Here is a 144,179-nt window from a genome sequence, read left to right as displayed (position 1 = left end):
TCTAAATATACTACCAAGTACATAAAGACTAACAATATTTTCCACATCTCAAGGACGATTTTAACCAGTTGATTCTGGGAAACTTTCACGGGAGAGTGCATCAGCCACTTTGTTAGAAGCTCCTGAGATGTGTTGGATGTCGAAATCAAAATCTTGGAGAGCTAAACTCCACCGAAGAAGTTTTTTGTTAGTTTCTTTGACGGTGTGAAGCCACTTCAGTGCAGCATGGTCGGTTTGCAGGTGGAAACGCCGTCCCCAAACATATGGGCGTAGCTTTTCCAGAGCGTAGACAATGGCATAACATTCTTTTTCAGTGACTGACCAGTTGCTTTCCCTCTCAGACAGTTTTTTGCTGAGAAACACTACAGGGTGGAATTCTTGATCAGATCCTTTCTGCATTAAAACTGCTCCCACACCACGCTCGGATGCATCTGTGGTTACTAGGAACGGTTTGTCAAAGTCTGGGGCCCTTAGTACAGGGTCAGACATGAGTGTCGCTTTAAGCTTGTTAAAGGCCTTCTGACACTTTCCGGTCCACTGAACAGCATTTGGCTGTTTCTTTTTGGTTAGGTCTGTCAGTGGGGCAGCGATTTGGCTGTAGTGCGGTACAAATCGCCTGTAATAACCGGCCAAGCCTAAGAAGGATTGAACCTGTTTCTTTGACTTTGGGACAGGCCACTTTTGGATAGCATCCACTTTGGCCTGTAGGGGGCTGATAGTTCCTTGACCCACCTGGTGTCCAAGGTAAGTCACTCTGTTTAGGCCTATTTGACACTTCTTAGCCTTAACAGTTAGTCCTGCCTCCCTTATGCGCTCAAGGACTTTTTGTAGATGTTCCAGGTGGTCTGCCCAGGAATCCGAAAATATGGCCACATCGTCAAGGTAGGCGACTGCATATTCTCCTAATCCCGCTAGGAGACCATCTACAAGTCTTTGGAAAGTGGCGGGTGCATTTCGCAGCCCGAAAGGGAGTACATTAAATTCATACAGCCCGAGATGTGTGATGAAGGCTGACCTTTCCTTGGCAGATTCATCTAGCGGTACCTGCCAGTACCCCTTTGTTAAGTCCAAGGTAGAGATGAACTGGGCCCGTCCCAGTTTCTCTAACAGTTCATCTGTGCGTGGCATTGGATAGTTGTCTGGGCGAGTTACAGCATTTAGCTTACGGTAGTCCACGCAAAAACGTATTTCCCCATCTGGTTTGGGAACTAGAACCACTGGAGATGCCCATGCACTTTCAGAGGGGCGGATTACACCCATCTGTAACATATCCTGGATCTCCCGTTCTATAGCAGTTTTAGCTTGAGGAGACACCCGGTAAGGTTGGACCCTAATTGGGTGAGCATTACCTGTGTCAATGGAGTGGTATGCCCGTTCAGTCAGTCCTGGGGTGGCTGAGAACGTTGGCGCGTAGCTAGTGCACAGCTCCTGGATCTGCTGTCGCTGCATACGCCCAAGGGTCATGGAGAGGTTCACCTCTTCCACACCACCAGCACATTTCCCTTCGTAGTAGACACCTTCAGGCCACTCAGCATCATCTTCTCCCTGGGCTGTAAACTGACAAACCTTTAATTCTCTGGAATAAAAGGGCTTTAGAGAATTAATATGGTACACCTTAGGCTTTCGGTTGGAGGTGGGGAATGCTATGAGATAATTAACAGCTCCCAGGCGCTCCTGGACCGTGAATGGCCCTTCCCACGATGCTTCCATTTTATGGGCCTGGAGCGCCCTTAAGACCATGACCTGGTCTCCTACTTTGAAGGAACGCTCTCTGGCATGTTTATCATACCAGGCTTTTTGCTCTTTTTGAGCATCCTGTAAGTTTTCTTTAGCAAGGGCTAAAGAGGTTCGGAGGGTGTTTTGTAGGTTGGTTACAAAGTCCAGAATGTTAGTTCCTGGAGAAGGTGTAAATCCCTCCCATTGCTGCTTCACCAACTGCAATGGCCCCTTAACCTCACGGCCATATACAAGTTCAAATGGGGAAAACCCTAAACTGGGATGTGGTACAGCTCTGTAGGCAAAGAGCAACTGCTGCAACACTAGGTCCCAATCATTGGAGTGCTCATTTACGAATTTACGTATCATGGCCCCCAAAGTTCCATTAAACTTCTCCACCATGCCATTTGTTTGATGGTGGTAAGGAGTGGCAACCAAGTGATTTACCCCATGAGCTTCCCAAAGGTTTTTCATAGTTCCTGCCAGGAAATTAGTCCCTGCATCTGTGAGGATGTCGGAGGGCCAACCTACCCTGGCAAAAATGTCTGCTAGTGCCTGGCATACACTTTTAGCCCTGGTGTTGCTTAGAGCTACTGCTTCCGGCCATCGGGTGGCAAAATCCATGAAAGTCAGTATGTACTGCTTTCCTCTGGCTGTCTTTTTCGGAAAAGGACCCAGAATATCCACAGCTACTCGCTGAAATGGAACTTCAATGATGGGGAGTGGTTGTAGAGGGGCTTTGACCTGGTCTTGGGGTTTTCCCACTCTTTGGCACACCTCACAAGACTGGACATAGGTAGAAACATCCTTGCCCATTCCCTCCCAGTGGAATGACCCCCCCAAACGGTCTTTGGTCCTGTTCACCCCAGCATGGCCACTAGGGTGATCGTGGGCTAAGCTCAAGAGCTTGGCCCGGTATTTAGTTGGAACTACCAACTGTCTCTGAGGATGCCAGTCTTCCTGGTGTCCACCAGAAAGAGTTTCCTTGTATAAAAGTCCTCTTTCTACAACAAACCTGGATCGATTAGAAGAGCTGAGAGGCGGTGGGTTGCTCCGTGCCGCTGTCCAAGCTCTCTGGAGGCTTTCATCTGCTTCCTGTTCGGTCTGGAACTGTTCCCTTGATGCTGGAGACATCAGTCCCTCATTGGATTGTGGACCTAGGCTTGGTCCCTCTGGAAGCAATATAGGGGATGGAGCTGTTTCTGTTGACTGTGAACCGCTCTCCGCTGGTGCACTATGTTGGGATTCAGGCTCCGGCTGAGCCTCTTGTGTAGGGTTATCGGCTGCTGCCAGTTCAGGTTCAGTGGGGCCCTCTGGTGTTGAGGTTGCAAGTACTGGATTCAGTGCTGGCACGGGGTCTGGTGTTGGTTGTTCGGCTGGTTCCGGTTCTGGGACTGGTTCCGTCTGGGTCTCTGGAACTGGATCCACTACTGCTGTTGCAGACATTGGCCTGGGGTCCGGGTCCATCACCTCTGACTGGGTCCTGATAGAAGTTTCCGGAACAGAGCTAGGCCTCACGGCTTGTTTAGCCTGGCTGCGGGTGACCATTCCCACCCTCTTGGCCTGCTTCACATGATTGGCCAAGTCTTCCCCCAACAGCATGGGGATGGGATAATCATCATAGACTGCAAAAGTCCACATTCCTGACCAGCCCTTGTACTGGACAGGCAACTTGGCTGTAGGCAAATTGAAAGAGTTGGACTTGAAGGGTTGAATCGTCACTTGGATCTCTGGGTTGATTAAATTGGGGTCCACTAAGGAAGCATGGATAGCTGACACTTGTGCTCCGGTGTCCCTCCACGCGGTGACCTTCTTCCCGCCCACACTCACAGTTTCCCTCCGCTCTAAGGGTATCTGGGAAGTATCTGGGCCTGTGGACCTCTGGTGTGATTCCGGTGCAATGAACTGTAATCTGTTGGGGTTCTTGGGGCAGTTGGCCTTTACATGCCCCAGCTCGTTACATTTAAAACATCGTCCAGCTGACGGGTCACTGGGGCGAGGAGGGTTGCTGGAGAACGGGGTGGCAGGACGATAAGGGGTCTGGAGGGTTCTTTGGGAGGTAGGTGGGGCCTTGGGCGGCCCCCGGTAATAGGGTGTGGTCTGGGGTGGTCCCTTCTGGTCTCCGCTCCAACTGCGACCAGTTTTCTTCTTCTCTGCCACCTCCACCCATCTGGCTGACCGGAGTCTGTGGCCTTGGGACCCAGCAAGGGAGCTAGACACCGGGGCTTTTCTGCAGGTCCCCTGGTTCAAATCTCCAGCCTGCTCAAAGGCAGTGAGGTGGGCATCCACATCCCCCCCTCCTTAACCAGGGGCAGCAATTTAGTCTCAAGGTTCCCTGCGGAACTGGCCCCCCGAACCCTTGGATCTGAGAACAATGAAAAAGCATTCAGTTTTTTACAAGAAAACTTTTAATAGAAAATAGAAGTAAATAGAAATAAAGAAATCCCCCCTGTAAAATCAGGATGGTAGATATCTTACAGGGTAATTAGATTAAAAAACATAGAGAACCCCTCTAGGCAAAACCTTAAGTTACAAAAAAGATACACAGACAGAAATAGTTATTCTATTCAGCACAATTCTTTTCTCAGCCATTTAAAGAAATCATAATCTAACACATACCTAGCTAGATTACTTACTAAAAGTTCTAAGACTCCATTCCTGTTCTGTCCCTGGCAAAAGCAGCATACAGACAGACACAGACCCTTTGTTTCTCTCCCTCCTCCCAGCTTTTGAAAGTATCTTGTCCCCTCATTGGTCATTTTGGTCAGGTGCCAGCGAGGTTACCTTTAGCTTCTTAACCCTTTACAGGTGAGAGGAGCTTTCCCCTGGCCAGGAGGGATTTCAAAGGGGTTTACCCTTCCCTTTATATTTATGACAGTTACCTATTCTGTTCATTCCCTCTGGGGCATCTGGCATTGACCACTGTCAGAACCTTTAGTCTGACCCAGTACGTCTGTTCTTATGTTCTTAAGATGACAGATGAAACAAATAAGGCAGCACCAGTGGTCAAAGCCAGTAGTTCTCTACCTTTCCAGATTACTGTACCCCTTTCAGGAGTCTGATTTGTCTTGCGTACCCCAGTTTCACCTCTCTTAAAATCTACTTGCTTACAAAATCGGACATAAAAATACGAGTGTCACAGAACACTATTACTGAAAAATTGCTTACTTTCTCATTTTTACCATATAATTATAAAACAAATAATTGGAATATAAATATTGTACTTACATTTCAGTGTATAGTATATAGAGCAGTGTCAACAAGTCATTGTATGAAATTTTAGTTTTTACTGACATTGCTAGTTGCTTTTTATGTAGCCTGTTGTAAAACTAGGCAAATATCTAGATAAGTTGAGGTACCACCTGAAGACCTCTGCGTACCCGCAGGGGTACATACACCCTCGGTTGAGAACTACTGGTCAAAGCTATATGCAAACTTTCCCCCATATTCAAAAGGTCTGTGAGAGGGCATTATCAGAAAAATGGCTGAATTCACTAAACGAAAAATGGACTGGTCAGAAAAATATGGCTGTGTGAAGATAAAATAATTATTTTAATTCTCTATTGTTATTAAGAGCTGGATGGCTCACATAATTTATGCAGTGAAATAATGCAACTAAACCCCCTAAAGATGCACAGCATTGAATGTCAGTCATTAAGGAGACCTGGGAATGAATGTAGCTAGAACACTAAATCTATTTTTATAATATTTAGCAACATTAATAGTATAGACTATGCCATTTTGGTTTATATGTATGTATATAGCATGGTTTATGTTCTTACTACTGTTAACACAGAAGAGAGAGATGGATAGAGAGCATTCATGATATTGTGCTGTGATGATAAATTTGGGATATCTGTTTATATCTACCTATCTTAAGGGTTTATACTGCTGCCCATCAACATAGTATGAGTGCCTTCCATGTAAACTCAATAGCAATACCGAAGTCCTAGGTGGACTTCATGCGTGGTGTCACTGGCACTTCTCCATTTTCAAGTTTAATTGAAACTCTGCTGTCAATAGAGTTTTATGTTTTTTATAAATGACTTTTATTGCAGTTTTTAAGGTTGTTTTGTTTTAGGGTTGGAATTCTGTTTTTTATTTTGCTTTTAATTGGTTCGTTTTAGGGTTTGGGGTTGAGGGGTGCATCCATGTTGCATAGATGCATAACTCATAAATGATGAGCCCATGAATGAGTTATGCAGGTCATCCCAATTAAATACCAATAAAAACTTCAGACTAGATGCTATCCTCATGTGTATCCCATATACACTACAGATAAGCTACATCACAAATGTATTAGAGAGTTTTTAAAATATATTTTTTAAAGTAAAATCTTGTTGCTTGCAAAAACTATGTGCCTGAGCACTACAAGTCAACTCTGCAGGACTCAGAGATAGCCTTAAAACCTGCTAAAAGTGACCTTTTCTCTCTTAAAAATGTCACACAGCCCTGCAAGGTTAGCAGTAGATGCTGAATCCTACTGTGGAGGTGGGAATCTCCTCTTTCCAATGCTACTGTATAAAGCTACTCTTTCTAGCCCTGCAGAGGCATTGCATATTGTGATACATAAAGGGGGTGGCTCGCTCCCTTTGTTGGACACTCAGCCAGCCAGTTAGCTGTAAAATCCCTCTTGGTCTATTCTCTGCTTGCTTTACCTGTAAAGAGTCAACAAGCCCACAGGTAAAAGAAAAGGAGTGGGCATCTGACAAAAAGAGCCAATGGGAAGGTAGAACTTTTTAAAATTGAGAGAGAAACTCTCCCTTTGCCTGGTGTTCTCTGGGCTACTGGGACGGAGCAGCAATGCTGTGTAAGGCTTGAATCAGGTATGAAAATACATCTTCCTTACCTAGAAGAAATTATTTGCATAGGGAATGTTTAGTTGGACACAATCAGGTTTATTTTTTATTTTGGCTTGTGGATCTCCTCTGTGCTAACACTGATGCTTTTGTTTACTTGTAGCCTTTAAGCTGAACCCCCAAGAAAGCTATTTTGGGTGCTTAACTTTTGTAATGTTTTCTTTTAAGATCTAGCAAAAAGCCTAAGTTCCAGATATAAATTTTCCCTTTTTGTTTTTAATAAAATTTACCTTTTTTAAGAACAGGATTGGATTTTTGGTATCCTAAGATGTTTGTGCATGTTGTTTGATTAGCTGATAACCACAGCTAATTTCCTTTGTTTTCTTTCTCAGCTCTTCCCCGGAGGGGGCATGAAAGGGCTTGAGGGTAGCCCACAGGAAGGAATTCCCAATTGCTCCTTCCTGGGTTCCAAGGGTTTTTTGGGTATTTTTTGTATTTGGGTGGTGGCAGTGTTTACCAAGCCAAGGTCAGAGAAAAGCTGTAACCTTGGGAGTGTAATACAAGCCTGGAGTGGCAAGTATTAATTTTTAAAATCCTTGTGGGCCCCCACTTCTGCACTCGGAGTGACAGAGTGGGGATTCAGCCTTGACACATACTGAACTTTAAAACTGTAACACTTGTATGTATAGAAAAGCTGTTATTGGTGCAGGACTGAATAGTTTCTCTCATAGTCCTGGGGCAGGGTTAATTTTTGGGGAAAGAAGGAAACATTTCTTGTGTTTTTTTTTTTCTCCCTTCCCAGAAAAAGATGTTTGAAGCTGCTCAGTGGTTTGAAATGTTATAAGTCCTGGAGATGTATGAGTGGGCAGGGGACAGGTGAGACAATCACAGAAGCATGAGATACCCATTTATAAGATGGTCTCACAGTTTTTATGAGAGTAATAATATACATGGGCAGACATCTCCACCACATATGTGGTGATGATATGGTGTTAAATTTCTCTGTGATGGACCTTTTTCATGTCTCAAACTTCAGATCAGTTTCAAATAATCTTATAAAATAACCTGCCACAAAAAATGTTACTTCCTTTCCCTCGGTTGTGAAGATTTCCTTTCAAAATTATGTTTGCCCAGAGCCTAGATATGCAATATTTAGTCCTGGATCAGTGAAAATATTGAAGTTTGATATCTCATCCAAACGGCTATGTGTGGGAAGGTCATCTCATCTATATAGGTGGTTTTTGTTGTTGTTTGGGGTTTTTTTGTATGGGTTTAAATGCATTTCTGGCTGAAACCTGTAAATTAGGAAGCAGCCACAAGTGAACAGGGTCTGTTTTTATTATATTTCTCATAGAAATAGACATATTGGGGCAGATTCTGCATTTTCCTGTGCCTTGCATAGCCATTTACACCAGGGCAAAATGGATGTAGCATATTGCTCTGATGCAATGATAATGATTTACACCTCTTTGCAGTGGTATAAATAACTACACAAGGTACTGAGGAGCAGAGAATCGGGTCCATGACTATGCTATTAGTCATTCTGTTTTGACTAAAAGACTTTGTTCTATGTTTGGAAGACTCCTGTGTCACAGAGGAGGGATCTCTCCTTTCAACTCAAACAACAGGACAGAAAATTTGGAAAACCTGACTGATACTGCAGAGCTGGAACAGGACAATGTAGAACATTATTTTTACTAGTAGATAAGTTACATAACAGAACAGTTGGTTTCACGCTTACTTACAGTCTAAATTGCACTGTATTTCTGAGCACTCTGTACAAACACTGAAAATTCCCAAGCTGCTCATAAAATGCTAGACACTGAAAGGGATAATTTCCTCCTAGATAGCACAGCTTTTTCAGGTTAACTCCATGATGGCACACTCTCAAAGTACTTGATTTATAAAAGAATATTAAAACTACATACAGGTCAGAAACATACAACAAAACTGATATAAAACGAGAAAGATGGAGAGATGACGATTTTAGCAAAGATCATATGGGGAAAAGATTTTAAAACTGCTAAAGCCATTTAAAAAAAAATCCTAAATCTTGTATGCCATGCAATGGTTACAAATAAAAGGAAAGCTATTTATTTCTCTCGTAATAGTTGAGAATTGGAAATAGGAGTGAAGATTATCTTTTTCTGTCAGATGGATTGGTGACTTAATGCCAGAGGAAAACGACTCTCTCTGGGATTCCTTGCCATCGTCATATGGCTTGTAGAGTGCCTTGACTATTGCCGGATTGGAGTTTATTTGGATTTGGGAAACTCATGTCCAGTAGGAGTATCTGGAGGACTTTCTCTCTGAGGCCTAAGTGTTTCCACCAACCCCACTCACATTAGTGTGAACTGATTAGTGGAATTTTTCTGGCTGCTGGCTCAGAATGCTGGCACAACTTTGCATCCAGGGCCGGCTCCAGGCACCAGCATTCCAAGCAGGTGCTTGGGACGGCAATCTGCAAGAGGCGGCAGTCTGTGTGCCATTAGAGCATTTCTGCGGTGGCGGCAATTCCACGTCAGCCGGCCTCTTCAGCCGCCGGCGGTGGCAAATCAGTGGCAGCTTCTATCTTCAGCCGCTCGCGGCAGCGGCTATTCAGCATGCTGCTTGGGGTAGCAAAAACAGTAGAGCCTGCCCTGTTTGCATCCAAAGTGTTCTGTTGGCTTCAAGGAACCTTTTGTGCACAGTAATGAAAGTATATCCTTTAGAATATGTGTGTGCATTCTCTCTCTCTCTCTTTTCTTCCTTCCTCTCTCTCCCTTACAGAGAGAGAGAGTGGCACAAGCAACTTGCTTTTTTATTTTTTATTTAATTACAGAGGCACTTAGGGGCCCCAGCAGGACTGGGGTCCCATTGTGCTACCTGGAGTACAAATAGCGAGAGACAGAGTTGACAATCTAAACAGATAAGACAGACAAAGGGTGGGTGGGGAAACAGGCTCCACCTGGGGAAGTGATTTGTACAAAGTCACACAACAGGTCGTGACAAAGCCAGGAATAAAATCCAGGTTTCCTAACCCCCCCGGTCAGTACCCTATCAATTACACCATTACTGACAGCTGCTTTGGAATACCCTAGCCATTCGATAGTTTGAAATTTTATTACCTCACTTTCTAGCCAAACGATACACATTTTGCTTCAGTATTGAAAGTAGGTTAATAGCTATGAAGGTATCAAATTCTCATCTTTAATCCCCACACAACTTGACACTGGTTGTGTACAATTCATGTGAATCTTCTCTTTTCAGTTCCTGCTGCAATTTAAGATTGAGCCAAACGGGGTCCAGAGTGTTTCACACTCTTATTTTAGAGACTGACATTTTTTATCACTTAAAGAACAAAGCTCCCACCTTTCTAGATTGCCAGGGAGCAGTTTATGTCAGGGAGGTTGGCCCTTCCCGGTGGGAGCTTCATTTTGTACACAGGAAATCTATGAAATATTTATCCTGAATCAAACTGTTTGCTACTTCTGCATCTGCCGTGAGAGAAAGGGGATCCTGGTCTATGAATTCTGAACAAAAATTTCTAAATATTCAGACGCTTATCAAAAGTCTCTCTGATAATGTTTCCCATTTAAGAGGATCCCTGGATCTCTAATTAGGGGACATGGGTTACTAAGCTTGATTTATTACTTCAGAAATTACACTCTTGGCAGAGTGCACTAATATATTTTAAAAATTGTGTTACTCAGGGTGTATTTCATATCATAATGTTCTCTTCCCCTAGCTTTTGCCAGTGTTTGTGTGAGACCGAGAGACAACTTTTATTGAAAAATAGATGTGTTTTTATCACCTGCAACGCCTTGTTAAGTAAAGCCCATTAGCAAGGACAAAATGCCTCTGAAGACCATCCCTTGACATGAAATGTTTACCGACTGAAATGTGAAACCCATTGCTTTGCTTAAAAAAAAAAATTGTAACAAAAAGACTTCATTGCTGATCTGTCAATCCCTATAGGTTTTTTTCATGACTTCAAGCACTGAAATACCCTGTTTGTTTCTGTTTATTTCCCAAGAAAGCTTATTTTTCCACCTGTCTACACTGGCTTTGCAGATAAATTTCAAACATTTGAAAATTCCTTCCCCCTTCCCTCCTTCCCCAGGGACCCAGAGCTCAAGTTCCAACCCGAAGCCAAATGTCTACACTGCAGTTTTATAGCCCCACAGCATAAGCCCAAGTCAGGTGACACAGCCCAGTGGTGGATGTTTCACTGCAGTTTGAGATGTCCGTATTAGGCCCTGTTTTAGCTGCGGCTCTGTAGGTGTTTCTTACAACTGTATTAAGTGAAGGGTGCATTCACACCCAATCTCAAAGAGGTTTGTGATTCATGCACTCAGCAGTGGCTCTCAGCATAGCACTGCGCTGTAGCTGTCTCTGGTTAAGATCAGGGAGAAAGGTATGTGTGGCCAGTGTATCTTGAGAGTATTCTGATATGCTAGATAAATCACCTCCAAAGGGTGGTAGTTTTTGACCAATACTACCAGTACTATGGTTTGTAGACTGCAGAGTGGCTGTATGGCCATTCTCTATTCTGGTTTGATGTTTGCGTATGTGGATTAGCAGAGGGCAGTTGAGGCACTCAAAGAACCAATGGTATGTTCAATGTATCACTTGGCTTCACAATTGTACACAACAGTAATATATATATATATTACTGTTATATCTATCTATCTATCTTTTCTTTTTACACAAAACCACAGGTGGAGTTGCAATCCATGGGATAAATATCTTCATAATGGACCTATCCTCCATTCTAGACCTAAGATCTGCTTCAAGCACCTTTTTTATCCCTTTTTTATCCCCTTTTTTATTCCAAAAAATGTTTCCTTCTTCCCTTCCTAGTCCAATTGCATTTCCCCTTTCCCCTCTGGAAGTATGTCATGCAAAGATTGTCACTGGGAATGGGAATTTAACTCTGAAAAATAGACACAAATATTACTCAGAGCTGGCTGAACTTTTCATTACAGGGTAGCTAATTTACTTGGCTAGTAACATGGAAAATAAAGCGAGTATTGTGACAGACCCAGACCAGTAGGGTACAGGAGTCTGGTCGAAGGCAAATATACTGGCCACTGGATGAATAGTTTTCTGTTCCCTGAGTGACCAGAGCAGAGGCTGCACTAGGGCAATCAGGAACCTGCTAGAACCAATTAAGACAGGCAAGCTAATTAAGACACCTGGAGCCAATTAAGAACATACTAGAATCAATTATGGCAGGCAGACTAATCAGGACACCTGGTTTAAAAAGGACCTCCCATCAGTTAGCGGGGTGTGTGTGCAAGGAGCGGGGAGTGAGAAGGTGTGCTGCTGGGTGACTGAGGAGTACAAGCAGGAGGAAGATCCTGCTGTGAGGATAAAGAAGGTGCTGGGGCCATGGGGAAGTAGCCCAGGGAGTTGTAGCTGTAGCTGTCACGCAGCTGATACAGGAGACATGGACAGCTGCTGTCCACGGAGCCCTGGGCTGGAACCCGGTGTAGAGGGTGGGCCCGGGTCCCCTGCCCCCACCCTTAACTCCTGATTGGACACAGGAGAGTTGACGTGGTCTTTGAGAAACTCTAGAAGGGAAGGTCTAATTTGGAAAAGGGACCTGGCCTATTCCCTGACCCACTAGGTGGATCAGCAGAGACTGCGGGGATTGTTCTCCATTTCCCCCATCCTGGCCAGTGATGAGGCTAGGTAGGTGAACGGCAGGTTTGAGCCTCCAGCAGAAGCGCCCAAGCACTGCTGAGAACCTCTGAGGAGAGCAAATCTGCCAAAAAGTGCAGGACCCACCAAGGCAGAGGAGGAACTTTGTCACACTATGTATTAATAATATGCAACACTACCTATTTCTTTGTGGTTACTTATCCTGATTCCAGTGAGGTGAATGAGAATTTGCCCCTGGCTTCAAAGGAGCGGATCCTTACTAAGTACAAGGTAACATTCATTCAGTTTCCACTCAGGTTTAGAAAATAGAAACAGCCTTGTACTTATTTAAGCATTTGGCAGACATTGTACCTACAGTAATTAAGCTTGAGTTCCCGTTTCAGTTATAATCCCCTTGTGTTGTATAACAGGGTGCAGAATCTGATATTAATTAATCAGGAAGGTAAATATAAAAGCCTGTGTTTAGTATATTGTTAATCAGCAGCTGGACAAAGGAGACAGCTATATTCAGCTCCCTGATTCATTATTGAGTAGAGGGATGCATCCTGCGTTTCAAAGGACTTTCGTAGGCATAGTTGTATCCCTCTCACAATCAAACAGGGAGGAATAGTCACCTGGCTCCAAGATGGAGTGGGAAGGTACTCCTTACTAAAGATGTCAAAAGTGGGAGTTGTTCTAGGATTTGTTGAGGGGTGACAGGAGGGAAAGGAGAGTGGCTGGCTGCGGGGAGAGTTGTAGAAAACTTGATGCCAACTTCAGCCTAAGTTTGCAAATCTTTCATGACCATGAGCTGAGATTCTCGGACGATAAACTTCAAGCCCAGCTTGACTTTGAGCATGGTCCAGGTTCTCTGCAAATACTTCACCCAGCCTTAGTTTTTAGGCTTTTTTTAAAAGCCACCCCACAGTGTGATGTGACACTGGAGATAAATGGTTATTCTGCCCCCAACGCCAGGTAAATATGCTTTGCAATTCTAATGAAGTCATTATGTGATACTGGTGTCCTTTAAAACAAGACAATTAGTGTAAGCAAGTAACAAAGAGAAAATATCCTAGTGTGATAGATATGGCAAGTTCCTGCAATATCCTTGGAAGAACTTATTGCATTAAGTTTATGTAGCATTGTGGGCTGGGATAGTGTGTAACCTTGCTGGGGGGGAGATATGACAGATGTGAGGCCTGGGAGATCAAAAGACTGTATTGAAAATTTGCAGACAAGTATGGACTTTTGGAACGGTGTGTTAATGGATTTCCTGGGGAATCCCTGGGAAGCAGTCAGTGCAAATTCCCCAATTCCAGTTATGCAAAAATCCAGCCATTTAATACTATACCCTAAGGAGAGCATGACTGTCTGCTGATTACCTGTTACAGAATACCAAAATAAAATGCCCAAGCTGTATAAATCACTACGTCTCCGACAAGCTTTGATTGTGGTTCTTGGTCTAAGGCAGATAAATTTGCCACCACAGGGAAAACCCAGTTGAGGGTTTTGAAGCTTTAAAACCCACCAGAGCCTTAGTTTAGCGTTGTAGGTGATCTCTTATAAGTTTTTTAGAAGTCATGTAGGTTCCTTTATTGTTTTAATGTTTTTTTCAGTAATGTTTTTACCTTAAGAATAAATGTGCTTGCTTAGAAGGAGAAGTGCAGAAAATTGCTGGCAATACATTGGTCATAACCCTTGGAGTATTGGTTGATCATAGGATGACTATGAGCCGCCAATGTGATATGGCTGGGGAAAAAAGCTAATGAAGTCTTGGGATGCATCAGGAGAAGTATTTCCAGTAGGGATAAGGAGGTTTTAGTACTGTTATACAAGACACTGGTGAGACCTCACCTGGAATACTGTGTGCAGTTCTGGTCTCCCATGTTTAAGAAGGATGAATTCAAACTGGAACAGGTACAGAGAAGGGCTACTAGGATGATCCGAGGAATGGAAAACTTGTCTTATGAAAGGAGACTCAAGGAGATTGGCTTGTTTAGCCTAACTAAAAGAAGGTTGAGGGGAGATATGATTGCTCTCTATAAATATATCAGAGGGATAAATACCAGAGAGGGAGAGGAATTATTTAAGCTCAGTACCAATGTGGACACAAGAACAAATGGATATAAACTGGCCACTAGGAAATTTAGACTAGAAATTAGACGAAGGTTTTTAACCATCAGAGGAGTGAAGTTTTGGAATAGCCTTCCCAGGGAAGCAGTGGGGGCAAAAGATCTATCCGGCTTTAAGATTAAACCCGATAAGTTTATGGAGGAGATGGTATGATGGGATAACCTGGTTTTGGTAATTAAATATTCATGGTAAATAGGCCCAATGGCCTGTGATGGGCTATTAGATGGGGTGAGTTCCGAGTTACCCAGGAAAGAATTTTCTGTAGTATCTGGCTGATGAATCTTGCCCATATGCTCAGGGTTTAGCTGATCGCCATATTTGGGGTCGGGAAGGAATTTTCCTCCAGGGCAGATTGGAAGAGGCCCTGGAGGTTTTTCGCCTTCCTCTGTAGCATGGGGCACGGGTCACTTGCTGGAGGATTCTCTGCTCCTTGAAGTCTTTAAACTACGATTTGAGGACTTCAATAGCACAGATATAGGTGTGAGGTTTTTTGCAGGAGTGGTGGGTGAAATTCTGTGGCCTGCGTTGTGCAGGAGGTCAGACTAGATGATCATAATGGTCCCTTCTAACCTAAATATCTATGAAAATAGACTGCATAAAAGTCACTGCTTTCTAAGTGGCTGGGGATATTAGTGTGAAGCAGCGAGCTGTGTAGCCATAAAATCTCCAGTCATGAATGAGTGATGTGGGTCTCCACCCAACAGAGGTGATGGCTGAGAAGCAGAAGCCTAAAGTGGGTTCCCTTGGTGGACCATGGAAGGAGAATACAGATGCAGTCTCCTGAAACTGTAACACCTAGTACAGAACAATAAACTGTAGCAGCAGGTGTTCGTGTTCCGCCCTGGCTAATGTACACTTTAATGTAAAGCCTAATGTACACTTTCAAGGCTAACTGTCATTTGCATTAGCTCCAAAGTCATCAGAAACAATCCAGCCCTGGAGTAAGCAGCCAAATTTATTGTCTTTCTCTAATCTCATTGTTTTGTTTTAAAAATACCTTCTTGTCCTAGTTTTTGTGTAGTCAGACTATTTGGCCAGGTTTTAGAGGGGATATAGATTATCTGACAGGGTACCTTTAGAGTCTCTTAAAATAAAGAAAGAGCTTGGCATAACCAAAGATCAGTCGTACTCCAGCCTGTTCCCCTGTGGAAGGGAGTGAAGGTATGTTTGGCACAGGAATGTAATCAGTGGAGTTGTTCTGTGATTTCTGCTGTGACCAAAGAATGTAGACTTCCAGCCTCTGGAGGAGTGAGAGTCCTTCTGATGGACAGTCCATAAGAGACCTGGTAAGAATGGAGGTTTACAATCTTCCTGTTACAAATATATGCATTCAGCCAGGCATGGGATAATTTAATGCAATAGTTTAAACTGTTTTTATGTAAAATAATTGTTTTATCTAAGCGTTTGTCTTATATGCAATGCAACACACGTCTTATATGCTCTGCAATGTTTTATTTTGGGAGTATCTTTAAATATTGATTCTTTGTAAAGAGATTGTCTGTTTGATGCATGCTATCCAAATTAAGGCCTGGCTTTAATCCATCTCTTCTGAGAGATATTGGGGGTAAAATCCTGGTCCACTATGGTCTAGTCCTGCTTCTGCATTGATCAAGTATGTGAGCTAAGAATGCAACAGTGTTGCTGGTTATATACAGATTGTGGATCTGGGAAAGACTGTGATGCTGGCTATGTAATACCCTCATGCTTAAAAAGCGAGGCGGTGGGGTGGAGTTCCATCCGCAGCAAAAGGAAAGCTAGCAAATATCATCCCACCTGTCACAGGAAGTTTCACCGTGTATTTCGAATGACCTTGGAACAACAGAAAGGAATGTTAACAAGTTGGGAGGTACAAAACAGGGAGATAAATATTGCACATACGTATATGTTCACAAATGTACTGAAATCTTAGTCACTTTGTTTAAAGTCCACCATCAGACTGAGATCATAAGGCCACCAATATTTGTAGTGACCAAAGTATGCAAGCTCAATTTGAAGTCCCATACCATGCTTCTGAACCTCTTGTTTAAACCAAATCGACCTAAACTAAGATTAAAACCTAGATCTTCTAAATGAAAAATTGTTAGGAGATGGGCAGGAACCAGAGCATCAAATCCAATCCTCCTGCTTACTCTAATTTTAGAGAATCACAGGAGTGTTTGAATTCAGATTCCTCTCCATTTTTTTGCTTGTGGGCCAGATCCAGTACCAGAAAGGGCTGTACATTCCAGCTCCAGGCTGGATATGTCCAAATGTGGCAGAAATCTCTCAAGAAAAGCTAACTGATCTAGCAAAATCTCTATCATTTTGGTTCATAAAAATTAGAAATGGAAAAGCCCTATTAGGTCATTCAGTCTATCTCCCTACAACAGTCAGGGAACAGCTTATGCGATTTCAGCACTCTCTGACAAGTACCATAGCTCTGGTTCAGTTTGAGCCCAACCTCCAAATGTTTGGTCCAAATCAGATTTAGCCTAACATTGTCTCCTTGACCCATCACACTTTATTACATTCATGTGTTCACCAATCACACTTGAAAAAACAACTACACTGTATCGCAGGAGGTAAAACAAGTTACCCTGAATTTGTGGTACAATGTGAATGACTGCTGGGAAAAGCTCTCCACTAAAAGGGATCACAGTAGGACTAAAAACCAGTGACATAAAATAAAGGAAATTAAAAGATCAGGCACAGGAAAAAGAAGTGATTGGTTGGAATAGGTTGTTCTTGTCAAATCAAATACATTGATTTCACTTGCAGCACCACTCTCAGGACATAACCCGTGGTCTGGCTGGCATGGCACTGCAGGAGGGGAAGGAAGCAGGTGCCACAGAAGTCCTCATCCTCCCCCCCGCCCCCACCCCCCCAAAAAGTAAATGCAAACAACTGGAGAAAAAACTCAGATTGGGGATGGAGTTTGCATTGTAGCCCCTTTTGCCACATCTCCTCTATTCCTATGTAGGTAGAAATCTGGACATGATTCAATTCATTCAAATGACCCTGTTTATTGTAATGCTGCTTTTTTTTTGTATGGCAAAACCGATTAGCTACGTGCACAAGACTGTATGGCAAGACTGATTAGCTACATTCAGATAACCAAAATCAAGATCAGTGAGCCAAAGTGGGTATGTTCTGGAATGGCTTGATGTATGTCTGAGATGCCACCAGCAAATGATCTAGGCTGGCCCTGATTTACAATGCGGTCCATAGTTTGCAACTGGTGTCAGCATCTGGGGGAAAGACAAGCTTTATGAGTTGCTCCTTTGACATGTTGTTGACTAGCTGACTGAATGTTGTCAGTACGCTACCAGACATCAATTTGTCAGTCCCCTGGTCTGATTAGCAACATAAAATTCTGGTGCTAAAACCCTTGGATACCTTTAGATGTTCACATTGCAAATCTCTTGTAAGCTTTTCTGGTCTCTGTTAAAAGTAACTCTGCTAAAGTGCAGAATTGGGGGAGGGATAGCTCAGTGGTTTGAGCATTGGCCTGCTAAACCCAGGGTTGTGAGTTCAATCCTTGAGGGGGCCATTTAGGGATCTGGGGCAAAAATTGGGGATTGGCCCTGCTTTGAGCAGAGGGGGTTGGACTAGATGACCTCCTGAGGTCCCTTCCAACCCTGATATTCTATGATTCTATGAATTAACTTTGTCACATATAAATGGCAATCTCTAGACTGGTAGAGGTAACTGCTTTTAGTTTAGCCTATTTTTTTGTGTGCAACACTTATTTCCCCTCAGAAGAAAAACTGGTAAAATAGGGCTATTAAAATAGGCTGTGCTTTCGCAAATACGTTTTGGACTTTTCTTGTGTTCTCTTTCCCATTGAAATTGTGAAGCTCTAATGTTCACGAAAGTGAGTCTTGTTGATCTGGCTTGAAGTAGACACAGTGCAGGTGGGCACCTCTAACAAACCTGCACTGCACGCTCTGTCGTGACTCCTCTGCCTTCACCTGCAAAACTCCCTCATATTCCAATCCTACATTTCTTACAAGGAGTGTTGCCAACCAACTCTGCAATGGTACATGAGGTGAACAATCATTCATTCAAGTGAGCGACTTGCCCACCATAGTTTCTGATTCATACTAGATTGGACCCTCAGTTTGCAGATGAAACGTTGGCCAATTTAAACCATGATATCACCTCATCTCCATATTGTTTGCAAGGTCAACCTATTATTTTCATGCAGCATGGCTCCAAAATATGCATTTTTTCATCATTTGCTTATTACTTGATGATGACATCAGATTGTCACCTTACACAAAGTCATAGAGTGCTGCATTTTAAAAAGAATTAGGGCTAGATAGTGTCATGGCCCTACAGGGCTATAGAGGGGAGAGAGGGAATGTAAGATGCTGCTCCACGCAGACTCAGCGTGGGCTACCTAGATCACTATTCGGGGCACAGAGACAGGCCAGCTCCACTGGATTGCTATTTCCACTTGCTCATGGAGGAAACTAGATGTGGAGATGAAGGAAGAAGGAGGCACGCCTCGGGGCTCCAGTTCACCTTGGGGTGTTCGCTACTTCCCACCACCCAACACAGATGTAATGAGGTTAAGTGGTGTCCGTATAAAATAAGTAAGAACTACTAATTATTCGTCAAGGAAGGCGTTTAAGGATTTTCGACTATAATAACAGCATAAACAAAACAAGAAAAGGAAAACCAAAGACCAGCACTGAATAAGGATTAATACAAAAGGCAGATTATACTGAAGACCAGCGCAAGTACAAGTAATATTGTGGACCATTTGCGAGTTCCTGAACAGTGACTCTACATAGGCTGGTCCTGGCAGGTTATAATAAAAACCCCGAAGACAAGCACAGGTAAAGCTATTGTTCACCAGCCCTATATTCCTGGTGTTTTTAAAGGCAACATAAAGCTGATGAACGACAGCACGACATGCATTTGCTAGGACTATGCAAAAAACAAGCAATAACACATACAAAGCTATTATGCATCAGCCATCTACTACTGATTTTATACTATGGTATCGATACGACTATGATCAATTTGGCTCGAGCGACCAGACCTTTTTTACTCTATAGACTTACCCTGCATTCGTCCGAAAAATACCTTACCCTTCAGTCAGCCGTTTTCCGCACTGGCCAGGTATAGACAGTCGAGAAGTGCACATCCCTTCTGTTCAGGGGGTGTGGGTCAGATATGACCAACGAGACACACACGCTTTCGTGCCCTCGCCTTTTTATCTGGTCTGACAGCCGTGTTTTAGAACAAACCATGTGGCCCACCCTGATTGGTTGGTCTATGTGGTTGCCCTCATTGTATCATAATTAATTTTTTAGGCCTATCTATTTTCTGTAGCCAATCAGATTTTGAATGTGGGTAATTTTGGATTGATAAATACATAGGAGTTAGCATAAATCGCTATCTGGTTGCCTCATTTCCTGACCACAAGTCACAAGCATAAGCTTTATTTTTGCAAGGCTTGCATTTTGCAGAATACAGAAGTTGGAGGTCTAACAATTGCAATACTTCTGTTTTGTTCAAGCTTGACGTGACAGTTATTCAATTTATTCACACCAGAGAGGTTGGGGGAAAAGAGGGGTAGAGAGTGAGTAGAGTATTGGCCCCACCCACCCACGAGTGGGTCAGCCAAGGAAGCTAGTCCAGCATGAAGTAAATTGCAGCTTGCACCAGGACCATGTTGGGAGCCAGGAAGGAACCATAGCTATCTGATCTATAAGGTGCCCAGTCACAGTACTAGGTTACAGCCATCACATATATTGTTGACTGCCTAAGACGCATGGCTTGGTCGCAAATCCCCAGCCAGCTCTGTAGAAGTAGTGATTTTAAAAAATCATTTTCAATAAATGTGAATTCAAAATGAATTCTAATTAAAATATTCATCTATTCTTCCAATTCCTTTTCTAAAAATATTTTTTTACTTTATTTTCAGACCATTACTGAAAATTAATAGACCATCTGACACTGCAGCATTATAAAGTCTGTATCCACTTTTTATATACCGGCAGGTTCAACTCCAGCAGCTCTCCATCTGTTTGCAGATTGTTTTTTAAACTGATGTGATACCTGAGGTGCAGAGGAGAGAGACAATAATTAACAATGTATCCCACAGCATGTTAGGGAGCAGTTAATCTCTGTGTGCGTGCACACATGAACACCTTTATAAATCAATGCATATATTTAAATTTCTGCTACACGGATTATTTTTCAATATTTGGGTTTTCATTAACTTGCAATGGCTGCCTCGCACAGAAAGTACTTAAAATGGGCATCGCCATCTGCACTGAGGAGACTAGGAGATGTCAACGGAATATTTTTCACTTTTCACATTCCTATCTTTCTCCACCATGTCCCTGGAAAAATACCAGCTTTTAGCCAGTCGAAGCACAGGTCTAAAATTGGTCTCTGGAAACCTGCAAGATAGAATCATGACGGTTGCATATACTCTTAAGCACTAAGGCTGAATGGAAAAAAAATCATACTGCTGAAAAAAGAGAACAGAAAAATATATATGATTACACCCACATGTGAACATGGAAGACAAGTATGGAATGTGATTTTTATTTATTTACGTGTGTGTATGTATATACTGTGTTATAGTTTTTGTGTGTGTATAATATATATATATAAAGAGTGTTCACACATAAAATTGGTAGTTTTGCACAGCTCCAGAGAGACTCTAAAATAAAAGCAGCATGGTTTATTGGACCTCTTATTTTTTTTTCAAACATGAGAGTCTAAATTTAGGTACCTAAATCTGTTTATAGGCACTAAAGTAAAAAAGGCCTTATTTTCAGGTGCTGAGCATCCATGATTTTCACTGACTTCTGTTAAGATTAGGTCTTTTTGTTTTGAAAAGCAGCTGTTGGAGGAGGCGGTGACTTGGCTAGCTAGCAATAGTCAAATACAATTGAAACACCTGTGTGCCAGACAAGTACAGCTTGTGCCAGTGTGTGGAGATGCTGTTGATCTTTCTGATTTGCTATGTAAGTTCTCTGAGTATGTGGAGGAGGGGAACTCAGTGGCAACAGTGTGAGTGGTACCCCACAGCACATTTATAAAGCATTTTTTCTGTTTGTTCCTCCCTTTTCATTGTGTTCTCCTTTGTAGATTGGTTTTGTTTTTTCTCCTTCATGCAAATGCTGCTGAAATGATACATAATCTAAAACAAGGCCGTTGTTTTGAGAGTGTAGACGTTATAGCTCTGACTAGACACTTGTTCAAGGATTTTGGCTGTGCATAGGCAAGGTGGAAATTTCAATAGTGGTTCATCTTACATTTGCAGTGTTTGATTTGACAGAAGGTTGTGTGAGTGACACATACTTTACTAAACAGTGCTGGCAAGGAGGCACAAATGCCATAATCCTGAGCCCAGAGAATCTCAGTTATATTACTAAACCTTGATCTTTGCTCTGAAATTTCTTATACGCACACACGCACAAGCCAATAATGCATTCATCCATTAGGAGAAAAATAACTTGCTTGCCTTTTCCTTTTATGTCTGTTTATTCCAACAATTAAACAAAAAATGTTCTACTTTGAGCCTCACTCAAATGTTTTCAGGTAATAAAATAAAGGAGAAACAATCTAATGCAGAACTGATTTAGACACGTTTACATGTCATTAAGAAACCAAAAGGTTTATTCATGCATTAGTTCTAAGTGATTGTAAAAATGAATATTAACTCCATAAACAACTGCATGTAGGGGCTACTGTTTTCCAGCTGCTCTGTACACAATAAAAGCACCCCGGTGTTTAAAGTTTCCCCTCCAGTAGTCAAGGGCCAAGAAAGCAGGGAAGTCCAGAAACCACCTTTTAGAATATGAAAACTATCATCTGTGCAGTAGAGAGCAGCATGCCATGAACTGTGAACTTCAAGAGAGGTGGTTAGAAGTAATTCTGTACAAGTAAATAGTAAGCTGGTACAGATTGTGGAGCTCTTCATAAAGCGATAAGCAGAAAAAGTTAATGTCCACATATCCGCTCTTCCCTGTCACTGTAGCTTGTGCTATGTTGACTATGTTTGAGCTTTTTGGAATGGTCATCTGCAAATATGTTTTTTCAGTTGTGGCCAAGCTAAAATTTTCAAAGGTAAGACAGGTAATAATAATTTCAAAGGTTTGTTGTTTACCAATGTGTTAGCAGCCAAAAAGCAAGACTTTATCTATGAGAGCTACTCAGAAACCGGAATTTCCATCCTGCAGGAAATTCTGATGTCAAAATTTTGTTTTCATTCCAAACCGGAACAAAAAGGCATAAAACTGGCATTTCTCACAGAACCGAAATTAAAAATAAAAATCAGAAACAATGACCACTTTTGTTTCTATAATGTTGAAATATTAATGTAATAAAAATAAAATGAAGGTGAAGTGTTTACCTTATCAAAATGAAATATGAGGGTAAACAATTTGTTTCAACGCGATATTCTTTGAAATTAATATGGTCCCATGAAACAGTTTCATTTTGATGAAACAGCACTTTCTGTTGGAACACTGTTCTATCAAATTTTTCTACCGGCTCCATTGCTCATTAAGTTCTATTGGGTTTATTTGCTTTAAAATGTTAGTGTAGTGTTTTCATATCATGGATGAAATGTTATGAGAAGAACAGACTCAGTTCTGTCCAAGTAGCTCTCGTTTCAACAGATCATCTAAAGCTACGGCTCAGCAAAAACCCATCTTTATTGACTGTAAGAAAGCATCTAATAGTGTTCACGAGAAACCATGTGGAATATTGCTAGAAGCTATGGGATATTAGACAAGCTGATCAAAATAATAAGGAGTTTATATGATAGAAGTAGATGCACGGTAAGATCCGATACAGGCCTGGGTCAGTATTGTGATTGGAGTTAGACAAGGGTGCGTGTGTAATCATCAATCCTCTTGACACTAGCAATAGACTGGATGATGAAGTGGGCAACAAAAGGCATAGTGGATGGCATAAAAAGGGAGACCTTGACTTTGCTGATATTTCTTTACTAAGCGTGAGGAGGAACAGAATGATGACTCTTACATCACAGGTGGAACAGAAAGTAGCAAAAATGGGATTGAAAATAAATGCAGAGAAAAGAGATTATGAAAGTGTGAAATTGGAGAACAAATGTAAAGGTGTATGTGGCTAAAAAAAGAAATAAAATACTGGGGGAGTGATGATATCTGAAGGTGACTGCAATAAAGATATTCATATGCGATTAGGAAAACCAAACATCACTTTTGGAAGGATGAGCCACATGGTTAAACAGAGATCTCTACACCAAACTGAAGGTTAGACTATATCATGCAATTGTACTGAGTTTGCTACTGTACGGAGCAGCGACTTGGCCAATGAGCTGCTCACAAAAAGAGATTGGAGGCTGCCCATCGCAGATTGCTGAGGAAGGTGCTACACATTTCATGGCAAGACAGAATAACACATGTAAGAGAAATAACAGGGCATGTTAGAAAAATATCAACAACGAAAGAGGCTCAGGTGGTTTGGACAAGTGTACCATGGAAGCTGGGGGACATGCTGAGTATGTGCTGAATTGGGTACTGTTGGAAGGAAAGAGCAGAATGAGGAAGGCCAGGGAAGAACTGACAGAGACAGTGACAGAGGACATTGGCATCACTTGGGAAGAATTCCCACAACAATGGTGACCGTATCAGTGGAGAAACTGGACACTGCCCGATATGCCAGTGGCACAGGAGGGCGTAGGGTAAGGTAATCTCACCTCATAGCTTTTGTGTGTTGTCACATTGCTTGTATTGTGATCTGCTGTAATTCAGCTCGTGTTGCTTGAAGCTTTTAAAACCAGACTGGACAAAAAGGAATGTAATGTGTAGTAGGGAACAATTGGCAGAGGACTGAATGACCTATAATAACTAGCTTTTTTTCTAGCTGTAACTACTATTATTCTGTGATGTGAGTTGAGAAAAGGCAGTATCTCAATGTGCTCTGGTTAAATCTTTGCTAGTCAAGTATTGTGGTCACAATTGTTACCACACTGGATGAAGACCTAGATTGTGAGCAGGAGACCATTTGTTTACATCCCATTGTTTTCTTTCTCTGTCTCTTTCCAGTTCACGACCAAGTGGTCGTTGAAAAGAAAAGATGGGTCAGCTCTTCGCTCTCGCTTTATATTCCTTGTTAACGAGATAACTCTCACCATTTTCTTCCTACAGAGAATTGTAATCTTAAGAGCTCTTCTGGGGAGGGGAAAACCACTCCTGTTCTGATTGTTCCCCTTTGTAATTAAAAGTAGCCTAGCTATTGACACCGATCTGCCCCCCCCCCCATTGCTAAAGATAGATCAGAAGGATTAACATCAATTACAGATGGGTAACAGGTGAGGCAAAGGCCTGAATTAAATAGATCCTTCAAAGAATTACTAGAAATAATAAGGGCTTATGTTGAGAAAAGCTTACTAAACATCATTAGTCACCAATGAAGACTCTAACAGAGCGAAAACAGCATGAAGGCAACTGTGAAAAATCAAGTATTTGAGTATAGGGCTGAATAAAAATGTATAAAAGAGCCTGAAATGTTACAGAGAGCACAGTTGGAATCTCCTCCTTTCCTGATTGTTGCTAATCCAGGAAAGCAGTGAAAGGATGCCAGAGCTATGCATATCTCACTGAGAGGCAAGGCTTCTTGTTTCTGTTGTCAACCTAGTCTGCACGTCACCTGAGAGCACATTAAAGAAATCAGAAAAACAGACTCACTGTTTCAAAAATGATAACTCCAAAGGAAGCAGAGTCCCAGGCAGGCTGATCATTTGGCACGACAGTGAGGGGAGTGGAAGAAGGGGGAATCCAATGTAATAGCTGAACACTTTGTTATTTAAAGTACCCACTCATCCAAATGTGCTTGATTTCGGACCAGAGAAGGGAATTCGGTGCTTACCCCACCTAATGATAGTCCCAGTCTGTGGCTTTAAGACAGACTTCTAACTAGGAGAAGGCAATCAGTTGTATTATAAACCTGTGAATTCAAAGTGTATTGATAAGAAGAGAGCTGCCTGTCAATACTTGCACATTTAGCGCTGCTGGCATTCCATGATGACATAGAATAACAAAATATTAGTAAATAATTGTCCCTCCTTGTTTACATCCTTCTATCACTTGAAGGCAGGTTTTGTATCCCCCACCTCCTGACCTATACCTGTTGCTTAGCTTAGCTATGCATATTTGGCTAACTTAATCTTCCATTTGAAATCATTCCCTCCTGCCCATAATCATTTGTCTTGCTTTCTCTGAACGCCTTCCAGTTTGTCTACATCTTTCTCATAGTGAGGGTGCCCAGAACTGAATAATTCAAATGTGCTTGCACCAGAGCTGTATAGAGAGGGACTATCCAACTCCCTCCACCAATGGTAATCTCTAAATTATTTTTAGCGTCTAGTAGCATATATTTTTCCAAGAAACAGAATCGCTGTGGTATCTGCAGCATTTAAGTCATGCCAACACATTCTGAAATGCCATTCGGGCACTTTTTTGGGGACCTGTAATAGCGTTCCAATACTAGCGCTTACCAGAATTGCATTCCAGAATGTCTCTTTTTTATTAGCACTGGAGCAACGAGTACTTGAAATGGGCAGAAGTTTAGGAAATGTGCCACCTGCAGGGGCACAACCAGAATTTTCCTGAGGAAGGGGCCTCAGTGCTCCCTCCCTTTCCCTGTATCAAGCCCCAAGTTCTCTTTCCCCACATTCTCCCACTGCACCCAGCCCCATGCACTTCCCCCCCCCCCCAGCTGCCTCTGCACCCCGCTCCACATTCTCCCACCCGCACCCAGTTCCACACACACACTCCTTGTGCTGCTCCACACCCAGCCCTGCAGTCTCCCCATCCCACATCCAGCCCAAGCTCTTACTCAGAGAAGTGGTCATGCTGAAGAGCACCATCCTTACCATGGGCCAGCAGTTCTGGGAGCCCCAGACCCCATCCTCCTTCCATGTCTCTGCTTTTTGGTGGAAGCACCAAAAGCCTGGATTCAATCCTCCCATCCTTCTGGAGACTAGGGATTCCTGGTCTTCCTGCTCTGCTTCTCCCTGTGGTCTGGGGGTCCCAGTGCCCATGGATGCTTGAAAGGTGAGGAGGCCATGCAGGTGCATTGGAGCACCACTCAAATTTAGCCCAGACACCCCTTTACCAGGACAGGCCAACTCTGAGTGGCGTTGCCACCTGGTTCCCAGAGTTGCAATCCCACTCAAATTTGGCCTGCCTATCCCCCTGTCCTGACAGAGGGACAACTGAGCCAAGTCTGAGTGAGTGGTATTGCGACCTGGTGTACAGGATTTCAGTGCCACTCAAATTTGGCTCAGCCACCCCTCCATCCTGATGGAAAGGTGGCCAGCCCAAATGTCCAGTTCTGGTCTAGGCCCAAGTCGGGGAGGGATGGGCCTATGTCCCCTAACCTTTGTTGTGCTACTGGTCACCTGATCCTTGCTTCCCTCTGGTTCCTGATCTTTCACCTTGTTCCTGACCATCAGCTACCAACCCTGGCTTTGAACTCCGGCTCAACCCTTGGCTGTGGCATTTGGTATCTGACCACAGCTCTGATCCTCAGCTTTGATTCCTGGTCCTGACTGGCTTTACTCCCTGGCTCCAGTATTTGGCCTTTGACTCTGGCTCTGACCCTGCTTTCATTCACTGACCTAGACACCTCCTCTGATCACTAGGCCAGACAGCTTACTTCCTGGTTCCTAACACCATGTGTGAAGGATCATTTTAGCAAGGCATGGCAGAAAATTAGCTAAGTTCTAACATTCACTCATTACCTTCTGCTGGTGTTGTATGACTTTGTGAAAAGTAGAGATTATAAAAAAAAAAACCAACAACCCACATCAATGCAACTGATTAATACAGCATCTAGTCAGACACTGGCTTATTTCTGATGGATTTCCAGTTGTTTGGAAGGACTTTAGTTGGGAAGCTAAGTGTAGAGGTGATTTCAATGGCTACAGGTGCCTTCAGGCTGAATACATAGTGATCACCAAACCTCAGGGGCTGTTTATGGTTTTCTGACTCTCCCAATTGACGGTGGGGTAACAAATCCTCCCCATTTCCTCCTCATACATACCCAGCTGGTCCACAAAACCGTAACCTAATTGCCTTCCTAACACACTGTAAGACACCCCTTCTCCTCCCCCCGATCTGTATTCAATCCTTTTCAGGCCTGACCTCCTACATCTGCTTGGGGAGCATCATATCTCCAGTCTCTTAGGCAAGTTTTGCCATAAAAACCAGATTTTAAAGTACAAATTTCCTAGTGCCATCAAAGACTGGAGCACTGCTGGCCCTGTCATTTAGAAAGGAAATCAAAAGAGTTGTAAAAAGGGAGGATAAATTTAAATGGATTAATGGAGACCTGTGATATACAGAAACATCTGTTCCTCCCTAAAAAAGAAAAGGAGTACTTGTGGCACCTTAGAGACTAACCAATTTATTTGAGCATAAGCTTTCGTGAGCTACAGCTCACTTCATCGGATGCATAAAGTGGAAAATACAGTGAGGAGATTTATATACACACAGACCATGAAAAAATACACATTGTAAGGAGAGTGATCACTTAAGATGAGCTGTTACCAGCCGGAGAGTGGGGAGGGGGGAGAGAGAACCTTTTGAAGTGATAATCAAAGTGGGCCATTTCCAGCACATTTCCAGGAGCTAACAAGAACGTCTGAGGAACGGTGGGGGGGAGGAATAAACAAGGGGAAATAGTTTTACTTAGTATAATGACTCAACCACTCCCAGTCTCTATTCAAGCCTAAGTTAATTGTATCCAATTTACAAATTAATTCCAATTCAGCAGTCTCTCGTTGGAGTCTGTTTTCAAAGTTTTTTTGTTGAAGAATAGTCACTTTTAGATCCGAAATAGAGTGACCAGAGAGATTGACGTGTGCTCCGACTGGTTTATGAATGTTATAATTCTTGACATCTGATTTGTGTCCATTTATTCTTTTACGCAGAGACTGTCCAGTTTGCCCAATGTATATGGCAGAGGGGCATTGCTGGCACAGGATGGCATATATCACATTGGTAGATGTGCAGGTGAATGAGCCTCTGATACTGTGGCTGATGTGATTAGGCCCTATGATGGTGTCCCCTGCATAGATATGTGGGCACACACCACACAACAGAACCACTAACCCAGGAACCTATCCTTGCAACAAAGCCTGTTGCCAACTGTGCCCACATATCTATTTAGGGGACACTATCAGAGGCTCGTTCATCTACCACCCCCCCCCCCCACTGTTCCTCAGACGTTCTTGTTAAATCCTGGAAATGTGCTGGAAATGGCCCACTTTGATTATCACTTCAAAAGGTTTTCTCTCCCCCCCACCCCACTCTCCTGCTGTAATAGCTCATCTTAAGTGATCACTCTCCTTACAATGTGTGTTTTTTCACGGTCTGTGTGTATATAAATCTCCTCACTGTATTTTCCACTTTATGCATCCAATGAAGTGAGCTGTAGCTCATGAAAGCTTATGCTCAAATAAATTGGTTAGTCGCTAAGGTGCCACAAGTACTCCTTTTCTTTTTGCGAATACAGACGAACACGGCTGCTACTCTGAAACCTGTTCCTCTCTAGCTACTGAATGTAAAATTCACTCTTATTCAGAGAGACATCACAAGGTGTACACACCACTTAAACTCCACTTAAACCATATCTTGAGAACTTAAGTGGGGCATCACTTTGTGCTGACCCTCTGTACAGGGGGAAATTTTACTCAGGGAGAGACTGTATGTCTGTTACTAGCACTATATAAATCATGTCAGAAATAGTAATCAGTCTGCTCCTAGGCTGGTGCAGCTTCTCCAGCCCTCACTCATGGCAGATTTTATAGTTCAAATCTATTCCTCTATGGATGTTCCAGGTGTGCAGGGATGACTTAGCGTCACCCACTCTTCATTTTTTGAGGAGAGTGGGGGGCAGAGAGGGGTGGTACAAAGCTCCCTGAACAGTTACTTGTGCACATTTATATATCCAGTTGAAATAAACACTTATTTATTTAACATGTTGCAGTGGCACCTAAAATCCACAAACCAGTTGAGTCCCATTGTGCTAGACACTTTACAAACATGTAACAAATGACAGTTCCTGCCCCAAGGAGCTTACAATCTATGTGTATCTAGTGCTGTATGCAGGTATTTCTGAGTATTCCTTTGCACAAGTATGTCCCATTTAAGGGTACACATTTTTGACAACTTAGTTCTTGATCATTTTTAGAGGTCATCATGAAAGGGTGCTGAAGGAGGCTCTCGTAGAACATTTTAACTATGGAAACAAGTAAATTCCTCAGCAGAAAAGGTTAGTCAAAAGAAATTAAAGAACAGCTTGACTCTTAAGCACTCCTTGAGGCAACTTTGTAGCTGCTTTATTCCAAGATCCTTTGCTGCTTCTTTTCAATGTGGCCTCAGGCACAGATGCCACTGCTGGAAAGATAGATTTCAATTCCCAGCTTTGCAACTGACAATTTAATGGCTAGACTTCCGTATGTGTATCCTCTCTTGACTCCACTAGAAAGAAGAAAATAAATGGGAACATTAGTAATATCAGTAAGGGAGCAGACACATTGATAGAAGCAAGACAGTACTGTATTGAAATGTTATGTATGAGCCAATGATTTTATAATGGCACATCTGTCCACTTCACCAAACCACTATAATAATTGGAAAGATTTGCAGAATCTGCTCAGGAGAAGTTCGGGTCTGGAATAGCAAAGGGTGTTGTGAGTCAGGATTGACGTTCATTGGCCAAGCTGTTTGGGAAAGCTGGCACGGCACCTGACTATCTTAAAGCTAGCTATAACCAGTACTATTAGTTCATCACTCTCGAGCAGAAAGTTGACTCAAGATGTAGGCACATATGTAAAGAAACCTTCAGAACTGCATGCTTCTGCATGTGAATTTAGTTGCTATGATTTTATATTTGAAAGCTTTTAAGTAGAGAGTTACCTGCATAGTCACTTAGAATAAAAATAAAATATTCATTAATGCTCAGTCTAGCTTTGGAAAATTCAGGTCACAATTTAAAGAAGAAGGAGAGGGTCAGCGGGAATAATGGCTCAACCCTATTAGTTACAATGAGTGAGTATAAGGGATATTTTGTTGACAGAAGCCTGGGTCAAATAATTAAAAATAAAAAAAGGGATAGCTGATTATTTACCTAGATGTACCTTTTTGTGTTATAGGCTTTCCACATATCTCAATAAGTGTACCAGGATGAAATGCACCTTAAAGATGATATACTAGAAAGGCAATAAGTAGCAAACCATATATAACAAACATCTACTTCCAGTGTCCTTGGAAGTCTGAGACTGAATCTCTTTGAAATTAGAAAGACCTCTGCAATTGAACTGTTTCTAGCTAATTTGTGCTGAGTGCAAAGTGTTTGTTACCATGTCTGAAATTTCGTGTCCACTTGCTTTCTTGGAAATAGTCTAATTGCCAGGAAGGCTCCCAGCTGAGAAGTGAGGTGAAGCTCTGTCTTGCATTATTCCTCATAAGCATTTTTTTACCTTTTCGGTGGCTGAAACCTCATCTCTCTCTTTCTCTCTCCCCGTGCCCTTCTTCTCCATTTAAAAATGGTACATATCTCACCTGCAAGTTCAGAGAGCAAAGTATTGACTTTTGCTTGCTTGCTTTACTTGCATAATGTTATCAAATAAAATGTTGGAGAATAGATTTAAAAAATAGTAGTATGACAGTGTGTGTACATTATCAGATCGGTGTCCTGTGCTTGGGCACAGATAGGGGGCAGCATCTGCTTTTCCTTCTTCAATTTGTTGGGCTAGGCAGTGGGAGCCATGCTGAGTACTTGGATTATCTGAATAGGGATGCCCCTTTGGTCCTCTTCAGAGATCTGGATGAAACTTTCCTGGAGATACTGTGCAATTCTCTCCCAAACATTTCTAAGGATGCCTTATGTTTTCCCCCATGGTAGGAGACTTTACCATGCCACTCTCGGATGAGTTCTGTTGGCGTTATTAAAGTAAACTGGCTAGCAGCATATGAGCCCAGGTGGCCTCAGGATGACAGTAGCAGCTGGGTTCTCTGTGCCTTTGTCAACCTCAGGAGGGAGATATCAGCCAAAATCACTGCTGCCTGTGAAGATATTGGTAATATTCATCACACTTTCCCTCTACTCATAGAGTGCCCCGTGTCTAAACCTTCCATGCAATAATTTTCTTTGTCTGTTTCATATTGGGGTGTTTTGTCAGTGTTTATTGGTTAAAACTGAAATCAGAAGTCCTAGCTACATATTTGTGACATGATTGAAACATTGTAATAAGTTTTTAATACATGAACATCAATATTCATTGTTTATGCAGGTTTTTAGTTGGATTTTTACAATATGAGTCACATTGGTTGTGTTGCGAAAATGTGTTTACCCGCTGTATTTGCACTTTGTGATGGGGAAAAGAAACAGTAAAAGAAGTTAAAGTTCTAGTTTCAGAAACTCAGACTTTATTTATTAGTTTATACCAAGCATAATTGCTGCATTACAGAATTTGTAATGGGAGTCAATAATTTAAGCTCTGTGCGCACACAGGCACACTATTTCATAAAAGTGTCACACGCTACTGTGGCTGACTGTTAAAACGGTCTTTTAAGGCCTCTCTGATCTGTACAGCTCCATGGTTTGGTTCCTCTAATAGCCCTTGTGTCTGGCTGTTTAAATGCAGCAGACAGCCAGGCCGCCTCGCTGGTAGCCTTTCCCCCACAGATGATATGTGGTACACAGCATGGAGCTGTAACCATGGGGATGTGTGCCTTGCTTGGATACAGTCTAGTCAGTAAACAGAGCCAGCAACCCTTTCATCTACCGAAAGCACATTCCACAGTCATCCTGCACCTGCTGAACTGGTAGTTGAAACTGTCTTTGGTGCTGCCACAGTGGCCAGAATATGGCTTCGTGAGTCAGGGGAGCAATGGCTAGGCTGGGTCCCCCCAGAATTACGATTGGCATTTCAGCATCACCAGTGGGAATGTTTTGATTGGAGAAGAGTTCCAGGGTTGCAGCTTTTGGAAAAATCCGGTGTTCTTAAAGATGCAAGCATCATGCTCCTTCGCTGACTAACCCACTCTGATATCAGCAAAGCATCTGCGGTGATCCACTGGGACTTGCATAACCATGGGAAAGTATCACTTTCAGTTTATGTAAGTACCGACCAAGTAGGCTGGTCCCAGAATCAGGATATCGATGATGTCTAGCATCCCACCGCAGTTTGGGAACTCCATTGCTGCAAATCCATCCACTCTTTCTGGAACGTTGCCAAGAGTCACAGTTCTGTGCAGCAGGATATGCTTAATGGCCTTACAGAGTAGCATGACAATGGCCCCTACTGTGGATTTCCCAGCTTCTAATTGATTGATTGGTCACTGATCAGTAGCAATGCAGCACTACAAGCCTCCAGAGCATGATCACCTCTTGCTTCTCCACCGTCAACGCAGCTCTCATTTTGGTGCAGGGCACACTGGGATACCTACCGGTGGGACACTGAATTTTCCCACTTGTGGTGAGTTCATGCCATGCCTGAGTGATATATAAAAATTGGCAGCGGTACACCAATGTAACGTTGTAGTAATGACATGGCCCAAGTTTGATCAGTGAAGCAAAATTCCTCCTCCAGAACAAACAACCGAAAGAAACCTCTGCCGATCTCAGCCCAAGTAGTTTTTTATTTGTAACGACATTTTCTGCTAGCGAGTGTGTGTGTCAGGCTTCAAGGTAAATGGCTGCTGAGGTTTTACAGCATATTGTATATTTGCTGAACCATTTGATCAACAGCTTTAAAGAAAACCGGTAAGTGTCTTATTACTAAAAAAAATTAATTTACTTTGCTGATTTTTGTTGCTTAAGGAAACCTATCATAACCTGTTCTCTGACGGAGTCATTTTAACATATCTTTTGCCTTACTATAACTGAATTGGGGGTTTTCAAAACCAGTTTTAAGCTAATTTAGAGAATTTCTAAAACCTTTCTTCCAGTTTGCATAAATCAGTGTAAGGGCATGGCCATAAAAACTATCATTAGTTGGAAATTACCTCTACTGAAAGCAGAGGAATAATGCTCAGATAGATGTACTGAAAGTACAGCAGTCAAATGTAGCTCCAATTAAAAATTATAAATTAGAGCTATGAGAGTTTGAGACCACCTGCCTGGTGAGCAATCTTGCTCTCCTGTATATATAAAAAGGTCACCACATTCCTGAGCATATGGATATTAAAGCAAATAGACTCTCTGTCTCTCATACTCTCAAGAGAAAAATGAGCACTTAAAAGTACTCTCTTTGGGTCTTAATAAACACTTGTCTTTCTCCCATCTCTTCTCCTCTGAGAGCTCTTGTTGCAGGCTCTCTCTAGACTCAGGCAGACATTGCCACCCACGTAGGTTCACAACTAAAAGGTATCTTATTAAGGGGTTAACAATTGTGCAGCCATTTGCCAAGCCACTTTGGTGCCTTATACCCTGAATAAACCACTGAGGTCACCAGATTTTTGTAATACAGAAGATATGGCCGTGGACTGCATCATCTTTGTGTGCATGCTTTCTAATATATTATTTATTTCCATAATATAAACTGTAATCCCAGGTGATATCAAGAAGCTGGTTGTGAAGTACCAGAGAGTCAGGAAGAAGTTAGGCAGGGGAAATGGGATTCTCTTAGCACTATCTAGAAAATGGATGTGAGACTGTAGCCAAGATTGGCAGGGGTTATCATTATAATGAGTGTCTTGAGAGAGAAGTGGGCCATAAGGATGGGTGATGTGCCTGGCTTATATATTGAAGGTGGGGCAGGGAATCGGATACCATGGTGGTGTGTGTCACTGTATCTGAGGTAACTGCATCTCTGACCTGCTTTGTGACCACCTGGGGGACACTCCACTTAGGTCTCAGGCTCTAGCTATCACCTTACTTATGGAGGAGTCTTGTTAGTCTGTCCCTCTGGTCCATGGATTTAGGTGGCAATTCCTCCTGCAATTCACTGTGATTATCTCCGCAGATCTGACTTTAGTTCAGCACCTGCTCTCTCTGAGGCAATGACAGGGTTAATCAGTGACCAGTCCACCTTCATAGTACAAAGTGTTATGTTCTCTGTAATGATTTTGTTCTGAATAAATATCTTAACAATTAACAGCTTACATGCCAGTTTTAGCTTACCATACAGTCACCCTGTCACTCCTGTATGGAGACCCTGATGGGAACAAAGAACTTCAAACCCTTCCCACAGAGTCTGGGTCCCTTTGAATCACTGGTCATGTCAGTTCTTGGATCGAGTGACAGTGACTTCCTTCCCCTATGTCAGGCTAGTCACTTTATGCACTTCTCAGTTCTTTGTTTGTCAGCCTTCTTCCACCAGTTCAAGCGAGCCTATGCAATTTCTCCCAGGGGCTGAGGCTTCTCCAGTCTTATTTAATTGCCAAGGGATTTACATTTAACTGTCCCTCAGTGATTTTAGTTCCTGCACAATCTCCTGTAATTCCTGTAACTCCCCCAGGGAGCTAAAATAAAAACCCTAGCCCAGACATATAAATATAGTTATGAAGCTGATACAATAGACTCAAAGATATCCCATGTGTCTATAATATCAGTCACAGGGTGCACAAAGAAAATAGCTTAATAGACAGATGGGGGATAAAGTTGGTCATGGACCCTTAAATTGAGAATTTCCTGACTTATAATAAGTACATTCTCAAGTGCTGGATAACAGTCCAGTAAATAATTTTGAATGGGGAAAGCATTCTCAACCCTAACTGTGTTAACGGTTTTTCTTGTTGTTGTTTTGCTGTGGGGGGGGGGAGGGGCGGCGGGTCTGTTCAGTTCTCTTAAAGTTCTCATGCCCATGTTTCTTTTCTGAAACCAGTTATCTGATATGCTGACTAAGGTGCAATAATAATCTGAGATGTTCCCTTTCAGGGAAGCAAGTATGGTGGATCTTCAGCACACACTAATCAGATGAGATGCTTTGCTGACAGTACCATGATGTACCCCACTGAGGAGTGCAAAAATAGTGGAGGGTTCTGGACTGTGGAACTTGGATGGTTGACTAAATTTGTCAGCTTTTAAATGAGTACAAGGCCTATTGCTTCAGCCAAGAATTTGTCAAATGTGTCTTGACTTTTCCTATTTTCATACTTTCTTGATTGCTGAATGATAAACTTGGGTTTTTATCTGTGACATGGCCTGGTTCTGGTAGCTTTATTCATGTTGATTAGTACCCTACTCAGGGTGTAACTATGCTGGTTTCAGTGTAACTACTTGCAGAGGAAGACACTATTTAGGCATCAAAACTTTCCTGGATTCCACAAGATGACTGCCTGAGGTGACTTATGTTTAGGTGTAGAATCCATAGCCCAATGTCATTATTCAAATAGAATGTTCTGGTGCCACGCTTTGTTAATGCCAACCCTATGGGTGTCAGTAATCTCCAGTTGAGTGGCAACGGAGTTTAAATCGTGAAATTTTGTGGTTTGCTACTAACCTACTGTTGCCTCTGGGTCATTAAAAATATGACTGGAGGTGGAAGGCACTTTTATGAGAACATTGCTCTATGCCTTCATCATGCCTTTAAATGTTTAACTGGCTCTAGATGAGGATTTATGATTTTAACATCACACTGAACCACGTCGGGTGAAAGTGATCTCATTTTAGGGTCACAGGCTTACATAAACTTGAAGCTTAAAACACCTGAAGCAGGAATTTGGAAAGATCAAATTGCAGTTATTGAGCTATGTATTTTGCATTCCCTTATCTTTTTATTTAACTAAGGACAGGGGAGCGGGAAACAATTTTATGTTTAACCTTATAATTATTCTGAAGTGATGATCTGAGTTAACTTCCTAAATTGCAGCATGATACTGTCAAAACAGCATATGATATACTGTATGTCACACAGTAACTCAGTGACATACAAGGGAATATATGCTATTGTGACTTTACCAGTTAACTTCCATGTTATCTTTCATCATCCCCACTGCAAATGAAAAGCTAAATCCCACTTTGTCACCTCTGGGTAAATCTAGAATAACTCCTGTGACTTAAATGGATTTACTCAAAATTTACACTAGTGAAGTTGAGATCAGAATCTGTGCATTGATCAGTATAAGAAAGCTTTCCATTAATTAACTGTGGTGTTGGCCATAAAACCAAGACATAAAAATGTTGCCACAGCCTCAAAATAATTTCTAGATGCCTAACAATACAAAGAGTTCCCTTTCATCTAGATGAAATAACTTCAAGTACCTGTTAGTATTATTTATTTGTCTTACAGTAGTGTTCAGAGGCCCTAGTGAGAACTGGGACCCTATTGTGCTGGGCACTAAACAAGGACAAAATAGATACCCCGTCTCAGAGAATATGCAGTCTAACTAGGAATCAGACATGACTGAAGGGTACAGAAAATTAGAGAGAGAGGAAAGACAAAGAGAAAATAATAGGAATATAACATTGCATATAATAGCAGGGCTCAAAAGAGCTCAGCTGCCATTTAGGCACCAAAAGAAAGGGTTAGATTGTGGTGAGCTTTTTTGAAAATCTAGCTCTTACTTAGGTACCTACAGGGGAGGGGAGTGAGGTGTTTTGAAAAACTGGCCTCACTTCTGCGTGTTGAGTACTTTAAAAACTGGCTTATGTGAAAATTTGATTTGAAATGAACAATTTGGAGGCTTTACAGGTTGTTAACGAGTCACTAATGGATCACTACATCCTTTGTAAATACCAGAAACGTCAACAGATGAATACAGTGGATACTATTAAAAAGTCAGTATTGATGAATTGCGGTAGTTACTGCAGTATTCCTGGAACTTCCAGCCCTCTGTATAGAGAATACCCCAAACACACTTTAATAAACTTAACATTTATACACTACAGAGTAGTGCAAAAGTCCTTTAAAGATTCTTCTGTGACGACTCATTTGGGGGGCTTCTTGAGCTTGTAGAAAATATCCCATGGCTGTGCTGCCCACCTCCAGGTCATTTCAGTCACTGCTATAAATCTAACTATCAGGATTTTAACCATCTTAATGTATGGGGTTTTTTTAGTTTTGACAAGCCACATGTTGTTACCATCTGTATCAGACTGTGTTTTGGTCAATCAAAACTTGCACTGTCCAAAATCATAATTGTGACAGCAACACACATATTGTGCTCCGGGGCAATTCTAGGATTACACCCCTGCAGAAGACATTTAGGTATGCCTAGTATGACCACCCAGGGAGGTAAGCTTGTAACACCTATCCGATGAGCTATCTGTTACTCTCCTGGCTAGTCAGCTATCTCAGCCTGAAGTTTTCCATGCTATCACTAATTGTATTAAATCATAATGTTGTTATCCTAATAGATTCCTTGAAAGTTTATCTTTCCTAAGAATTGAAAGATCTATGGAACTCATTACAGAATTATAAAACTCATTTTAGGTTAGTCTACAGATACAGTGATTGTTATTACTTCTAAATTGTCTGATTATTTCTTATTCCTTTCAAATACATTCATGTGTAACTGAGGCTGTGACTAACGCTCTGCCAGTCTAACCCTACAGGCCAGTAATTTCCCACAGCTTTGCTTAACTTAAAAAGTATAGGTCTATTATTTTATTATATAAATAAAGGGCACTGCCTTTACAGACCGATATTAACACACCGCTTAAACAACAATAGCACTGTGATTAAAAAAATCCAGAAACTTAAAACCACAGCTGACACTCTCCTTTAATCATATGGTGGTGCCTTTTGTCACATAGTTGATAGGCATTTTAAGACTTAGAATTTCATGGCTTTCAGCGCTTTATCTGTAGCAAGGGTGGTGAAGTCTTCCATAAATATTGGTCTCAGGGATGATACTGTATTGCGATAACATTGAAGACTGCACCAAATATATGTCTAAGGCCATCAGGGTTGAAAGTAAGTTAAAGGACTTACCGGTATGCTGGAGTCCTGAGCAGGAGGCATGGCCTCAACGGAAGAGGCGGGGCCTTTAATACCCGGGTCCTTTAAATCAAGATTTAAAGGCCCTGGGGCTCCGGCTGCAGTAGCAGCGGCTGGGAGCCCTGGGCCCTTTAAATCACCCCCAGAGCTACCAGCTGCAGAGGCGGCTGGGAGCCCCGGGGCTCAGGGGCGATTTAAAGGGCCTGGGGCTCCAGCTACTGCAGCCAGAGCTCCAGGCCCTTTAAATCATCGACGGAGTCCCAGGGGCTCCCAGCTGCTGCCGCTACCCCAGGGCTCGGGTGGAGATTTAAAGGGCCTGGGGCTCCACTGCGGTAGCAGTGGCTGGGAGCTCCAGGGACCTTTAAATCACCACCAGAGCCCCGCTGCCGCTACCCCAGGGCTCTGGGAGCGGGGTTCAGGCAGCAGTTTAAAGGGCCGTGACCCCAGGGCTCCGGAAGCCGGGCTCGGACAGCGATATAAAGGGCCCAGGGCTCCAGCCGCTGCAGGAAGCCCTTGGCCCTTTAAATCGCCAGCCTGGGGAAGCTGGTCCGGTCCGACAGGGCATACTGGCTCTTGCCGGTACGCCGGACCATACCAGCTTACTTTCACCTCTGAAGGCCATAAATATAGTATATATACAATTCTAGCATAGGTAGAGTGCTCAGATATTCCCAGACTGTACATTCTTCAGGCCAGGAATTCTCTTTGCTGTATTTCTACAGTACCTTGCACAACAGTTTCATGACATGAGCTGGATTTTTGTGTTTTGGTTCTTCTGGAAACAGAATAGACATCCAAAAAGGGATGGTATTTGGCTTCTCTGACCATAACCTGAACAGAGGCAATCACGAAGAGGACAAGGAAATGCTATTCTGTCCCCATTCTTACACTATAATCTCAGTCCCTACCCTTCTCTCCAACTGCTGCCCTTTCTTACCACTTCCTTGCATCTTCAAACTCTGAGCTAGATCATCCACTCTTTTTCTCTTCTTTTTTTATAATGAGATTTTATAATAATATGCAGGTGAGGTAACATTAATAGGTGGTACCTGTTTTTTATAGTTTTCCTAGTTGTAACTGCCTTCGGCTACTTTCATAGTGGGAGTGATGACTGGGTAAACAGCACTGCTGCTGTTGTTAGGGCAACCCCAATACACACAACATCTCCTGCCCAGACAAGATTACATCCCCTCACATGGGCCGTGTCCTTATCGAGTGAATGGGTAAACCCCACATCTGCTGCCAGCTACAATCAGTAGGTGGCGAGAGGGGAAACTTCAAATATCTTTTTTTTTTTATAAAAGTTAAAATGCAAGCTGAAGAAACGTGAATTAGTGGGTTTTAAGGGCATACTCTTAATGCTCACACATTAGAGACAAGTTAACTTGTTTTATTTGTTTCAGGAGTTAAGGCAGTCAAAAAATACCAAAACTGACAAAAAACTTAAAGTATTCCCGAGAATTGGAATGACAGCCAGAAATCTTTGTGTCCCAGGATTGATTGTCACTTCTTCTCTGGCTTTAGTTTCCCCATCTCTAAAATGGGGTTTATAATATTTAATAATTAAAAAAAAAACTTTATACAGAAATGTTTTGACTTGCCCTAGTTCTGAGGAACACATAGTTTTTGTTTGAAAATGGAAAGTACTAAGTACCGTTCAGATTCTCAGCTTTTTCCAGTTAATTGCAAGAACAATTACATAGCAAACTCTTTGAGGGACTGTAATTTACCATATGTTTGTAGATCATCTAGCACAAGGTGGGGCCTGACCTGGTTAGGGGCCTCTAAGTGCTGTAGGAGTATAAATAATTTATTTAGTTTAATAATAGAAACTGGTGCCATAAAGCTAAGCTTCAATCTATGCTTTGTTATCCTGAGACATCCATATAAATACCCTTCTCTCTTTTCCCTCTGACCCCAGTCATCCAGAAAGATGTGAAAATCTGATATCAAGATGAATTAACCGAAGGGTTTTAAGCAGCAGCCATCCTGGTATTATATGACCAGGGACAGGAAGTTGGGTAGTTAAAATCTCAGCATGCTTAGCAGTGGATAAGCTTTGGAATGGAAAACATCTCTGAAGAAGAGCTCTGTGAAACACTATCCAAAATGCTGAATTTGGTGAATTTTAGTCCAAGGGTGCATGAGTCCAGTTCAGACTAATCTATTGACTTCAATGCATTTCTGATGCATCAAACCAGCTCAACAGTTTGTTGTGTTGACTTTGGTATGCCCTGATCACCTTTTCAAATATGTTCTTCCCTCAACATCTTATCGTAAATGTTGGCCTCCATCCTGCAGTGAGCTCTGCAAATGCATGACCCAACACTCAGGTGGAATCTGATTCTCCTCAGTGGGTTCCTGTATGGGCACAAGGATCTGCCCACATGGCATTCTTTGCAGAATTGGTACCTTTGTTGTAACTCAAGAGTCTGATCTTTCTTAATCCAACTATAAAATTACAAATATTTGTAAATGGGCTTAATCAGCTTCTCAGAGCTTCTGTTTGCCAGCCTCCCTAAAGGAACATTGTAGATTTTCTGTTCTCTTATGAGTCGTAGCATGCAAACCAGACAATACTCATTCTTTTTGCTGTTTCTTTAGGACAGTGTTATGTACACTGCATTTCTCTGAGGATCATGAATTAAATTCTGGCTTTACTTCACTATTGTAAATGCAGACCAAATTCAATGAAGTTGATTGTTCTGGATTTATGCTACTGTAAATCAAAGTAGAATTTGGTTCTATAATTTCCAAGTTCTTGGAAAAGTAGCAAAGTCAAACCCCAGTAGACTTCAAATCTCACATTTTTTCAAGTTAAAAAGCTTTCATGCTGATTTTCAAAGAGGAGGAACTTCTTGCAACAAAATATAAACTAGGGCTGTTGATTAAACAGAGATAACTCATGCAATTTAACTCAAAAAATTAATCAGGATTTAAAAAATTAATCAGGATTAATTACAGTTTTAATCGCACTGTTAAACAATAGAATACCATCTGAAATTTATTAAATATTTTTAGATGTTTCTCTACATTTTCAAATATATTTATTTCAATTACAACACAGAATACTAAGTATACAGTGCTCACTTTATATTATTTTTTATTATAAATATTTGCACAGTAAAAATGATAAACAAAAGAAATAGTATTTTTCAGTTCACCTCATACAGTACCGTAATGCAATCCCTTTATCGTGAAAGTGCAACTTATAAATGTACTTTTTATTTGTTACGTAACTGCACTCAAAAACAAAACAATGTAAAACTTCTTATTTACAATAAGAAAAGGAGTACTTGTGGCACCTTAGAGACTAACCAATTTATTTGAGCATGAGCTTTCGTGAGCTACAGCTCACTTCATCAGCTGATGAAGTGAGCTGTAGCTCACGAAAGCTCATGCTCAAATAAATTGGTTAGTCTCTAAGGTGCCACAAGTACTCCTTTTCTTTTTGCGAATACAGACTAACATGGCTGTTACTCTGAAACCTTATTTACAATGTCACCTGAAAGTGAGAACAGGCATTCGCATAGCACTTTTGTAGCTGGCATTGCAAGGTATTTATGTGCCAGATATGCTAAACATTCATATGCCCCTTCAGTCACCATTCCAGAGTACATGCTTCCATGCTGATGACGCTCATTTAAAAAAATAATGCATTAATTAAATTTGTGACTGAACTCCTTGGGGAGAACTGTATGTCTCCTGCTCTGTTTTACCCGCATTCTACCATATATGTCATGTTATAGCAGTCTCGGATGATGACCCAGCACATGTTCATTTTAAGAACACTTTCACTGCAGATTTGACAAAACACAAAGAAGGTACCAATGTGAGATTTCTAAAGATAGCTACTGCACTCGACCGAAGGTTTAAGAATCTGAAGGGTCTTCCAAAATCTGAGAGGGATGAGGTGTGGAGCATGCTTTCAGAAGTCTTAAAAGAGCAACACTCCTATGTGGAAACTACAGAACCCGAACCAACAAAAAGAGAATCAACCTTCTGCTGGTGGCATCTGACTGAGATGATGAAAATGAACATGCGTCGGTCTGCACTGCTTTGGATCGTTATCAAGTAAAACCCCTCATTAGCATGGACTTACGTCCTTTGAAATGGTGGCTGAAGCATGAAGGGACATGCTTTAACACATCTGGCACATAAATATCTTGCAATGCCGGCAACAACAGTGCCATGAGAACACCTGTTTTCACTGTCAGGTGACATTTGTAAACAAGAAGCAGGGAGCATTATCTCCTGCAAATGTAAACAAACTTATTTGTCTGAGCAATTGGCTGAACAAGAAATAGGACTGAGTGGACTTGTAGGCTCTTAAGTTTTACATTTTTTTTATTTTTGAATGCAGTTATTTTTTGTACATAATTCTACATTTGTAAGTTCAACTTTCATGATAAAGAGATTGTATTACAGTACTTGTATGAGGTGAATTGAAAAATCCTATTTCTTCTGTTTTTATAGCAGAAATATTTGTAATAAAAAATAAACAAAGTGAGCATTCTAAACTTCGTATTGTGTTGTAATTGAAATCAGTATATATGAAAATGTAGAAAACATCCAAAAATATTTAAATAATGGTATTTTATTATTGTTTAACAGTTCAATTAATCATGATTAATTGTTAAACGCATGATTAATCACGATTAATTTTTTTAATCGCTTGACAGCCCTAATGCAAACTATTCACCCAACCCATCTTTAGCTGCAGAAAGCTGGCAAATCAAGCAAATTTGGTTTTTCATCTGCATTACAAAAATGTAGTAAAGAAAATAATATTTTGCTATTGCAATCTATCCCATTTGTGCCAGGGAAAGTTTTTTTACTTTGCAAAAATGAATATAATGTAAAGAGGATGGGCAAAAAAAAAATTCTGTTTGTTGTGGTTCATTTTTGCAAGCAAAGCTATGCCACGTTATTAGTAATGGTCTCCCTGCAAATGGATAGTGTGAGCTCTCACCTATGTAAAGGAACATGTCAGAGAAAATACAATGTTCATACTGTAGAATCAAATCTGAAGAATACAGGTTTGAAAATTACTACCGCCGAGGCCCACAAGGCTGTTTGTCCTGAGATGCTGTGCTTGTGGTTAGTGGGGGCATACTATTGTTGTTCCAAATGAGATTAGATTTTTTTTTTAAGTTGCATTTCTGTGGCTCTGGAGAATCAGGACTTGTGTCCTGCAGGTAACAGCGTGGTGAAAACTAGAGAGATAACGATGCAGCACTTTGGTTTTCTGAGGCAGACCTCCCAGGTAACTGCAGAATAGCATATGAAAAGAAAAAGTGTGTGTGAAGGATATAGGTACATGGCTTTTTGCCCAGAAAGGAGTTTAAGTTTTGGCTGAATACTGTCCTTCTGGAACATCTCTCCCTCCCCATTTATTAGTTTTTAGGTTGACACTTTTTGCTGAGATTCAGCAAAAGTTGTTGCTAATCAGGCCAGATCCTCATCTGACCAGCTCTATGAGATCAGTGGGACTATGTCAGTTAACACCAGCTGGTCCAATCACATTTATGTATTTTGGGTTTTTCCGTGGTTTATGAAAATCCCTTCTTAAATAAAACAGCAAAATAATGGACCATTTCACAGTGGAGAAAAGCATTGGTTTGGGTTTGTATATGCTTTGATAGTTACTATAAAGGCTTCATTGAATATTATTAGATCAAGTGCAGAAATTAATTAAGGCTTAGGGAAGGCTTTGATTAAATCCAGAGTAGTTACTGTACTTCCCACCTCAGTATAAGTGAGAAGAGCCAGTGCACATTGTATTCCCTAGACTAAAGAATTTTCAAGTTCCATGTGGACAACACATTAATTAACTTCATTTTCTTCTTCTTTGCAACTGAGAGAGGCACCGGTTCTTGATACTCACTTGTAATTCTAAAGCCATAAACACAGTACTTAGGTAGCTTTCTCACTTATACAGAAGAATAGGAGTTACATTGTGTGACTGATGAATTGTTTTCCATGAGGATGAAAGCCTGCAGAGTCATACCTGACTATCATTATTTACCATATCAACTTTTGAGTGTCCTGTGTTTTGTCTCTGACAGATATATAAAATCTAAGTTGGTTCATTCTCCAACCTCATTCCCAGCCATGGGTGGAGAAGATCCAAGAGGTGGGAGTGGTTAGCTACATTCATGGCACCATTCTTCTCTCTTCCAGACTACAGAGAACAGTCTGCAGTTCAAGGGTCTATAGTGAGGAATTGACTGGGTGGGCTGGGAGATGGTTACGGGGTTTGGGATGAAATTCAGACCAGTGAGGGGTTGTATCACCTCTTACCCTGTAACCCTGATTGCCTCACAATGCTTTCCTGGGATGCTCACTGTCAGCCTACTAGCACTCAGGTCAGACTCTGAGTGTCTATGTGCTAAGCAGCCAGCCCTGGTTCAGCAACTCTGACCCCAACAGTCTGTCTACAACCCCACGCTGGCTTCCACAAGCCTTGGTTATAACCAGCAAAGCGACCCCAACACACCCCCAGTCCTGAATTTTGCCAAAACCAGATGTCCAGCCCTCTCCTGGAGAGTTCTGAGAAATAATAGGGTTCATTTGTTCCTCTTTATTAACAATGGGACATAGGTTAAGTAAAAAGTTAAAAGGGTTACAAGCCATTAAAAGTGAAAACATACATCTAAAAGTCTAAAAATCTAGCAAGGTATAGACTTTGTTCAAGCTGGTGTCCCTCACCTATTTTCCTTCTTCCCAGCCATGGCTGACTTTTCCGAAGCCAAGACCTTCAACAGAAGTACAAGGTGCTGGCTTCCTTTGTCTTCCTGGGTGAAAGATCTTTGCTTAAACAGGTTTCTCAACTATATTCAGTTTCCAGAGACTTCAGTCACCCTTTGATTGAAGGACCCATCTTTCTCAGCTTGCAAGAGCTCTGTTCTCTGTCTGTCTAGTGATGGATACCAAAGATGGCTTCTGTCTTCACTTATATCTTCAACAGTTCAGTTGCTTTGTTTCCAGAGGCAGGATGACCTCATGCTTCCCTTCCTGTGGGCTTTCCATCTACCTGTATGTAAATGAGGCTTCCAATGTTTTGATGCCAGCATCCTTAATTTACATGGGATACAGGTAAATAGCTGCCTTCTCACCTGTCTGGGTGAGACTTGTTTCTCCCTGTTTGGCCCTAGACTAGAAAATTGAATATCATTAAGTATCCATATTTTCTCATAATACATACATTTCATTATATTAATCACCAGTGTGTCATTCGCTTTTAGAAAAAACCTCACTCTGTGTACACTTTTATAGTACAGTAATATTGTACCCAATCAATTGATTCAATTGCTTATCAGTTCAGAATCTGCCCCTGTTTCTATAAACCAGTAACCCTTTGAAATGGATTCTTTGGAAACTAAAACTGAACCCAAGCTTCTATTTCCTGTAGAATGTTGGTGCCATGCTGTCTCCTGCCCCACTTGTTTGCTTAATAGCTTTGCTGACTTGATATGTAAAAATCGACCTTCATTGTCTCTACCTGATGAGCAGAGTGGTCAGAGAAGAAAATACACCTTCCTTTGTCTAAGGCTGACCTGTCTACCAACTTCCCCTGACATGCCTGGTTTAAACACACTTTACTAATGAGTCCAGCATACACCAATAACTCTTAATACCCACCATGTAGATACATCACACAAGAATATTAATGATCAGTGAGTTATTTGTTTTCAAATGATACCTCACAAGACATATTTTGTACAAAGATTATTCAATAGCGTGTAGGGTGCAAATACACAGGAGTTTATGATCACACCTCCCCCCTTACAAAGCTGCAGGAGGATTGGCTGACTCAGAGGCAGCAGGTCAGAGCCCTCTTTTTTGCACAAGGCATCTGTCACCGTATTTTCTTTCCCCTTTCTGTAGAAGAAATCTGTTTTGTCACCTTTGTCCGATTACAGTCTCAGGGACAGAATAGCAGTGAGTATCCATCATTTCATTTACAGAGTTGTTTCAAACATTTCGCAGTGGCACTAATGACCAGTGTGGTATTAGATTTCAAACGAGGTATTACGTGTCACCGTTTAAATAAATATCATGATACCAGTGTGTGAGGTGTAGTGAGTAGGTAAGGCCTGAGAAGAGTTGCTGACACAGCGTGGTGAAACACAAATGGGCCTCTGTGTCACGGAGATGAATGGGGTTTGCCAAGGGTACAAAAATCTTCCTCCTTCCTGCGAAAATAAGCAAAAATGATATTACAGTATGAGGCCATGTTATCTTTTCTCCAGTTTTTGACCATCTCTAATTCCCCACCACTCTGAAGCACCACGTGCAGCAGCTGTCCAGGGATGTCCTCTGGAATATACCTCCCTTCCAGCTGGGCAGCTGAGACCTGGGGCTGGGGACCAGAGCCAGTGTGAAGATCCTGTGGGCCATAGGGTTGGAGAATGTGTCCCTCTGCCTATTCCAAGGGGTTTGTGAGCAATGCATGGTTTTCATGCAGCTACCTCTGCGGCTGTTGGTGGGTATAGAGTGTGCCATTGGAGGATCTGTTCAGCATAACAATAACACATTGCAGAACAGCACATTGTCTGTGGCTGATTGACAAACTGACAAGTAATATTATTGAACAAGAGCCCAATGTCCCTTGCTTGTCATCCTTTCACACTGAACAAAATGTTGAAGTCTAAAGACAAAACCAAAGAATTTGCAGATACCCCTGAGAGCCAGCCCTGTACTCTTACCTTCTTACTCACTGTTAACTTAGGCAAAGCTCCCTACCAGTGCTTTGCATGAGTGTGCGCTGCAGGACGAGACTCAGACTCAATTCTATAGTCTCTTTCCCTATCAGACCAAACTAAATGTGTCTTACACCCAGCTGTTGTGGTGGTGGGCGGGGGGAATATGCATCTCAGGGTAAATATTGTAATCATTCTTTACATTAACTCAAGTATAAGGATAAGGTATTAGAAAAATGGTGTTTTACATGTGTAAAGTCATCACTTAGGCATGCGTAGGTGAAAAAAATACTTTCAAACACAGAACTAGAGACCACATTTTAAAAATGTGACTTTAGCTGAAAACTGCAGAATTAAGGTACAGATGATGTGTCAGTTGGCAGGGAAGTAACATTAAAGGAAGAGAGGTGCCTGGGAATGGAAACTGCAGAAGAGCCATGACACAGTATTGACATCTGCAATATTAGAGAAAACGTTTCAATTATTAAATTTAACTTGCAAACTCAAGTCTATATTTCTTTATCTAGATTTTGCTTTATCAGTTTCCTTTTGTTACTTCTACAATACAGTACATTGGTTAGTTCGGGTCCCAGTGGGTTGTGTTGTTGCTTGTTGAGTCTACAAAAACTCCAGTAAAGTCAAGCTTTTGCCAATATTTTTTCTATGTCGTACTGCTGGCTTCCAGCTTAGAAATGTCTCGATCTTTCATTATGAAGAAAACTTTGACTAGCTTAGGGGCCCAGTTGCATAGTTCACTCTTTTTTTGTTGAGTAAGATTTTTCAAATGCATCATCTCTTTCCTAGACCTTTCCTCTACCCCTTATCCCTTGCCGTGGTTTATTCGAAACTTTCTTGCTCTTCAAACAAATCAAAACAAGGAAGTCTAAAACACATGTCTTTACACCCAGCTTTTCCTCCTTGCCCCCCAATAAAAATAAACTAAAGTGCCTTCTACTTTTTTTTAAATGTAAAACTAGAAAAAATCTAAGGCCAAGATTTTCACAAGTGACTAGTAATTTGGGGGTTCTCAGTTTTTGGGTTCTAAACTGAAGACCTCTAAAAGAGGTCTTTTCAGAAAGCGTTGGTATTCAGAAAGCACCAAGCACCCACCTACTCAAAATTGGACCCTTTTAAAGTCTCTCAAATTGAACACAAAAATAAAGAGGGGAAAAGATGAGTGACAGTATGAGCTTCTTTGGGCATTTTTCAGAGGTTTTGGCCTGACTGTTTAGATGATTTCCTTCTTCAGTTGATCTGCTTGTAAAAATTGTGAGCAGGGATGATCATGTGGATGAGATCAGTTTGAAAAATTTGTCACAACAAATGGCGAGTCCATTTGACCATCCTCTTCCACTGTTGCTGTGATGTGCAACACAGTTACTGTGGTGTGCAACATGTGTAACCAATGATCCCAAAATGAGCAGCGGCGTTTCACAAATGAAAAGTGGCTGGCTTAGCACCATTTACACACACACAAAAAAAAAAGGACAAGAAAAAATGTCTAGTTTAATTTAGAGCTGCTGTGAACATTTGTTTTCTGTGATTTCACAAACACCAAAAATTGTATGTATTTATTTGCAAAATTTAAAGGACTTAAAGTTATTCACAATGTAGCATAAAAGTACTCAAAAGTCCATTTTAATTAAAAATGTATACTAGCCAAGCAAAGCAAGGTGGCAGTGATTTGTAATTAGAACTGGTCAAAAACGGGAAGGGCGAGGAGGGGGAGGAGAATCCCTGAAAAAATTGAAAACTATTTTTTAAAAGAAAGTTCAAAAATTTCTTCTTTTTATTAATCCACATTTTTCAGGCTTTTCTTTTTCTCCATTTTGCCACTGAATAAAAGGAAAATCAGGAAAAAAGGGAAACAATTGAGATAGAAAGCCAAACATTTTTCAAAAATTTCAAACAGTTACAGTTGTTTGACAAAATAAACTAATTTAAAAAGGTCAGTTCTCTTTCTAGGCAGTTCATAAAGATAGGTGGTAAACAGGATCAAAAAAGGATATGGTGGGATATTTATCAGCCTTTAATAATTTAAAAAAAAAACCCAAACCTTTGTCGGGCTTGTCCTCGACCGTCCCTCCACATGTGCAAGTCGACACCACACCATTCTCTTTTGTTGCGAGCACGTTCTTTCCATTTCTTACCAAAGAGTTTTGTCATAGGATCTGCTCAGCGTGTTTTCGGTCTGCCCAGTGGTCGCTTGTGGTCTCTGGGGATCCAGTCACTGAGGCAGGTTGTCCCCCTATTTTCTTGCCTGTGGACTACATGACCTGCCCATCTTCGCTTTGTGTCGTACATCGCCTGCGCTACATCGGTCACCTCTGTACACTTTATGATCTCCTCATTCTGTATATGATCACTGCGCGATATCTTACACATTCGCCTTTCCATTGCTCTCTGGGTGACAGCGAATTTTTCTTCCTCCGCTTTCATCGTTGACCAGCTTTCTGCTCCGTATATCATTGCTGGAAGAACAGTGGAGTTAAACAGTTCTTTCCTTTTCTTCATGGGCAGTTCATCATCCGTTAGAGACATCTTTATTTTGTTGAAACTTTCCTACTCTGCCTTACGCCTCTTACTGCATTCCCCATTGAATGAGTTGTCTCTGTTCAGCTGCTGACCCGGGTAAAAATATTTGTCCACCTCTGTTTCTTTCCCGTTTACAGTGATAATTCCTGCTGTACAATCCTCATTCCACATCCACTTCATCTTCAACGTTCTCACTTCCAACCTGATATCCGTTCCAGTAATCAGTAATAATTTACAAATATTATTTAGTAGTTCAACATCATCTTGTCTTTCAGATACAGAAAATAAGAATAGAGTCTGAGAGGTAGTATGACTTGCAGGGTGTAATGGACAGGCGCTTAGGCAGACTGGGCTGACAGTCACAGCTGTGCAAAATTCTGCCCACCAGGGACAGTAGTCACGAGGCTTGAGCTGGGGGAATTGCAAGAGCCAGGTTCTGTAAGCAACAGTCAGGCCAGTGTCAGAGACCAGAGGTAGTAGCAGGCTGGAATCAGGAAGCAAGAGTCAGGGTCACTGTCAGGCTGGAGTCAGAGGCAGTATGAGGTTAGACTAAAGAGGCAGGAATCAGGGTCAGAGTCAGGCTGGAGATCAGGAAATCAAGCAGCGTCTGGCATTGCAGCAGCCAAGGTCTGTGTGATTGCCCAGACAATTTCCTGGGGCAACCTCTCGGGCTAAGAAGGGGGCTTGCCCAATCAGAGAGCTGCAGGGTACTGTCACAGTTAGGGTTGCCAACCCTCCAGGATTGTCCTGGAGTCTCCAAGAATTAAAGATGAATCTTTAATTAAAGACTATGTTGTGATGAAACCACGAGGAATACATCCAACCCAAACTGATAACCCTAGTCACTCTGGGTCTCTTGGATGGCACTTCCTGTGGTGCCTACTCTCCACAGTGGTCCTTGGCTGTGCCTTTGCATGGCCTCCTGGTGGCACTGTGGGAATATCAGCTGTGCTGGGCTCTGGGCCCTGGGCCCTTACACAGGGGAAGAGTGGTTTAATGGTTTTGGACTAGGAATGGGAGTGATATATTGGCTGTATTGAAATCAATGGGAAAACTCCCATTGAATTTAGTAGGGCCAAGATTTCACCCCTGGGTTCTAATCCTGGCACTGCCACTGCCTTGGACCTTAGGTATATACACTAGAAGCACTACAATGGCACTTACTACAGCGATGGAAGGAGTTCTTCCATCACTGTAGTAAACCTACCTCTCTGGGAGGTGGTATCTGTGTCAGTAGAATTCATCCTTTGACCTAGCAGTGTCTACACCAGCGCTTAGGTTGGCTTAACTACATTGCTCAAGGTATAAAATTTTTCACAGCCCATAGTGATATACTTAGGTCAACCTAACTTGGTAGAGTAGACCAAGCTGAAGTCTCAGTTTGCCATCTATAAAAAGGTAAAGACAATATTTACCTTCTTAATGCACATCTTAATACATGTGAGCAAGAGTCTGCAGGATCAGAGATTGTAAAGTGCCAATACTGGAAACCACGGCTTTGTCTTAACTAGGAAATGTGGTTGAGTTTAACTTGGGCTTAGATAGTGTAGGTGGAGCTCAATGGAAAAGGTGGAGACAGAACATACAGCCCCCTGATTTGCAGACTTGTACTTAACCCCCTCCACCCTGGAGAGCTCCCTCTCCTCTGTCTGACAACTTATTCAACATTTTTAAAAAATGTGGATTTTCACATAAAAATGACATTTAATTCAGATAGTGAAAAACATTTTCCATGAAATGATATATGGCTTCAATAAGTTCACAGAAATTTCATGAACTCAAAACCAGGTAAAATTTTAATTGGTACGGGGGATGGGGGAGGAACAAGACATTTTCTTTTCCTTTATACATATTTCACCCAGATCTAGTTTTTATTTCACTTACAACAGTTTTCACACAACTCTGTTCTCAAAGGCTCCCAGCCTGTTGTTTGGTGCAGCAATTACGTTTCCCTAAGTTGTAACATAAATAAGGAAAATCTTTCACTGTGTTGTTTTTAAAATTCTAACTACCTTTGTAAATGATGATGTGATTGCATTGTGCAACCTAATGCTGACCTATATTCAAGGGAGCCCCCCTCCCCCCACCAAATAACTGTGTACCCGGGAACTAATTGTGAGGTGACTTCATAACTGAAATGTTATCTCCACTGGGGACAGTAGTACTAATGGAAATTTTTTTGCAGACCCAGTTAATCAGCTGTGACACCACTCCAGGCAGTCTATGTTTTGCAGGTTGGTAAACATAATGCATTTGGGAACTGACCAGACTCTGCAAATAAGCTGTGTTGTTTGAGCAATCCCCACAGGTGGGGACATCGCTAATATGAAGCCATGCTGTGAAACAGCTTTAAGTATGTTTGGCAAAAAGGTTTACAAATATTCATGGTCTTGCAACCTTGGGCTATGAATGTGTCAGATTTTATAAGCTAAGCCATGTTGGGTCTAATCATGGAAAAACTTTCAAGAAAAACACAGGTGCTGCAGAAAGCAATATTGGTGATTCAGTAAATGGGAGTTTTCCTGATGGGGTGGTATTGAACCAATGCCCCAGTCTGGTTATAGGGGATATATGACAGTATAGAATATACGACTTGGCAGGACTGCGGGGAGAGGAAGAGAAGAGCTAGCTAGAAAAAAATACTGTTCTTCCCCTAATTTAATCACTCATGATCAAACCAGGTAACCAACTGGATATGGGTTTAAATTACTAAGGAGGAAGTTTGTGACCTCTCGTTTTCTACTAGTTTTATGCTTCCCAAAAACATAATTTGAGAATTTTGTAAAACCTGTAACTCCACAAGGTTTTCCCATCTTGTCACGAAAGAATTTACATAAGAGTGTCGATTGACCCTGATATCTGAGTTATATTCCACCTTGAGTGCTTGTCCTCAGTGTAAATTCCTCTCGCAGTTCCATTCACTTCCAAGCCCTGCACATGTGGGATGAAGGGCAGTAGCTACATATTCCTTCCCTGGCATGCTTATTTCTTGAGGTTTGGTGGAAGTGGTCACCGGTGCCTGTCTTCAGCCCCTCCATTGGGGTTGGTCTTGTACAAAGTCCCACAAGGCTCAATCTTCCAGCTTCTCTCCTGTGATGAGGTAAATGCTGTATTTAATACTGGACAAATTCAAGGTACTAGTACTGATCTTTAAAACATTACATGTCCCAGGACCTTACTACTTTAGAAACTGCCTCTCCATCAGTGATTTCCTAATGAATATGAACTCAGTGGTGAAACTAGGGTTGACAGAGTTCAGGGGGAAACTGGCAGAAAAGAATTCTCAGGGTTTCAGCTGTGGACCATTCTAGCAGAGGAAATGAGAATGATCCCAAATCCAATCATATTCATAGCTAAATGGAAAAATTTGCACACACTTTTTTCCCCCTAAAAGTAGGACTAGTTTGAAGTTAAGGGAGAATAAAGTAAGAGGAGGAAATATTTTTTTAAAAATCTAAGCAATGGTAGCTATTGAAGTGTAGAGCACATGTTCATCCTGCATGATCTATTGTTATGTGATTATTTATTATTTTGCACTTAGATTTCACAATGATTGGTGCATTAGACATGCCTAGATAAACACAGGTGTGATGGCTAAGAGGTGAGTGCAGCAGAGCTCTTTCCCTCACTGTGATGGGGCATCTGCCCCACATTGGCTGGTAAGAGGTTAATGAGGCCCTAGGGAGGCCGTGTAGAAAGCAGCCAATAGGAGAGGGGCTGTGAGGAGCAGCCAATCAGGGCCAGGCAGGCCCGTATCAGAAGAGCTGCAGGGAAGAGAAGGTTTAGTTGCTCCCTGGAGCTCAAGGAGGGAGGACAGGCTACCTTGCAGGAGGAGCTGAGCTGGGCAGGATCGGGGAGTGAGAGTAAGCTTCTGGCTGACTGCCAAGACTGGCATGCTGAGGCCCTGAGACAAGGGCAGGGAAGTTGCTGGGGCTGCAGGGAAGCAGACCAGGGAAGTAGACTGAGAGGTTGGGGGAGACGCAGAGCATGGTTGCCATCTACAGGGTCCCTGGACTGGGATCCGGACTGAGTGGGGCCCGGGTCCACACCTCACCCCAACTCACCACTGAGGAAATGGCTGGATCGTTGGACTGCGGTACATTCCCCTAGGTGTGTGTGTGTGTGTGTGTGTGTGTGAGGGAGCACAGAGTGTGGCACAGCTGGAGGCCTGTGTCCTGAAAAGGATACTGTGGTCCTTAGAGCGACACGGGTCCAGGACTAGAACTGATGGCAGGTGAGACACCACTGAAAGTCAGTGTACCAACCTGTAGAGATGATATGCAAGATGACCAGCAGGAGGTGCTAGCATGGTAAGTCGCACCCTGTCACACCCTCTCTTTCCCCTAGGCAGTGTTTTCAAGTGACAGACCTTTACCCACCCTTCTCTGGTTCTCATGGGGGACTTCAATCACCCTGACATCTGCTGGGAGTGCAATACAGCAGTGCACAGACAATCCAGGAAGTTTTTGGAGAGTGTTGGGGACAACTTCCTGGTGCAAGTGCTGGAGGAACCAACTAGCGGCTGTGCTCCTCTTGACCTGCTGCTCACAAACAGGGAAGAATTGGTAGGGGAAGTAGAAGTGGGTGGCAACCTAGGCAGCAGTGACCATGAAATGGTCGAGTTCAGGATCCTGATAAAAGGAAGAAAGCAGAGCAGCAGAATACAGACCCTGGAGTTCAGAAAAGCAGACTTTGACTCACTTAGGTAACTGATGGTCAGGATTCCCTGAGAGGCTAATATGAGGGTGAAAGGAGTCACGGAGAGCTGGCTGTATTTTAAAGCAGCCTTAGTGAGGGCACAGGAACAAACCATCCTGATATGCAGAATGAATAGCAAATATGGCAGGCGACCAGCTTGGCTTAACAGAGAAATCTTCAGTGAGCTTAAACACAAAAAGGAAGCTTACAAGAAGTGGAAACTTGGACAGATGACTAGGGAGGATTATAAAAATATTGCTCAAGCATGCAGGGATGTAATCAGGAAGGCCAAAGCACAATTGGAGTTGCAGCTAGCAAGGGGTGTGAAGGGTAACAAGAAGGGTTTCTACAGGTATGTTAGCAATAAGAAGAAGGTTAGGGAAAGTGGGACCCTTTTTGAATGGGGGAGGCAACCTAGTGACAGATGATGTGGAAAAAGTTGAAGTACTCAATGCTTTTTTTGCTTCCGTCTTCACAGACCAGGTCAGCTCCCAGACTGCTGCATTGGGCAGCACTGTATGGGGAGGAGGTGAGCAGCCCTCAGTGCTGAAAGAACAGGTTAAGGACTATTTAGAAAAACTGGACGTGCACAAGTCCATGGGGCTGGATGCAATGAATCCAAGGGTGCTGAGGGAGTTGGCTAATGTGATTGCAGAACCATTGGCCATTATTTCTGAAAATTCGTGATGATCGGGGGACATCCCGGCCAATTGGAAAAAGGCAAATATAGTGCCCATCTTTAAAAAAGGGAAGAAGGAAAATCCAGGGAACTACAACCTCACCTCAGTCCCCGGCAAAATCATGGAGCAGCTCCTCAAAGAATCCATTTTGAAGCACTTGGAGGAGAGGAAGCTGATCAGGAACAGTCAAAATGGATTCACCAAGGGTAAGTCATGCCTGACAAACCTGATTGCCTTCTATAATGAAATAACTGGCTCTGTGGATATGGGGAAAGCAGTGGACATCATATAACTTGACTTTAGCAAAGCTTTTGATATGGTCTCCCACAGTATTTTTGCCAGCAAGTTAAAGTATGGGCTGGATGAATGGATAGAGATAAGGTGGATAGAAAGCTGGCTAGATTATCGGGCTCAGCAGGTAGTGATCAATGGCTCAATGTCTAGTTGGCAGCCGGTATCAAGCGGAGTGCCCCAAAGGTTGGTCCTGGGGCCGGTTTGTTCAAAATCTTCATTAATTATCTGGATAATGGAATGGATTGTACCCTCAGCAAGTTCGCAGATGACACTAAGCTTGGGGTGGGGGGGAGAGGTAGATACGCTGGAGTGTAAGGATAGGGTCCAGAGTGACTGTCAAGGTTCCTTCCCCACTCTGAACTCTAGGGTACAGATGTGGGGACCTGCATGAAAGACCCCCTAAGCTTATTCTTACCAGCTTAGGTTAAAAACTTACCCAAGGTACAAACTTTGCCTCGTCCTTGAACAGTATGCTTCCACCACCAAGCATTTTAAACAAAAAACAGGGAAAGAGACCACTTGGAGATGTCTTCCCCCAAATTATCCCCCCAATCCCTACACCCCTTTTCCTGGGGAAGGCTTGATGATAATCCTCACCAATTGGTACAGGTGAACACAGACCCAAACCCTTGGATCTTAAGAACAATGAAAAAACAATCAGGTTCTTAATAGAAGAATTTTAATTAAAGAAAAGGTAAAAGAATCACCTCTGTAAAATCAGGATGGTAAATACTTTACAGGGTAATCAGATTCAAAACATAGAGAATGCCTCTAGGCAAAACCTTAAGTTACAAGAAGACTCAAAAGCAGGAATATACATTCCCTCCAGCACAGCTTATTTTACCAGCCGTAAACAAAAGAAAATCTAATGCATTTTCTAGCTAGATTACTTACTAATTTAACAGGAGTTGGAAGGCTTACATTACTGATCTGTTCCCAGCAAAAACATCACACAGACAGAGCAAACCCTTTGTTCCCCCCCCCCCCAGATTTGAAATCTTGTCCCCTCATTCGTCATTTTGGGTCAGGTGCCAGTGGGGATACCTTAGTTTCTTAACCCTTTACAGGTGAAAGGGTTTTGCCTCTGGCCAGGAGGGATTTTATAGCACTGTATACAGAAAGGTGATTCACCTTTCCTTTATATTTATGACAGTGACCTAGACAAATTGGAGGATTGGACCAAAAGAAATCTGGTGAGGTTCAACAAGCACAAGTGCAGAGTCCTGCACTTAGGATGGAAAAATCCCATGCTACAGGCTGGGAACTGACTGGCTAAGCAGCAGTTCTGCATCAAAGGACATGAAAGAGAAGCTAGATATGAGCCAACAGTGTGCCCTTGTTGCCAAGAATGCTAACTGCATATTGGGCTTCATTAGAAGGAGCATTGCCAGCAGATGAAGGGAAGTGATTATTCCCCTCTATTCGGCACTGGTGAAGCCACATCTGGAGTATTGCATCCAGTTTTGGGCCCCCTACTACAGGAAGGATGTGGAAAAATTGGAGAGAGTCCAGCAGAGGGCAATGGAAATTATTAGGGGGCTGGGGCACATGACTTAGGAGGAGAGGCTGAGGGAACTAGGCTTATTTAGTCTGCAGAAAATAAGAGTGAAGGGGGATTTGATAGCAGCCTTCAACAACCTGAAGGGGGTTCCAAAGAGGATGGAGCTAGGCTGTTCTCAGTGGTGGCAGATGACAGAACAAGGAGCAATGGTCTCAAGTTGCAGTGGGGGAGGTCTAGGTTAGATATTAGGAAAAGCTGTTTCACTAGAAGGGTGGTGAAGCACTGGAATGGGTTGCCTTGGGAGGTGGTGGAATCTCCATCCTTAGAGGTTTTTAAGGCCTGGCTTGACAAAGCCCTGACTGGGATGATTTAGTTGGGGTTGGTCCTGCTTTGAGTAGGAGGTTGGACTAGATGACCCCCTGAGGTCTCTTCCAACCCTAATCTTCTATGATTCTCCCAAACTGGAACCCTACTTTAAACTGGATCACCAGGACATAAGATCCCCTATTCCCACTCTATGGCCATGGTTATAGGGTGATCGGAGCCTTACACCCACTTGCAGTCCTTCATGAGTGAACCCCCTGAAAGGACAGATTTCATTGTCTTCACCTCTCTCTGGGTGGAACCCCACCATTCTACCACTCTTAGACTTGATCCTGGAGTGACATCCCTCCTGTTTCTAGCCATGTGAACCCGACAGACCCAATTTCTCTCTGGAAGCCTGTGATCAGTGGCAAAGTAAAGTGATTCACAATAGCTCCTTCCAAACAAACATATTGTCCATTCACCCAAAGTACAGGTAAGAAGCCATAAGAAATGGGTTAAGACCACAAAAGTTTTCCCTGCCTGGGTCTTGCCTAAAGCTCATCACCTCTTTCAAGGCTTAGGTGAGCCTACTTGCTTCAGACACATCCCACAGAGCCTCTGCTTCAGTAGCACAGCCCTGTTGCATTGTCTTTAGGCAAGACCCAGGCCGGAAAACCTTGTGATTTGTTTGTTGAGTTGCTCATTGCTAATCCTGCCCGCAAGTCATTAGTACTAATAGTTTTTAGCTAAATAAGAAACTTCTGGTTTACAGTTTTGTCCAGTTAATTAGTTTGAAACAAAAACCACACGTTTTATGGATTCCGCCTCTTCCCTCCCTAAGAAATAGTTGACAATGTTGTTACCATTTTTGGGGAAATGTGCACCAAAATTGAACTTAATGTTTAGCCACTCTTCTTTTTGTTTCTCCTCAATAAGCATGTCTAGATTTTCTTGCTGGGTATCCAGCTTTGAACTTTAGGCTCAGAGTTTTAAAGCTATTTAGATGTTGCTGAGCTCAGCACCCAAACCTAAGTTACTTGATTCTAAACTGTTCCGTGTATTTATCGCCGATCCCAAGGGGAATGGTTGTCACAGTCTGTAGAAGTTTGCCAAGTCTTCTTTTTCTTTTTCATAATTCCAATTGAAGTTGTAATTTGTATTGTTTCTATTCAATACTCCCCATGAGTGATATTTGTCCATATCTTGAATACTACAGTTATTTAAATATAGTTAATATATATATATGGCATATGGATAGTCCTGTGTTTTGAATCTCTCCCAAAATATTTCTTTAGCTGCCTTTGTATACTGTGGGCTGTTTTTTCTAACCAAATACTAATGAATGTTTGGCTACAGAAGGAAAGTTTCACACAGAGGGCCACAATTGCTGTCTACCATTGTTGTATAACATTAATTCATATATTGATTACCTCTCACTAATAAGCCGTTCCCTCCTTAAGTGGCTGAGTTTCAATACTGAACACATACATATATTTATAACTCTTAAGGAAGAGAAGGGTGTTTGTTGCTGACTGGTCTTTTTCATGTTACAAATAGTATTTCAAATCACTTTGCTGCTGAGTTGTAATTGAAATGACAGGAGTTTTATTCAGATTTCTAATTTGACCCCCCAGGATGAATCTGTTTAAACCTATCACAACACCAAAATGAAGATACAAAATGGCCAGACCATGAAAACCATCTTTGTAACCCTACAGATTGCTAAACTGATTTGAGGCATTTTATGAGTCTGCTTAGGAAAATTAGTATCTTTTTTCAAAAAGTGCAGCATTGTAGGTATACATGAAAGTCTTTTCATTTCTAGAATTGCAGTTCATGTTCAAGCTGTGATTCCAAATACACTGATTTTCACTATTTCATCTAAACATAAACAAAGAGTTTTACTTAACTACTATGCTATGCCCTGGTGTTGTACTTGTAATTTTTCTTTGAGATCCCTTCAAGACTGTATAGTAGCATGGACAATATCTCACTCACTGGGGCAGTATTGGCAAGAACTTACACTGTGGCTATCTCATGAAATATGCCCTATGAATAGCATTTGTCATGTATTAGAAGAAATTGTCTATTCCTGATGACAGCTGATCTTATGTACAGACAATATTTGTCAGTGCACAGACTGATTCTTTTTCATTACAATAGCATTTGCCACAGTCAACCCATAATACCTTTTATATTCTCTGAGAGCTAGGTCTGTAGATAATTGGATCTCCAACTGTTGGCTTTCTATTATCACTTTGTTCAAAAGGCAGATGTTTACCTGGTACTTCATATAGGCTGCAACAAGTGGTTGATCTTCTGATTATCCTTTGTTGCTTATTTGATGTAGATTTGTTTGCCTTCCCTCCTCCCCAGCGCTAATTTGATTTCAAAAAGAAAGCTCAGAAATAAGAAAAAGATATTTCAGTGTGTTAATCTTGTTCCCTTCCTCTTGCTTGTGGCAATTTAGTGTTTATCTCACACTATACTATGTAACATGCAAAGAAAGGAATAAACACATTTTCAAATCTTCGAAAGCTATTGCATGATGGTTGGTTGGTTTTTTTTTTGTAGAAGTGGGTAATGAACTGGTAGCCTTTTTTCTAGAACAAGCATCTGTAACACTTGCTGGTTTTAACAGCACAATTTTTTCCATAATATTCAATGACGGAAGCTCTGCATATATTTACATAAAGTGTCTTTTTTTGCAAGAGAACAACTGACAATACCTCACGATTTTCCCTCTTTCCTGTCAATTATTCTTGCGTCATCCCAGTCATTTAATCTTTAGGTCAATAAAATGAATCTCAGATCAAAAGCCTAGCATGTGTTGGGGAATTAACTCTGTAGGATGCCTTGGAAAAGTGAATATTTCTCCATTGTCCTTTTCTCCTAACATCAATGGTTTTCCAATTTTCTCCATCTGTTAGGAGGTTCTTATGCACATTTAATGTGGTTTTATTATAAGAATCTTTGCAAGGCCATCAGTACCTATCAACATGCATTTTACTTCTCAGTGTATAATGATAAGGGTGTGGGAATTTCATTTTGTCCTGAGACAAAGAATAATGCAATAAAGAGGTAGGACCTGATCCAAAGCTGATTAAATTTAACAGAAAGGCTCCCACTGAATTTGATGAGCTTTGGTTCAAGCCCATGGTGGGTAAAGTTGCTTGCAGGTATTTGATAAGATGGATACAGTCTCATCATGTAAAATAATAGTAAGTGTCATTCACTGTATATTTCATGATGGAACTTACTGAACAAAAGTACCTGATTCAAGTTAGCTCAGCTAACATGTGAGATGAATAAAGCTGGCTGATACTAAGGGATTTTGGTTTGCTGGGGATTTTGGCATTTATGATTTTTTTTTTGTTCCAATTTGGAACAAAAGCAAACTTACCAAAATTTCCCAGTGAACCAGAGATTCCTCAAACTTTTGTTTCAGAAACACTGAAATATAGTGTTCCTGAAACAAAACCACTGAACAGCAGCCATGAAACTGACAAGAATGTCAGTTTCACTTAGCTGCTCCATGGCAGGGATCCTGCCAGCCAGTGCTCTTATTGCTTCTAGGTTCCCTGCTCCAGCCAAGGCACTGGGGGCTGCTAGGCTCCTTGCAGTGTAATACAGTCTGAGAGTCCTGGCTTCACCCAGGTCTGCTGCCACAGAGCAGGGAGCCTAGCAGAACCCAGAGCCCTGGCTCCAGCGGGAGGTGTGGATGTTGACAGGTTTCACACAGGAGTGTGGGGTGCCTGCCAGCCTATGGAGGCTGGGTGGAGCCAGAGACTAGCAGGTTTCCTGCTGGAGCTGTGGACCCTAAGACATTAGCAGTTTTCCAATGGAAACCTGCTTGTGTTTTGTCAAAAGTTTCATTGAATCTGTGATCAACTCAGCCAAACATTTCTTTACAATACATTGGGATTTCCCAACAAAACTATGTTTAATTCTGGTTTTCACTTGCTCGAGACAGGAGTCCTAGACACTCCTTAATCTCATCAACAACAATACTCATACAGCACTAAAATGGAGCAAAAGTTGGAATTTCTCCCCCATGGAAAATGCTGACATTTCAACATTTGTTTTCACCACAAAATGGGACAGAAAGTTGGAATGTTGAATTTTCAGTAGAACAGAAATTTGGAAATGTTGAAACGCTTCATTCTGACAATTTTGATCAAAATAAAATATTTGGACATTTTCAAACTATAAATGTTTTTTGTTTAACTGCATTTCAACATTAAACTGCATTTCCCTATTGCCATATGGAGGTTGTATGGTTTGTCTAGAGATGAACAGTTAATACATGGCAAGTTGGGGTATAAATCTATAGCACAAAAGTTTCAAAGTGAAGTAGATCCAAAGCACACAAGGGAACTTTTAGTGCATGGCAGCAGGCTCCACATGGACAGTTTGTTGCATGCTGGAACACTGCTGATTTACACCCCAGTATGCTGCACATATTTTGGCCCCCATTCTTGCCTATGGGCCAGACTCCCTGACTGGACTACATCTCCCATAATGCACCTAGCAATGCAATTCATGATGTAGAGGAAATACATTATGGGGTATGTAGTCCTGTAGGGAGCCTGACCCTTAGGGGAGAATGAGGGCTGAAACTATAACTCCCATAAGGCAATGTAGCATAGGTAAATGCAACTTAATGGTTTTTTTAACTGATTTGAAATGAAACATTTATATTATAAAATAAGAAATTTTGAGATGAAAAATTGTTTTTAAATGAAAAGTCAAAACATTCCATTTGAAAAATGTTGAAATGAACCTAAGAACAGCCATACTGGGTCAGACCAATGGTCCATCCAGCCAGCTATCCTGTCTTCCAACAGTGGCCAATGCCAGCAGCTTCAAAGGGAATGAACAGAAAAGGGAAATTATCAAGTGATCCATCCCCTGTCCTCCAGTCCCAGCACCTGGCAGTCAGACACTTATGGACACTAGATCATGGAGTTGCATTCCTGACCATCTTGGCATCTTATCAAAATGCTTTTTTTTCTTTTCAACTTTTTGTGGGGGTGGGGGGAATTAAATTTCATTGAAATTGACATGTTTCTGTGGGAAGTTTCAGTTCTGACAAACAGCATTTTTTGATGGAAAAACATTCTGTCAAAAAATTTTAGCCACCTCTAATAATGCAAATCCTGCGCTTATGAAAACAAGACATCACTAGATACATTTTTGATGGAATATAAATATATGTAAATAGCAAGTGTAGTTCAGGTTGTAAAGTTAATCTCTCTAAAGTTAGGAAATGCAAAAGTTAAGGTTTAATTGCAACTTGATTCCTTCCCCTTTGAGTGTATATACATTTGGATAAGATTTTGGCCTTAGGAGAGTTATGGAACCATGCCAGCCCATGGGGCGTCTATGGGAGAAATATACCTCAGAAAGCAAAATCCCCCCAATGTTCCTGGGGAGCACATGGATGAGGGTGCACGTACTGCACCAACCCTTGGGAAAGAATAGTCTCTCTTTTCTCTATAGCTGACACCTCTACTGCTAGTGTGGAGGGGGATAAGGTAGGGTAAGCTCATGGCTCTGCTTTCTTTTCACTTTTCTCTGATTCTGCATGCTAGGAACCATTGACAATTGTTTTGAAAGCATAACTGAACATAAAGAACAAACAAAACTAGCAGCAACTCCTGCTATATACAGCTGCAAACAATCAGACCTTTCAAAATAGGAATAACACCCCACTAAAAACTAAGTTTTTAAAAGTTTTAAAAACTAAGTTGTACCCCACTAAAAACTAGCCCTCCCACAAACTCCTTCTCACAAACTACGCAGAGGAAAGATTAAATCTAGTAGCACGTGCCCTAGTAAATTTGGGCTATATTGAAAAAGGTAGAGAAGAGTAAATTCTAAAGCATTTGGCCCCTCCAAGGGAATATTTTTCCAGCAGTTTTATTATTGAAGGAACTCTAGTTTGATTGTCTCCACTGACCTTAGGTGTGGCAGTTCTCTTTAAGGAACAGCTTGTGAGGTGCACAAGTCTAAGTTACTATTCAGAAAAAAAATATCTTTCTCCAAACAAAAATAAAAATAAAAATGTCAGTGATCACCAAGTTATTACAATATATAATTTGGAGAGAACAGAACTTAATTTAAAAAAGTCTCAGTTGATAAAGATACAGGGGACATTATGACAGTGAAACGTGTATTTAAAGTCATGGAAAAATATTGTGATATATTATATGGTCCAAGAGACCGTATATTATCAGGTAATTAAAGACCATCACGGAATGCATATATACACAAGAAGTAAGAATTTGGGTTACATATTCATCCTTAAATATTGTGCTTCTTGACTTTTGAGTCCTTAAATATATAAAATTAATGTTCTTTTAATGTTTTTGTACAATATTTCCTTTAAAAAAATTAAAATAATGAAAATAAAACTTAAATGTGTGAGCACTTGCTCCAGTCACCCAGCCTCACAACTGACTTACTGGAGTCGAAACTACAACTTAACTTGTAGGAGTGCTTCTCTCTGTTTGATCCTTGTAATCCACTTTATTTCCCTCACAGAATTCCAACAACCCCATTCAACAATTAATCAGGCTGCTTATATTGACGCAAGTGTCTTAATTGTTATATTTTTCATTCACACTGGCCAAACTGAGAGCTCATTATATTGAGGCCTAATAAGATTACCATAGTTGCACCTACACTGTACTCCTCCGCTAACACTCAGTTCGGTATGTACAATCTGCCTGTCACCCTTTTTATTTGCATAATTCCTGACCTATGAAGTTTTTGGTTATACACCCATGTTTATGCTTTTTACATGTTTAGTGATTGTATTTTTTTTAAATCTAGTTTTCAGTAACAAGTTCAAATAGCATTTTTTACTGTGGTACACTAAATCAGTGAAAAACTTAATAGTTGTCAACTAATTCAGCTGCAGCCTATTATATGCATGTTTTTGCATACGCAGTCTTGTGAGCTGATATTGTTTTCTGTATTGCCCTTTGAGGAGGATAACGCTAGACACAGACTATTTACTCAGCAGCTTTCAGCCAACCATCAACCAAAATAGCTAATCAGTTAAGTATATATCAACCAGCTGAAATGAGTATGAAGATTTTTAAATCAAGGTGAAATCAAGATCAGGAGTTAGCTCTAGCAAGTGACATAAATCTTGGTATTCACTAAAACAAGAAGCTGAAATACGTAGTCTTGCCCATGGTAATAAAAAAAAAAGGCCAGAATTCCAGCTAGGTACTATTTTTATAATTTCAAGAGAAAATTAAGTTCTGAAGTTACAGAAAATCACTAGTGTCCAATTAGGACTGTGCTTAGCCAAAGCTACATTCTGATTGGGTGATTGGGCCTTAGGGAGGAAGAATGGACCAAATGAGAGAGACACTGAAGGGCCTATTATAACAGTTCTTCAGTTTCAAGTTGGGAACCTCAGAATGATGCATCAGAATCCAGTGAACTTCCTAACGACTGTTGGAGGGCACTGACGATGTTGAGGAGGCTGAGTTTCACAAAATACACCAGACTGTTAGTTCAGCTAGAGCGTCCCAATACACTCAACAATATGCATTGCCACACACAGTAAAGTCTTAATAAGTGGTGCTCCTGCAGACTACCTAAGCCATTAGAGGCATTGAGATGAATCCCCCACATGTGCTCTAAGTGTTGATGTACATACACCTGTACTGACAGGTGAGCAGGTGCTCAAAATATTGACTTAATTGTAACTGTTTGAAGTGCTGACCTTAGATGTTCTACAGGAGCAGAGCTCCACCCTCTCAGACAAGCTGAGTATGGCAAAAGTACATGGCAAAAATAAGAGAGAGCGCCTGGGAAAGCTTGTCAAAACTTCAAGGGATGGACATCTTCATTTAGAGTTCCACAGGAAGCTTCTTGATCCCTCAAGTGCCTTGGAAAGTTAGATATAAGGGTCCAGGTTATTGGGAATTTTTGGTAGGTGGCCACCAAGTCTGAGATACTTCTGTGAACAGTCCGTTGATTCCTGTAGTTTTTGGCAGTTGATACTCTTCACGAGTCACAAGCAGTAACATCAATTAATTTAGATTTTCTCATAGCTTTGCATGACATCATTATTAACCATTCAGTATCATAGGTCTCAAGGTGGCAATTTTCAGAGTTGAAAATGGGTGTGGGAGTTTGAAAATTGTTCCCTGACTTTGATTTTCAGGTCATTAAAGTAATGCTGTGAGACCAATCTCACCTATTGTAATTTTTTCTTTCCTTCTACCTATATATCTTAGCTAATTATATCCCCCTCCCCCACAATCCTACTGGCTGAGCCTCTCACACTCTGTATTTATCCTCACAACACCCTGTGAGGTAGTGTAAATACAATCTAGTACCCCTGTTAGAGATGGGAACTGAAACACAGACTTGTCTACGATCACACAGGAAGTCTGTTGTAGAGCAAGGAATTGAACCCTGGTCTCTTGAATTACAAGTCAGTGACCTGACCGCCCTTTCTCTCCCTAAAGTTAAGTTTAGTTTATAATTGTTTTCCTTCCTGGAGGATATATTCAACTCATATAAACTAAATTAAATGAGTAGTATTCATAAATTCAGCCAACTCTCATGTATAATGGCTATTTTGCATTCTCTCTCTATCAAGTATTCACTATACAGCTCTGTATGTGATGTCATCTAAGGTCAGCACTCCATGAAATGCACTGTGTTCGACAAGCATAATTTCAAAGTGCTAAAAAGACATATATGTTTTTTTATTTGGAAAACCCCTATTAGCGTATACAGCATATTGGTATTTGTAAATGATACATTTCAGCGAAGCATCTTTTTATATACAGGAGCTGACAGGGCTAATTTGTCAGTGGCTGAATCTTCACTCAGCTGAATCACCAATCTCTTTAAAAAATAGTATAGTTAAGGGAATGGTATTAATTTTTTTGTCCTTCCAAAACGTTAAGTTAAATTGTTACAATTTATTAGATGTAATGTGATGTGACTGTTAAGCCTCACAGTTAGAGATGGGTGTGCACCATTTACTTACCCTGTCCTTTTTGGGGGCATCTGCCAGTATTTGATATTGTTCAAGTTATCATCTCTGAGAGACAGTAGAGTGCCAAGTGCTGATATGCTGATAGTGTGAGGTAAGGTCATTTTCACATGTGCCATCTTCTAAAGGAATAATACCATCTTCTTCTGGGAATAATACCAAAAGCATTGTGGTTCTTCCCTCATGAATAAATGAACCAGTTGAGAAGAGCCATCATCTTCACATGTCAGTAATATCTCTATGTATAGAACCTCCCCCAGAATCGAAACATGAGATCAAACACAAGTAGTGAATAAGTGGCCAGATTTTCAAAACAGTTCGGCTCCTATTCAGGCATCTCAATGCAATGGGCAGAATTTTCATAGTGCTGAGCACCGAGTTGTTCCTACTGAATAAAAATATATTTCAGACCCCCAGTCACAACCCTAAGAAATGTAAGTAGAATCGAGTCCCATGTTTTTAAAAGGTTTCAGAGTAGCAGCCGTGTTAGTCTGTATTTGCAAAAAGAAAAGGAGGACTTGTGGCACCTTAGAGACTAATCAATTTATTTGAGCATAAGCTTTTGTGAGCTACAGCTCACTTCATCGGCTCACGAAAGCTTATGCTAAAATAAACTGGTTAGTCTCTAAGGTGCCACTAGTGCTCCTTTTCTTTTTATGTTTTTAAAAGGGTTTCCAAACATGGTGATTCCACACCCTTCCAGAAGTAAACAGGCGCTGGAGCCTGGTATTTTGGTTCCGTACTTATCCACAATTGCGTCCTTACAAAATGCCTTACAAAAGCTAGTGGTAGAGATGGGAAAACCAGGTTGGAGAACTCCAAATCTTCACCCCAAACTGAAACTGCATCTTTTTTGAGAGCTAAAGTTGAACAACTTTAAAAAGAGCTAATTCCCCCCATACCACGTATCACTCTGTACTTCCAGGTTCGAGGCAGGAATGTAAATGGAAGTGCAAAAATAACGTGGGCTAGCTTTGTGATATGAAGAGCTTGATGCAAGGCAAGAATTGCAGGAATTCTCACAAGGAATCTCTCATGAAATTTCCAGCTCATTTTTGTAAATTCAGGAACTTCAGGTAGTTTGAATAAGCGTCCGAACAGCTGGGTTCTTATGCTTATTTAACCAATTTCTAAGCCTTTTGAAGTTTTCCCACCACTAGTTAAAATGTGCTGTATGAAGTCTATATATTAACACAAATAAGGTTGAGAACTTTGCTCAGATTTACAAAAACCAGGAAAGCTGAAACTTCATGCTTACCCAATAGTAGTATTATTACCACTTATTACGAAAATGTGCCAAGCACTTTCAAAATCCAGAAGAGGAAAGTCCTTAGCCCTGAAAAGTGGAGACACTGGCCAACCTTGAGGTGTTTTCTACCTTAGGATAAGCGAGGCTCTTAGATTGCACAAAAGGTTTCTAAAGGGCCCTGTGACAGAGAATAGGGATATTCTGTGGTCAAGGGAGGAGGGGTGTGGTGTTTAGATGTTGCTTGTAATTATTAGAATTGGGAGCACTGGCTGTTGGGAGTCTGAAAGGACAGGAAAGAGGAAGGAGGGAGAGGAGTTGAGAGGCTGGGAGAAAGCTACAGAGGGTGCAGCAGCAGCTTGGTAAAGAGGTTTCCACTTTGAAAATAAAGTCCTGTTGAAGCTTGTTAGTACCTTGCCTGGTTGATAAAACAAGGGGCTAGATTGGAAACTGTGGGTGGAGCCAACCCTACCTCAATCCTCCCCAACAAGACACTTCTTCCTTTCCTTCACCTGTCCTTGAGCCTTTCCCTGACTACCCTAGAGACAGCTCTCATCTTCAGCTTCACCCTAGGACCCAGCAGGGGCAGGTGGCTCAGAATGCTTGCAGTGGATGGGAGCAAGGAAGAACTAACATAGAACCTCCAGTGACTGAGGCTTACCTAATTGGTCAGCTATGTAGGGAGCTGTGCAGCCTAGAGAGATGGAAGAGAGCTCAGTCAGAAGCTAGGAGTGGGAAAGAGATGGAAGACAGAGTGAGTCATGGTCCCAATGTGTGGTTGGTGAAGATGAGGCGAGAGATTTTCTGTGCTCCTGTCCCTCATTGTTGAATTGCAAGGTCTTATCCTTAGGGTTCTAACTCAGCATTCCAAAATTATTCAGTTTTTGAAAAGTCCTGTTGATATGCTATGGAATACTAGTTTTATTTGGACTCAGCAGTCTTGCCAAGCTTGGCCTATTATTCATATTATACTTTTGCAGGCCTTACTAAGGGGTCCTTACTAACAGGCATGTAGTGTTTTCAACAATAGCAGATATTCTGTCTAAAATAAAGCTAGTCACATTAGTGATTATTTTTAATATATAATCATTACATACATCATAGTAGCGAGCTGCTTTAGTGTAATAGCAATGGAATTATTTGCACAATATGATCCAAAATACTGAATGTAGAGTAAAAATTCACATGAAAAATAGAATGTGAAGGGCATGTTCATTGCGCACTTTTTAATCCTTAATACATTGACAGTAAAAGTGGTCAGACATCACGATGATGGGTGCCATACCAAAACCTAGACAGACAGTTAAGTATTTACTCATTTTGTATAAGCAGTAAACAAGCTGTAACTTAAGTTAGAATCAACATTAACAAAGAGTGAACTGGGAGCACTTTCAGATTGCTGAAACTGAATGGCAAAAACACATTATCCTGGCAGAATAACACAACTTTCTGCTCACATAATTCCAGCAGCCTGGGCTAATAGGCTCCATGTAGCAGTAAGTGATTGTCAACAAGGGAGAGATTTAACTGCAAAATTACTGAACTACCTCACTCAAAGCTCAGTGTCTAAATGTAGCATCAGTGGAAACTCAAAAGTCAAATTTAAAATGTTTTGTGAAGGAATGGCTAGGTTCAGATATCTTCTGAGAGTCTTTTGGGTGAAATGATGTGCTTCCTTTGAGACCCAGAAGGAGACCAGATAAAGTAACAGGCAACGAAGAAGATGCTGCCCCTCTCTTGAAATAAAAGAAACCAAAATGGATTTAGCAAATCATGCAGCGATGCCAAGGATTGGCTGTCCTTAAGAGTGAGATTCAAGGCCAAAGAGTGAGACTTTCCAGGTGATGTGTTAGGTCATTGCTGAGGCAGGGACTCTCACCTTGGTGACATCCAGTAGTCCAGGTTTTTAATCAAACCAGCAGTTAATAGTTTGTTTTAAAATGTACACTGCTTAATATTGCATATGGAACACTTAAATGTCCCAATTCATACTAAAGTCTAGAATTCTAATGCAATGCAAACTCAGTAGATTTTGTTTTGATTTTATTTTGTAATTATTTGCTGGTTGGAACAAAAACCTGGATGACTGGAGATCCCTGAAGACCAGAGTCGTTAATCCCTGGTTTAGGCACACAGTGAACAGAACAAGAGAAATATAAACCTAACAAAAATGAAAACTGTTTTATCAATACAACAATATGTTTATTTTGCATGTAACCTTGTCACAGTGATCATTCATTTGAAAAACACATTACAATACAAATATTATTTGGTTTATATATTATTGTTCCTAGTACATTTACAGCAAACTAAAATAACCAGATTCCAAAATAAACAAATGCAAAATAAATGTATTAAAATTAAATGAATGTAAAAATAAATAATTTAATGTCTTGTTTGGTTGTGTTTTATATTAATTAAGTAATTAAATTGAATATAATTAATTTGATGCTAACAAACCATAGATAAACGATTCAGATTCCACATTTCTTTCAATGTCTAGTTTGGTTTCACATTTGCTATTTTTATAACTTCTTTTGGTGGCTCAAACTTGAAACGTGGCTCAGGATTTGCCAGCTTCACTGGCTAATAGAGGACAGTGTCCCGTCTAGTCCAAGGTTTGGCCTTGCAAGCAAGAGTGAACAGTCTCTCTTCTCTTGCATTTTAGTGGGGCAAAACTAAGACGATCCTGACAACCCTTGACAGTAATGGGAACTTGAGAAGACACTGTTTGTCGTCTCTTTCAGCGCATGAGTAAAAATATTTTAAATCTTTATATATTTACTCAAAATGAGTGAGATAAGCTTAGGAATATGTGTGAGAGTGAGATAGCATGCTAATGAGTGAGTCTCACACCCAATGAGTGAGACTTGACGTGTCTGAGGCTTCACCTCTTTTTTAGATCCCCAGAAACAACAAACAATAGCAAAAGGAGCATCTGATAAAGTCCTTTCTCTCTACTACTGTACTATAGTATAATATAGTATACTATAGTATATAATATCACTACTGAGTATCTCTCAGTAGTGATACTATATACCTGAAATTAGGGATAGAACTAATTCACTAGACCAAACCATGGATGGTTCATAACACTACACTGTTCTGGTAAAATATAAGGAAGAGACACCAAGAAGAAAGTATTACAATCTCAGAAACTTTTCTAGCAGAGATGATTGCTACTACAAAAGGTACTCAGAAAGCTACAAAATCTAAGAGTTTGACTACCAGATAGCATTATTTCTTACCAATGAACTGTGTTCAAGATTTAGGCAAGTGGTATCTTGAGGACTTTGTGCTCTAACAGCTGCTCTGCTTTGAAGAATCTCTTGATAATCGGGTAAGGTCCTATAAATACCAGCTAGGTACTTTACAGATGGATATATTGGAATTGTAAAAGGTTCAAAAAAGGGCAACAAAAATTATTGGGGATATGAAATGGCTGCCATAAGAGGAGAGATTAATAAGACTGGGACTTTTCAGCTTGGAAAAAGATGACTAAGGGGGGATATGATAGAAGTCTATAAAATCATGACTGGTGTGGAGAAAGTAAATAAGGAAGTGGTATTTATGCCTTCTCATAACACAAGAACTAGGGTTCACCAAATGAAATTAATAGGCAGCAGATTAAAAACAAAATGAAGTATTTTTTCACACAACGCACAGAAATCTTGTGGAACTCCTTGCCAGAGGATGTTGTGAAGGCCAAGACTATCACAGGGTTCAAAAAAGAACTAGATAAATTTAGGGAGGATAGGTCTATCAATGGCTATGAGCCAGGATGGGCAGGAATGGTGCCCCTAGCTTCTGTTTGCCCTAAGCTGGGAATGGGTGACAGGGGATGGATCACATGATGATTACCTGTTCTGTTCATTCCCTCTGGGGCAGCTGGCATTGGCCACTGTTGGAAGACAGGATGCTGGGCTAGATGGACCTTTGGTCTGACCCAGTATAGGCATTCTTATGTTCTTATATAACAATTCTCTATTCCAGCCATGTTCTGCTCAGTACGAGAACAGAGCAGGGAATGCAAAAGTGACATTATGCCACCTTTGCACTCCCCTTCTTCTGGGGCTGACTAAGTGCCAGCTTGGAATCCAGGGTGTTAGAGAAGCCACAGGGTTGCTCTTACTTGCATCATGTTACCTCTGGCACCAAAAGCCTTTCTGGCAGCTGTGAATGGCCACAGAGTAGCCATATTCCCAATGCTGGAGGCTCTGAAAGGGATGGTTTAGAGCATCATTACCACCCAGGGATTCTTTTTATCCTGAGGAAATTCCAAGATGATCAGAGGTATCAGCTTTATGACCTTTTGGGCCACAGAAGTACAAAGGGAATAAAGTGTAAGTAAGAATCATGCCCTGGGTAAGTGCCCCAAAGACACACACACAATCCAATACTGATGCATGCAGGGTCTGAATGAGCTCTCCCCTAACATCTAGTGATGCATTAGGCAAAAAGTCTTGAGGAGCAGACTGTATTTGCATAGACACACCTATTCTGCCCAGGTGCAGACACAACTTCTTTGTCAGAGTGATCAGTTTTGGCTGATTTTGGGTTACAATTCACAAGCACACAAATATTTGGAATCTACACATTGACTCTCCCTCATTTTAACATTTAGATTGTAGGTGTCTTTCCAGTTCATTGCTCTTTCAGTTAAAACATTTTTCAGAAATCAAGTTGGTTTGATTTAGTGAAAGCCGTTAGCATAAATGGGCCAAATAAGCTTGTTTCTCTCACAATGCATCACTGCCTCTTGATTTAGGATGTGTCATTTGATCTGCTGTAATGGACATGTGCAGTGTTTTGCTGCTATTTTCTTCTATTTTTGTTTGTTCATTTTTTCTCTGTTGTCTGCTTTCCATGGAATGTGGCATTTTCTTTGTTACGCACTGGTGCTTATTTGGGTTAGAGAATATTTTTCATTACTTTGGTGATGGGAGTTCCATCTAATTTCAAAGTGTTCTCAATTTCAAAGAAATTAGCTGTTCGGTCACGTATGTGGCTACAGACCGTGGTTTTGATATTGATCTGTTAAGCTCCTGTAATTACTGTAGGTCCAGCTCCTTTGTCTGCTTCTTTCATTCTGCATTCTGTCAAGAATTGCGGTTTTAGTGATTCTTGCACCTACCTGGATTATGTTTGCATTATTTCCTATTTCTTGGCTGTGGTGCTATAGAACCCACTTTGCATAAAGAGCAAAGCCAGCACATTTTACAACTCTTTACCAAGAAGCCTAAAATGCTAGTCCCATCTGCCGCTCTAGCCAATGAACACAAAGCATAGTCTGGAATTGTGGGGAGAGGGCAGAGATGGCTTTAAACCACCTTTGCATACACTAGCGGGGCATAGAGTTAATCCCTCATTATACATTTGAGTAACATGAGAACTGCCTTTGCTAACAGCCCCAGGGTTATTAAGACAGCCAAACTGGTCACAGGCACTGGGAAGCCTGGCGGTACCCATTTCCCTAACCGTGCTTCCCACATGCCAGGGAGCCCAGAAACTACAGTGTAGCTTTGTGCTACTTGAGGATCCCCCTGTACAGAGAAGATCCTCATAGGGCCAGATATATTGAGTTTAGCGCTGCTTTGCATTGGTGGAAGAGTGTAAATTGGCTGGAGGACTGCCTAAGATGGGGCCTTTATATTCAGTTTACAATTGCACTAGCAATAATTAAAGCACTGTGCCTCATGCATGTTAAAGCGAGAGAATTCCCTAGGGGTGTTCTTCTGTCTGGGGTGGTGGTGAAAGCACCCTACGGGTAATATGGGAATGGGTCAGCAATACTGTAGGGATAAAAGAGGAAGAGAGACTCAGAAAGAGCAACACAGCAGCAGAGAACAAGCAGCTACTGTTTTTTAGCTTTCTTATATAGAACCCATAGATTAATACACACACACACACACTCCAGTACAGAGCCAGCAAAAGTTCAGAATAGTGAGAGCAACAGCAAAATGATACAGTGAATGAGTGAGAAGGAAGACAGAAAAGGCACAGAGAGAAAAAGTGAGTAAGGTTTGCACCAATGTTCTCAGACCCCTCCTCAAGTTAAAAGGTAAAAATTCAGATTGTTCAGGATGACATTTTTTGTTTGTTAAAAGTACATAGTAAAAAAGGGAAAACGTGACTGAAGATTTTTTTTTATAATCAAAGAACTTTCGATAAGAATGTTAAGAAAACTGTGTCCAGTAATGTGGAAAAGGTACAGTATCTGCAGTAAGTTCAGTCCATGACAGTTATTCAGCCAGATGACCTCCAACCTAAATCTGTCAGTACCCAGTGTGTCACACTGCCTGGCCTCTTTCTTGATCTCTTAACCACAAACACCCCAAGTTGTTACCCTTTCACCATGTGTGTATTTATTCTTCACTTATATAGCACAACAGAACATGTTACAGGTTTACAGCAGGGGGAGACTTCTAGGAACCCTTATTTCCTCACCCAGGGTCACCCTCTGAGCTTCCCTCCAGCTTCCTGTTCCTGCCACTTATATCCTCCAAATTACTGAGCCAACTGCCTCAGTGGCCCAACAATTGCCACCCAGGTGTCAGTAATCCCCAACACAATGAAGCCTGCACTCTTCCCAGTGCTACCGTAATTTCAGTGACTAGGGTGCTACTAATAGTGCCCTGTCACCGATCTTTTAACAGCAATGTCATACGTAAGACATGGGAGGTAATTATCCTTCTCTACTCAGCACTGGTGAGGCCTCAACTAGAGTCCTGTGTCCAGTTCTAGGCACTGTGCTTTGGGAAAGATGTGGACAAATTGGAGAGAGCCCAGAGGAGAGCAACAAGAATGATAAAAGATTTAGAAAACCTGACCTGTGAGGAAAGGCTAAAAAACCATGGCATGTTTAATGTTGTGAAAAGAAGACTGAGGGAGGAATCTGATAAGTCTTCAAATATGTTAAAATAAAGAGGACAGTGCTTATTTGTCCTCCATGTCCACTAAAGGAAGGACAAGAAGTAATGGGCTTAATCTGCAGCAAGGGAGATTTAGATTAGACATGAGGAAAAACTTTCTAACTGTATGAATAGTTAAACCCTGGAATAGGCTTCTGAATAATGTTGTGGAATCCCCATCATTCGAGGTTTTTAAGAAGAGGTGACACAAACGCCTGTCAGGAATAGTCTCAGTATACTTTATCTGCCTGAGCATGAGGAGCTGCACTAAATCTCTTGAGATCCTTTCCAGCCCTACATTTCTTTGATTCTATTAGTCTATATTTAGGGGAACAGCATCAAAGTTAATAGATACTCTGACCCCCCTCCCCCGCAACCTTTAAAATACCAAGTAATAGCTCTTCTAATCTTCAACACTGATAAAATGACAATTTTCTATGCTGGGTCTACACTGCAGTTAAAAACCCACAGCTGGCCTATGCCAGCTGTCTTGTACTCACAGGGCTCAGGCTAAGTGGCTGTTTCATTGCAGTGTAGATATTCAGGCTTGGGCTGTAGCTTGAGCTCTGGGGCCCTCCCACCTTGCTGGGACTTAGCTGCTGGGCTCCAGCCTGAGTCAAACATCTACACCACAATTAAACAGCCTCTCAGCCCAAGCCCTGTGAGCCCAAGTCAGCTGGCATGGGTTTTAATTGCATTGTAGACATAGCCTTAGAAACAATAAAGCCAGGGGTCTAAGTTTCTTTATGACTGTAGGGGCTCCTATGCGCATTCACGTGGTCACTCCATCCTGCAGATCAGTCCCTTTCTCCTGGCCAGGTAGAGTGTTGAGATTTAGAACAATCCTGCTCTGTTGCTCATCAGTAATTTGAAGGACATGTTAGTGTTGCACGTTGTAGTATTTATAGGTGGTGAGTTTGAAGAAGACTGTTATACATTTAAGGTTCTGCAAAATGTCCTGTCCTGCAAGATTTATCTGCGCAGGTTCAACTTCAAGTGTACAAACTTATTCTAATCAGAATACAAACAATTGTCTTCAATGGCCTTCGGGTCAGATATTATTTAAGTCAATGGAAAGATTCACATCGGGGAAGTTTTGCCACTAATTTTTGCTTTGGTAAAGTCTGATCATGACGATACAATTTGTTTTAGGTGTAAGCGAGGCAGAATGAGCTTCTGCACTACCCCGGTGAAGTGGGCTAGCAAAAGGATCTGAGTCCTCGCTCCCACTTCCTTTACCCAGTGGCCTCCCTGCCCTTGAGGACTCCCCTTCCACTCTCCTGTCTGGCAGAGTCCTCGTAATCCCAAAAAGGCAGGGCCCAGGATTCCTGGGGGGCTCAACCCCCAACCCTCCTGTGGTCACCTAGGACAGGGGCTAGGGTGTCCCCACTCCGGGGTACTCTCTCTGCACTGGGCACTTCTGACCCACTGACCATTACATACAAGTTAAAGCAAATGCAAGTTATTTAATCAACAATTAATTTAAAAAAGAATAAGGAAAAACGGGAAAGGTTCAAGGAAACACATCAACCTGCTTTGTGGCAGGGAACATCACAAACAGTGTCTCTGGAATGTCAGGGCAGTTCACAGTTTGTTCCTTGTAAGCCCCAGGCCGCCTTCTCAGGCCCTGGCTGTGCTATGGGGATGCTGTGGGTTGGACGCTTGCTCTGGTGATGGCCACATGCTCTCAGGCTCTAAGTGGTAGGACCCTTCTTCCCAGTGTCGCCCCCGCCCTGTCGGGGTTACGATCCAAGTCTGGCCTGCAGAGCCTCTTGGCTGAGGCATCTCCCTGTGCTGGGCTCGCTGCCCAGGGTCCCCCTCGGTCTCCCCAGCTGCTCACCGCACCCAGCTCCAGACTGCTCCAGCTCCAGCTCCACTCTGCCTCCAGCTCCCTGGGCTGCTTCTCTGGCCCCTCTGGCTCTGGTTGTTGCAGCTCTGCTCCCAGGACAGGTCTGCTCTGAAGGCTGCTTCTGTGACTCTGCTCCCAGCACTGACCTGCTTCCTGGGCTGCTTTTCTGGCCCCTCTGGCTCTGGTTGCTGCAGCTCTCCTCCCAGGGCAAGTCTGCTCTCTCTGGATCTGGCACAGCTCTGCTCCCCAGCTCAGCTTGGGCCCCTGCTTTCTCCTTAGCTTGGCCCCACTCTGTCTGACTAGGCAAATCCAGCTCACACAGAGGATGGGACCTCCCTGGCCTCCTGACTCCCTGATTAGCCTGCCCATCCTGTCATTCAGGCTGACCTGGAGCATTGGCCTCTCCCCATTGCTCCTGGGGACTGTCAGTCTCAGGGTCCTGATTTCCCATAGACCCTTCCCCTTTTAGTACAGGGAGCTAGCCAACCAAAACACCCCCACTGAATGTGAGTAAGGGGGCAACAGTCCCCTTACATTTGACTAAACACACACTGCCTAGGTGCACAGCAGAGGGAACTGCTCTGCCAGGCTGGTGCTGGTTTACAAATCACTCTAATATTTGAATGCAGGGGTAAAGGAATGTTATCCTGATTATACTTAGCCTGCCCTGATTGAAGGCGTCATCCTCAACTGAATCTAGCTGCCGAGCCCTAGATCTGGCGTGGGACAGCGTTGCAGTGAAAGAAACTGCCCAGCCTGCTGCGAGGTTCCCCACTCCGTGCTGAAATCTCACTGAGAGCTGGGTTAAGTGGTGGATCCTCAGCATGTGACATCAGCGTGAACGGCGGTGGCCAGTGGCATCAGTGTAAATGACAGCGCTAGCAGCAGCAGAGGGAATGGTGGCAACTGTGAGTCAGTTGCAGAGATCGCAGCAAGAGCAGAGGCATTGCTCAGTGCCTGCCCCCCCTCCCCCAAGTAGGAGGTGAACTCACGTAAACATGCCTCTGAACTCTGGGCCGTCGCTGACAAAAGATGACAACTGTGAGTGGGGTGCAGTGGAGGGGAGAGGACAATGACAGGTTAAAGGAACATTTGTGGGACTTTCACACTGCAAGGAGAGAAACTGAGGCAAAGGACACTGCCCCATGTACTCCGGGGTGGGTGTTTGCTCATGGTCACATGCTTTCAGATTGTGCTTGAGGTGTTTTCCAAAAGGAATCCCTTTTTATTAAAAGTTTTCTTTTGTTACACAAAGGCTCAGTGAGTAGAATAGTATTGCCTTTTAGAGGTGAGTACGGGTGGTTTGAAGTTTTCCCAGATTGCTTCTTGAGCCCACTCTGTTTTGCATCATTAAGAGAAACCCCTAGATTTTGAACCCAGCCATTTCTGCCAGGTGGAGTGAACAGCAGTGTTCTTCATTTCTCTCCACTCAAATACCTTCAGTCCTAGTGGTTTTTTTTAGAGTGAATAGCTCCTAAAATTGCCATCATATTTCTTCATTAAGTAAATATTTTATGTAACTATTTTTAAGCAAATGTTTTAAGCTATTATTAAATAAGCCCTCTTGGAAGTAGTCCAAACACATAGATTAATCTAGCATTTGAATTAAACTAAATGGTGATGTAAATGAATCTCCAAAGTGGTTTTGCAACAGAGGCAGCATGTGTTTTGTTCTGTTCTAAATGACCTGTTCTGTTTCTCTGATGAATGCATTCTGTATTCCCTCTCACTAGTGACAGCCTGTTGAATTCATTTGCACGTGCCAGAAGCTCTTGTGGTCTGCTCTACAACGGTGCCTGCTGCTACTGCTCGTTTTAGAATATGCGAGTAAAGAAATGCACTGCTAAATCTCCATAAATCACAGGCTGCAAAGTTAACTCAAACAAAATGTCATAATCTGGCCAGAAAGCAAAAATCTGAATTACTGAGCCAGATCCTCAGTGTGTGGAAATCAGTGTAACTCCACTGAACTCCAAAGATCTGTACTAATTTATATCAGCTGAAGAAGCATTAGACACTGACAAAGACTAGACAGAGCCACAAATCAGTAGTTAGATTCTTCAGCCATATCATGGTACTGGTCCTAATCTTTAAGTCCCTCATTAGGCTAGTAGCATGCTATTTCCTTCTGCACTATGCCATAGAACTAGAGTCCAGCATCAGGAAAATTGGAAACTGGACTGAGGTAGTGCTTTCTGAGTTAAGCATCCTATGCTGGGGAAGTCCAGACCAATGGAGACCAGAATGAGTTTGAGTCTGGCCATGTAGAGGTGCTGTTGTAAAACTATTTCTTCATTATGAGATTCTCCAAATCACAGAGTGAAAGAAGAGTCTTTAACAGCCCTCTGGAATGCAGTGATCAATAGCTCAAAAAAAAAAAAAGGGAAGGGTGGAAGATCTGTGTCCTACTCACTGTGACTCTTAATCATCTAATAGCATCACAGATTATAGATTCTAAGGCCAAAAGGGACCATTGTGATAATCTGGTCTGACCTGAATATCGCAGGCCATAGAATTTCCCCAAAATAATTCCTAGAGTAGATCTTTTAGAAAAGACATCCAATCTTGATTTTAAAATGGTCAGTGATGGAGAGTCCACCATGACCCTTGGTAAATTGTTCCAAAGGTTAATTATGCTGACCATTAAAAATCTGTGCCTCATTTGCAGTCTGAATTTGTCTAGCTTCAGCTTCCAGACATTGGATTGTGTTCTGGAACTTACCCAGTGTTCCAAGACTTATTGACAATCAACATCAACAGTCCAATGAGCTCCTCAGCCAGATCTTTTAAAACTCTAGGATGCTAGCTATCTGTACCTGCTGATTTAAAAAAAAGACTATTTTTAGTAGCTTCTGTTTAACATCCCAGTGGAATGGAAAGAGTGATGAGGCAATGTAATTTGTTTCCCTCCCCCCCAAACAGAACATAATTATTGAACATTTCTGCCTTTTTTGCATTATTATTGATCATTCTACCACTTCCATTTAATAATGGACCAATACAATAGGATTTTTTTTGTTGTCAATATATTTTAAACTCTATATTGTCCTTAACTCACTTGTGATAGATTTTTCCTCATGTCCCTTCGCTTTCTGTATCAATTTTCTACAATTCCTAGTTCCTGATTTATATTCATTACTATCAATTTTTTTATATTTTTACAGCTGTCTTCACTTACTGTAAATCAGGTCTTTTTTTAATATCAGTACAGCCTTCTTCCTTGATTGTGGCCTTTTGCCCATCGAGTAAGGTGTTCTTAAATGGATTCCCAATTATTCACATTTTTATGATTAAATTTTTTCTCCCTGCTGATTAGCCTCAGTTTTCGCTTTGTGAAATTGGCCTTATTAAAGCATTGGGTGGGTGTGTATATATAATTACTGATCTGGATGTTATTCTACTTGCATATTATAGATTTGATCAAGTCATTCTCACTTGTACCTAAGCTACCATTAGCTTTTAGTTCTGTGATCAGTTCTTCTTAATCTGTTAGGACAAGGTCTAATATAGAATTCCTCCATGGTGGCTGCAACACTTTTGAGTTAGGAAATGGTCATCTATGATGTTTAGAAATTCCAGGGATGTTTATGTACTGGCAGCATGAGACCTGCAGCATGTCACTCAAATTGAAGTCCCCCATGATCACACAGCTTTTTTCTCCCTACACATTGAAGAAAAATACATAAGAAGCTGTCATTTTGTTTTTTAATGTGATATGGTGGTCTGTACCAGATACCAATTAATATCCCATTCAAGAACATTTTCTTCTGAGTTATCAGTGACTTGGAAACAGGCAATGCCATTTTTGACAGACTGCTACTCCCCCTCCTCTTTTGCCCCCTCAGTCCTTCCTAAATAGTTTATAAACATTGATTTTAACATTCCAGTCGTGCAAGTCATCCCATCAGGTTTCAGCAGTACCACTTTAGGATCACAAATGAGCAATTCTAATTTCTCTTGTTGTTTACCCTGGCTCTTTGCTTTGGTGTATAGGCAATTAAAGAATTGCTTTTCTTCATGTCCCTTGGTTCCTTGATTAAATTTTGTTATCAAGATCTTAATTTTGTGCTGATTGTTCATATCGTCCCTCTTTTTACCCTTTCCTTTGGCTATTAGTTAGTTCAACCACCTCCTGACTACTCTAGTCAGCTCGTGTCTGAGGATATTGGTCCCCCTTCTGCTAAGGTGGAGGCCATCCAAACTATACTGACCCTCTCCCCATAGAACGTGTAACAAAGTTCCACTAAACCAAAGCCCTTCACTCTAAACCACTTACCTAGCCAGTGATTCCCTTCCAGGATCTTCTGCCTTCCTTCACTTAAGGCACAAAAAGGATCTCAGAAGATGGCTTGAGCATTCTTCTTCAGCATGCTTCTGGGTACCCTGAAATCATCTACTATCTGTGGGAGATCCTGCAATGCAGTGTCATTTGTGCCAATATGAACCATCACCAGTGGATTCTTGCCCATTGCCGTCAGGATCCTATCCAGTCTTAAAGTACTAGTGCTGAGTATTTTACAGATGCAGTAAAGATACAGTGATATGCAACATTCAGGTTCTATGTTGCCTTTATTCAACTGTCCTTGATGTTAATGAGAAATTTGCAGAGGTCAAAAAGCAGAATGACCCACTAACCTTTAAATGGCTGTTTCCTGAGTATTATAACTACTTACGAGAAAACAATCTTTGCCAAATTAATTTTCTTTCCATGTATGCTAATAAGGTTCTGTACTCTGCTGGCCATAATTCAAAGATGACCTTAACAACAATTTTTAAAAGTCAGGTAACTTTACAGTTATGGGTGGAATCCCCCAAATAATCAACATAAAAATGTCATTCAGCCTACTCCCAATTTAAGATATGCAGTGTTTTCAAGATCCATGATGTTCAAACCCACTTTGCGTTAACACCTACAGGTCTTGTTTATTTAAAAGTTTCCATTTTGTTGCAAATTTTTCTATCACTTTTGCAAGTTTTGATTTTATGCTTTTATGTTTTAATGTGTTTGCACTTTCTCTCCTAATGCTTTAAGCATTATTAGGGTAACCATATTTCCTCAAAATGAAGACAGGACACTGTGCATGGCTGGACCTAACTCCCTGCCACCGCATGGGGCTGGCCTGAGCTGCTTGCTTGAGCCCTGCCGCCTGGTGTCACCACTCACCTGAGACTCACCATGCAGGGCTGGCATTGCTACTTGCCCTCCACAAATGTTACTCTGTATCCTGTTAAGGAGGTGTGCCCCATTTTCTGGCAAAAGTGAGGATTTGTCCCATTTGCTTTTGCCAACTGATGATTTTTACCAAAAAAGTGAAGATGTCCATGACAGGACTGAAAAAGGGGACTGTCCCAGCCAAAACAGGACATATGGTCACCCTAACCATTATGTTAATTTTTATACTGTCTATGTATGCAGTTTCCTGGAATATTTCCCCCCCTCTTAGTAAACAGGGTTGTGTTTGCTACTAGTATCCAGTACAAGAAGATTGTTGACTTTCCATGTTCTATTAATTCAGCAGATACGTTACTTTTTATTTTAAAACGTAGGTTTGCCATTTGGAAATTAGTTATAAAGTAATTGAGACAGATTCTCTCCCTTTGTTCCTGTCACCCTGTGCCACTCAGGTAGTGCAAAATGGCAGAATCTGGCCTTATCCAGCCCGGTGAGAATTCCAGAGAATGGGCACTCTGAACTGGCATAAAAGCAAACTAACCAGCTTCTATGCCAAGTGCCTCCTGACCTGTCTATTGTACTCTGCTAATTTTCAATTTGTATAGTGGTCCTTTGTGGACCATACCCAGCTAGCATAATTTAGAGCAGCCTCTAGTACATGCAAGGTTTAAGGTCATTGACATGCTGACTAGAATGTCTTGGAATTTCACAGACTCTTCGTCGTCAAGGGACGAAACTAAAATGTGATTCAGTTGTTCCTATAGAGACAAAGAAAGTAATCATGATTTTTGCCAGTGTGACTGGGGCCAATATACCTGTAGTTTTAGACTTGAAGAGATTGCTTAACCAAAAACATGAACAGTTTTTTATATTATCTTCTTCTTCTGATGAGCCTGTGCTTATTAGAGTTCTCATTCCACTGTGCTAAAGAATGTTGAACTCCTCAGGGTTTTTGGATGGTCAATCCAATTGTCTCTTATCCAAGAATAGATGTAAGCTAGTCTCATGAAATGGAATAATCATCGTGGACCAGCCAATTGGTCCAAATAGGATTATTTCTTCTTCTGGGATTGTCATTTATATCTGGTGAAGAGCCTTCAAGAAATAGTGTTAACAATTTAATGTGACAGTCTCTTCTTTCACTATTTGTTCATCAAATTCTCAGTTTGGGTAAAGTAGAAATACTCCCTTCACCTCACTTTCCTACTGGTCTTTTTCAAAGGGATAAAAAAAACTTTCTACAAGACAAAAAGATGCTATCAGTTGCATATATTAATACAGACAATTTCCCTCAGGCTTTCATTTGACACACCGTGGATTTAACCAAAAAAAAAAAATCAGATTCTCTTCCAAGATAAGTGAGTTATAACAGATTCACATTCCTAGATATCACAGAATGTGAAAGATTGTGAGCAGGCTAAAAGAATTTAGAACCCAGGGGAGAGCCTTTGGGCACTATGATATTCCATCTAACCCCTTCAAGTCTCATGACCTAATTCTTTTCATCATAGAGTGACAGGAGCTTGGCTGACTATTCATCTGCGCCCTCTATTACATTCCCATATAGGTGGGTCATGTATGTATTTTTCATAGGTCCTCGGAAGCATAATTTTAGTTTATTTCTCTTTTCTAGAGCGTGTATGTTTGTTCTTCTAGTAGGCAGTGACTGCTGGACAAAAGTGCCAACAGCTGAAATGCATCCCATTGTAACTAGCAACTGAACTGTTCTGGGCTGACCTGCTGTATTTTTCAATGGAGCTCTGTTTTCTGCTCCTATATGATTTTTCTCCTCCCAAGTCTGAACAGTCTTCCTCTTAACAATGGATCAAAATGCATTTAAAAATAAATTTGATGAGAAATTCTCTTTGGAGCAAGTGAAGGTTTGTAGTTTCATTGTGGATCTCAGCACTGGTACATCTCTGGCTGTCCCACTATGTTGCTGATCCTAGGAATGTGCTTGTGGGTAATCCCACTGAATTCAGTTGTTCAAGGATGCTCCAACTGACACTGGCTTGCAATGCCTCTGTCAGTGCTGTTATATAGCAATGCCCTTACCCACTCCTGACATACACCACCTCCCATGTGAGCTGGGAGCAGTGATGTATAGTGAGGCAGTAGGCATAGGGTCATGTCAACTACATTAGGTTGAACATTAGGTTCACCAACTACATTAGGTTCACCCCAGACGCTCTGCTAGGGCAGCTTCCTGGCCCCTTTGTACCATAGAAGCAATGCAGTAGGGCCAGAAAGGGGCCAAGGACCTGGCCCTTTCCTTTTATTATGGAACTCAACATTTTTGCCAGTTTCTCTCTTCAGCTGTAGGTCTGTTTCCTGTAAATTAAGAAGAGATATTGCCCATCTTCCTTTCAATATTACATACTTTTAACAGTCCCAGTGAAACTGGAATACTGATTGCAATGTGTATGATTAAGTTTTGTAGCTAGGAGAAGACGTTTGACTATAGTAATCAAGTTTTCTTCCTTTTTAAGGGTTTGTTTTTCTGTGACCTTCTGATTTCTGCAGATATTCCCCAGCTTGTGTAGGTTGTTTTTACAAGCTGAATAACTGATGAAGAACCCTTCCATTGTTATGCTGACTTAATTGGACAAAAAATGATGGCACTTTTATGATTGAAGAGATGCTCAGCACACTCTGAGATACATTTTTATTCAACCCTCTAATTTAGAACAAACTTAATTTTAAAGTTACCAACTATAATTCATGCTTATTAGATTTTATAGTGTGAGACCTTCTTATGACAGAGTGTTTTACAATTTTCAGAAGAACTTTTGTGTTTAGTAAGTTTCGAATGTTAACACCCAAAGTGGATCATTCAGTTGGAATGGAAGGCGGCTTGAAATGCAAGCTACTAGTGAAGTGCCTTGATAGCACAATCAGACTTATAATTGAACCAGCACAATAGCCTATTCCAAGTATTCTAAGACTTCATTGCTGTCACCATAATCCTCTGACCTCTATCCTCTCTCCACCCACCCACTTGTTGGGTCATACCTAAAATAAGAGATTAAACTCCTTGGATTAGGAGCACGTCTTTCTGTTTGTACTGTAAAGCACCCAGCACTCTTCTATATATAATATATATATTCTATATACTTTTAGGACAAGCTATGTTGCTCCAAAGGGTAACCTTTTCTTCCTGCCTCACAGCACTTTTCCCAGACTACATAAATTGTGGTCTCTGGGGAAGAGCGACCTGAAGCATTTGATTGACTGATTTTTAAGGCCCTGATTCTGCAAGGCATTTAAGCACATCCTTAAAGTTAAGGATGTGCTAAAGTGCTTTGCTGAATTGGAGCCTTCATTTGGACAATATTTCCAAGTCAAAGTTGGAATTTAGCTGGGTCTTCAGGTTAGCCTCCTTGGTGAGGATCTTAGCAGGCACAAGGCATCAGATCTGTGGTTTTAGGTCTTAACTGAAAAATGGCACCTACAGAAGCACAGTCTGGACTCTAACATCACGCTCAGGCATTTATCCATTAGTGACTGAGAGGGAAGAGTACCATATATTCCCTGGTGTATAGTTTTGAAGATCTGTTTTCTTGGAAAGGCTTTTCTTCTAAATAAATAATACTTTGCCTTAAGGAAGTTGTTTAGTCACTGATTGCCGTTGTCAGTGGCTGGAGGGGAATGACCTGCAGAGTCTGAGCCTCAGTCAAGCCTGCTAAAAGGATTACAGCAGATATATAGGGGTGTGGCGGGGCAACGACTCACCAGTGCGGCACCTCCTTTCAGTCATCCTGGGAATTAGCTCTTCCGGCCAGGAGCACCCTCTGCAGGCTAGTGTCTCGCCTGCCACTGGCCCCCATGTCCCTCCCAGACCCCGGTGCCCTCCTCATCAGGATTCCGCCCCAGCAGTAACCCACAAGCCGAGTCTCCCCACCCGGCAATCCCCCAACTGTCTACCCTCACCTTGCCTCAGTGGCCACGGCCAGTCACCATCTAGCCCCCGCTCCCTGGGGCAGACTGCAGTCTATGAACCACTCATCATCGGCAAGGGGGGGTGGACCAGCTGCCTATCTCTAGGCTGCCCCTCTGCAGCCCCAGTATCCTTTCATAGACCTTTTACTAGGCCTGCAGCCTGGGGGTTTGCTCAGCTGGAGCTCCCCAGCTCCCTCTGCCCTTCCCCAGCACTGCTCCACCCTAGGTACCCTTCTTAGTTTCCCAGGCAGCCAGGTCCTTCTCTCTCTAGGAAGCTAGAGAGAGTGTCTCCTCACTTCTGGCCCACAGCCCTCTCATAACGGCCAGCTGGACCCTGATTAAGCTGGCCACAGCTGTGGCTGCTTTCCCAATCAGCCTGCTTTTCCCATGCCACAGCCCTCTCCTGGGCTGCTTTAACCCCTTCAGGGCAGGAGCGGGGTAGTCACCCTGCTACAAGGGGACTGCAACTTAAGCCTAGACTGAGAGTCAGAGATATGCGAGTTTCCATCCCAAGAAAGAGGTGATGGCCTGATGCTTAGAGATTGTGCACTTGGAAAGCCTGCGGGTGTTAGAAGTGTAGCTAGGCCAGTAACTGTGACAAGAACACAACGAAACAGTGAAACCTGGTTGCAGTTATTCGTGCCTTTATCCCTTCTCAGATGGTTTACAGCAATGTGGTGTGCCTGTGCTTAGGAAATGAAAACTGATGCAGCTCGTCGCCTCGGCAAGACGGGATTGATACTGCGAACACATCAAAGCTGTCCTCCACTCTCTACAACGGCTTCCCACATCATATCGAATCAAGTGCAAGGGTCTCAATGGCCCGGGGAATCTAAAAGATGATTAAAGCTCTGGGATGAAGACCCTGGTTGATAATTCCACATTTCTGGTACAGTGAAACTTCCTACAATATGGGTAAACTCCTCTGTGCAGGAGACATTTTTCTCACGGGCTGGCCCAAGACTGTGGAATGACCTCTCCCAGGAACAAAGGACTACCACAAACCTCATTAGCTTCTGCTCTAAGTGCAAGGCACATTTCTTTAACCTGGCCTTCTGTACCATAAACATAGAGCAACATTGTGTGTGTGTGCATGTACGTAGTTTTAGTCATCTTTTATGTATCTTGGCCCCAGGCCACTGAGCACCTTGAAAATAAATATGGAGAACTTAAACTTGATTAGACAGTTTTTCAAATAATACTTATACACATATAGTATATGTATATACTAATACATATATAATTAGTATCATTAAAAAAATTCAAAAATAAAACAGTCCACTGCACACTCCTTTTGCTCTAGGGGGAGGATGAGCGAACCAACATAGGACAGATGTCACTTATGTCACATGATGCATTACTGTGCTCAGATACTACAGTGATGAGTGAGGTATGAGAACCCACACACAACTGAACAGAATTGGCTGCATGTCCAGTTAAATCCATCTGCCAGTACATAGCCCAAAGGAACACCGAGCTCATAGACCTGTGGTATGTGTAGATACTAGCAGGTAGACTAACCCGTTTCACAGTCTAAGATATTAGTGACTCTGAGAACTGGTAAGATTGGCTGTGACTGTGAGAGGTGTGCAAACTGTCGATTATTGTTTGGTTAGTAATCCGATGTTCCCTTTGCCTTATTGATTATTTATTTTCCCTTGTTTCCTTTCCCCAGTAAATTGCACTCCATAGTGCTTCGCAATAGGAGTTCTTCAATATCTCGACTGTGTTGTTGGCTTTCAGAGCTATGTGTAACCTATTGTGTAAATTGTTCTTATAGGTAATGTGACACCATTGTGCTCAGACCCGCTGGTATTTGAAGGCACCATGTAAAGGATATCAGTCAGATGCTGTTGCAGGCACCCAGAAAAAGATCAGAAACAAAGTGAAAAAGAAGGTCAAAATACCTCCAACTGATACACCCAATTCCTGCAGACACATCAACTAGTGCCACCCAGTGGAACAGGGTATGTATATGAGCATATGAGTAAATATTATCTTTATTAGCAGTCCCTGGCAGCAAATTACAGCTGAGTTGTAACTAGGATTGAATTATATCACACCCATTCATCACCATCTTTTTTCACTTGCTCAAAATTTGGTCCATCAGATATTTTAGGGATCCTCCTATGTTCTTATTTGAAATTTCTGTGCCTACATGACCCAAAAATAGCTGAATTGAAACAGGGGGATGAGAAATGGGATTGGGAGGGAATGGGGGACAAGAGCAGAGGGGGAAAACGGGTTGCAGGAGCTAAAGGAGAGGGATCTGGGGGTATATAGGTGCAGAGGGGGAGAGCAGTAAGAGGTAGAAAGGCATAGAGGAGAAGGAGGGCAGGAGCCAAGGGTGGCAGTGGCAGGGAGATAGGAGAACAGGAGAGCAGGGATAGGCTGCAGGAAGAGAGGAGCAGTAGGGTTATAACCACTAGAGAACACTTCCCTACAGATCTTGGAACTGAACTGGGGAGTTCTGGGTCTCTGTTTCTTTACTAAAAAGAAAAGGAGTACTTGTGGCACCTTAGAGACTAACCAATTTATTTGAGCATAAGCTTTCATGAGCTACAGCTCACTTCATCGGATGCAGTGAGCTGTAGCTCACGAAAGCTTATGCTCAAATAAATTGGTTAGTCTCTAAGGTGCCACTAGCACTCCTTTTCTTTTTGCGAATACAGACTAACACGGCTGTTACTCTGAAACCTGTTTCTTTACTATCAGCTATGAAGCCCACTGGCAAAGTACATGTCTCATCCTCTTCTTGTGGCTGCACAATGTAGAGAAGCCGTCCCCAACTTTTGAGGGTCACACCCCCCTTTACCCCGTCTGCACCCCACCCCCCTCCCCGGAGCTGGGTGCAGGGCAGCAGCTCGGGGGGCGGGGGGGAGAGACAGGGTAAGGCGGCCCAGGCTGGGGCCGCAGCTGGGGGTGGACCTAGGGCTAGGAGCGGGGCTGCAGCCAGGCGCTGAGACTGGGGGTGGAAGCAGATCCACAGCCGGGCTGCAATGGGGCCAGCAGTCTGGCCCACAGCCAGGTGCAGCTCCACTACTGGCCTTGTCCCCAGCGTTAGCCCTGGGCCGGGAATAGAGCCATGGCCAGCAGCCAAGGCTGGCGGCTAGCACAGGGACGGGGACGAGTACGAGTCCAGGCACAGTGCCAAGGAGATGGGAATGAGGCTGGGGATAGGACTGGAGCAGAGCTGGGGGTGGGGAGGGACTGCGTGGCATTCCCTCCCTGTAGGGTTGCCAATTTTCTAATCTCACACAACCGAACACCTATGCCCTGCCCCTTCCCTAAGGCCCCACCTATGCCATGCCCCTTCTCCGAGGCCATGCCCCCGCTCGCTCCATCCCCACTCCCTCCATCGCTCACCCTTCCCCACCCTCACTCACTTTCACTTGGCTGGAGCAGGGGTGCGGTGGGGGGGTGAGCACTCCAGCTGAGGGTTTGGGCTCTGGAGTGGGGATGCGGTGTGGGGCGGAAGGCTCAGGTTGGGGGTTTGGGCTCTGGGATAGGGCCTGGGATGAGAGATTTGGGGTGCAGGAGGTGGCTGGGGCAAGGTGTTGGGTGGTGTGGGATCCAGGAGGGAGTTTGGGTGCAGGTGGGGACTCTGAGCTGGGTCAGCAGGTTGGGATGTGGGGTCCCAGTGACACTTACCGTGGCTCCTGGGAAGCAGCCTCCAGGTCCCTGTAGCTCCATGACTCATAGGCAGCCAGGGAGGCTCTGCATGCCACCCGCACCAGCAGGCACCACCCCCATGGCTCCCATTGGTCATTGTTCCTGGACAATGGGAGCTGTGGAGCCAAACCTCGAGGCAGAGTTAGTACACAGAGCCTCCCTTTCTGCCCATGCGTCTAGGGGTACAGGTTCCTGGCAGCTGCTTCCAGGAGCTGTACGGAGCTAGGGCAGGCAGGGAGCCTGCCTTAGCCCCGAACCGCCGCTATACTGCCAACAGGACTTTTAATGGCCTGGCATGCCAGGGTCCCTTTTTGACCAGGCATTCTGGTTGAAAACTGGACGCCTGGCAGCCCTACCTCCCCGCCCCCATGGGGACTGGCCCAGGCCCAGGCACATCCCCTGAACATTCCTCCACACTGCCCTAGGGGGTGCGCCCCAAACTCTTGGGACCTCTGACATCGAGCATAATAGCCTATTACTGCTGTCAGTTACTTACTTAGACCAAGTGACAGAGGGATATAAAGGTTCCAACATGATGGGTTTCTGATTTTGAAAAACCTAAGAAATGTCACGTGAACAAGCTACGTTAAAAGAACACAGTGAAAGTTGCAAAGTCAAGCACTCAAAAGTTAGGAAATGTCAGAATTAAGATTGCCTGTGCAACTTTAATTTGGTCACCTTGTGTGTATGCGTTGTGACCCATCTTTAGTTACATGATCACATGCTGGTTTTTCCTTAGGACCCCGCCTCATTTAGTGCACAGTCTGGGCCTGCTCTGGGGAGAAATCAGGATTGTGTAGTGGAGGAGGAGACATTGTCATTAAGACTCCTCATTTGTTGCAGAAGTTGGAAGGTGTGTTGTGAATGAGGTAGAGAATTTCCAGAAGAGAAGGGAGCGTTGCATGGGTGAGGCAGTTGAATGCCATCCTGGGGAACTGGATTCTATCACTGTCTGTGCCACAAAGTTCTTAGGTGCTGCTGGATAAGTCACTTAAACCACCATTTTTGTAGATGGTTACTAATTGTGTTTTCCCCATTTTCTGTACACCCAACACAAAACATCTGTGGCTTGATAGGCAGAAGTCCTGAGTTCTCACAAATGTTGCTGAAGACAATAGGAGCTGTGCTTTGAAGTGTTATAAAATACTGAATAGTCTGGAAAATCAGATTCCACTTTTTTTCAAGTGGTCCCCACTTTTGATAGTTTTACTCTTTACCTCTATGTGTCTCAATACCCCAGCTTTAAAACTGGAATAATGATACCATCTAATCTGACAGGGATTTTGTGAAGATAAATTAGTAAATATTTGTGAAGCACTCAGATACTGCAATTTGAGTACCACAGAAGTGCCCATGAGGAAATTAATAGTTTTGTATTCAATGCAAGGTTCGCATGCTATGCATTAAATAAGACCTGGGGCCACACACACAATGATAAGGGAAAGAGAACTATTGAATGATTACCCATTCACAAATGTGATGGGGTCATTAGGAAAAAATACATGATCAAGTAAAGACTGTGTCACAATGCACCTGCACAAGGGGGACAAATTAATTTGCACAGGCAGCCTTGTCTGTGGCATTTTCTAATTTTTGATGGCTTAACTTTGTGACCTTAACAATCTTTTAATGTGGTGGGGTATTTGGTGGGTTTTTTAATGTCATATATATATATGTGGGACGAAAAGGAATATATTATTCAAACCAGTTTGCCTATCCTCAGTGGAAATGTGTTATAGCTTGCGCAGGTCCCAAGGCAAAAGTGATAATGTCATGTAATGAATGTTATTCTAGGTTGGAAGAGATTATATTTGCTGGCAAGGCTAATGGAGAATACGAATTCAAGTATAGATGTTTTGTCACACATGCTGTTTAAATGTACCAGCTACTCACTGTTATAAATATAGCTATCCGCTTTTTTCTCCACTGCAAACAAGTTATTAAATTGTGAAATGCAGGTTCAGAAGAGGAGGGAGTAGTAAGGAAACGAAATACTGCTTACATTTTTAAAGCATGATCTGAGAAATTCCAAGAACATTCATCTGAATGCTGTGGCAGGAAAGGATTTCTGACTAACAGTTTATAATTCCCATAGGAGGCATTCAACTTTAATTCATATGAATAGTCAACCTGATAAGTATAGGATGACCAGTGCTCAGCTGACAAGGCGGGGGGATTTATTCATGAGTCAGAAATGTATTTCTCATCCATTTACAACTGTGAGGCACTTGAATTCTAGTAAGACTTTTGTGGACACTTCACATTATTAAATGACTATTAATAATAGTATATGTAGTGTTGCTTTTGGGCTGCAAATGAAAAAACACTGACCTGCTGGCTGAATGACACCCAGATTTTATAGATGATATTATTATTAATCATTATTATTATTATTTATTTGTATTACCATAGCACCCTTTTGTGTTAGGCATTGAACAAGAAAAATATGGTCCTTGCCCCAAAGAGCTTTACAATCTAATTAGATAGGCTGAGATTTCATATGTGTATATATTCTTTTATTGCTGGCCTCAAGAAAGTGAGGGAGACCACTATATCTCTACTTTTCTCCTTCACTTTCTAATGGATAGCAGTATTTTCAAAGTCATCCAGAGGGCTTAGATGTCCAATTCATATTAATTCTAATGAGAATTGAATGTCCAAATATCTTAAGACAGCATTGAAAGTCTCAGACACAAACACCATCCTTCTCATCACTCAGGCCTGTGATCTTTAGTTTATTTTTTCTTCCTATTCCTTTGCCTACCCATACAGGCCATATCCAGATCCTAGTGTTGTTTCTTCTTCTTCAACATCTCCAGGTTCTGTCTTTTTTTTTTCCATTCCCACATCCAAATCTCTTATTCAGACTCTCATTATATCCAGCTTTGACTACTACAGTGTTATCCTCTCTGGTCTCTCTTCAGTCCATACAAAATGTAACAGTTAAAATCATATTCTTTGACAGTTGACTTGATCATGTCAGTCCCCCTGCAATGATGTTAGGAAGAGTGTAGGGATTTAGCATTGGAAAGCGCTGGAATTATGGTGGGTTCTTCCCCAGGCCCTTAATCCTGCCTGTTTCTATAAACAGTGAATGCTTTGGTTAAGAGGGACAATCCTTGACTTTAAGTGATCTTAGTAAATATTAATTTAAGTGGCAATTTTTCAACAAAAAAAACTTCAAAAACAGACTCCAAAGAGAAACTGCAGAACTGGAATTAATTTGCAAACTGGACACCATCAGATTGGTTTAACTTTGAGATAGTGTTTCCTACAATAGCAGTTTTTCAAATTATGATCATTATTCTCGAGTCTTCAGGATTTACCAGTAAGACTATCTTTACGACAACCAAAAAAAAAGATGGGTAAACTTAAATAGCTCATGCTGGCTGAAGAGGCAAAGAAAGACCTCTGTGCACAAAGAATTGTGCAGTTTCACAACCAGTGCTTTTTTTAAAAATTGTACATTACGTGCTGTGTCCATTTGATGAACAAGTTGAGAACAATCTGGGTCCCATGGCATTTACAGAACTTAATCAGAAGAGGTGCAAGAGAAAAAAGAAAAAAGGAAATTAAATCGCATAAGAGACAATTGAGAAAACTCAAAATGTAAAGATGCCGTTTGTGCTAAACCTTTTTTAGTATAGGATTAAGTGCAATAGAAATTTAAAATTATGTAAAGGGAAAGGGATAAAGAGATGATCCAGGATGATCTTGAGGATTTTGCTGTGTTGTCAATGATCTTGTCCTTACATCTAGCAACATAATGTGCCACATCCTCAGTTGGTACAAACTGGCATAGTTCCATTTACCCTATTAATGTGTACGTATTTAATTTTAATTTACAAGGAAGCATAATATGCATATGTTGCCTGATCCTCAACTGGTGTCAATTAATGTAGCTGCATTAAAGGCAATAGAGCTGTGCTGATATGAAAAAGCTGAGTGTCAGGGTCCAAAAATGTTGGTTTTGAAATGCCTGAACTAATATTTGAAATCTTGCTTTTACCAATAGTGATGTGCAGCTTTAGTTTATAACTGCACTTCTATCCCATTGTTTGGAAAAATACACTTATTTTAGTGTTGTCAGACATACTGACACATGTCACTCATTTAAATGGGCTGAAATAACAGTGAAAGAGCAAAATAACAGTCCAGCGGTGAAATCAGCATGCCGCCATCACAGAAAAATAATTTTGGATACACATTTTGTGATCCTTGCTGCTGGCCAAGTCATGCATGCTTTGTTCACATGAATATCCCTGTTGATGTCAATAAAACTACTTGTATGAACAAAGATTTGGCCCCAGCTCCTACAGTAATGTTATGTATAGCTGTAGAAAGAAGTGAGTAAGGTGACTTGATTGCAGGTTGTTTTGCACTTAGCCAAATGCACTGACAATCTGATTTTAAAAACTGGCAAGGAAATGGTCTTTTCCCCACTTCTACTCTGTGCTTGCTTAAATAATGGCTCCTACTTCTGGAAACTTCTTCCTGTCTTCATTCTCCAGGCAGCTTCTCTCCCACTGTTCCAATTTCTCCTTGAAACCCATCTGTCCACACAATTTTTTCTTATCGTCAACAGTCCCCACACCCTCTCTCTTTCAAATTCACCTTGTTTGTCTTGTCCAGGTGGTTCTGTCTTTGTGATAATTTTTCTCTTCCTCTGAATATGAAACACTGTGTCAATGTACATCATCACATAAATGTTTTATAATGCCCTTATTACTGTGCATTCTTGTTGTGGCCAGTGGAACACCTGCACTATTACAGGTCAGCGTTGTGATCCGTTATCCACCTCGCAGACCAAAAAGATCCAGATTGCTTTGGATCATAGAGCAGGTGGAGGTTTTCAAGGGAGGCCCATTCTGTGATCTGCTCCCTGGCTGTCTCATTTAAGCAGAATCCCCAGTCTTTCTGATGGCTGTTAAAGTCACCTATGTAGATGGCCAGATGAGGAAAGGAAGGTAAGATGGGATCAGGCCACATGATGTGAGGTGGCTTGTATATGTTTACTATAATGATGTCCCTAATTCTAACCATGTTGATCTCTCTTCCACTGGTCAATGATTCTTCCAAAACTTCCACATCTTCTAATTCATTTCGTATGTACACTGCTAGCCCATGTTTGGGATGATTGACAGCAGCAATTTTGCTTTAGCCATAGATTTTATGTCTGACAGCTTTATCTTTTTCTTTCACATGTGGTTCTTGGAGGGCCACAATGTCAATGTGATGGTCTTTGAGGGTCCTCAAGAGGTGATCCACTTTTCCCTGGACATCCCTTCTACATTCAGTTGGTATATCGGAGGACTGACCTTTTTGGTCCTGGAAAGGGCGGTTTGAAGAAGTATAATCATTGCTATGTTCACTGGGAGGTCGGTACAATGACGTCCAGTGGCCAACTGATGACATTGGTATGTTCGCGCTTCTCAGAAAATTGGCCGAAACATCATGGGGCTCCAGACCATGGACCTTACAAACTGCAACAATTGCCTTGGTATATTCTGCAGCTGAATATTATGCACCAGTGTGGTCTCATAGCAGTCACACTAAACTCCTTGACACTCAATTCAATAATGCTATGTGCACAGTGTCGGGATGCTCAAATCTACTCCAGTTGACTGGCTCCCAGTTTTATTGCACATCCAACCTCCATAGATTAGAAAAGCTGCTGAGACATCTCACTTTCTTAATCATGTCAATGCAAAAATGAGGATCCCACTGCACCATGACCAGCAGAACCCGCCAAAGACTAGATTAAAATCCCGCAACCCTCTATGGAACCATATCAAGATCCTTTCACCCAACTTTGATGCTGAGGCTAAATGGACAGTCAAATGCAGCACTTTGACCGCTCAAAACAAAACTTTGTCACTGATCCTGAGAGGAACCACCGGGTGTTGATTTATATTGGAAAGACTGGTGCAGATTGAATTGCATCAGGACATCTGATGGGAGATGTGGACAAACCCTCTTTAAATGTAAAATGAGGAAAACACCTGTATGTGACTGTGGTCGCCAGGCACAAATGATAGAGCACAACATATTTGCATGTCCCCTTTGTTTCTTTGGCAGGGGCCTGAAGGACATTCACCAGCTCACTGCTGCAGCAGTTTGATAGCCAGCCAGATATTATTTTGTAGTTGTTGCTACCTACCGTAGCCATATGAAAGAAGAAGATGACTGTGCATTAGGTACTGTTTTAAATCTAACCCCATATGCAAAGTGATCTGTAATTATGGTTGCCAACCCTCCAGGATTGGCCTGGAGTCTCCTAAAGATTATGTCATGTAATGAAATCTCCAGGAATACATCCGACCAAAATTGGCAACCCTACCTGTAACCATCCTGTGGTATTTGTGTACGATGATGTATTGCACTGTGTAACAGGGTTCATACTTCATCTCTGGATATTTGGCCCCGAGCCTCCCTCTTCAATGAGTCAAGGATACTTCAGTCTGGTTGGAACATCCATGCTCTTTATTCTCCAGAGGCTTCCCACCACCAGTTCCCAACTATATAAAGGCTTCACAGCTATTTTGCCTACAACAGGGCTAGCCAGCAACAGACTCGGAGGCTACCACTTCCTTCTGTGCCTGAGCTTTTTCTTTCCCTCTCCCCACTTCTCTGGCTTTCTCCAAGCCTTTATAGCTCCGGGCTAATAAGACTGGCAGGTGCTGCCAGTTACCAGGCAGGCACAGGGCTATTCACCCCGCCCCAATCCATTCCCCTTGTTTGGGGCTGGAGTGGCAGGAGCTGATTAAGGGCTTCTCAACCAGCACCCTGCCACACACTGACTTCCTTCAGGAAAAACGGAACTATATACAGAAAAAAAAATCAATTAGTTAATTTTAAGAATTTAAACATTGTTCCGTGGTTATATTTTCTATTGGTGTGACATTGTAAATGGCCTCAAACGTTCACCAAGCTTTATGTGGACAGACCCATGTAAGCATCCGGAAGTCCAGTGTGGCTCAAATCTGCCTGCATGGAGCTCTGTGCAAGATTTCTATATGTAGCCTTTATTCCATAAAATAATATTTCTCATTGTATATATGTTTATGTTAACAGGCAGCTGCTTCCTGAGTGCCTCCTTTTGGCTGGGGTGTCCCTGCCTCATTTCCCCCTCTCTTATGAAACTCCTCAAGAACTCCATATCACAGTCCAAAGGTAATTAACCACCCCCTGCTTTTTCCTTCTGAGGCCCAGTTTATTTAGTTCTTACATACTTAGACTGTACTGGGGTTGTGGCCCAGAGGCCATTCTATCCCCCCTGGAGTCAAGAGCCCTCAGCCCTCCTTCTTGAAGCTGGATTGTCCTCCCAAGTGCAGCTTCCTAGGCTTCTATCCTGTCTGACACTCCTAGCCCCACTTATTTGGAATGTTCCTTGCTCCTCAGAAAGTTCCTTTTAAGTCCCACACCCAAGGCAGGTGTAACAGGGCAAGGCTAATTGGGCAGGCCGCCCTGTTACAGTTCATAATTTTTCAGCAGTTAAGTCTAACGGTCATTAGATGCTATCTGTACATGTGTGCTTAGCATACGTATCTCATAATATCCTGATGTTTGCTAAGTACAAACATAACATTCTACGCTTCACCGTGTTATCTGAACTAATTTTACTTTTTATATAGCTTTCATAGTTCTGGTGTCAGTGACACAAAACCAGCCTTTCATCATTAGTCAAAGGGATCAACTCATATTCATAACAGAAAAAAATAAAATCGCTTCTGTGAATCCAAAAATAGGAAGCTAAAGTGTTTTTCCTTTTTTATAATGCATTGCAAAGCAATTTGCATAAGCCGCCCACACAAATGTACTTGGCACTTTTACCAAATACATGGCAGCAAGCTTTGAATTCAGGCATATAATTAAGGGAGCACACAATGCAATATTACGATATAAAATGTCACTCTACAGTATTAGTTGAATAAAGGATTGGTTTAATCTGGTTTTGTTTTAATAAAAGTAGAAATTACAGTGGCAGAAAAATGGTATCACAGAGTGGAGACTCAGGCCTGTATTATTTATGTAATGTTGATTCTCTTTACCATGCTGTCACTATAGTTTTGTCACTCTATTGCATAGGAGTCTTCTAGTAGTTTTAGGATTATCTCCATCATCCACAAGATTAAATTTATAAAGCATTTTATGGTAAAATTAAGGGTCCTGGTTCACTACTGTGTTACTCCAGTTTTATGTTGGTGTAACATCACTGAAGTCAATGGTTCACTTAAGTTTGTAAAAAAAACTTAAGAGACAAACTCTGCTCTCAGTTATATGGGTATAATGTGGGATAACTCACATAGCCTTGGTAGATTTATATCTGTTATTGAGAGCAGAATTTGACCCCAAAGGTGAAAGATACCTTCTTCATAAAACAGCACGGATGAAATCACAGCTCCATGGAAGTCAATGGGAGTTTTGCAAGGATTCAACCCATATTTCCATATTTAACTAAAAAGAACATTAGCTGGTTTTTCATTATCAATATCAGCACTATCCATATTTTTTTTTTATTTTAGGAGCATTGTGCATTTTCTACTAAATTAAGTCCAGTTAATGATAATGGCCCAATCATCCCTTCTGACCCTATGAAAAGAAGGGATGAAAACCCAGTGCGTCTGGGTGATGGTGTCAGTGCTCCTATCTCCACAGAAGCCCTTCGCAGGGAGCAGGACTAAAGAATAGCTACTCACAGTGTCATTATTGCTCTTAACCCATTGATATGCCTACCTAGTTTCCTGGTCCCACTTGCAGATTAGGGAACACTGTAAGGAAGCGTGGAATCTGGTTCTGAGCAGTCAGTCTGCCAGGATCCAGTCTAAAGCAAGGTATAAAAACATCTTCTGTATCTTTTATGGTATAAAAAGATCTTCTGTATTTTCCACAGTATGCATCCGATGAAGTGAGCTGTAGCTCACGAAAGCTTATGCTCAAATAAATTGGTTAGTCTCTAAGGTGCCACAAGTACTCCTTTTCTTTTTGTGAATACAGACTAACACGGCTGTTACTCTGAAATCTCTCTTTTTGGTTCTTGTGTGTTTAAAGTTCTGAATTTTAAGAAGTAAAGCAGTGTTATGTGGCAACCTTCCAGAAAGTGTATCTTATGTTATCTGATTATTTTTTTTGTATTCCATGAAAATAACAGTATGGAAGTATTAAGAAAAGGAGTACTTGTGGCACCTTAGAGACTAACCAATTTATTTGAGCATGAGCTTTCGTGAGCTACAGCTCACTTCATCGGATGCATACCGTGGAAACTGCAGAAGACATTATATACACACAGAGACCATGAAACAATACCCCCTCCTACCCCACTGTCCTGCTGGTAATAGCTTATCTAAAGTGATCATCAAGTTGGGCCATTTCCAGCACAAATCCAGGTTTTCTCACCCTCTGCCCCCCCACACACACACAAACTCACTCTCCTGCTGGTAATAGCCCATCCAAAGTGACCACTCTCTTCACAATGTGTATGATAATCAAGGTGGGTCATTTCCAGCACAAATCCAGGTTCTCTCACTCCCTCACCCCCCTCCAAAAACCACACACACAAACTCACTCTCCTGCTGGTAATAGCTTATCTAAAGTGATCATTAAGTTGGGCCATTCCCAGCACAAATCCAGGTTTTCTCACCCTCCGCCCCCCCCCACACAAACTCACTCTCCTGCTGGTAATAGCCCATCCAAAGTGACCACTCTCTTCACAATGTGTATGATAATCAAGGTGGGCCATTTCCTGCACAAATCCAGGTTCTCTTACCCCCCCAAAAACCACACACACAAACTCAATCTCCTGCTGGTAATAGCTTATCCAAAGTGACCACTCTCCCTACAATGTGCATGATAATCAAGGTGGGCCATTTCCAGCATAAATCCAGGTTTTCTCACCCCCCCCACCCCCATACACACACAAACTCACTCTCCTGCTGGTAATAGCTCATCCAAAGTGACCACTCTCCCTACAATGTGCATGGTAATCAAGGTGGGTCATTTCCAGCACAGATCCAGGCTTTCTCACCACCACCCCCCCCACACTGTGGGACAGAACGATTGAGGTAAAACTGACTTTTAGTGGGAATTTGGGGTTTGAAAATCCCACCCTAAGTGACTTGTCCAAGGTCACAGTGGAAATCTGTGACAGAGATGGGAATTGAATTCCCCCCTGAAACTCCAGTCCAGTGCCTTAACCACAAGATCATCCATAGCACAATTATACAAGTACAGGAAAAAATCAAGAGGGTTTTTTTAATTCATCAAGGTCAGTTCAAACACACAACATCTACCCAAACATTTCAAAATGATTAGAGAGATTATTTGTTTTTCTTATTCAGGGATTTCCAAATCACACACAAATTATCTATCCCTAAGTCATACAATGCTAACAATATATGCAACCCTAGGGTCTGAAGAAAAAAAAATTAATTCTACCGGTTAATTTTCAGTTAATTAGTGACAGTTCATCCACTGCTTCACTAATGGAGCAGCCCTGAATCTAAAAATTCAAATTTCCCCGCAGAAAATGTATTTTGTATATTTCTTACATTTAGAATTCCTTCATGATAGCCATGGTAACGATTATTGTTAAAGACATTTATAGAACAAGAGTAAGCTTCTTTTAAATTAACTGATAGAAACTGAAATGGAAATAAAATCCTAAAACAAGTAACTATTATTGCTCATGGTCTAGTATTTAATAGAATATTTATTCTTCCCTGGTTTATATTTATAACTTCTATATTTCATTTCATTTAATTTTTATTTTTTGCTAGTCTGACCGCTGATTATTTTCATCTAGGAGGGTAAAATGCCAAAAATTATTTTGTAATGTATTTCCTTTAACTGAATAATTACAGATATGGGGGACCATATTCAAATGCATCTAAGTGACTTAGAAGCCCTATTGACATTCATTGAGATTTAGGCTTCAAATGGCCAGGTTGACAAAGGTATTTAGGCAACTCAAGATGCAGATGGGCACCATGTGGGATTTTCAAAAATGCCTAAACAGGTTTGGCTTCTAACTCCCATCTATTCCAATCTATCCCACTTAGCCCTAAGTGCCTAAGTCACTACTAGTAAGTCAAAGGCTTTTGTTAAATCTATAAAAGCCACTGATAGTGGGATACGCTTTTCTCTGTACTTTTCCTGAAGCTGTCTTACAGAGAAGACCATGTCTATGGTGGAGCTTCCGAAGCAGAAGCCACACTGGATACATTCTCTCAGCTAAGGTTTGAAGTCTAGGTAAAAGAATACAGTTTAAGATTTCTCTCACTATGTTAAGAAGAGATATACATCTGTGTCTCCTTTGTTTATATAGAATTGGATGAAATGAGCATCCTTAAAATTTGCAGAACACTTTCTTCCTTCCAAAAGAGTAGTAATACCTCACGCAATCTTTGCAGCAAGGTTCAAGTTCGTCTAGTGTACGTTTGGCATCCAGCAAAGTCATAACTTCAAACCCAGGCAATTCTTCTAACACACGTTGGTCTACTACTGATTCCTTTGAGTATATCATTCCATAGTGCTCAAGCCACCTCTACTGTTGCTTCCCTTTATCAGTTATCATATTGCAATTCAGATCTTTCAGTGGAGCTGTCTTGTTCTTTATTGGCCCAGTGGTCTTTCTACTGCCCTCATACAGCCGTCTACTGTCACCTATGAAAACTTCACCCATATCATATAATATATGCACTGTAAATAGCAAACAGAATTGTCCAACACTGAAACTTGGGGAGTTGTGTGACATTCTTTTGTTTTAGATGAAGATGTAAGCTACCATTCATCCAGGAGAGACCTCTTAGAAATCCATCACAGTAAATGTGGAATAGTTAGGGGTAGATTTTGACTGGCCAGCATACACTGCTCCAGGAAGGTAGGGAGAATAAAGTCTTTCTCAGCTCCGTCTGTGTCTTGGCTCCTTGGCATGCAGTTGGGGCACAGAGGGGAGAGTAGGAGCTGTGTATGTGATAATCCCCCAAACAAGATGCAGAGGAGGGAAGGCAAAGGCAGAGGAGTGGTCAGACCTACGGCTTAATAAAAGTTTTATCAGGGGAATACTGTCTTTAAACTATTTATGGTTTTGTTTTTAATTAAATATTCCTAGTTGTAATAGAAGCTGATCAGGAATTTTCTGGTGGAATGATTTTCTGATGGAAAACACAGGTTCTGCAAAAACATATTTTTCTTGAGATGATCTCATGTGATTTAATGAGAATCTGGGCTTTCATTACTTTTTCTACAATGAAGTGCTTAGCCTTCCTGGTTGCTGAGAAAACCTTGTAAATATGAACTGTAAAGTCTCGGCCATAGAGGACAATTAAAAAGGACCCGAAGTTTATTAGTTTTAGAATCTCATGATTTTTTTTTTTGTGCCTGATTCATGATTTTTGAATATTTGTGGCTGGTAATAGTGGAACAGCTGCATATCTTATGAACTATGCATCTGATCAAAACTTAACTACACAGGGCGAATTTCAAATATGGGATATTTGCAACTTAATCACTCATTCATAGAAATTATTTTGTGAGTATTTTCAAATAGTGGATTTTCTTGAGTTTATTCATTATCTATAAAACTACTTTTCTAATTTGCAAATAGAAAAAAAGGCTACATTCATTGAATAAATTCACTATAGATTTTTTTAAAACTCTAAACCCATCCCTATCTCTTGCATTTGCCAATGATTGTGAAAATGATCTTACTGAAACTCTAAAAAAGAAAAGGAGGACTTGTGGCACCTTAGAGACTAACAAATTTATTTGAGCATAAGCTTTCGTGAGCTACAGAAACTAATTGCACCAGGAGTGAGATTACAGCCAAGATACGAAAGGGAAATCAAAGTTATTCTGTGTTTCACTCCTCCTTTATATCTGTATCTCAGCAGCACAATTACATTTCAGTAATGTTATTTAGCATATTTTCTTATATTTGGCTTATTTGGGGCTTGCCAAATGATTATATGGAAAATATTTTTCAATTTCTGCAAGGAGCTTTTTGCAATTGGAAACAGCAGGAAAACATGCCTATTAAAAACAGAGAAAAGGTCTGTGTTTTTACAGCAAAGTGAGTAGAAGCCATTACTAGCACTGCTTAGAATTCACTCTCTCAGCTATCTTGCTTTCAGTTAGAGTCATACACAGAAAAAAGTTTGGCTTGGGTTTTACTACTAGAAGAATAAAACACAGTGTATATTGGCTGAAATAGCACTTTTGTGCAGCATTTATGGAGTATTACAGTAGGACCCAGTAGCAAGTGCCTCTAGCGAAGGTTCCCTAATATTTACCATTTCTCCTATTTTCATTCGCTTATAAATTTGCCAAAATATTTGGTTGAAAATTTCCGTGGTTGCTTTCTACCTCAGGCTGAATTTTTGGAATGTCAGCAAAAATCTCCAGCAACAATAATCATCATCATCATAGCAAATCCCAAAGGGATGTGGCCTCCTTGCAGTTTACATACCAGCCAGATTGACAGGATACCAGACTGGCCCTTTTGCAAAGTTTCATTGCTTATTTTCCCTTCAGCGGCAGAGAAACTCTGGGACATTTCAGCTACCAGGACAACTGACCAGGAGGTTGGCATTAGTATAAATACCCTCATGATATCAACATTCTGACCGTAGAGGGCATTTGCAAGAACAAAGTTGGGAAGAAATTGGTAATTTAATACATTTTTCCAACTTTTTTTTTTAAGTGCTCATGCTTCTCCAAGCTGTGGAGCAAAGCTGTTGAAATTTGGCAGGGGGATAATCCTGTGGTAAGGGAGAACTTTTACTGCTCTTATGAAAATACCTGAAGCAGCTCCACTGCAAGGAGTTGCTTTGAGTGCTGTGGTACCCCAATCCCTTCATGTATCACATGCTTGGATGCAAGTGCAGTTTGTGCTTCAAGCACTAGGCACTTCAGGCTCTAGTCTTTGGTGGATTTCCATAAACACTTACAGACTGTAATGAAGAACAGCAGATTGGTTTGCTAGGGCTGCCACCGATAAACAGTGACATTACCCGAGGCTCAATGGTTTAAAGTTGCAAACAAAAAAATAAACCCACAGTTCCTATCTCAGCCCTTAAGGGCTATCCAATATAGGAGTATGAACATGGGGCTCCTCACATCTAGTGCCCTGGATTCTCACTCCAGGCCACCTCTTTCCCATAGACACTCATCCACTGATCCGAAAATCCCACAGCAAGTCTTGTCTTTTGTCAATCTTGTCCAAATGCTCTCCAGGTTGCTCCCAATGTCCATTTTTTTCTGGCTACCACTGGCACCCTTGCCAGCAACAGGCTATTTCCCAGCCATGTGGTCACAGCTTCTAAACTATGTGTCCTTCCCGCCATAGGCAGCTTCCAGACTGCAGCCTCCCAACTGCTGCTCCTGCTCACAGGCTGCTTCCGGAACCAGGTCCCCTCTGATCTCTAGCAGTAATTCATTTCCATTTTCTGGAAGTATTATGGAGTCCCCTGCCCTCTTCTCTAGATGAATATTTCACTGGGAGTCAACACAGTGCCCAGTAATGAGCCAGCAGATTTATTACAATACTTCCAAATTCGGTCAAATTGTAAGCCTCTGAAAATTTGCATATGCTCTGTAGAATTTTTAAGACCTGCTGCTCCAATCTGTGAATATTCCATCCACACTGAGCATGCTCCAGGCGTACAAAGTTCCTGCATATCAATGTCATTTTCTCTACTCAGCCTCCTACACTATAGCTGGAGCTACAGATGAGCCATGAGCACGGTAGCAGTAGCCACCCATCTGTAGCCTAGGGGAAGATGTGCTAGGCCATCCCTCAAGTGACCTTCCAGTGATTGGTATTAATAGTTCTGTGCACGTTCAGCCCTTATTACTGAGCAAGGCTCCACACTGCTACTTTAGGAGGCAGGTAAGTACCATGACTCCTATTTCACAGCTGAGATTGCATATAGTTACTTCTGGCAGAGCTGGGAATATGGCTGGCTCGACTCTCATCTTTTTAGGCATATTGCTTTTTAGAATGAATGTGCCGGATGTGTGTTTGGCTGTGTTGTTTGTAACCATTCGAACCTCTCCTTTCCAGAGAGAGGGGAGTAGAACCCAGGAGTTCTAACATTCCTTAGCTGGCTGTCAGATAGTTGTGTAAACCACTGGCATAGCCTGTGCTGTCTCCCCTTCCTGTGGTTTGTTCTCACAGAGGGTAACAAACTATTACTGTTAACAGGTGATCTTCTAGCTGTAACAGTCGTGGTAGTTGCCTGTGTTGTGGCTCTATGGGTCCTGGGTTCACACTGTGCTATGCAGGGGTCACTATGGCTCCACATGATAGATTTTTTTTTTCAGCTTGCTTATAAAAGAACAACCTACATTAAAAGACCATTAAGATTGCTGTCAATTCACCCAGAATTTAAGAAATGCCAGAATTAAGGTTGCCCATAACACTATAATTCAGTAGAGTCCCTTGCATGGTGATACAGTCTTTAGTGACATGCTCACGTACTATTTGTTCTATTAAAAGTAAAAACTATGTTACAAGAACATTAAGGTTGCAAAGTCGAGCACTTAAAAATTAGGAAATGCCAGCACTGAGGTTGCCTGAGCATCATGCATATTCATTATGATACAGTCTTTAATTACACAATCACATTTTTTTCCACAGGAGCCCTACCTCATTTTGCCCCGTAAATTTTTGCTCTCATACACAATATTTTAACCCAGACAATGTAAACTTAGCTGTATACTGTTGTGTTACATTCTCTTGGAAACCACAACCAATTTCTATTTACTAGGATTGAGGGCACTTTGCTGATTGAAGCTCCTCTGCATGATGCATCTTGGGGCTTGTCTTTATTTTACTTCAATAAGAACTCTTTGTTCTTTTGCAGGAATAGACAAGTAATGACCTTCAGCCATTCTAGTGATTAATCCACGGCAACCTTTAATCAATCTCTCCTTTGTGAATTTATCTAATTGCATTGAACAAGTGAGTGATCATATCATTCCTCTTCTCTGTTCAGGCCATTTATATCTCTCTGTATCTTCCCAGAAAAACCTTAAAACCCAGTTTATTATGATTCTTATTTTAATGGTACTAACTTTCCTTTGTAAAGTACTTTGAGACCTTTGAATGAAAAGAAGCTCCATGTACTAAGTACTAGTATTATTGTTGGTCTTCTTTATTACTTTTTTCAGAGTAGCAGCCGTGTTAGTCTGTATTCGCAAAAAGAAAAGGAGGACTTGTGGCACCTTAGAGACTAAGTGAGCTGTAGCTCACGAAAGCTTATGCTCAGATAAATTGGTTAGTCTCTAAGGTGCCACAAGTCCTCCTTTTCTTTTTATTACTTTTGTTTCCTTGGGGCAAAGAAAGTATAGTAACCCAAGCATATGACTTTCCTCCTATTGCATGACAATGACAAACGTATATAGATACACAGTAAAATACGAGTGAGTATTGCTTTACAGAAATAGGGCCATATTCAGAGGGTAACTCCAGAGGGAGCCTTAAACTAAACTGGTGCATCTGTGTATGTAGACAAGGACTTGAGTTCAGATTTAGAGGTGACATACAAGTGGGTGCGACCTTATGTGAAGTCAAGTAAGTGAGTTTAAAGGAGTCTAAAATGGTGTGAAGTACATGTTTAGGGGGAAGAATGACAGAAGATGTAAGCTATACCAGTTTAAGTTGGTTTAGTTACACAGGTACAAAAGCCTGTGTGAAAACACTGATTTTAGTTTAAGAGGGGCTTATTAATTTCATCTTAAAACCTGTTCCTACTCAATTTAAATTCAGCCCAAATAAGCCTGGATTAAACCCAAATAAGAATTTCCACACAGTCTTTTGCACTGGTTTACCTAAACCACTTAAAAAGTCACACCTTAAATTAAACTGGTGCAACCTTTCATGTAGTTGAGTCCTAATTTGGTGTCACTCTTACATATCAAGGAGCCAGAAAAAAGGACCAGAAAGAGAGGTAACTAATGGGAGCATGTAAGGTTTAAATTGCAGTAGGCTATTTTCTACTTTAACATACACCTTCTTTGGACCACTCCTACCCCCCACCCTGGAGCTACACCCATGTAGAATTGGTAACTAGGATCTAAGGGATCTAACTTATACCTCCTTACACATCACATCTTGATGTGCCTCATGTTTTGTAAGAAAATCAGGACAAATCTACCCCAAGGTCTCCTAGCCTAGCGCTTACAGTTTAATGTAAACAGGTAGTACAACTATACAAGATCATTCTACCTCCCCACCCTTGTAGTTTAAATGGGATAGTGGAATGGGAGGAGAAGGAAAAAAACAGGCTTGAGAGTGGCAAATAAGAGTCTCTGGATATTAGTGGTATAAAGCAAGCAAAATGTGGTGAGTTTTGAGCATGGATTTGGAGTTGTTGATTGAGGTTGGTGTGAGGAAAGCCCTAAACTATAAATGAGGGGAAAGATGAAGGCAAGTGGAGATGACAGACTGTAGATGGGCTGAAGGATAAGAAGAGATGAGGGTGGATATGTAGGCAGCAGCAGAGTTAAGGAGTGCCTTGAAGGGGAGAATGGAGATGTAGAGAGAGACAGGAAGCTAGTGAAAGAGGAAGATGGAAGGATATATTTGTTCATTTCTCTGCAGGCAATGATTGAGGGTGTGATTCAAAGCCCACTGAAGTCAGCAGAAAGACTCCCACTGATTTCAGTGAACTTTGGATCAGGCTCGATACATCTAGCATATCTAGATGAGAAGGATTTTAAAGTGTTCATCTCTTTACTTTGTCTGCTCCCTCTGCCCCCCTTTTATTATCCCTCATTCTATCTACCTATATATACCAACTATATTTACATTAGTAATTCACTCATCCTGTTGCTTGGTGCATATGGAAATACCAGATTTTCATACTGAAAATATTTGATTAAAAATATACATGTCTATTCCAGAAGGAGATTTTCTTTGGAAATTCTCTTCATAGGGTGGGGGCACAACTGTGGAAGTTTTATAGACTAAGCTCTTGCTATTTATAAAGTACATTGACAGAAGACAAACTTACATCTATCATCCAGAAGTATTTCAAAGTACTTTTTAAATAGCAAGAGCTTAGTCTATAAAACTTGCCCCCACCCTATGAAGAGAATTTCCAAAGAAAAGCTCCTTCTGGAATTAATATCTAGTTAGTTAGTTTTCACCAAAAAATGCTGATTTGGGTCTACTGAGACATTCCACAGGTTCCTACTGAATTCTCCAAATTGTTTCTAAAAACAAAAATCAAAACATTTCATTTCAACATATTTTAAATGAAAAGATTTAGTATTTTTGATTCAAAATGACTTTTTTGAAGTCACCAACTACCCCAACATGTGCACCCTAGCAGCAGCAAAAATCAGATCCCTTCCAGAGCAGAGTCAACCTCATTCAACATCCCCCACCTAAACAAAGCCAGGTACATTTTTTTGCCATTAGCCCCGTGGATTAAGGTAAATGACCACAAATGATTGTGGTGTTGCAATCATGACAAGAAACCCTAGCTGGTTTGGGACTCCTAATTTAGAAAGTTTTAGAATCATTGCAATGCATAGATTTCCCTATCCTACAATCTACTTAATTCCCCTAGATATTTGGTGCTGTTGTCAGAAATAATTCAGCATTTCTCCAGTGACTTCTTGGGGAATCGGAATGAAGTTATGTGGGCTGGGCACATCTTTATTTTTAATTCATTCCAATATTTTAATTGCATTGACTTGTGAATCTACAGTATTATGATGGTGTGTACCAACGTCTCCCTTGGCCTAAAGGGGTTAAGGAGAACCTGTGGGTGCAATCAGCCTCACCCCACTATACCTGCAGTAGGTATCAAGCCTGGAGGGAGGAGATAAGAGGAAAAGCCCAGTTCAGTGCTAGCTGACTGGGGAAGCAGTAGATCTCTCAAGCTACCCCTCTGAAGGAAAGCCTGGGTGGGACCAGACTCTAATGAGAAACTTCCTGGAAGACAGGATCAGCTGGGGCTAGAGCCTAACTAAGTCTCCTATGTGTCAAGGATTTCCTGGAGCAGGTAAGCCTGGTGTAAAACCTTTTTGTTGCTTTTGGTTCCTCGATTCATATGGTTGGGGTCCTGCAGAAGAGTCAGCCAGAGAAGAGACTGTGATATAGGCCTACAGCAGGCTACAGAAGCGAGCAGCCCAGGGACTATGAACTGTATGTCTGTTCATACAGGATCCCTGGGCTCGAACCCAGAGTAGATGGTGAGCCTGAGTTCCCCTACTGGTCCATGGAAGGTGGGAGCATGAAAACCCTGAAGCCAAGGACTGGCAGGCCCCAAAAGCCTGAAGTTTGGCCAAGTGTGACACTGCCAGTTCAGTAACATGTTGGATTCAGGTTTTCCTGGAAGGGACGGGACTGAAAGTGGCCTGCCCAAAGGCCAAGTCACAAGAAAAGGCAGACTATGATAGGGCAGAGTGACTGTCAGTAGGGTCCACCAAAGGAAGAGATGAGCCACTCTGCCATACCTAGGGTGACCAGATGTGCCAATATTATGGTCTTTGACTTATTAATGTGACTATTACTCCCCTGCCCCCCCGCCAAAAAAAAGTGTCCCAATTTTTTCTGGTCATGTTAGCAATACCTAGCCAGCAGCGGATACATTGGCCAGTGAGTCACATGCTTACACATCCCTGGAGACTTTCTTGAGAATATGTATACTAAATGTGTGAAGTTTGGGTCTCACTATCAGCTTCTTAAAAGACCTTTGATGGGAAAAAGAAAAAAATACCCACTATGTTTTATCTGGTTGTTACCCCCTTTGAACCTGAATGGTTAGCAAATATTTGGGGCCATATTGGGTTGTTTCTGTGAGAAAGAAAATTGATGAGACAGGTCAGTTATTTCTTTAGTGCAATTCTGTTTATTTAAAAAGAATGTACACAAAGTCCAGTTTCCCTGAAAATAGTAGAAATCAACAGGAGGCAGTTTCCTTGTTCAGAAATGCAAGTCTGCCACCTTAACAAGTACTCTGCCCAAAAGAATCTCCCTTGGTTTCTGCATTCTGGTTCCTTTCACATATACATATGGGCACACACAGCTGCAATTAAATCAATGCCCCATCTCCTGCATTTGCAATCAGTCTCCAGGGAAATGCCTTCATCCACATGGCTTAGCTTTTACTCAGGCCTGGCCCTGCTGGTGCATGCCTTGGGCGGTGAAATTCTGTAGTTTTGGCTATCACTAATGAAAGGGGCATTTAGTTGCTCCATCATTTAAACTGAATGATGAATGCTTAAAATATCCACCAACTTCTACCATGTTTATGATTGATGATTGCCATTAACACCTTCCAGCATATCATAGTGAATGCCAAAAAAAAGTCTCCTCCCTCACCATTAACTGAGAATTTGGAGTAATATGGGGCTTTGTCTCTATGGGGAGTTCTGGGATAGCTAATCCTGATTAACTATTTCTGATTAACTCCATGTATAAAAACTCTTATTCAGGACTCAGAGTGCCTTATTCTGAATTAGTTTAATCCGCTTGGATTAAACCAGTGGTTCTCAACTGTGGTCCACCACTTGTTCAGAGAAAGCCCCTGGCGGGCTGGGTCAGTTTGTTTACCTGCTGCATCCGCAGGTTTGGCCAATCGCGGCTCCCACTGGCCGCGGTTTGCCGCTCCAGGCCAATGGGGGCTGCAGGAAGCGGCGCGGGCTGAGGGATGTGCTGGCTGCTCTTCCTGCAGCCCCATTGGCCTGGAGCAGCAAACCACGGCCAGTAGGAGCTGTGATCGGTCGAACCTGCGGACGCAGCAGGTAAACAAACCCACCGGGCATGCCAGGGGCTTTCCCTGAACAAGCGGTGGACCACAGTTGAGAACCACTGGATTAAACTAATTCAGAATAGGACAATTTTTTCCAGAATAAAAGAATCTGCACAGGGAATTAATCTGCTTTAAATTCACAGCCAACCTGATTCTGGATTAATTTTCATGTGCAAACAAGCCCTAATTGAGGGTTGCCATTCCTTCATATATCATCATCAGAGATAACTGCTCTTTGCTAGCTACAAAGGCAGAGGATGTTGAAAAATAGGGCATAATTTTCACAATGAATTTACTATTTTATTAGTAGTAATTTATAATGATTATTATAGTGCCTAGAAGCCATCCATGACTGGTGCAACATTGTGCTAAAATCTGTACAAACACAAAGTTTAACTTGGCCCAGATTTACTGAAATATGCACTGATGTTTGCAAATATATTTTAGTTTGAGGGTGTTATGGTTCAGAAGCACTCAGAATACAGTGATAGACAACATCTTTTCAAAATGGGGGAGTTCAGATCATCCATCCTGATTTGCACATGAGACAAAGTTTAGATGATAAATACATTGATAGGATAGTATTAAAATACAGTACAAACTTAATAAATTAGCTGAAATCAGTAAAAATGAAATTCATCAGAGATGCAAAGTGATTCACATTGGAAGGAATATAAATTCACAAAGACAGAAAATGAAAATTTGGGCTAGTCTCTGTACTTCAGAGAAAGAGATGAGCATGGCAGGGAATGTGAATGCTGAACTTGAGTGAAGAAGGTAATACTAGAAGGTGCTGCTTTGTTGGATTTCATGTATTAGACCTGCTCAAAATGTTCATTGTGAAATTCAAACCCACTTGAAACAAGTCTCAATTTGAAGCTCTTTATTTTGATAATCTGGGGAAAAGAAAACTTCCTCCCTCTGAACCAACACCCATCCTGCTGATCCCCACCAACCACTGAGATCAGCCCTACTTATTGTTGGTATCTTCAGAGGGGACCTAGTGAGCTCACCACACCTGCCTACTTCCCCTTTAGCTTCTTTTCTTGGAATCCTTTGAGGTAAGGAGACATTGACTGGTCCTCCCACAACCTTTGGCTGACTGCCAAGTAAATCTTAAGAGACTTCTGAGGAAAAAAACCCAACAACCACCTTTCTCTTGCTGCTGCTGGATCTTCGCTAAAACTAGGGACAGGTAGTTCCCTTTAAGGCTTGGACCCATGCACTAAGATTCTGGGGCTTCACTTCATAGTATATGGTTGCTAAGGAATGCTTAAAGGTTCCCAGGCTACCATACTGAGACGTACAAGATGTTCTTTTGCCCAAGCAAGGAGCCAGGATACAGCAGAAGGCAGGATGGAACATCAAGATCTCAAAAGCAATGGGGTCCTGAGCTTGAGGCAGAGATGGGAGCTGGAGGCAAAAAAGGTAGGAAGTCCTTGGGGTGAGAGCATGGACTTAATCAAAAGAACCTGTAAAGGAAACATGAAGAGGTTGCTTCACAGCCATCCCCTGATGATCTGACTTGTTCAGCTCAGTTCATAAGCACCACTGCAAACTGACCTCTGCAGAGAGTGCACAGTTCTGTTATTAACAGTTGAGCAAACAAAGTAGGAAGAAGTGAATTTAAGCTGCAGCAGCGGGAAACAAAAGTACAATAACCATTTGAAAAAAATATATTACTTATGTAAGCCCTGTGGCCTGAAGTCCTAGAGCATAGGGAGCTCACTATTTAGACCTATTGGTGAACAGTACAAAGAGTAGTCTAGAGCTGCTGGAAAACTCCAGTTGCACAGAGGCTCCCTAGCAGGGGAAAGTTCTTTGCTGGCATCTGTTGGTGAGCAAGGGGAAATGACTGAATGAGCCAGGATTTATTTGCATTTCAGTTACGTGAAAGTTTAACTGCATTTTGACTAAAACATCAACAGTTTTGATTTTGAGGTAATAAAATGCTATCGTCCCTGTTGGGAAACGAAAGGACAAGAGAAGTGCCCCAATTGTTCCTAAGGTGAGAGGTTACCCTAACCAAACCGTAATCTGGCACATAGCCTGGACAAACCCACAGGGTGAGAAACAATGGTATCATCATCATGCCGCCTTTCTGATGATAAGGACTCTGTTCAGGGACCTATATGCTTCTGATGTTTCTCTAAAGCCTTTGCAAAGAGCAGATACGGAGGTAGTTTTGAGGATCAGAGGCAGAGTCACAGACAGCACAGTGGCAGGAGGGCAGTAGCATAGCTGTTGAGTACTGGAGAAATCAAAGATGTAATTGCTACAGCTGGTGGTAGAGTCCTTAGAGCAGACCAGGCAGCACTTCCCCTAGGGACTGTAAACAGACACACCCAGACCCTGGACTCTGCTGATGCCAGACAATGAACAGTGAGTGGGAGGTAGCAGAGAAGGGAAGTGCTATTGCAGGAACACCTTACCTTGTTTCATGCTCACAACTGTAAGCAGAGAACTGAGTTTAAGACTATTGCCAAGAGACCAGGGGTTGGGGGAGTCTAGGAGTCTTGCTTAACAGATGCATCTATTGTTGATTTGTTATTGCTGACTCTCCCAAATTTGTGTTGCCTTTTTTCCTTTTAATAAGGCCTCACTTTTAAACCGCCAGTGCCTGTGAGTGGGGAAGTATTTCCCATTAAGGGCACCCAGGGAGATATTTAGATTTTCCATGTTACTGAGTGAGGGCTCAACCCTGTATTGCTGGTGATGAATCCAGCTGCCAAAGACATTTTCAGGTCATAGTTCCTGGAGATACTCAATGTGAGGCTGTACTCCCATCAGGGATAGGTAGAGAAAATGCAATTAATCAAAGCACAACTAAGGGGGTAGATGATATGACCCATTCAGTGTCCTAAATTCAAACCCTAATGATTTTGATTTGTTGCCTAAAACATAATTTGAATCTTCTTCAGCTGTGTTACATTACCTGGCCGTTAAGCTTTAGTATTTTGTTCAGCAGTTCAGTTTACTCCCTCATGCTATGGTCAGAACTTCCACTGGGTATCTGACTCATAGATAAGAAATGTTGGGCTTTTTTTGCTATTCACATGAGAATTCCACTGACTTGTATTTAATATCTACAAGCTCAGGTAAGTGCTAGGATGGAGGGCATTTCTTTACTTCTGTTTCTCCAATACCCATGACAGACGGGATCTACTGCAAATTGATTCATGCTGGGAAAAACATTTTGGAAGATGGCAGACTTTCCTGGTTTCTGGCCAAAACTGCCTCTGCTCTGTCAGTATGCAGGACTATAAAAATTCAAGCTTCAAAAAGGATTAATTCAAAAGACATTAATATATTAAGTGAGTGCAATAGCATTAGGCTGAGCATTGGAAAACTAATGATTGTTTAATAAACAGCTGCATCCATTTTATGTTTTAAAATCAGTAGGACTCTGAAAAGAAGTGATTCTTCAGTGTTTGTCAAAACAGCTCTTGATAAGGATTCACATTCATCTATTAACACAGAGTGCTATTTACATTTGATGATTTTGTTTTTACCACTGCATCTGTGCTGCAATTTCATTTTTAGCTGAGATTTAAAAAAAAAAAAAAAATCTTTCAAAGTCATATTATCCCTAAAGTCAGGTTATTTTACTGAATTGCTAGAAGGCCCAGTACCATTTATGAACAGATCAAGATATGAATGGTCAAATTAACCTTAAATATAGGGTACTGCTTTCAGTTGGAGTCAGACAAGACTTAGGGGTATTATCTTGTGAATCCCAAGTATCCAAATGCAGAAGTTTAAAATATTTTTAAGGGGGTGGGGGGCAGAGAATCTCTATACCAGGTGTTTCAACTTATACTTAAGCCTATAGGCTGTTTGGCCCTCATGTTGGCACTCATGCATCCACGAGGAGCCAAGAGGGAGACCACAACCTTCTCTGGTCCTTTGACTAACCATACCATGGTTTTCTTCAGCAAACTACCTCCCTCCAGGGTCTGAATTTCATTCACTTTGAGTGCATTAGCCAATTACCGCATATGTATAGGTGAAGGATCGCTTGATTTTTAAACACAATGTTATGTTTACCGGTATATTATGGACTAAAGTGAAAATGGAACCAAAAGGGTCATAAATTCGCATGTGCTTCAATGTTAGAAACCTCTTTAGACTGACTCTAAATTGGGAGTTACTGAATAAAGGCCAAATATATCTGTCAATTACACCTATGGAAACTCATTGACTTCAGTGGGATTCAAAAGGCTGAAATCAAAGGCAGAACTTGGCCCTAGATGTTTCTTTTTTACTGTTGTCATGTACTTAAAAAAAAAATAAATCTTTTCCAATCCCCCATTGCAAGGCTATGTCTGAGAAGTGTCACTTATCTTGCTAGAACAAATGTCTGGGTTCCTTATAACCCTTCTAATTGTTGATAGAGATGTTTAATGTGGAGATGTTCTTGGGCTTTAAACCCTGTTACCCAGTTTGATGTATTATATAGTATGGATGATTCTTTCCTCTCTTAATTCAAAAGTACATTTACAGCTTTTTGTCAGAAGTTTACTTTGACTACATTATCTCCTTTGGAGATGGGGCCATGTAAGTAGCTAGAGAACTTATTTACAAGTATACACACACAAGTAATTTCCTTCTCCTTTTAAAATGTACTTGTTCTAAACAATCTCTCTTTGCTTCCTGATATTTATATTCATTTGCATACTGACTCCAGATGACTCTTTTGATCATGTTGAAGGAATTATTCCTCGGAGCTTGTTGAACTGGTTACACAAATGTCTTGCATAAAGAACACTTAACACCATTGTGGGAGCAAGCCCTGCATCATGTTAGTTATTAATTCATACTGGTGGTTGCTTTGTGTTCTGAAGGTACAGCATTCTTTGAGTCAAGAGGTGGAAAACAGAGCATGAATATAAATAAACTGCACTGACAAATACAGGAGGTAGAATCAAATTAGGTAAGTGTTATATAACCTGTCACAGAGTTGTACTGAAATTCTTCAAACTATAAACTCAAGCTATTGTGGTAAATAGTTTTGACAGAGTTAATTGTTCATTAAATAGACTATAATGGAAAAGATATATTTAAGTTTTCTGTGCAAATCAGCATTACCATGTGGTGGGAGAACCCCAATATTTTAAAAAAAGAAATTCAGAATTCCTCTTGATGGTTGAAAGAGGAAATTCAGCTTCTTAACTTGCAGTTCCCAAGGATTGTCACTCATGTTAGACCTTCTTTTAAATATTTTTAAATTATATATTTTGTGACTTTAGCATTTGTGAAGGATGCCAGATAGGACTAGAAATGTATGACGCTTTCCTTATAGAGGCATGAAGAGCATTTATTCACCATTTAAATTATTGTCATTTGAACATTACATAAGCCTTATACAATAACCAGTGCATGGTTTTTAAGAGCTGATATAAAGAGCAGCCAGAGACTACATAGGTATGGAGAGAGCTCTCCTGTAACAGCATTGAACTGTCTACACCTCCCAGCAATCCAACTTCCAAATGGAGGACGGCCTCTGGAGTCTGTATCCCTATCTTTCCAGGACAATGATAGCTACTCCATGTGTCCTCTTTAGTCACAGCATAGGTATAACGTGGAAAAGATACAATGCAAGCTTCTCCACGTGTTCCCACTAATGTGACTCATCTAAGCTCTGGGGGAACCACATCTTTGAGTGAAAGGGTAGTTCAGTCTATATACTTAATGCTTGATTTCTGCTGGGAATGCCAGCAAAGATGTACATTAATGCCATGCTTCACAACCTCTTTGTATATTATATTATATTCCGTGGCAAGGGGTCATTCTGTGGCACCTTCCGTGGCCACACAATACACAGTGGTTGCATTGATTACATAAATGCAATTAGTAAATAACTCATCTAAATAAATAATGTAAGTTTTTTATACAGTACTTGGATAAGTGCACTGTTTTGTATCTGTATATATTGGTATAATTGATACTCCTATCTCTAAGGCAACTGATACTGATTTTATGAATAATTTACAGAACAGAAGGTCAACATATCCCTGACATATACAATAAAGCATTCAATTTTTAATCACTTTCATTGGCTATTTTAGTGCCTTGTAACTTCACAATAAAATCAGTTTAAGTGTTTGAATTGTGATTTTTTGCCTTTGAGCAGAAATCAGTTTCATTAACAATGAAATAGACTTAAGGGGAAAAAACACAAAAGCTTTTAAAAACCTGCCACTCCCCAAAAGATACTTAACACATCCCTGCTATGCATCACCAAGATGTCTACTAAGATTAGCATATTGATTGATTGCTGTTAAAACTGAAAAATCAATCAAACTGGAATCCCCAACTTGGAGATGAAGTCAATGGGAATTCTGCTATTGATCTCAATGGGAGCAGTGCAAAACCTTATATGAAAAGTACTTATGATTGAATGCACCCCTGTAAACACACCTTACACACAACAAAATATGCCTTGTAAGGTATCATTTGAAGACTAATAACTCATTAGTCAATCATATAGTGAAATGCATGTAGAAATATTATATGTAACATTATAAAGATGAAGTTATGACTGAAAAGTGTTTACCAGACAAATCTGTAGAGGGGGTAAACCTGTTTCTCAAAGACAAAGGACAAGCTGACACTTCTACTTGGGTGTCACCAAAGTTGATTAGCAATTACTGGTCAAGTAGCCATTCTTTGTCAGTAAAAGGAGTAGGAACAGATCGATTTCCACTTTAACAAACAACAACATGGAACCTCTTTCACCACAAGACTCCATGTCTCCAGTCTCACAGTGGGAAGGAACTTATCTAGGGGTAACTCTCAGGATAATGCATTTCAAAGGGTGACTGTACTATAAAAGAGAGGGGCAAAACCACGGCAGGTATTCATTCTTTCTCTCTCTCTTTCACCTGAGAAGACAAAGGAATCAGCCTTTGGACTTTGGGAGGGGTTCTGACCTGAGAATTTGGTCAGCCCTGTTGCTGGGAACATGTGGCAAGGATTTTACCTTGAACCAAGTCTAGTTTAAGTTTTAGTTACTAGAAAGCATTTTATCTTTATTTTCTTGTAACCATTTTTGACTTCAATGCCTTATCTTTTTACTCACGTAATACCTATCTCTTTGTAGCTAAATAAACTTTAATCAAAATAATCAAGTGTTGTTCAAACTGAATTTTTTGGTAACTCCAGTTAAAGTAGCAAACTCTTGTATATTGACAGACCTCTAACATCTAGACTCTCCTGGAGAGGGCGGGACAGTGCACAACACACATTTTTGGGGGGAAATTGGTACTGGGGCTGTGTTGGGGTCACCCTGCAAGTAGAAACCAAGGTGGCTGGAAGCGAGAGTGTGACTGGAGTGTGCTGGCAGGCTAAGCTATACACAAACCCTCAGGGTGTGACCTGAGTGCTGTTTGTGAAGGGCCAAGTTTGGGAGCTACAGCAGCAAAACATTGTGAGGCACCCAAGATTGTAAGATAAGTGATGATACAGCCCCTCACAGGACTGGACTGCACCTCAGAATGTCATAGCTTGTTTCTTTCATATTTATTTATTTTTAATAACACAAGGGCTTAAGTCAAAAACCGGTCTTGATTACAAAGTCGTAGTCATGTAGAGATTCTTTTTCCATCTACTTTGTTTTGCAAAGTACTAGGGCTGGATTCTCTACTGAAATCCAGCCCCTTTCAATGGCTCAAGTGGCTCAAAAGGATGGACTCTTTCTACAGGTGGCCAGAGGAGAATTCCACAGCTGCAGGGGAAATCCATTTCTGTGTAGATGTGCTGGATCTGAGTTCTGTGTTGATTTGTGATATAGAGGGTGTGTTAGGGTGTAGAGGAGCCAAAGCAGAGTTCTGCTACATTACTCTTCTACTGCCATATTTAGAGATGCCCAGCAGCTGCTGTTTGTATAACTGGGGTATGTTTTCAAGAACCCTCCTGTCAAGGTTCCTCCCCCACTCTGAACTCTAGGGTACAGATGTGGGGACCTGCATGAAAAACCTCCTAAGCTTATCTTTACCAGCTTAGGTCAAAACTTCCCCAAGGTACAAAATATTCCACCCGTTGTCCTTGGACTGGCCGCTACCACCACCAAACTAATACTGGTTACTGGGGAAGAGCTGTTTGGATGCGTCCTTCCCCCCAAAATACTTCCCAAAACCTTGCACCCCACTTCCTGGACAAGGTTTGGTAAAAAGCCTCACCAATTTGCCTAGGTGACTACAGACCCAGACCCTTGGATCTTAAGAACAATGAACAATCCTCCCAACACTTGCACCCCCCCTTTCCTGGGAAATGTTGGATAAAAAGCCTCACCAATTTGCATAGGTGACCACAGACCCAAACCCTTGGATCTGAGAACAATGAAAAAGCATTCAGTTTTTTTACAAGAAGACTTTTAATAAAAAATAGAAGTAAATAGAAATAAAGAAATCCCCCCTGTAAAATCAGGATGGTAGATATCTTACAGGGTAATTAGATTCAAAAACATAGAGAACCCCTCTAGGCAAAACCTTAAGTTACAAAAAGGATACACAGACAGAAATAGTTATTCTATTCAGCACAATTCTTTTCTCAGCCATTTAAAGAAATCATAATCTAACACATACCTAGCTAGATTACTTACTAAAAGTTCTAAGACTCCATTCCTGGTCTATCCCCGGCAAAGACCCAGCATACAGACAGACACAGACCCTTTGTTTCTCTCCCTCCTCCCAGCTTTTGAAAGTATCTTGTCTCCTCATTGGTCATTTTGGTCAGGTGCCAGCGAGGTTACCTTTAGCTTCTTAACCCTTTACAGGTGAGAGGAGCTTTCCCCTGGCCAGGAGGGATTTCAAAGGGGTTTACCCTTCCCTTTATATTTATGACACCTCCTGCTCCTCCCAAAAAATCAAGGGGTGTTTAGAACTTAGGAACCAATTGTGTAATAATGTCCATAAAGGTGGACGGACTGCTGTGCCTGAATGGAGCTTGTTGCAGTCTTCCAAGTTTTCTCCTGTTTCTATTTTAATGTTTCCCAAAGGAAAGGGGGCAGTTTGGGGTCATTTATCTGGACTTAAAAAAGGGAAATATTTATTTATTGTAATGATCTTACAGAGCCAGTTAGCAAAGCAAAAAACTTAAATTCTGCAGACTTCTAAATTAGATCATAAATGCTGAAAACTGAAGTAAAATAAGAGTACAATGTATGTTGGATCATATTAAAGAAGTTCTGTATTAAAATCACAAATGAGTTTGATTCCCCATAGTTTAAATTCCAGGGTATTACTAATTAAGAGGTCTCTTGGTTTTTGGTACTGTTTCTGTCCCTCTGTGTGTGAAACTTGCAAGCTGCTAATTGCGTTAGTACATTCTAAGACAGTCTGCTCTCAAAGCAATTCACACAGAGAGAGACTCAAAGCAATACTCTGTAACAACAGAAACAGCCTGTTGTCTGTAGAGCCAGAAGAGTTCCCAGAAGTCACCTACTACAGGACAGGCCTAACAAAGAAAATAACAAAATACCACTAGCCGTCACCTTCAGCCCCCAACTAAAACCCCTCCAACGCATTATTAAGGATCTACAACCTATCCTGAAGGATGATCCATCACTCTCACAAAACTTGGGAGACAGGCCAGTCCTTGCCTACAGACAGCCCCCCAACCTGAAGCAAATGCTCACCAGCAACCATATACCACACAACAGAACCACTAACCCAGGAACCTATCCTTACAACAAAGCCCATTGCCAACTGTGCCCACATATCTATTCAGGGGACACCATCACAGGGCCTAATAACATTAGCCACACTATCAGAGGCTCGTTCACCTGCACATCCACCAATGTGATATGTGCCAGCAATGCCCCTCTGCCATGTACATTGGTCAAACTGGACAGTCTCTACGTAAAAGAATAAATGGACACAAATCAGATGTCAAGAATTATAACATTCATAAACCAGTCGGAGAACACTTCAATCTCTCTGGTCACGCGATTACAGACCATGAAAGTTGCGATATTACAACAAAAAAACTTCAAATCCAGACTCCAGTGAGAGACTGTCGAATTGGAATTCATTTGCAAATTGGATACAATTAACTTAGGCTTGAATAGAGACTGGGAGTAGTTAAGTCATTATGCAAGTATGCATCCGATGAAGTGAGCTGCAGCTCATGAAAGAGACTAACCAATTTATTTGAGCATAAGCTAAGGTGCCACAAGTACTCCTTTTCTTTATGATAACAACCTTGCAGAACCTGTGTGTGTGCGTTTGTATGAATGAATGTGTGAATAAATATGAGATTGAATGGAATATTATAGCTATACCTGATTCTTTCTGTATTCACAATAAATGTGGTATTTTGCCTTTTCCCCTTTAATAAGATCCTGCTGGTTTTTATTTTATTGGTATAACATTTAAAGTACAAGCCGCCTCCCGAGCAGCTGTTTGTATATGAGAATGTGCAGTTTGTATAGAGAAATCTTCACAGTTGTTATAAATAGATCCCATAGATCCCCACCACACTGTTTTTTTCTTCTATGTATTGTTTAATAGCATACAAGTTGAACAGAAGAGTAACTGACTACAACTTGCTGATTGATTTTTGCTGAGAGTCAGGGTGTCTCATTTGCACATGCATTTTTATAACCAAAATATTGGCTCCTAGAGAAAAGCCAAAGAGACCAGTTTAATAAGCAGACATGAAGGTATGCCTCTTCCCATTAACCTTAATGAGCAAGAGACACATTGATAGACTTTCCCTACAAAAGCTTGTCAACTGCAATTATCAAAATGTATGGAGATAATGTTTATGTGCACCTTCTTCATATGGTAGCCTTTGATGGTGTTAATCCTGGGGGGAGAGGAGGAGACAAGTGTCAGATCACATAGTTTCCAGGCATAATTCAAAAGAAGGTAACAGGCATCACACTGTATAAACTACTGTCATTAGGTAAACTTCAAGAAGTTCAGATCTTTGGATTAGCAGTGAGCCTGAAGCAAAGTAGGCATTGAGCAGTTCTGACTACCTATCATCTTCTGTTACCAGCTCACCTTCTCCATTAGGCAGTGGACCCACGCCATCCTTGATCTTTCTTTTTTGTCTGATGTATTTGAAGAACTCCTTCCTGTTGTCTCTAACATGTTTTGCCCACTATAACTCATTCTTTGCCTTGGCTTTCCTGATTTTTGTCCCTACACACTCATGCTATTCCCATGTATATTTCCTTGGTGACATGATCCTCCATCCATTTCCTGTATGTATTCCTTTTGGTTTTTAGATTGGCCTCCTGCGGCTCTTTCTATCTTTCCTCTGTGTCAGAATAGCTTGATGTTGAGCCTCTAGTATTACATATTTTAAGAACTGCCAGCCCCCTTTGACTCCTTTTCTTCCTAATTGGTCTTTCCATGGTGTAACGATGCTGGTTCTGGTGGGACCCAACTGAGAGTGCCAATTCAACCTGAAGCAAATACTCACCACCAACCACACACCACACAACAGAACCACTAACCCAGGAACCTATCCTTGCAACAAAGCCCGTTGCCAACTCTGTCCACATATCTATTCAGGGGACACCATCATAGGGCCTAATCACATCAGCCACACTATCAGAGGCTCGTTCACCTGCACATCTACCAATGTGATATATGCCATCATGTGCCAGCAATACCCCTCTGCCATGTACATTGGGCAAACTGGACAGTCTCTACGTAAAAGAATAAATGGACACACATCAGATGTCAAGAATTATAACATTCATAAACCAGTCGGAGAACACTTCAATCTCTCTGGTCACTTGATTTCTGACTTCAAAGTGACTATCCTTCAACAAAAAAACTTCAAAAACAGACTCCAACGAGAGACTGCTGAATTGGAATTAATTTGCAAATTGGATACAATTAACTTAGGCTTGAATAGAGACTGGGAGTAGTTAAGTCATTATACTAAGTGAAACTATTTTCCCTTGTTTATTCCCTCCCCCCCCCCCCCCCCGTTCCTCAGAGGTTCTTGTTAACTTCTGGAAATGTGCTGGAAATGGCCCACGTTGATTATCACTTCAAAAGGTTTTCTCTCCCCCCACCCCACTCTCCTGCTGGTAATAGTTCATCTTAAGTGATCGCTCTCCTTACAATGTATATTTTTTCATGGTCTGTGTGTATATAAAATCTCCTCACTGTATTTTCCACTTTATGCATCCGATGAAGTGAGCTGTAGCTCACGAAAGCTTATGCTCAAATAAATTGGTTAGTCTCTAAGGTGCCACAAGTACTCCTTTTCTTTTTGCGAATACAGACTAACACGGCTGCTACTCTGAAAAAAATTCAGGACAAATTGCTTAAAGCAGAGCAGTTACAGCCCAAGGCTGGGGTTTTTCTACCTCTAAGGCAAACCAAACCAGCCAAACAGAGAGGACTTTGTTTTTACCCCACTGGCTAACCACAGGTCACACAAGCAATTCCCTTAGACACTCCAGTTTCCTAGTATCACCACCAGTGCCACTCGGTATGGGGATGAATGGTTCTGAAAACCAATACCCCAGGAAAAGAAAAAAGGTTACCAAGCCCCAGAACCAGGTTAATATACAAATCAGATCTTACCCACAAATCACGGTGTTGTCAATCCTTTAGCATCTAAAATCTAAAGGTTTATTCATAAAAGGAAAAAGATATAGATGAGAGCAAGAGTTGGTTAAATGGAATCAATTACATACAGTAATGGCAAAGTTCTTGGTTCAGGCTTGTAGCAGCCATAGAATAAACTGCAGGTTCAAATCAAGTCTCTAGAGTACATCCACAGCTGGGATGGGTCATCCGTCCTGTGTGTAGAGCTTCCGTTTGTAGCAAAGTCCCTCCAGAGGTAGGAAGCAGGATTGAAGACAAGATGGAAGAGCTGCAGCAGCTATTTATATTCTCTTGTCGTGCGGTCTGTCTTTCTTTGTTTCAAAGACAAGCTGTCCATCACATGGCATGGAAAAACCTCAGAGTTCTATCCATACGCATATCCCTGCATACCTTGCTGATTCACAAGGTGTGTCTGCCTTCTCTCAATGGGTCAGTTGTATATCTGATGGTCTTTGTCAAGGTTCCTCCCCCACTCTGAACTCTAGGGTACAGATGTGGGGACCTGCATGAAAAACCTCCTAAGCTTATCTTTACCAGCTTAGGTCAAAACTTCCCCAAGGTACAAAGTATTCCACCCGTGGTCCTTGGAATGGTCGCTACCACCACCAAACTAATACTGGTTACTGGGGAAGAGCTGTTTGGACGCGTCTTTCCCCCCAAAATACTTCCCAAAACCCTGCACCCCACTTCCTGGACAAGGTTTGGTAAAAAGCCTCACCAATTTGCATAGGTGACCACAGACCCAAACCCTTGGATCTGAGAACAATGAAAAAGCATTCAGTTTTTTACAAGAAGACTTTTAATAGAAAATAGAAGTAAATAGAAATAAAGAAATCCCCCCTGTAAAATCAGGATGGTAGATATCTTACAGGGTAATTAGATTCAAAAACATAGAGAACCCCTCTAGGCAAAACCTTAAGTTACAAAAAAGATACACAGACAGAAATAGTTATTCTATTCAGCACAATTCTTTTCTCAGCCATTTAAAGAAATCATAATCTAACACATACCTAGCTAGATTACTTACTAAAAGTTCTAAGACTCCATTCCTGTTCTGTCCCTGGCAAAAGCAGCATACAGACAGACACAGACCCTTTGTTTCTCTCCCTCCTCCCAGCTTTTGAAAGTATCTTGTCTCCTCATTGGTCATTTTGGTCAGGTGCCAGCGAGGTTACCTTTAGCTTCTTAACCCTTTACAGGTGAGAGGAGCTTTCCCCTGGCCAGGAGGAATTTCAAAGGGGTTTACCCTTCCCCTTATATTTATGACACGCCCCCCAAATCTCAGCTAGGGTGAAACACTGGCTGGGATTTCTTCCTGGAGCTCTAGGAAAAACAGAGTTAATAAGACACATGCATCTCTAAATATACTACCAAGTACATAAAGACTAACAATATTTTCCACATCTTAAGGACGATTTTAACCAGTAGATTCTGGGAAACTTTCATGGGAGAGTGCATCAGCCACTTTGTTAGAAGCTCCTGAGATGTGTTGGATGTCGAAATCAAAATCTTGGAGAGCTAAACTCCACCGAAGAAGTTTTTTGTTAGTTTCTTTGACGGTGTGAAGCCACTTCAGTGCAGCATGGTCGGTTTGCAGGTGGAAACGCCGTCCCCAAACATATGGGCGTAGCTTTTCCAGAGCGTAGACAATGGCATAACATTCTTTTTCAGTGACTGACCAGTTGCTTTCCCTCTCAGACAGTTTTTTGCTGAGAAACACTACAGGGTGGAATTCTTGATCAGGTCCTTTCTGCATTAAAACTGCTCCCACACCACGCTCGGATGCATCTGTGGTTACTAGGAACGGTTTGTCAAAGTCTGGGGCCCTTAGTACAGGGTCAGACATGAGTGTCGCTTTAAGCTTGTTAAAGGCCTTCTGACACTTTCCGGTCCACTGAACAGCATTTGGCTGTTTTTTTTTGGTTAGGTCTGTCAGTGGGGCAGCGATTTGGCTGTAGTGCGGTACAAATCGTCTGTAATAACCAGCCAAGCCTAAGAAGGATTGAACCTGTTTCTTTGACTTTGGGACAGGCCACTTTTGGATAGCATCCACTTTGGCCTGTAGGGGGCTGATAGTTCCTTGACCCACCTGGTGTCCAAGGTAAGTCACTCTGTTTAGGCCTATTTGACACTTCTTAGCCTTAACAGTTAGTCCTGCCTCCCTTATGCGCTCAAGGACTTTTTGTAGATGTTCCAGGTGGTCTGCCCAGGAATCCGAAAATATGGCCACATCGTCAAGGTAGGCGACTGCATATTCTCCTAATCCCGCTAGGAGACCATCTACAAGTCTTTGGAAAGTGGCGGGTGCATTTCGCAGCCCGAAAGGGAGTACATTAAATTCATACAGCCCGAGATGTGTGATGAAGGCTGACCTTTCCTTGGTAGATTCATCTAGCGGTACCTGCCAGTACCCCTTGGTTAAGTCCAAGGTAGAGATGAACTGGGCCCGTCCCAGTTTCTCTAACAGTTCATCTGTGCGTGGCATTGGATAGTTGTCTGGGCGAGTTACAGCATTCAGCTTACGGTAGTCCACGCAAAAACGTATTTCCCCATCTGGTTTGGGAACTAGAACCACTGGAGATGCCCATGCACTTTCAGAGGGGCGGATTACACCCATCTGTAACATATCCTGGATCTCCCGTTCTATAGCAGTTTTAGCTTGAGGAGACACCCGGTAAGGTTGGACCCTAATTGGGTGAGCATTACCTGTGTCAATGGAGTGGTATGCCCGTTCAGTCAGTCCTGGGGTGGCTGAGAACGTTGGCGCGTAGCTAGTGCACAGCTCCTGGATCTGCTGTCGCTGCATACGCCCCAGGGTCATGGAGAGGTTCACCTCTTCCACACCACCAGCACATTTCCCTTCGTAGTAGACACCTTCAGGCCACTCAGCATCATCTTCTCCCTGGGCTGTAAACTGACAAACCTTTAATTCTCTGGAATAAAAGGGCTTTAGAGAATTAATATGGTACACCTTAGGCTTTCGGTTGGAGGTGGGGAATGCTATGAGATAATTAACAGCTCCCAGGCGCTCCTGGACCGTGAATGGCCCTTCCCACGATGCTTCCATTTTATGGGCCTGGAGCGCCCTTAAGACCATGACCTGGTCTCCTACTTTGAAGGAACGCTCTCTGGCATGTTTATCATACCAGGCTTTTTGCTCTTTTTGAGCATCCTGTAAGTTTTCTTTAGCAAGGGCTAAAGAGGTTCGGAGGGTGTTTTGTAGGTTGGTTACAAAGTCCAGAATGTTAGTTCCTGGAGAAGGTGTAAATCCCTCCCATTGCTGCTTCACCAACTGCAATGGCCCCTTAACCTCACGGCCATATACAAGTTCAAATGGGGAAAACCCTAAACTGGGATGTGGTACAGCTCTGTAGGCAAAGAGCAACTGCTGCAACACTAGGTCCCAATCATTGGAGTGCTCATTTACGAATTTACGTATCATGGCCCCCAAAGTTCCATTAAACTTCTCCACCATGCCATTTGTTTGATGGTGGTAAGGAGTGGCAACCAAGTGATTTACCCCATGAGCTTCCCAAAGGTTTTTCATAGTTCCTGCCAGGAAATTAGTCCCTGCATCTGTGAGGATGTCGGAGGGCCAACCTACCCTGGCAAAAATGTCTGCTAGTGCCTGGCATACACTTTTAGCCCTGGTGTTGCTTAGAGCTACTGCTTCCGGCCATCGGGTGGCAAAATCCATGAAAGTCAGTATGTACTGCTTTCCTCTGGCTGTCTTTCTCGGAAAAGGACCCAGAATATCCACAGCTACTCGCTGAAATGGAACTTCAATGATGGGGAGTGGCTGGAGAGGGGCTTTGACCTGGTCTTGGGGTTTTCCCACTCTTTGGCACACCTCACAAGACTGGACATAGGTAGAAACATCCTTGCCCATTCCCTCCCAGTGGAATGATCCCCCCAAATGGTCTTTGGTCCTGTTCACCCCAGCATGGCCACTAGGGTGATCATGGGCTAAGCTCAAGAGCTTGGCCCGGTATTTAGTTGGAACTACCAACTGTCTCTGAGGATGCCAGTCTTCCTGGTGTCCACCAGAAAGAGTTTCCTTGTATGAAAGTCCTCTTTCTACAACAAACCTGGATCGATTAGAAGAGCTGAGAGGCGGTGGGTTGCTCCGTGCCGCTGTCCAAGCTCTCTGGAGGCTTTCATCTGCTTCCTGTTCGGTCTGGAACTGTTCCCTTGATGCTGGAGACATCAGTCCCTCATTGGATTGTGGACCTAGGCTTGGTCCCTCTGGAAGCAATATAGGGGATGGAGCTGTTTCTGTTGACTGTGAACCGCTCTCCGCTGGTGCACTATGTTGGGATTCAGGCTCCGGCTGAGCCTCTTGTGTAGGGTTATCGGCTGCTGCCAGTTCAGGTTCAGTGGGGCCCTCTGGTGTTGAGGTTGCAAGTACTGGATTCAGTGCTGACACAGGGTCTGGTGTTGGTTGTTCGGCTGGTTCCGGTTCTGGGACTGGTTCCGTCTGGGTCTCTGGGACTGGATCCACTACTGCTGTTGCAGACATTGGCCTAAGGTCCAGGTCCATCACCTCTGACTGGGTCCTGATAGCAGTTTCCGGAACAGAGCTAGGCCTCACGGCTTGTTTAGCCTGGCTGCGGGTGACCGTTCCCACCCTCTTGGCCTGCTTCACATGATTGGCCAAGTCTTCCCCCAACAGCATGGGGATGGGATAATCATCATAGACTGCAAAAGTCCACATTCCTGACCAGCCCTTGTACTGGACAGGCAACTTGGCTGTAGGCAAATTGAAAGAGTTGGACTTGAAGGGTTGAATCGTCACTTGGATCTCTGGGTTGATTAAATTGGGGTCCACTAAGGAAGCATGGATAGCTGACACTTGTGCTCCGGTGTCCCTCCACGCGGTGACCTTCTTCCCGCCCACACTCACAGTTTCCCTCCGCTCTAAGGGTATCTGGGAAGTATCTGGGCCTGTGGACCTCTGGTGTGATTCCGGTGCAATGAACTGTAATCTGTTGGGGTTCTTGGGGCAGTTGGCCTTTACATGCCCCAGCTCGTTACATTTAAAACATCGTCCAGCTGACGGGTCACTGGGGCGAGGAGGGTTGCTGGAGAACGGGGTGGCAGGACGATAAGGGGTCTGGAGGGTTCTTTGGGAGGTAGGTGGGGCCTTGGGCGGCCCCCGGTAATAGGGTGTGGTCTGGGGTGGTCCCTTCTGGTCTCCGCTCCAACTGCGACCAGTTTTCTTCTTCTCTGCCACCTCCACCCATCTGGCTCCAATCTCTCCTGCCTCGATTACAGTTTTGGGTTTCCCATCTAGGATGTATCTTTCTATTTCCTCAGGAACACCCTCTAAGAATTGTTCCATTTGCATTAGGAAGGGCAAATTTACTGGAGATTCAACACTTGCTCCTGATATCCAGGCATCCCAATGTTTCACAATGTGGTAGGCATGTCGGGTAAATGACATGTCTGGTTTCCACCTTAGGGCTCTGAACCTCCGACGAGACTGCTCGGGTGTTATCCCCATTCTGACTCTCGCCTTGAATTTAAACAGTTCATACTTGTTCATGTGTTCTTTAGGCATTTCAGCTGCCACCTCAGCTAAGGGTCCACTGAGCTGCGGCCTCAGCTCTACCATGTACTGGTCAGTAGAGAGGTTGTATCCAAGGCAGGCCCTTTCGAAGTTTTCTAGGAAGGCCTCAGTATCATCGCCTGCCTTGTAGGTGGGGAACTTTCTGGGATGGGAAGTGGTACTTGGAGAAGGATTACTAGGGTTTGTTGGGATATTCTGCTGAGCCTTTATCTTCTCCATCTCCTCCACATACTTCCTCTCTTTTTCCTTCTCCTCCAGTTCTTTGTCCCTCGCTTCCATAGCTCTCCTGTGAGCAGCCGCTTGGTGTTGTTCTGCCTCCCTTTCTTGTTCCTTCTTCAGCCGCATGAGTTCTATCTGTCTTTCATGTTCCCTTTGTCTTTCCTCAGCCTGAAATTTGGCTAATTCCAGCTGTAGTCGAGCTGAGGATTTGGTCATTCTAACCTCTCTGTTTTTAACTAACTTTACACCCGAGGTTTAGAAATAAACAAACAAAACTTGGCTGTAAAATTTTGCTGTGCTGGAATAGAATACCTATTCTCTGATAGTGATTGTCAGCCTACAGAAAAAGACAATTCCCTTGTCTCTGTTCTGGGCCCAACTTAAAGCAAAAAACCTCCAAACTACTTGGAAACCTGCTTACCCAGCCCAAAGAAAAAGCAAATGGGTAGAACACACACCCCCTATTTACTTTTAGGAAGAAAAGAAAAAAAAAAACCTCTGGGTTGGAAGACTGTGAATTTCCCTGCAGGAGTTAAGTACCCTGCCTCCAGGCAAAGAAAACCTGCAATTCACAAGATAATCCCCTTTTGTCTCTGCTTGGCCACAAAGCAGGGAAAACCCAAGATGCTTTCAGTTTCAAAGCTGCTTCAAAGCCACAGGAAAAAAAAATTCCTTTTTAAAATCTGTATTTCTAGTTCAAAAAATCTCAACTGGATCTCAAAATGATTTCAGGTTAATCCCACCACTATGCCACCATGTCAAGGTTCCTCCCCCACTCTGAACTCTAGGGTACAGATGTGGGGACCTGCATGAAAAACCTCCTAAGCTTATCTTTACCAGCTTAGGTCAAAACTTCCCCAAGGTACAAAGTATTCCACCCGTGGTCCTTGGAATGGTCGCTACCACCACCAAACTAATACTGGTTACTGGGGAAGAGCTGTTTGGACGCGTCTTTCCCCCCAAAATACTTCCCAAAACCCTGCACCCCACTTCCTGGACAAGGTTTGGTAAAAAGCCTCACCAATTTGCATAGGTGACCACAGACCCAAACCCTTGGATCTGAGAACAATGAAAAAGCATTCAGTTTTTTACAAGAAGACTTTTAATAGAAAATAGAAGTAAATAGAAATAAAGAAATCCCCCCTGTAAAATCAGGATGGTAGATATCTTACAGGGTAATTAGATTCAAAAACATAGAGAACCCCTCTAGGCAAAACCTTAAGTTACAAAAAAGATACACAGACAGAAATAGTTATTCTATTCAGCACAATTCTTTTCTCAGCCATTTAAAGAAATCATAATCTAACACATACCTAGCTAGATTACTTACTAAAAGTTCTAAGACTCCATTCCTGTTCTGTCCCTGGCAAAAGCAGCATACAGACAGACACAGACCCTTTGTTTCTCTCCCTCCTCCCAGCTTTTGAAAGTATCTTGTCTCCTCATTGGTCATTTTGGTCAGGTGCCAGCGAGGTTACCTTTAGCTTCTTAACCCTTTACAGGTGAGAGGAGCTTTCCCCTGGCCAGGAGGAATTTCAAAGGGGTTTACCCTTCCCCTTATATTTATGACAGTCTTTAATGGGCCATCAAGCAGGCTAGGCAGAGCTGACACCAACTTGTCTGGGGTGTCACCCGAAAGCACAACATAAGTTTGAAATACAGACAGTATAGAGCCAATACTTATAACTTTAAATACAAAAATGATACATGCACACAGATAGCATAATCATAACCAGCCAACCATAACCTTGTCTTAGACACCTTATTAGACCCCCCTTTATACAAGATTTGGTGCCACTACAGAACCTTGGTTGCAACAATGATCTATACGGACCCAGATTATGTCAATAACGTCACACATGGGACCTTGCCTACTATTTCTCTGAGCCAGTTGAAATCTGCCTTTCAGAAGTCCAGTGTCCTTGATTTCCTGTTCTCATGTCCTCCTTTCCTTAGGATCTTGAACTTCATCAGATCATGATCACTTCCTCCCAAATTCCTGACCACCTTCATGTTCACAACTAATTCATCCCTGATGGTCAAAACCAGATCCAGAATGGATGACGTCCTAGTTGTTTCCTCATCCCTCTGAATCAGAAAGCTGTCCCCTACACACGCTAAGAATTTGCAGGACTTATTATGTTTTACTGCAATAGTCTTTTGACAGATATCAATACTAGCTCTAGTGTATACACACACACAAAATGAGGTCAGTATGATTTTTTTTAAGTAATTAACATCCTGTATATGTAAAATACAACAAGAAAAAGGCATCAGCATCATGGCAAATTCCAAAGAGATTTAGCTTTCTTGCAGATTGAAGGCCATCTGGATTGGTCTCTAGCTAGTTTCTTAAGGCAGTCTGGCTGATTATTTAGTTTAAGTCCATCATGTGTGATCTTATACCACCCCCAAAGATTTTGGGTGACCAGGTGATTGCTGACAACATAGTGGCATTCCTTGGTAAATGTTCTGGAATTCATTGGTCTTCCGTTCTAATATGTCCATATCAGGAAAGCTGCCAAAACTGAACCAGTGCCAATAGAGGTAGTTGCTTATCTAAATGAAAGACCTGCTCAAATCTTCACACAACTTTGCCATGTGTTATTGTATCTAGCAGTAAAACCCACACATAGTTGTCACTAGAACTTTGGAATTTCTTTCTATATAGCTAATGCTGACGTTAGTTCCCATCATCTACAAAAGGAACCCATTGTTTAGCATAAAACTTGACTGCTGTATATCACTATTAATTAAATAGCAGAAATATGAAACAGGTGGTAAATTAAAGCTGACAAAAAGATTGAAACAGATTTACAATAATCCTTTGCAACATCACTGGAGAATTGCAGACTCTTAATGGACTGTTTCACTAGATGAAATGCCCATTATTTTCTAAAATATACTTCAAAAATTGTTTAGACAAATCTAATTAGATGCAATTGAGATCATATATCGGTTGCAGAATGGCAAACTTATAAAGAATGAATGAACTTTCCCCTGGCTTCTCTAGTTCTCTGCAAACATTCTCCCAGCTTCGCCTAGTAATCTTTCCATGTCTTTCCTTAGCTTTGCTTCTGCTCTCTGCTCCGCCCTAAGCTCTTTTGATTCTGTTAAACTGAGAGATGTGTCTGGGGGAAGTGGAGACATACAAACTGATGACACATCTGCACTGCAGTTGGTTGTGTGCTTCCCAGCACGGATAGACACACACACGGTAGCTCTGCTTGAGCTTGAGCAAGAAGGCTAATAATAGCAGAATGCTAACCCACCCAGACCCCCTGGGTAAGCTAGCCCAAGCCACCACCCTTGCTACTCCTGACTGCACTGCTATTTTTAAATGTGCTAGCTTGAGCCAAGCTAGCATGTGTCTGTCTACCCGTGCTGGAAAACACATTTCACTGCATATAGTTTCTGCAGTTTCTAGCCATTGGGTTCTTGTTATGCCTTTCTCCTCTAGATTAAGAGCCCTTTAATACCTAGTATTTTCTCTCCATGGAGGATACTTATACACATAATCAAGTCACCTCTCAATCTTCTGTTTGGTAAATTAAACAGCTTGAGCTCTTAAATCTCTCAAGTGTAAGGCATTTTCTCCAGCCATCCAGTAATTGTTGTGGCTCTTTTTCTGCACTCTCTCCAATTTTTCCACACCCTCTTTTAAAATATGGATGCCAGAACTGCACATAGTATTATAGTGTTGGTCTGGCCAGTTCCACAGAGGTGAAATCACCTTCCTAGTCATACTTGTTACGAGAGAGAGCCCTTCTTGCTACAACAGTGCACTGGGCATAATGTTGAGTTGCTTGGCCACTATGATCCCTAATCCTTTTCAAAGTCACTGTTTGCCAGGATACAGTCTCCCATTCTGTAGGTATGGCCTGCACATATTTGGCTCTATTAAAATTCATTTTGTTTGAATGGGCCCAGCCCACGAAGCGATTCAGAAGGCTCTGTATGACCACCCTGCCCTCATCATTACTTACCATTCTCCCGATCTTTGCATCATCCTCAGATTTTTATCAGCAGTGATTTTTAACTTTTGTTCCAGATCATTGTTGAAAATGTAGAATAGTGTCAGGCCTACTACCAGTCCCAGTTTGACCCAGCTAGAAACACTCGCATGTGATGATTCCCCACTGACGAGATCTTTTAAGATCTGTGCCTTAGTCAGTTCTTAATCCATTGAGATGGGCTTTGAAACAGTGTAGTGCTACCCAGAATGTCCTAGAGCACTATATCAAATGGTTTACAAAAGTCTGTTGCATCTATACAGTTACCTTTATCAGTCAAACTTGTAATTTCAAAGAATAAAATCAGGCTTGGGTTGTTTTGGTTTTTTTAGTTACATTGATGTAATTTGTTCATCACATGCTGTTTGAGTTTGTATTACATTTGCTTTCTTAGAACCCTCCCATAGTATTGTTGGTTTAATGCTATCCTGGCTCCTACAGCTGATAATCATGTCCTTCAGACAAGGTAAAGGAGACAAAACTTGATTCTGAATTGTGTCCTGTGGTTACAAAATTAGTTATTTGGACACTACTGAAAATTTGGCCTCAGTAATTTTGATTGCTCAACATAAGACACACAGGGCCTGTTTTTCAGAGTTGTAGAATACCCACAACCACAACTAAAATGAAGTCAATAAGACCTGTGGGGGGACAGATCCTTTGAAAATCAGGCCCTTGGTTTCTTCAGTTAGACACCCAAACACAGGCAACCAGAATTAGTAGTTGTATCTGAAACTATATCCTTGTGTTTTGTCTTGCCTTTGCCCTTGGGGAGGATAAGGATGAGGAAAAGTGAATTTCATTTATTATACATAGACATTAGTTATATTCTAATCGTGTTTTTGCTATAATCGTAACCTACAGGGTGAGGTTAAACTTTGTCACTTTCTTCATATATATTAATTATAATATAACTAATGTGTATGTATATATGTTGGGGAGGAGGGGGTTAGGTGCCAAATAGTCAAGATGTTCTAGTTCCCCAACCCCCATTCCTCCTCTTCCTCCCCTGCCTCCCACCCCCTACTTTACTGAAGCCTGTAGAGCTATGCCAGTTTACACCAGCTGAGAGTCTGGCCCCCAATTCTTTGCAAACCATTTGTCATAAGTAATTTGTGGTTTTAAATAACAGGACTTTTCCAGTAATGAGACAAACCACAGAGGTTTATCATCTGTAAAACTTGCAAAGACATACGAGAAAATGGCAATTAAGTTTAAAAATCCCACCTCTGTTGATTTCCAACCTACTTTGTACTGTGAGCATGTTTCCTTCCATGAACTGTGAAATTTATATATTTGCAACCTAAACATCTGCAACACTTAAAGATAAGAGAAGCAAAACCAAAGTCAATGAAAAGTTAATTGAAAAAGCATTCAAATGGTAGAATATCAGCAGCGTAAATGCATTCCTTCACAACACAAAGATGAATCAAAGCTTTGTACCATAACCAACCTACTTAGATTAAAAATCTGGGCACTCAGTTTTTTGCTTCAAATAATGCAGATTTTTCTCTGCATAGCTCTGTCTTAATTAGCTTTTGTTTCTTGATAACGTTTAAAAACCTTCCATTTAAAATAATTGTCATCAGAGTTCACATTCAGTATCTGAATTCTGTATACACATAGTGCCTAGCAGTTCAATTTACATAACTGATTTGTGATTTGTTATTAAAACTGGTAACATAATGAAATTAAATGCAGCTGCATTTAGTGATGTCTGTTCACTTGCCTGTAATCAAACTGACAGTGTTTCCTTTAAACAATCAATCAAGTCTCCAATTCTTTCCTGCTCTGTTTGATTGGAGTTAAGATGTCATAAAATGGAACTGAATATTTCATGAGTTCTGATTGGAAGCATGATTATTTTTATTAGGACTGCAATTTCTTTCATTCACAGAAGCCTACATTATTAGTTACTGCTTTTAATTGCACAATTGGTAGTAATATTGCCAAAAACGATTTTGAATTCCAAATCTTATTCCATGTCAAAATTACTGAAAAGCTTTACTTGCTAAAAGCTTTACTTATTAAGAAATTAATTGGTTAAATAACACTAATTTTCATAAACAAGATGCAATTTTTCTTTGATGCATTCTCTGAATATAACTAGTTAAAGACACATGATTTTACTAGAGAACAGAAATTTAGGAACTGAAGGATAGGTTTGAGGCTGGAGTCATAGTTGGTTGTTTGGAGTTCAGAATTTTCAGGTCATAGATTATTTAGTAATGAAGAACATATCTTAACATGTCAATTTGTAATGCTTGGGAGACTGTAAAAGCATCAAACATAGTCTGATTTTAATTCTTTCACCTTACCCTTGATCTTTCACATATTTTACTCAGATACTTAATGGTCTTACTGCTACAGGCAACATGGGATCCGGCATTCTGAATGCCTCAGTGAAACATATATTTCAAATACTTATGAAAGTCCTATGAATAAAAGGACATTTTCCCTTTAACCTAACACAGCCACAGAATCAAGAGGCAAAGATTTTAAGAAATGATTAGTGATTTGGGGGTTTTCCATTTTTGTAGGCCCTGAAGGGCTGAAGACCCATCCTCAGCAAAGTAAGCTATTTAAAGATATCTGATGTTGGGAACCAAAAATTGAGACACCCAAAATCAATAGTCACTTTTTAAAATCTTAGCTTTAATTCCTCAGAAAATGGCAGACAGAAAACAGCAAATTATATTAATGTCTAATCATACATACAAGTTATTTTTACTGGATTTGAGCCCTAATCCTCCTAAACAATCCATATGGGTAGACCCTTACACCCATGGGCAGTCCTCACTGAGGTCAGTTAGACAATCTGCATGAAAAACATTAGAGAATTCGGGTTTTGGATTGCAGCTTGGTTCATAGATTCCAAGGCCAAAAGGGTCCACTGTGATCTAGTCTGACTTCCATAGAACTTCCCCCAAATAATTTCTAGGGCAGATCTTTTAGAAAAACATCCAATCTTGATTTTAAAATTTGCTAGTGATGGAGAATCCACTATAACCCTTGTTAAATTGTGCCAATGGTTAATTACCCTCACTGTTAAAAATGTACACTTTATTTCTAGTCTGAATATGTCTAGCTCCAACTTTCACCCATTGAATTGTATTATATCATTCACTGCTAGATTGAAGAGCCCTGTCAAGGTTCCTCCCCCCACTCTGAACTCTAGGGTACAGATGTGGGGACCTGCATGAAAAACCTCCTAAGCTTATCTTTACCAGCTTAGGTCAAAACTTCCCCAAGGTACAAAATATTCCCCCCGTTGTCCTTGGACTGGCCGCTACCACCACCAAACTAATACTGGTTACTGGGGAAGAGCTGTTTGGACGCGTCTTTCCCCCCAAAATACTTCCCAAAACCCTGCACCCCACTTCCTGGACAAGGTTTGGTAAAAAGCCTCACCAATTTGCCTAGGTGACTACAGACCCAGACCCTTGGATCTTAAAAACAATGAACAATCCTCCCAACACTTGCACCCCCCCTTTCCTGGGAAATGTTGGATAAAAAGCCTCACCAATTTGCATAGGTGACCACAAACCCAAACCCTTGGATCTGAGAACAATGAAAAAGCATTCAGTTTCTTACAAGAAGACTTTTAATAAAAAATAGAAGTAAATAGAAATAAAGAAATCCCCCCTGTAAAATCAGGATGGTAGATATCTTACAGGGTAATTAGATTCAAAAACATAGAGAACCCCTCTAGGCAAAACCTTAAGTTACAAAAAGGATACACAGACAGAAATAGTTATTCTATTCAGCACAATTCTTTTCTCAGCCATTTAAAGAAATCATAATCTAACACATACCTAGCTAGATTACTTACTAAAAGTTCTAAGACTCCATTCCTGGTCTATCCCCGGCCAAGACCCAGCATAAGACAGACACAGACCCTTTGTTTCTCTCCCTCCTCCCAGCTTTTGAAAGTATCTTGTCTCCTCATTGGTCATTTTGATCAGGTGCCAGCGAGGTTACCTTTAGCTTCTTAACCCTTTACAGGTGAGAGGAGCTTTCCCGTGGCCAGGAGGGATTTCAAAGGGGTTTACCCTTCCCTTTATATTTATGACAAGCCCATTATCAAATATTTGTTCCCCAGGTAGATACTTAAAGACACTAATCAAGTCACCCATTAACCTTCTCTTTAAGTCATACATTGCTTCTCTTAAAAAGCATTAAGATAAGAATCCAAGATAGTGGCTGACATGTTATAATAGTTTGTGAATATTGTCATAATTCATCAATCTCCTGAATATACATTCAGAATTGTACACAGTAATCTTGCTGCAAGAGTTATAGCATTTATTTGGAGTACAGCTGGTGCATGTGGAATTTAATCTGGGATTTACTGCATAAGGGATTGGCACCAGTATATTACATGCAGCAAAAAATGGGGGTTCCCGCTACTCGGCAAAACCTCACTTAACTAATCCCTCACAGAACTGCTAAAGATCAATTGCGTGGTCGAAGAAGGTCTAATAAGGTGGAGTAGAACTGTGCACTGTACATTTGGGTCTCATAAGTCAAGAGTTTTCTATAGGCTTCAACGTGGTCTTAAAATGAATACAAAATTACTTCTTTGACAACCAGAAATGGAGACAAAAAAGCATCTGTTGCACGCAGAGAAGATAGACTGAATGGGATTAGTTAATGTGATAGTGAATGAGTTTATAACTATATTAGTATCATACGATGGCTCTATAAGAGCCATTATAATTTGAATGTATAATCACCTTACTACAGTACTGGAATCCCAGTAGCAGATAGCCTATCTGAATAATCATACTACTGTTCCTGAAGGTTGGTAGATTCTTACCTTCTTCCACATTTTTAAGGATACCTACATATTTAATAGAAAGCTGACACATGACATATATACTCTCTCTGGCGTGTGCATGTCTGAAGCAGAAGTAAATTTAGTGCAAATCTTAATATTGAGGGGCCCCTAAAAAGTTTTCTGTGTTTACATAAATTGAAAGAACTCAAATCACATGCTCTACAAAGCATCTATATTGGGGTGGCCAACCTGAGCCTGAGAAGGAGCCAGAATTTACCAATGTATATTGCCAAAGAGTCACAGTAATACATCAGCAGCCCCTCATCAGCTCTCTTCCCCCTGCTCCCAGCACCTCCCACCCACCAGCAGCCCCGTCGATCAGCACCTCCCCATCCCTCCCCGCACCTCCCGATCAGTTGTTTCGTGGCATGCAGGAGGTTCGGGGGGGAGGAGCGAGGGCACAGCAGGCCCAGGGGAGGGGGCAGGAAGGGGTGGAGTGGGGGCAGGGCCTGTGGCAGAGCCAGGGGTTGAGCAGTGAGCACCCCCTGGCACATTGGAAAGTTGGCACCTGTAGCTCCAGCCCCAGAGCCGGTGCCTATACAAGGAGCCGCATATTAACCTCTGAAGAGCCGCATGTGGCTCCGGAGCCACAGGTTGGCCACCCCGATGTAGATTTTTGAAGATCATAAAGAATTCCCCCAACACAACTAAGTAAATATATACATACAATTGGTGACCCATTGAAGCATTTCTAACACACCATGAGCATCTAACTCCTTTCAGGTGGCAACCCAAACAATTCTACTTTTCTTTAGTAATAGAAAAAAAGTACTTACATGTTGGTTCAATGAGTGAAACACTGTTCAGCAGTTATGATCATAAAGTGAAAAAATAGCTCTGTGTTTAACTGCTAGAAGCAAAATCCAAATAAAACCAATTTAGAGAGTTGATATTTGTACAAACTAAAGATAATTGTTTAGACTATTCATTTAAATCTACCTTCTGTTTTCTATTGGAGTGCATTAACTATTGACACCTAAATATATGTAGTCGTATTATACCGGTCATTAGAAGAGGAGTTGGAGTGTTTTATCTTCATGGTATAAATGCCTACCTAAGTCTAACTAGACATTTAAAAGATTTTCTAGTAGTAGCACACAGGATCCTGCACTTATGTGTCTTATGGACAACAGTGCAGTCATTGCAGACCCTGGAAATGACATTTTCAGGTCACTTGAGTTTCATGGTCTTGTACTGACGACAGGTATAGCTGTTATCTCAAATTTCTATATGAATCTAGACTTCGGAGTTTAAATGTCTGTCTGTTTTCTTCCCTACAGTATCTACCTTGTTCAGGCAGAGTTCAAAACGGTGCCAAATGGGGGGGGGGGGGGGAGGAAGAGAGGAAAGAAATGGTGGCATGTCAGATAAGTTTGGAGAATGTGGGCCTGAGTTGTAGATGTTCTGGAGTGGTTCAGAGCTTAAGGAGGAGAGCGGCTGTAGAACCCAGAGGGGCATACCATATCACCCTGAGTTTTGCTTTTAGGCATTCTACAATAGCGTGAAAAACTTTGGTAACCCATGCTGACTGGTAACCGAAGTCAGTAGCTGTACCTTATCTTGTCTTTTTCACATTGATTTTTCTCCAAACATAAATAATTTTGAACTGTGGTCATTAGAGCACTGTAAAAGCATTTGATATTTCCTCTACTGTGCTCTTATGTTAACTGTAAGTAACTGACAGTAGCAGTTTTGTTTCTGGGCAAAACAATACTAACTAGATGTGAAGTAGTTTGAATTAGCTTTCCCTCTAACCCATCTCAGAACAAGAAGCCTATATTGCACATATTCTGTTGTGGCATTGCTATAGCGATGTTTGTTGTTATGCTTCGGGAAAATAACCCAAAAGGTTCTTTTTCATATAGAATACCGGGACATGCAAACTTCACTTCATTACAGAACTGAGCTATTTCTAAATCTAGTCCAAGAATGTGTTCCTCTTTCACAATTCCAATATCCCTTTACTATCCAGCTTCAAACAACACTCCAGTCTTGGTCAACAGCTATCTCCTTATAGACAAGGGCAGGCAAACTTTTTGTCCTGAGGGCCGCATCGGGTTTCGGAAATCGTATGGAGGGCCAGTTAGGGGAGGCTGTACCTCCCCAAACAGCCAGGCGTGGCCCAGTCCCCGCCCCCTATGTGTCCCCGCTTCTCACCCCCTGATGGCCCCCCCGGGACCCCTGCCCCATCCACCCCGCCCTGCTCCCTCTCCCCTGACCGCCCCTGGAACTCCCCCCCCGCCACCGCATCCAACCCCTTCTCTCATTCCTGACTGTGCCCCCCCGGGACCCCTGCCCCATTCAACCACCCCTTCTCTCTGTCCCCTGACTGCCCCCTGCCACCCCATCCAAACCCCTCTCCTTCCTGACTGCCCCCATTCAACCCCCCTGTTCCCCATCCTCTGACCGCCCCACCCCCTGACTACCCCCGCGAACTCCCCTGCCCTCCATCCAATCCCCCCGCTCCCTGCCCCCTTACCGTGCTGCCTGGAGCACCGGTGGCTGGCGGCACTACAGCCGTGCCGACCGGCTGGAGCCAGCCATGCCACCGCACAGCACAGAGCACCGGGTCAGGCCAGTCCCTGCAACTGCGCTGCTCCAGAAGCTCGCAGCCCCGCCGCCTACAGCATTGTGCCGGCTGCGCAGTGAGCTGAGGCTGCAGGGTAGGGGGAACAGCAGGGGAGGGGCCGGGGGCTAGCCTCCCAGGCCATGAGCTCAGGGGCCGGGCAGGACGGTTATAGACACCTCTGTTATAGACAATCTGTCAGTGAAATGTTAAAGGTAGATTGCACAGTTTCACCAATAAATACATTCAGATATAATGTCACCTTTCATATAAATTATAAAGTAGTCACAAAGTTGAGCTTTAGTATGCTCTCACTATGGAGATACACTCTATCAAAAGAACTTTCTTGTTTCAAGTTTAAGGTACAGTCTCTTAGATAATATTTTAATATCTAATTCTGGAGGTTTTTTAAAATCCCCAGCTTTCTAAAACTCCCAACATCTGTCAGATTACATTAGCGCAGTCGTTCTCAACTTTTATATACCATGATCCCATATTAAAATGGATGACCCCATATTAGAATGAGTTTTGGGTCCCCCTCCTACCTAAAATAAGGGAGTGTGGTTGGAACTGCTCTGCTCACAACCCCTCCCAAGCCTTGTCAGATGTCCATGCTTTAGAGCCCTTGATGAACAATATATATTGAAACAATCCACTTTACACTCACAGGACACAATCCAAGTGGTCATTGTATTGCTCTGAGCACTAATTCAGCACATATAGAATGGTTTATTACCCATAATAATCATCTGGTTAACAAATGGAAGCACTGATATAATATGCTTGAATAACTTTAATACATGAATGTTTTGACTGTGACATTAATAACTCCATGGCGCTATTGCACAAATGGGGCTGTTTTCCATGATGTACAAGATAAACTACAATCTGCATAATTACTTTCTGCCTAGATAAAATAGCCCAATAATTTAAATTGGAAAAGGTATTTTTCATATCCTCTCCTAAGCTGTTGTGGAGTATACTTCTGCATTGTTAAACAGTTGCCTGTTTTACCTCAGATAGAGGTGGTTGCTTATCAGTAGGAGAAATTATTCCTATGTGTAGATAATTGATGATGTATGAATAGTGCTATGTAATTGATGTCAGTATAATTTACACTCTATTGTTCTACAAATGTGCAAACTCTAGGCTTACTTATGCCTTAACAGTCCCATGTTAGAGTGAAACTGCATCATCCTACCCAAGGCGCCATATGGGAGGTATCACCCCAAGGCTCCCTTCCATGCAGGAAAATCTTACTCCTTGTTACCCTATATATCAGTTTATTCTGCTGGTTGAAAGGAGGGCAGGGCCATGGGTGAGCATGAAGACTGCGGTTGTGCCTGGCTCCGACATAAGTCGTGCAAGGAGTTTAAGGGAAGGCTCCTTGTCCACTCTGTCTTTGTAAGAATCAGAGACATCTAGTCTTCTGGCAAAGTTGCCATTTTTATTCTTTGAGTCATGTGAGTTAAATGCAGGTAATGTCTATTCCATTTTTTGAAACTGGATTTCCTTCAGTTAGACTGAATTGTTATTGAAATGATAAACAATTGCCATTTTCTGCAATGCAGATCTGTCTTTGTACATTTGTACTGAAATTTCCTCCTCTAAGCAATGCTTGCAGCTAACTCTTGAAGTGTTGCTCCCCACCCACCATTTCCCCCCATTTCAGAATAGACATCAGCCACCAAGAGAGGGTAGCTACCTGAGGGAATCACTGTTATAGTTACTGAGTCTTTCCAAATCCTCCAAAGTATTTAGGTCCCCAAGTCCCATTTGAATCCATGGTAGCTAGGTACCTAAATACCTTTGAGGACCTGGGCCTAGGTTACTATTTTGAATCTGGTCCAGTTCAGGAGTGACTGAATATTCTTCCTATCCTGGCAACTCGAGTGATTTGCCATCCTAGTTCTTAGTTAACAAATAGACAAAAAATAATCCCAAACAAACCAAAATAATTTCCTACCATAAATAGACTCTAAGCATGGCTGAACTGGTGTGACTGTAATATCCGAACCTTTTTTCAGATTTTGAAGGGATTCTTTTTTGAGGTTTAAAAATGTTTGGTTAACTTCCTAAAATTCCTGTATATTCCCATCCACCACTGAAATTCCTAGTTATTGTTAGGGCTAGAAACAGACTAGTTTTCAGTCTCCAGCCTTGTTTGGCAACCATGCATAAGATTTGAAGAACCCTTTCAGTTTGTAGTGCTTATCTGAATCAAACCTTTATGTGCTATTATCAGTCATTATTATAATACCCAGCATTGTTCAGCATCCTCAGTAAGAGGTGGTTAAGGGTAAATTTTTCAAAAAAATTTAAGTGACTTAGAAGGCTAAGTCACAATTTCAAAAATGACAAGTGTGTTTGAAAATTTTGCCTCGAGGCTTGAACATGCATGCCGAATAGGCAAACTCTTGCCCTGTAGGTGATCATTCCACAGCAGGTTTGAGACTCATTCATGGGTCGGTATAAAGAAGTCTGTAATGTTGCCGCTTGGGCTGGTCTTGTTTTATGGCTGAGGAGAGGAGTTTGTTCTGTGCTGTCAGTGCAGCATCTTTCATTAGTATTAAAATTCACTTTGAATTGTAAGATTAAAAGTAAAAAAAAAAAAAAAAATCGGCTAACCATTTTTACCTACAAAGGGATGTCGGCTCCCTGGACAAGATTTAACAAATCAAAGTCAACTTGTACTGGAGATGTCATGTGTACCTGTTTTCTTTTTCTCCTCTCCTAAGTCCCCCACCCCAAAAAAAAGGGCTAATTTGACTTCTTTGACGGGTTTCTTAAATTAGTTCAAAGAAATAGTTTAACTGCCAAAACAGCTTTATTTTGTGTTAGGCAGCTCCCTGCCTTTCTTGAACCTAGTGTTGGGATTCACCATCGACTTGCATTTTGTATAGTTAGCTGTTTGTTTTGGTAACATTTTACACCCACTTTGCACTGGTGTAGTCAACGGAGCTCTGCCCTAGTGCAGGATTCTGCATTATTGCAGCATTGGGACTGACACTCACAATAATTGATTTATGTCATATGCTGCTTACAAACTAAAATGGTGAGGGCGAACAAGGAAGTCAGCAATGTGGTAGCTGCAGTCAAAGCCCAAGAAAATTCAACATCTAGCTTTTTGCTTCCTCAAAGAGAATAAAGCTACAGCCTAATAGTGATTGGTGAGTTCAGATCTCATTTCTGAGTGGGAAATTGGTTGTTTAAGCAAATTTCTACTCCAACTATTAGCAGTGTTGCCTGCTTTGCAAGTCAAAGTGAGAATTAGAACAGGAACCTGTCTTTAAATAACCACTTTAGGTAAAAAGAAAAGGAGGACTTGTGGCACCTTAGAGACTAAAAAATTTATTTGAGCATAAGTTTTTGTGAGCTACAGCTCACTTCATCGGATGCATTCAGTGGAAAATACAGTGGGGAGATTTATATACACAGAGAACATGAAACAATGGGTGTTACCATACACACTGTAACAAGAGTGATCAGGTAAGGTGAGCTATTACCAGCAGGAGAGCGGGGGCGGGGGGGGGAGAACCTTTTGTAGTGATAATCAAGGTGGGCCATTTCCAGCAGTTGACAAGAATGTCTGAGGAACAGCGGGGGCAGGGGGAGGAAATAAACATGGGGAAATAGTTTTACTTTGTGTAATGACCCATCCACTCCCAGTCTTTATTCAAGCCTAAGTTAATTGTATCCTGTTTGCAAATTAATTCCAATTCAATAGTCTCTCATTGGAGTCTGTTTTTGAAGGTTTTTTTGTTGAAGAATTGCCATTTTTAGGTCTGTAATCAAGTGACCAGAGAGATTGAAGTGTTCTCTGACTGTTTTTTGAATGTTATAATTCTTGACATCTGATTTGTGTCCATTTATTCTTTTACATAGAGACTGTCCAGTTTGGCCAATGTATATGGCAGAGGGGCATTGCTGGCACATGATGGCATATATCACATTGGTAGATGTGCAGGTGAACGAGCCTCTGATAGCGTGGCTGATGTGATTAGGCCCTATGATGGTGTCCCCTGAATAGATATGTGGACAGAGTTGGCAACGGGCTTTGTTGCAAGGACAGGTTCCTGGGTTAGTGGTTCTGTTGTGTGGTTGCTGGTATTTGCTTCAGGGTGGGGGGCTGTCTGTAAGGAGGGACTGGCCTGTCTCCCAAGATCTGTGAGAGTGATGGGTCATCTTTGAGGATAGGTTGTAAATCCTTGATGATGCGTTGGAGAGGTTTTAGTTGGGGGGAAGGTGATGGCTAGTGGCGTTCTGTTATTTTCTTTGTTGGGTCTGTCCAACTAGGTAGGTAACTTCTGGGTACTCTTCTGGCTCTGTCAATCTGTTTCTTCACTTCAGCAGGTGGGTATTGTAGTTGTAAGAATGCTTGATAGAGATCTTGTAGGTGTTTGTCTCTGTCTGAGGGGTTGGAGCAAATGCGGTTGTATCGTAGAGCTTGGCTGTAGACAATGGATCGTGTGGTGTGGTCTGGATGAAAGCTGGAGGCATGTAGGTAGGCATAGCGGTAGTAGGTTTCCGGTATAGGGTGATGTTTATGTGACCGTCGCTTATTAGCACTGTAGTGCCCAGGAAGTGGATCTCTTGTGTGGACTGGTCCAGGCTGAGGTTGATGGTGGGATGGAAATTGTTGAAATCATGGTGGAATTCCTCAAGGGCTTCTTTTCCATGGGTCCAGATGATGAAGATGTCATCAGTGTAGTGGAAGTAGAGTAGGGGCATTAGGGGACAAGAGCTGAGGAAGCGTTGTTCTAAGTTGGCCATAAAAATGTTGGCATACTGTGGGGCCATGTGGGTACCCATAGCAGTGCCTCTGATTTGAAGGTATACATTGTCCCCAAATGTGAAGTAGTTATGGGTGAGGACAAAGTCACAAAGTTCAGCCACTAGGTTTGCCGTGACATTATCAGGGAC

The sequence above is a fragment of the Eretmochelys imbricata genome, chromosome 1 (assembly GCF_965152235.1).
Source record: "Eretmochelys imbricata isolate rEreImb1 chromosome 1, rEreImb1.hap1, whole genome shotgun sequence".
Lineage (NCBI taxonomy): Eukaryota > Metazoa > Chordata > Testudines > Cheloniidae > Eretmochelys > Eretmochelys imbricata.
This window is presented reverse-complemented; position numbering follows the sequence as displayed.